Genomic DNA, 144179 nt, shown 5'->3' on the forward strand with positions numbered 1-144179 from the left:
TCACCAAAATTTTCCCCTAGAAAGGTTGACAAATGGGTACTAAGTTATACTTAGGTAGAAGAAATAAGTTCTGGTCTTCCATTGCACAGTAGGGTAACTGTAGATAATAATGATTTATTTGTGTGTTTCAAAAAAACTAGAAGAAAGGGATGTCAAAGTTTTCACTGCAGAGAAATGATAAATTTGTGAGGAGATATGTTTATGTTGACTTAAACATGACACAATATACACATAAATCAAAACACCACATGATACCCTGTAAATATATGTACCATCCACATATTTTTCTTTAAAAAGACATAAATGGGCCTGTTGTGGTGGTGCACACCTGTAGTCCTAGAAGCTCAGAGGCTGAGGCAGGAGTATCACAAGTCCAAAACCAGTCTCAGCAACTTAGTAAGGCCCTAAGCAACTCAGGGACAGCCTGTCTCAAAATAAAAAATAAAAAGGTCTGGGGATGTGGCTCAGTGGTAGAGTACTCCTGGGTTAAAAACAAAAAGATGAATGAAGACATAAATATAGAACCAACTGCATACTAAAGTTTTGTATATGATAAAGGCAACACTTTAGCCATATTAGAAAAAAGGTATTGGATCTCACACAATGCATCAGAATAAATCTGATCAAATATTTTAGTGAAAAATACAAATGATAGAAAAAACAAAGTGTATCTCTATAACCTGGGTCTGAGATCTGTGACTTAAAAATCTGGAAAGAATACAGGAAAAATATCAATTACCTAAAAATAAAAAGTTTTGCATGTCAAAAATGCTACTAGCAAAAAAAAAAAAAGACAAATGACAAAAAAAAACTTTTGCTATTTACATCAAGCCCAGAGTTGATATTCCAATATAGAAAGAGCTTTCCAAACATAGAGAAGGAAAGCCAATACCCTTAGAGAAAAATGAACAAGATTTTTGAACAGAAAATTCCAGAAGTGGGAATTCAAGATCAAATGGGGCTGGAGGTGTAGCTCAGTAGTAGAAAACATGCTTAACATGCATGAGACACTGGGTTCCATCCCTAGATCTCTACCCACCCCCCAACAAAAAAAAAGAAGAGAAGGAGAAGAAAAGAAAGAAATTTAAATGGTTCTTCCTATGTGAAAGGATGTTCAGTCTCACTCACAGTAAGGGAAATACAATTTAAAACAACATTGAAATACCATTTATCAGATTAGCAAAAAATTACAAAAGCCACTCTGGATCAGTCTGTCAGCAAACAAGTACTGTTAGACACTGATGGTGGAAATGCAAAAAGAAGATCCCCTCTGGAAAGGAACTTGAGCATACATAGCAAAATTACATATGTGGTTTATCCTTTGAGTCAGCAATGCCATTCTAAGTCTCTAACCCAAATACATACTGAAAAAAACCATATGAAGTAATACATGTAATTCACTGCAGCATCATTTGTAATAATAAAAGACTAGAAACAACTCAAATTTCTATCCGTAGACGACTACCTGAATAAATTATAGTATATACATACAATGGAATACCATGCAGCTATTTTAAAATAATGGGAAATATATCTGTATTTCTGCAGAGTGATCTCCAGGATATACTGGTATGTGAAAAAGCAAATTAAAATGAATTTGTATAGTATAACTTCCATTTATATAGAGATAATATGTACTGTACTCTCATTTATATATATATATATAACATACATTTATATATGAACACTAACTGAATATTTTATAATGTGATTATTGTTTGCTTCTATATCTGATAAGAGTATAAAGATTTTTTTGGGGGGGGCTGCTAGGAATTGAACTCAGGGACACTCAGCAATTGAGCCACATCCCCGGCCCTATTTTTTATATTTTATTTAGAGACAGGGTCTCACTGAGTTGTTTAGCACCTTGCAGTATCTAAGGCTGCCTTTGAACTCATGATCCTCCTGTCTCAGACTCCCGTGCTGTTGGGATTACAGATATGCACCACTGCACCCAGATGAAGATTTTTTTAAAAAAATCTTTAAAATGAAGTATTAAAGGGCCAGGATTGTGGCTCTGTGGTAGAGCACTTGCCTAGCACGTGTGAGGCATTTGTTTCAATCCTCAGCACCATTTAAAAATAAATAAAGATATTGTGTCCATCTGCAACTAAAAAATATTTTTAAAAAATGAAGTATTAAAGATATAACTCAGCAGGAGATGAACAATGGGGTGGGGGCGGAATCAGAATGCCAAACCAGAGAAGTGGAACACAGATGGAAAAATCTTTAAAACTTTGTGAAATCCATCATTTTATAAAAAGGATAATGCATCATAACTAAGTGAGGTTGGCTTAATATTAAAAAGAAACAATGTACCCAGGCGTGGAGGTGGATGCCTGAAATACCAGCAGCTCAGGAGGTTGAGACAGGAGGATCCCAAGTTCAAAGACAGCCTCAGCAATGGTGAGGCACTAAGCAACTCAGTGAGACCCTGTCTCTACATAAAATACCCAAAAAATAGGGCTGGGGTTGTGGCTAAATGGTCAAGTGCCCCTGAGTTCAATCCCCGGTACCCTAAAAAGAAATAAGTTAATTTGCAACACGAACAGAATAGAGAAAACCATTACCCTCTGAATATGTGCAGAAAAGGCATTTGACAAAAATCAAGATAATAACTACCAGAAATCTAGATATAGAAGAAAATTTCCTCAAACTGATAAAGAACACCAGCAACAACAACAAAAAGTTAAATATAATACATACCAGTGAAAAACTGAATGTTTTCCCCCAAGACTGGAAAAAAAGCAGGAATATCTTCTTTTATCACTTTCATTCAATATTGCACTAGTGGTCCTTCTCTTTGCTATAAGGTGAGAGAACAAAATCAAGGGCATAGAGATTGGCAGAGAAAGAAATAACACTGCATTTGTAGATGAGATCATATATGTAAAAGATTCCAAAGACATCTACAAAAAAATTACTAGAACTAAAAAGTGAATTCACTGAGGGCACATAGGATACAAGATAAATATGTACAAGTCAAATAAATTTTTAAATATTAATAACAAACAATCCAAAAATTAAATTAAAAATATACCATTTATAATACCAACAAAATTATAAGTTATGTAGAGACAAATTTAAATATATGCAATATGTATATACTAACAAACCTAAAACATTACCAGTAGAAATTTAAAGATCTAAATAAGGTTTATAAGTTATAAAATTCAATATTATCATGATGCCAGTTCTCCATAAATTGATCTACAGGTTCAACACAATTCCAACCAAAATCCCAGTAGACTGTTTTGTTGAAACTGAATACATCAACTGAATGACTCAAGGCTACTTGGAATTTTACACAATCCATTCTAGATCTCTTTGAAACCAGTTTCCTAGCATCAATAATGTTTGAAACAAGTGAATGACTATTCACTGAAGAAAAAATTTATATTTTTAATCTGTCAATCAGGCATCTCAAATCAGAGAATTGCATTATTTGATGTACTTTTGTCATATAATTAATCACATTTTTTTTTTTTGCTCAGAGACCAGAGCTCATGACTGAATGATGTTTCTTACTGTAACCAGACGAAAATAGATTTCCCTTTTATTAAAGAAAGGAAAAGAGAGAGAAGTGATGGTATAAAGAAATGGTAATGTGCACTAAAAAATGAAATAGAATTCAGAATGTTTGATTACAGAATCAAAATTAAATATTAAAAATCATTATGTTACATACATTTTACCACAATAAAAAGAAATTAAAAATTTTACTTAAAAATTTTCATCAATTCATGTTCAAAACACTAGAAAAACTAGGAGTAATAGGACCATTCCTCAACATTGCAAAAGCTATATACATTAAACCCAAGGCCAACATCATTCTAAATGGAGAAAGACTGAAAGCATTCCCTCTAAAAACTGGAACAAGACAAGGATACTCTTTCACCATTTCTGTTCAACACAGTCCTTGAAACTCTAGCCAGAGAAATTAGACAAAAGAAAGAAATTAAGGGGATCCAAATAGGAAGAGCTCAAACTATACCTATATGCCAACAACATGATCTTATATTTAGAAGACCAAAAAAACTCCACCAGAAAACTTCTAGAACTTATAAACAAATTCAACAAAGTAGCAGGATATAAAATTAACACCCACAAATCAATTGCATTCCTATACACCAATGATGAATCAGTAGAAAGAGAAACTATCCCATTCATAATAGTCTCAAAAAATTATTTGGGAATCAATCTAACAAAAGAGGCGAAAGACCTCTACAATGAAAACTACAAAACACTAAAGATAAAAGACCTGCCAGGTGGGGTGACACCCGCCTGCAATCTCAGGGGCTCAGGAGCCTGAGGCAGGAGGGTTGCAAGTTCAAAGCCAGCCTCAACAAAAGGGAGGCACTAAGCAATTCAGTGAGACCTTGCCTCTAAATAAAATACAAAATAGGGCTGGGGATGTGGCTCTGTGGTCAAGTGCCTCTGAGTTCAATCCCCGGTACCCGCTCCCCCCCGCCCCGCCAAAAAAAAAAAAAGAAATTGAAGAAGACCTTGGAAGATGGAAAGATCTCTATTCTCTTAAATAAGCAGAAATAGCCATACTACAAAAATAGCCATACTACCAAAAGCGCTATACAGATTTAATACAATTTCTATGAAAATCCCAATGACATTTTTCATAGAAATAGAAAAAGTAGTTATGAAATTCATTTGGAAAAGTAAGAGGCCCAGAATAGCCAAAGCAATCCTTAGTAAGAAAAGTGAAGCAGGAGGCATCACAATACCAGACCTTAAATTGTACTACAGAGCAATAGTAACAAAAATAGTATGTTATTGGTACCAAACCAGATGTGAAGACAAATGGAACAGAATAGAAGACACAAACTATTTTAGTTACCTGCTGTGACTAAAAGATCTGACAAGAACAATTGTAGAGGAGGAAAGTTTATTTGGGGGCTCACAGTTTCAGAGGTCTCAGTACATAAACAGTTCCATTCCTTGGGACTGGAGGTGAGGCAGAACATCATGGCAGAAGAGTGTGTGGAGAGAAGCGGCTCACATAATGATCAGAGCAGAGAGAGAGATTACACTCACCAGATACGAAATATATACCCCAAAGGCAAGCTCCCAATGACCCACCTCCTCCAGGCACACTCTACCCATCTTCAGTCACCACCCAGTTAATCCCATCAGGGGATTAATTCACTGATCCGTTTAAGTCTTGCAGAACCCAGTCATTTCTTCTTTAAACCTTCTTGCATTGTATCACATATGAGCTTTGGGGGATACCTCAGATCCAAACCATAACACAAATCCATATAAATACAGTTATCTCATACTAGACAAAGGTACAAAGGTGCCAAGAACACACACTGGAGAAAAGATAGCCTCTTCAACAAACGGCACTGGGAAAACTGGAAATTCATATGTAGTAGGATGAAATTTAACCCCTCTCACCCTGCACAAAACTCAAAGTGGATCAAAGACCTAGGCATTAGAGCAGAAACCCTGCATCTAATACAAGAAAATGTAAGCCCAACACTCCAACATATTGGCTCAGGAACCAACTTCAACAAGGCTACTAAAGTACAAGAAGTAAAATCAAGAATTGGTAAATGGGATAGTATCAAACTAAAAAGTTTCTTCACAGCAAAGGAAACAAGGGCATGAAGAGAGAGCCCACAGAATGGTAGAAATCTTTGCCATCTGCACTTTAGATAAAGCATTAATTTACAGGATATACAAAGAACTAAAAAAAATTAACAACAAAAACAAAAATAACCTGGCAAAGGAACTGAACAAACAACTTCATAGAAGAAGAAATATGAATGGTCAACAAATATATTAAAAAATATTCAACCTCTCTAACAATTAGGAAAATGCAAATGAACATTGCACTTAGGGGGTTCGGGATATAGCTCAGTTGGTAGAGCGACTGCCTCACATGCACAAGGCCCTGAGTTCAATCCCCAGCACCACACACACACACAAAAAAAAATCCTGCACTGAGATTTCATCTCACATTGTTGGTAGGACTGCAAAATAGTGAAAGCACTATGGAGATTCCTCAAAAAACTAGGAATGGGGGGCTGGGGCTGTGTCTCAGCAGCAGAGCACTTGCCTTACATGTGTGAGGCTGGGTTCAATCCTTAGCACCACATAAAAATAAGTAAAAAAATAAAGGTATTGTGTCCAACTACAACTAAAAATAAATATTAAAAAAAAATAGGAATGGAATTACCATTTGACCTGGTTATCCCACTCCTTGGTACATATCCAAAGGATTTAAAATCAGCATACTACATTGATACAGCTACATCAATGCTTAATTCACGACAGCTAAGCTATGGAACCAACTTACATGCCCTTCAACAAATGAATGGATAAAGAAAATGTGGTATGGGGCTGGGGATGTGGCTCAAGCGGTAGCGCGCTCACCTGGCATGCGTGCGGCCCGGGTTCGATCCTCAGCACCACATATCAACAAAGATGTTGTGTCTGCCGAGAACTAAACAAATAAATAAAATATTTTTAAAAAAAAAGAAAATGTGGTATATGTGTACAATGAAATATTACTCAGCCATAAAAATTAATGACTTTATGACATTTGCTAGTAAATGTCATAAAGTCTGGAGACTATCACGCTAAGTGAAATAAGCCAATCCCAAAAAACCAAAGATCAAATATTTTCTTCAATATATTGATACTAACACATAACAATGGGGGAGGGGTAAAACAAAAGTTCAGTGGATTACACAAAAGAGAATGGAAGGAAAGGAGGAGAAGACAGAAATACCAAAGACAGTGGAATGAATCTAACATGACTTTCCTATGTACATAGATGAATACATCATAGTGAATCTCCACATCATGTACCTCCATAAGGCTGGGATCCTAATTAGAATAAGACAAACTTCATGTTTGTATAAATATGCCAAAATATACTCTACTGTCATGTACAACTAAAAGAACAAGTTAAAAAATAAAAATTCTTTAACTATAAATATAAATAAAATTATAACACCTCCTTTCCAAAAATTATTATAAAATGTAATATAAAACATATCAATTATTTGTATCTAAAACTCAGTAACATATAAAAACAAAAACAGGACTGAGGCAAGAAAGAGGAATAAAATTGTACCAAATTTCTTGATTTATAGAAAAGACTTCAATATCTAATTTTTCCCTTTATCTCTGAAGATTATGGAAATAGGGGTTAAATGTTGTTTCTAGAAAGCTTAAAGGTAATCATTAACATGGTGTGGTGACACACACCTGTAACTCCAGCCATTCAGGAGCCTGAAGCAGGAGGATCCCAAGTTCAAGGCCAGTCCTGGCAACTTAACAAGACACTGCCTCAAAATAAAAAGGTCTAGGGATATGGGTCAGTGGTAGAGCAGTCCTGGGTTCCATTCCCAGTACCAGAAAAATGAAATAAAACAGAATATATGCTTTTTTGATCACTGTAGATGAATGCAAAACACACATGGTATGCATGCACAGAACTATTTACGAAAGTCCAAAAAAATAAAATAAAAAGGAAGGGGGGAAAAGATGACTGGAACAAGACAAGACATGCCAATTATAATTGTAATAAAGATTAAAATATATTAAAAGACAATTCCTTGCTTAATTAACAACAATGTCATATCAAAAAGGCCAGCTGAGTGTCTATCTGCCAGGTTCAAATAATACAAAAGCAGATTACAAAAGTAATAGCAAACAGATTAGAATTTCAGACACATTTTAAATGGGCAGAGCATCAGAGCAGATAAGAATACAATTCAAAATGAATTAGTCTCATGAACCTGTACTTTCTGAATAGAATTGCACCAAAACATATATAAAAGTTATATATTTGTATCTAGCATTGGCAAGAATAAATTAACCAAATTTCCCTATGAGCAGGTGCAATAGGAGATAGAAGGGAAACAGGAAAAGAATCTTTTAGTGACTCTTCCTCTATCTCTGCCAGATCAGATAAAAGGTAACTATCATGGGTGAGGTTTCCTGAAGACAGATTCTGAGACAAATGTTACCCACAAGAGATTTATTGGGAATACTTTTGGGAATAACTTCTGTGAGGGAATGCTGCCAATTGGCACAAAAAGAACTTAAATCATCCTGCAGTCACACAAAGGCCTCAGAGCATGGCCCTTCAAAACAAAAGTCTCCACTGAGGCAAAGAGGGTCAATTTTTGTATTCTTGTATCTATCAACCATTCAGTCATTGGATGCAGACGACTTCCATGAAAGCTTAACCCTTCCACTGAAGACAATTTCTGGGGAGTGATTGGACTCTGAGCCAATAGTCACAACAGTAACCAGGACTATGACAGGACTGTTCTCAACAAGGGGAGGAGGGCCCAGAATCAGTGAGGACCATTGGATCAGAATGGGAATGTATGAAGAGTGGTGAAGTGGATGCAAATCCCCTAGAATATTCTGACATGCTTTTTTCCTGTCCAATTCAGAGTGTTGAAATCTATGTGAGTAAATACAATTTAAAAGGTTGTTTTAAGTGATGTCACATTGTCTTGATTACTGTAGCTTTATAGTGTTAAAATCAGTTAGTGTGACTTTCAAATTTGATATTTTTTTTCCAAATCACTTTGCCTATTCTGAATCATTTGCCTCTCAGAGTCAACTTGTCAATTTATACAGAAAAACCTGCTGGGATTCTGATTGAAATTGTGTTGAATCAAGTTGGAGAGAAATGATGTCTTAGCAATAGTGTCTTCCAGTGAATATGATACAGCTCTCTGCCTATTACGGTCTTTGATTTTTTTTCATCAGTGTTGTATAGTTTTAAGCATACAGATCCTGCACATATTTTATTAGATTTATACTTAAACACTTAATCTTGGATGCTATTGTAAATGGTACTTTTAATTTCTGATTTTCAATCATTCATTGCTAGTGTACAGAAATGTAATTGCTTTTGTATATTGACTTTGTATCCAATAGTTCTAATAGTTGTAATGGGTTTTTTTGAGGATTCCTTGAGATTTTCTACATAGACAACTATGCTATGTGCAAAGAGACATGATTGTATTTCTTCCTTTCCAAGCCATAAGTTTTAAAATTTCTTTTTCTTACCTTATTGCACTAATTAGGATGCCCAGCACAATAATTAATAACTAGAGTGAATGAACTTCCTTGCCTTATTTCCAATATTAGGGGGAAATCATGCAGTCTTTTGTCAAGTTTGATGTAAGCTGCAGGTCTTTTGTAGATATCCTTTATCAGACTGAGGAAGTTCCCTTCTAATCCTAGTTTTCAGGAAGTTTTATCATAATGGATGCTAAATTTTGTCAAATCCTCTTTCTACATTTATTGGGAGTAATGATATGGTTCTTCTTTGATTTATTGATATAGTCAGTTAATTACATTGAAATTTTTATGTGGTGCTGGGTATCAAACCCAGGCCTTGCACATGATAGGCAAGTATTCTACTACTGAGCTACAAGCCCACCTGACATTGATTGACTTTTGCACTGAACTAGCCTACTGGGGAGTGATTTGATGTATTATAAGGACTCACAAGAATTGAAAAGGAAAAATTAAAACTGTCAATTTTCAAGGACAATATGATTGTAGGAATAGATAATTCAAAAGAATCTACAAATAAATTACTAGTTAATTGAACAAATTTACTGCATTTAAAGTATTTCCATATAGCTATATTTGTATATGCCAGCAATGATTAGAAATTAAAATATACATTTTTCAATAGCATTAAAAAATCATATTCCTAGGAATAAGATTTTTATACAATAAACTAAACAATATTCTTAAAGAGCCTAAACAAATAAAGAGACATGCCATATTTATGGATTGGAAAACTCAGCATCATAAATAAGTCAATTCTTCCAAATTGATCTATGGAGTCAAATTTAGTTTCAAACAAAATCCCAAAAACAATTTTTTAGAAGCCAACAAAGTGATTTTAAAATTTATATGAAAAAATATATAGGGCCAAGAATAGTCAAGACATTCTTGGAAAAGAACAAAGTAGGAAGACTTAATCAGGTATCAAAAATACTAGAAAGTGACAGGAAACAAGACAATGTGGTATTGGTGCATGGAAAAACAGATGGATTAATAGATGGGAAGAGAATCCAGAAAGAAATCCAAACCCATTTAATACATTTCATTTGTGACAATGGAGGCAATACAAAAAGTAGAGAAAGGATGACATTTCCATGGTACATATTTTCAAATTTGGATTCTAGTATTTAACATGCTGTACTATGAACTAGAACATAATCTCTCTGGGAATAAAAACTGTATTTCACTTATATTGAACAACACCAGTTGCTAACACAAGCCCTGGCACATACCAGGTACTTGATAAATGTTAATTTCATCTTCAACTGAATGGCTAAAACCATAAGGAAAGATCACCTGAAGTCACCAGTTTTAAGGGTTCCTCTACTGTTCCACCGATTGGTAATTAGGTGGTGACAAATGGGAATGACTGTAGGATACTGCATGAGTTGGCTGATGTTTTGAGCCTATTAGACCTGCGTTACTACCATAAATACACAATTACGTTTTCTCGTGTCCACACTCGAACTTCAGACCGTGTAACCCTTCTATGTCTTCTTCCTTTTTATAAATTAACTGGGATTTTATCTTGAAAATTAATAGTTGGGGGGGAAGAGCGAAGAAAGAAGCCATAAGGAGTAAAATGTTCCCTGTATCTCAGCCCGAGTATAACAGGAACATTCAAGGGACATATGAAACTAGGTGTTCAAAGGACGGAGAAGGTTCAAAATGGAGTCATATGTATCTTTTCAGACAGGATATTAGTACCATAATTCTTTTATGGTTTGTCACCACACACACACACACACACACACACACACAATCATCATTCAGCTTCAGTGAGAACATGACATCCAGTAGGTCCCCAAACACAAACAACTGTTCAGGAAGAAACAAAAGTAAAAGTAACCAATTTCTAAAATATTCTGTAGACTAAAATGAAAAGCTGAGTAGATTTTAGATGAAAACCATTGTGACAGTAATGCCACTATCAGTTTTGGAGTCTATGATTTAGAATATTCATTTTTACTTTCTTGTTTTAAAGTTCTTTTTTATTTTTTATTTGTTCTTTTTAGATATACTGACAATAGAGTATATTTGGCAAATTATATATACATGGAGCATATCTTATTCTAATTAGAATCCCATTCTTATGGAGGTACATGATGTGGAGATTCACTATGGTACATTCATATATAAAGGCAGGAAAGTTATGTCTGATTTGTTCCACTGCCTTTCCTTTTCCTATCCCCTTTCCCTTCCCTTCATTCCCCTTATCTAATACACTGAACTTCTATTCTTCCCCTGCCCCATTTGTTGTGTGTTAATATCCACATATAGGAGAAAACAATTGACCTTTGGTTTGGGGGGACTTGATTATTTTAAATTGACAGTTGTATTAGTCAGGGTTCTCCAGAGAAACAAAAAGAGATGCATGTATACAGTCATCCCTTGGTATCTACAGTGGATTAGTTCTGTGGTACTAAAATCTGCCTCAAGTCCCTTGTATAAAATGACACAGTATTTGCCTATAGCCCAAGTGCATTCTCCCATATACTTTACTTTTTTGTGTTGTTTTCAGTTGTTTGTTTGCAGTGCTGGGGCAGGGCCTTGCACATGACAGGCAAGGACTCTACCCCCGAGTTACACTCATAGCCCCCTTTCTATACATTTTAAATCATCTCTAGACCACTTTTATCCTAATACAATGTAGGTACTTATGTAAATAGTTGTTATACTATTGTTTAAGGAATGATGATAAAAAAAGTTTGTATTTGTTCTATATAGATGAACTTTTAATATTTTCTCTTTTTTAAGAGAGAGAATTTTTTAATATTTATTTTTTAGTTTTCGGTGGACACATCATCTTTATTTTACTTTTATGTTGTGCTGAGGATCGAACCCAGCGCCCCGCGCATACCAGGCAAGCGCGCTACAACTTGAGCCACATCCCCAGCCCCAAGAATTTTTAATATTTTCAATCCATGATTGGTTAACCCTGTAGATGTGGAACCATGGATTTGAAGGGCTGACGTATATATGGGGGTGAGCTCACATGACTGTGGGAGCTGGAAAGTTTGAAATCTGCAGAGCAGCTGGAGGCAGAATTCCTTCCCCTGGAGACTTAACTCTTTACCCTCAAGGCTTTCAACTGATTGAATGATACCCACTCACATTATGGAAGGTAACATGCTTAACTCAATGTATACTGATTTCAGTGTTAATCACATCTAAACAAAATCTATGCCGCAACACCTATATTGGTGTTTGACTAATTCGGCACCATTGTCTAACCATGTTTACACACAAAATTAATCACCATGGAGTTTTAGAATCTTTAGTACAAATTCTACAAGTAGAAAAATCATTCTACTATTCATTCCAGTCTTTCCAAATACCTTAAAGTACCATGCAATTACATGCTGAAAGCTGATTCACTGATCAAAAGAAATATGTACTAAATTAATATAGCAGCTACATGAAATGTCACCATGATTTACTGGGACCTCTTACTGGATAATAAGAACATTCTAACAGTAAATGAAGCAATAATATTTGGTGTTGCCATACTACTTTATGAATTTAGGCATAAACGTTAAATAGCAATGTTGGAACATCATCATATTACATTAAGGTTTAACATTTTATAATACTGATGCACTGCCCACTATGACAAATGGATGACTAAGGTTTAACATTTTTGATACCTATTCTTGGACCCTATGTCTGATAACATCACGATTACACTCTCAGAGCATTATTTCATCATATTAGTATTATGTTTATTTTCATAGAGAACAAGACATAGTTCTCTTTCAATAATCAATGTGCAGGTATGTTGAATGTAATACAGGATTGTAATGATGACATCAGTCAGTTATAGTACAAGTTTTGTGAGGATTTACAGTATCTGTTGGAAAATTTTTTAGTTCAGGGGTTACTGATTTAATTCTATTTGGTTTAATAAGCAAATCTAACTCATGTGGATGTATTAGTACAATTTCTTTGCATTCTACTACTGAATTCTACTTTTAAGTACAGTGAGCCAATGTCACTCTTATGATTAGAGGATTATTACCCATATTTAAAGTGAAAATTTGTCCAATGTTTCCAGGAATGTTATTTATTGATTTCTTTTTACGTTTCAGGTTTGTATGTTGAGTTTTCTTAACAATGTGCCTATTAAAGAAATTCCTCAACTCCATGAACTTGACCTAAGTGTGAAACTACCATTACTTTTCAAAAATTTCTTATTTGGAATTCTGACAAGCAAATAAATGTAATAAAAAGAATCTCTGTGGCAAAAGATGCTTGAGTGATACCTTGAAAAAGAAAACAAGTTATTTGTACATATAATAAAAACCAGTGTAGGAAGCACAGATCAAAGTATTTTAAAAGATATAGTAGTAGAGTTGGGTGCAGTGGTGCCCACTTGTAGTCTCAGCTATTCATAAGGCTGAGGTGGGGGATCACTTAAGTCCACCAATTCAAGACCAGCCTGGGCAATATAGTGAGGCCCCCATCTCAAAATAAATAATACACAATAAAAAGTAGCTGTATTAAAACAAAAGTACAGACTATTAGCTCTTCAAAAACAAATAACTAAAAATGGAATTTATAACTAAGAGCCTGGCATATGACAAGAGAATGCAAAAATTAATCACACAGCATAACACTTAATGGCGAAATATGAGAAACATTCGATTCTTTGGTTTTTTTTTTCAACCAGTCATTCAGGCTTTGAAAATTAGTATTGAACATGAAGACCAATTTATCTCAAAACTGAATATGTTCACAAAGATATAGATATATATATGTGTATTTTTTTAAATCAAAGAACCCACTGAAATCAAATGGCCACTTATACTCTCAACAAAAGCAGACTATTCTCTACTATGTCAGTTTGTACTGTTGAAAATGGTTACCAAGAAAGACAGAAAATCTAAAAAGCAAGCAGTCAAGGGCAGTAACTGCTGCCTAAAGAGAGAGAATGAAATTACTGACAATGATGGAGTGATTTCAGGAGGAAATGAGAAAATCACATATCAACGAATAGAATTTTCACAAAGGAAAATAGCCACAGTTTACCCAAGCTTTGATACTCAGTATTCTAGAAATAAATGCATTGCTGACATCTGATTCATAGAACATTAGTAACTAAATCACCAAGTAATGGAAAACCTCAGAAGACCAAGACATTATCATTAGAGGAGTGTAAGGTCATTTTACATTCATGGATGAGTCATTTAAAATCTTTCTCAACATAAATATTTGAACTATCCAGGTGCCTTGGTTTAGGCATGGTGAATGCTCACTTACATCATGATTATTTAGAGTTCCTGACACAAATATTTTTATTTTTAAAAGGTGTTTGGTTGTCTCTATTAGTGGGAGAGGGGGGGCTCTTCAATATACCAGTATTCCCACCTTTCAGCATAAGTCTAAGGATATGTGAACATCACTGCTCAGTGATTGGTAATATGCTAAGTAGTCTAACTCTGTTTTGTTTTGTTTTGGTTTTAGTTTTATTGAGTTTATTGTTTTTTTTGTTGTTGTTGTTGTTTTGTTTTTTGATGTTTGATTGCTACCTGTTTTTGAGCTTCTCACTCCCTCTGTTCCAGTGTTCCACATCTGGGCTAGCTGAGAAGAGGCCTGGAGGCTCCCTCCTTTGATACTGGAGGAAGATTCCAACCTTTTAAGCCCTTACCTACACATGGAAACCTCTCCCAGATCCAGCACTAAATCCCTTAACAGTCTTCTTTCCTGGCTCTCTGGAGCCATTTCAGCTTACTTGGGACACCTGTCCTACCTTCCATAGAGACCTTAGTCATGAATGTAATGTGTAATAAAGCTTTTCATACCATCTTGATATGTGTGGTGTCATCAATATCAACATCCAAAACCAATTTTGAGGGGATGTCCACTCTGTTCCTCAGAGTGGCTACAAAAATAATTCGTGACATTGCTTAGCCAGGCTTCTTTCCTCCAGATACAGAAACATCTAGGCCAACTGGTTAGTGGTTTACAAATTATAACACTAGTGCAGATTTGGTTAAAACTGTCAACAAAATATTTATTCGACTCAATAACAAAAAAATCTACCCCTCACTTATGAAACACGGGGGCAGTTGTTTAGACAACTGTGGAGACAACACCAATGTCTTGAAATTGGGCTCTTGGTTCTAAGCAATTTCTTTGGTGTCCATAATTCTATGTCATCAGACCTGTCAAGAAGTGACTTCAAGGAGGATGGGATGAAGGGGAAAGAAAGAAGTGACTTCATATTACCCTTCTCCATTATACCATTCTGCATTGAAAGTTTTCCTACCATGTTCAACCTCATAACAAGAAAGAGCCTCTGTGGTTAGAAGGTTTTAAAAAATCATTGAAGCAATAAATACATTTAAATATTTTTATAAGTTTTGAGTGAGGTAAAAATACAAATCCAGAAGCTACAAATAAAAATGACTACATAAAAATTTTAAAGTTCATTTGGCAAGAGATATTAGAATCAAAACTTAAAGGCAAAAAATAATCTGAGTGAAATATCTACATTATCTATGCAAGACAAAGAGTTAGTTGTTATATAAAGACGGTTACAAAGCAATACACTAAATATGAACACTAGAGTAGTAAAAAGACAAGAACAGGAAATTCACATAAAAATACAAATGATTATTAAGTATATGTAAATGATGAATAATCACATGAATAATCAAAGAGATGGAAAATGAAACAATAAAATGCCATGTTTCTACTGGTATGTATATGGTCTGAGATGGATGAAAAAGAAGATAAAAGGCCAATGCTGGCAAAAACATTAGGAATAGGCGATCCTTATATACTGCTGGTGGGAAAAAAATAGTACTACTTTTTATAAGGATAGTGTATATTAAAATAGAAACCATCAATTTCACTTCTAAGGAAATCATTGTTCAGGTGTACAAAGATATACATATAAGTGACATGCAGGGGACTGTTGCTTACAATATCTGAATACTGCATTAACAAGAACATTAGTCAATAAGGGTCTGGTAAAGTGAACCATGCTATGGTTATACATTGGACTCACGTAGCAGAAAACATGGAAAATGCCAACAACATAGGAGTACATAAAAAAAGAAACCTGTAGTCTGTATAATATCACTCCATGTATTTTTTAAAATAGAGAAATGCATGGAAGAATCTAGAAGATTATGGACCTTATTCTTTAAATGGCTGACTCTGAAAGTCATGTCTTAGGAAAGAGGATGAGAGGAGGCATGGCTAAATGCCCTGGAACTGTTTGCCCTGGTGTCCCCTAGGATAATGACAGGTGGAAAGCAAGACTGAGTGATGGGACGAGCAGCCTCTGGCCCAACTGTCTTCTCCTGCAAGGGTTGGAATCTTAAAGGGACAGGAGATATCCTCCAATTACAGGAATTTCTATAAATAAGGTACCTCAAGCACATGAGAATGAGTGGCTGAATCAGGAGTGTTAGATACATTTCATTCAGCACCACTTGCTTACTTATTATTCCTGGCTGCTGTGCCCTCAAGAAAAGAGGGATGAAAAGATCTGTCTTAACATTGGGGTGGGATGGGAAAGCAGGGTGTTACAAAGTGCTGACAAACTCTGTAAACCCCTAAATTTGGTGTAACAACTTATGCTCTAACCCAGGTAGAGGGGATGATTAGAAAGATGACTCATTTGTTGGGGAGGAGGAAAATAACATCAAGAAAATTGTAATGACTTGCCTCCTGGGAGTCATCAAAGAGTGTTGAGATAAAGCCCTTTCAGAGGCGCATCTCACAAGCTGTCTACTGGAGGACAGGGGGACAGAGATTTGCTAAGCAGGAAACACCACAGTATAATGGAGGCAAATTCATGTAAACTTCAGCAGGTACATTGAACATCCCTATTGATGTGTACAATGTTATTGTACACAGCAAACATTTCTTGAATCAGGTGTGTGATCACATGCATGGTATAAAAAGTAGGAGGAAGCTAGAGCTTACGAATGATCACATTCATCCAGTGTCAAGGCGGAAGTGAAAGTTGCTAACACTACAGAAAGTAACCCAATGGTAATTTGAGATTAAGAGTCGCTGGAGTACACAATGGACAAGATCAGGGTGCCCCTGATTAAGGTAAAAACTTCCTCTCTCATTCCTCTCCTTCTCCATGGCCCTGATAATGCCCAGGAGTGACTAATCTAGAACCCCAAACCCTGGAGGTATAGAGAGAAGCACAGTGTTTAGTGGTGGGTGCTCCCACCCAAGCTCCCTGCCACAGAGACAAAATGTATCTATAGTTACTTAACTATAACTAGGCTGGGAGATGGAATACTTTAGAAACCACATACCTTAGAATACAGCTCTTGTCCAAAAAACGAGAGAGAGAGAGAGAGAGAGAGAGAGAGAGAGAGAGAGAAAAGAAAAACAAAAAAAGCATATACATACACAAAGGAATCCTCTTTGGATGTAAGCAAGGGAGAAGCTGAGGTCCTCCCAATCTTAAAGTATACCATGCAACTCAAACTCAGGACAGACAAAATGAGGGAAAGGGAGGGGGAAGGGGATTAGAAAGGATGGTGGAATGTGATGGTCATCATTATACAAAGTACATGTATGAAGACTTGAATTGGGTGTCAACATATCTGATATACAAAAAGAGATAGGAAAAATTGTGGCATATATTATATTAAAAATTGTAATGCAAAAAAGTACATGTATGATGGCAAAAAAAATTAAAATTAAAAAAAGGAATTTTTACTAGGAGTTCAGGGAAAGAAACATCTGTGCTTTCTCAATATTTTAGTCTTGAATATTTTAAGTATTGAAACGTATTTTTTAGAAACTAGAAAGTAATTATGGGACCAGAGGCAACTGTGACAAGGATGACAATAAATGGTTTCACTGTGATATCTGACATATTTTCACATGACAAATTTAAACATGTTAACATTTTCATTTCATTATACTGGCAACATAATTAGTTTCAGGCTGTAAGTAATGAAAGTGTTGATCCAAATGTAATCACTGTATTTTAGCTCTGAGATATAAATGTCAATGAGTTACAGCTACCTAATGCATTTTCAGAAGTCAAAAATATGTTATGGAGAGAGCTTTGCTTTGTACTTTTTTGACATGTTATAGATTAAGTCAACAGTGAAATACTGATGACAGTAAGTGTTAGGTCTCATCCACACTAATGAATTTAAAATTTGTGAGATTTATAGACAAGTAGATCAATGAAATAAAAGAGAGAGCTCAGAAATTTTTGATTTATACGCATCTGGTTAATTGATTTTCAACAAAGACAAAAAGTCAATTCAACAAATGGTGGTCAATGAATTGGACATACATTTGCAAAATGAGAGAGGGAAACAGGGATGGCAGGAGGCAGAGGAAAAAAAAAAGAAAATAGATCCATACTTTCTCACACCCTACAAAAATTGATTCAGAATGTATCACAAAGGTAAAAGCAAAATCTAGAAAAAAGGATACAAGTGAAATCTGGGGGTTCATTGAAGTATACTGTCTTTTTAAAAATTAATTGTTTTGGTACTGGGGATTGAATTTAGGAGTATTTTAGTGCAGAATTACATCCCCAAGACTTTTTAATTATTTCGAAATAGAATCTAAGTTGCTCAAGGCTCAGCTAAATTGCTGAGACTGGCCTTGAACTTGTAATCCTCCTTCCTCAGTCTCCTGTTGCTGAAATTACAGGTGTGAGACACCACACCCAGCTTGTACCTTGATTGTGGTAGTGGTTACATGACTGTACACTTATCAAAATTCATGGAAAAGAACATTAAAAAGTATGAATTGTAACATATATTTTATACCTTAATTTAGTTTTTTTCAAAATTATGAATGATAAGGAAAGACCACTTTTCATAAAACCTGTTAATTCTTCCACTATCCATCAATATATTGAAGTCAATATAAGTGATCTCTGGAACATGAAAATATATTCATAAATGTATCACAAATGAATTAGAATAAAGAAAACAACAAATTATATAAAGTTAAGAAACTATGAATTATGTAAAATTCAGAACCATTATTATTTCAAAATGATATTTCATAGCCCTTGAAAACAACTTTTAAAAGCTTTTTACCATTTGGGAACATGAATATTTCTTCAGAATAAAACAATAAAAAGTAAAACAGCTAATCAAGGCCTTCCCTCTTTCACCATTAATAAAATCTCTAGTGAAAAAGCAATACTAACTAGCCTTATCACCCTTAAGCTCTTCATTCTTAGCAACTTTGCTGCACAGGGCATTTTCTCAGGAATGAAGATCAACTCTAAGACATCTTGGGGCTATCTGTTCACCACACAAAAATTCCTGCAGGGGGAAAACCATCTTCACAGAATCTTGTGCACAAGGCACTTTCTTTCTGCTTGCCTCATAGGCATACTGTGAACAATGTCCCTACTGCCCAGCACTACAGTGAAATGCAGTTTGCTGCCAAAGTCCCCTTTATGTGCATGACATAATCTCCTGCTATGTAGGATCTCCATGACTAAGCTTGGCTGTAAACCTAAAATGCAGTTCTGGAGACTACATAAGCTTTCTGAAAGGCTATCACCACTAATTTAGGCAAGTGGATTTAAACTCTAATGAGACAAAAATTTGAAACAGAGGTATTTCTTTCTCCTTTGGAAGATTTAAAAAACACAATGTTTCTGATAATTAAAGTCTCTAGGGGTTGGGGTGTGGCTCAGTAGTAGAGTGCTTGCCTAGCACATGTGAGGCCCTGGGTTTGATCCTCAGCACCACATAAAAATTAAAAATAATAATAATTTTTTTTAAAAAAGTCTCTACATCAGGGTTGGGGCTGTAGTTCAGTGGTAGAGCACTTGCCTCACAGGTGTAAGACCCCAGGTTTGATCCCCAGCACCACATAAAACTAAATAAATAAAAATATTGTGTCCATCTACAACTAAAAAAAATTTTTTTAAAATCTCTACATCAGAAGTTTTACAGTCCCACTTCTTATTGAAGAAAGTCTATCTTTACCATAAATACATGAAGTTATCATTTACCTTCTGTTTTCACATACTCAACCCAGGGAAACAAGAAGCAGCATATGTTCATGAAAATGTTAGTGGAATTCCCAAATCAATCCACAATTTTAAAAAAATTTTCAAAGTACCACCCACAAGTCTAACACTGTTGAATAATTTTACTAGAAGGTTCTTATATTGGATTAAAATCTTAAGATCTACTTATGATTTTCACTAATAGATCTTTTACATAAAACAAATCCAATCATGCTTTCATATTTTAACTCTCAAAATGCTTGAAAAATCTTTAATTTTTAACTTTAAATATATATATATATTACATATATAAAATATATGGTATATATACATATATATGTATATATATATATGTATATATTTAAAATACACACACATACACACACACACACGTCCCTTTAAGTTTGGGAATTCCCAGAACAACAACAAAAAATAAGTCCTTAAACAAAGACACAAAATTATGGTGTCTAGTAAACAGTTCTTTAGTGGCTACTAAATGTTCAGCACATTTCAGCTCCAACACACACAAAAAAAACCTGGGAAGTTATTAATACCCTATTTACAATATGGAGAGAAAGAGAGAGAGAGAGAGAGAGAGAGAGAGAGAGAGAGAGAGAGAGAGAAAGAAAATAAGAGAAAGAATAAGAAAAAACTGAAGTTAATGATGTTTTTTGAACCCATTTATGTGAGTCAGCTTTTCATCTCTGTGACCAAAACACCTGACAAGATCTTAGAGGAAGACGTGTATTGGGGGCTTACCATTTCAGATGTTCAGTTCATGGTCAGCCATCTCCATTGTTCTGGGCCTCAGTGAGGATGAACATTATGGTGGAAGGATATAGCAGAGGAAAGTTGCTCAGCTATGGCAGCCAGGAAGCAGAGAAAAGAAGGGGCTATGCCCCCAGTGATCTACTTCCTCCTGCCATACCCCACCTGCTCACAATTACAGCATTCCATTCAAGTTATTAATACATCAAATGGGGAGTAAGGAGTATAGAAAGGGCACCAGAATGGAACTGACTATATGATTGATGTATGTGCATTCCATGTATGTATTATATGTCAAAATTCATTCTGCTGTCATGTATGACTAAAAATAAATAAATAAATAAAAATACATCAGATGGATTAATCAAATGGATCAATACACTGTTGAGGTTACATAATCTAATCATTTCATCTCTGAACACTTCTGTGTTTTTCAGGGGACATTACAGATCCAAACCATAACACCGTTAGAGAACTAAGACACAAATCTGTCACCTTGCAATCTGGAGAGATAAGCAAATTGAGAGACTCATAGCCAAGATCTGCTAACCTGGAGTAGAAGAGCTACAGCCATAAACTGGGAGTAGCAATTAAATGGAGAACGTGGACCAAGGGTGGACTAGTTTAAGAATGGGAAATTCCTGGTTGCTACAGCTTCCTGCAACTCCTGGTTATTGGGGTTCCTTTCATGGGCTTTACTTTTAGGAACCCCAGAAGTCTGTTGCAGTAAAAAGTCTTTTAAGGCTCTGCCATGGGTAGGGTCAAGCAACCATTGTGAAATACATTCAGAGCATTCCCCTACAAATGCCCACTCTTTGGGAAAAAGCATTTTAGGGAAGATGTAACTGACTGTGGGAAGGACACTTCAACCCCAACATTTGTGAACCTTTCTGACTCAAAGAATGGGAGAGGCAAGACTTACTTGTGAAGATCATATACAGGGACAGACCCACTGGAAGATTGAAATTAACTGACTGGATTAAGAGTTTTATAATCATAAATATGATCATTTTAAAAATTATTTTATGTATTTTTTATGTGGTGTCAAGGATCAAACCCAGTGCCTCACATATGCCAAGCAAGCACCCTGACACTAAGCCACATTCCCAGCCCTTTTTTATATTTTATTTATTTAGGGTTTTGCTGAGTTGCTTAGGGTCTCGTTAAATTGCTGAGGTTGGCTTTGAACTTTGGTTCCTCCTGTGTCAGCCTCCTGAGCTGCTGGGATTACAGGTGTGCACTACCATGCCTGCCCATACTTCATGTAAAAAAGAGTTCTTTAAGAAGCCCAGAAATAACAGGAGAGACAAGAGTAGGACACTAGAGAAGTCTGAAGCCTCTAGCACCTGCAACTATAGAAAATATTAAAAATAGTCCAACTCCTAGGTAGATTAAAAACTTTACTCTAATAATCTACCTCAGTTTCTACTATCTGACCAATAATGTTTGGCTTTCAAACAAATGATTAAAAGAGAAATGAAGAGGCTATAGCAGCACATGCTAACAATATCAGCTACTCAGGGGGCTGAGGCAGGAGGATCACAAGTTCAAGGCCAGCCTTGGCAACCTGATGGGACACTGTCTCAAAATGAAAAATAAAAGGGTTGGAAGCATAGCTCAATGGTAAAGCATCCCTGTCCCCCTAAAAAAAGGCAAGAAAGGGGCCCATTTGAGAGACAAAGAAAATACCAGAACCAGACTTTGATATGGCGCAAATTTTGGAAATATCTAGCAGGGAATTTTAAATAATTCTATGTTAAGGACTCTAATGGAAAAAATAGAAAACATGCCAGAACACATGTTAACAGAGATAGAAATTAAGACAATCAAAAGGAAATGCTATAAATCAAAACCACTCAAGGGTGTGAAGAGATGACAGTAGAAACTTCTCCAGTGGAAATGAAAAGAGGAAAAAAGAATGAAAAACAAAAGAGCATCCAAAAGCTGTGGGACATGATAGTTGCAGCCAACTACAAGTTTGAGATCTCGAAGCTGGGTATGTACTTCAGTGACAGCATGCTTAGCATGCAAGAGGCTCAAAGTTCAACTCCTGGCATCCCCACCAGCAAAGTTTGAGATCTACTGCTGACCAGAATATCAGAGTTTTGAACATCATTCACTGAGAGGGCAAGAAAAGAAACTGAGTCAATAAAGGAATCATACCATGGACATGAAGTAGAAGGAGAAATAGTAATAGAAGACCATAAAGTTTTTCAGAAAGCAAGATAGTAAGGAGCAGTGAAAGCAGACAAGTCAAAGGGAAGTGTACTGAATGAAATCCTCTGACAACAGAAGTGTGGCAGTTTTGTTTCATTTTGTCTCTTCTGCTCCTGCCTTTTTTGGGGAGCTGTTCTCTATCCCTCTCCCAAATACGCACATATCTTCAACCCAATAGTAATAGTGATGTTTGACTATCACAGAACTGTGCTCACAGGGTTGAGCCCTTGTTCCAAGCTGAGACAAAGAGTCCATTATAGTAGAAGCCACTCTAAGAGGGGGACACAGAATAGATTGCTAGCCCTGCTTCTTGCCATATGGAGAAAAGCCATTTAAAGTGAAGAAATGACACTAAACATCCAGAGAGATAACAGAAGACAAGTGTCTTGGGATTTGGGTTTCTAATTCCATTTGTCCCTGACACCCAGTTGCATGCTTACAATTCTCTGGTCTATGAGACCAGTCCCAGTAGCATTTAAATGAATACCTATTTTCATGCGAATCATTTCAAGTTAGTTTCTTGCAATCTGGAACCAAAGCCAGCTGTGAATGCTATAACATGGGTTTAAAAGCAAACTTGTGGCCTAAATTTCTACATGGGGTTATAGAGAATTAAAACTATTAAATGGTGATAAGGGAAAGAGATTACTGTATGGCAATTCCCTAAGCTTTTAGAACTATATATCTCATCTCTTGGGTATCTCTCATATTCCTTCTTCATTTTCATGATCGTCACTCATTTCTTGCATGGATTTTTATAATAAACTCCTAAATGGATGTTCTGCCCCCAGCATTAGTATTCCTAATTCATTCTCTACACTGATGCCAGTATGATTTTCCAAAACATGAATATTTCTATGTTGCTCTCTATGGATAAAGTCTAAATTATTTAACATGTTTTATAAGATTCTTCATAATATGGCTCCTGCCAAACTTTCCAATCCCATCTTCTATTGATTCTCAATATGCATCTTTTGCTGCAGCCATGCATAACAATTTGCTGTTCTCATGTCCAAGCTTCCATACATGATAAATGTCTTAGTCCATTTTTTGTTGCTATAACAAAACACCTGAAGCTGAGTCCTTATAAAGAAGAGAGGTTTAGTTAGCTTAGTTTTGGAAACTGGAAGTCCAAGATCAAGCATTTGATCTGTTTTATTACAACATGGTAAGGAAATTGCCATATGCAGATGAGGCCAAGAATTTGGGTGACCTTGCTTTTTAACAACCCACTCCAAAGAGAATTAAGGTCCTAAGAGAACTACATTGATCCCTTCCAAGGGCAGGGCTTCAAATGGCCTAACTACATCCTACTAGGTCCTACTTTTTTATTTTTCCAGAGCTGGTCACTGAACTTAGGACCTTGTGCATGTCAGGGAAGTGCTCTATAACTGAGCTATATCCCCAGTTCCTGTCCCCAGCTTTTAAAGGTTCTACTACCTCTCAATATCAATACATTGGGACCAAACTTCCAGAACACGAACCCTTGGGGTAAAACTCAAACCATACCTATAGACTAAGACATTCATTAATTTTAATTGACTTAAATTACTTCTGTGCATGCTCTTTTAATGCTCTTCTGTCTAGAATATCATTTCCACCTCCTAACTACCCGATCTATGAAATTCATAAAGTCTCCATTTAGGGTTTTCTAAGACAAAACTCTCAAGGTATTATTACATTAGCATAGAATTTCCCACAAAGTATGTGCTTAAGAAACATTTCTGCCAGGCATGGAGGTACATGGGAGATTGAGGTAGGAGGATCACAAGTTTGAAATCAGCCTGGGCAACTTAGCCTGACCCTGTCTCAAGAAAAAAAAATAAAGAATTGGGTGTATCTCAGTGATAGAATCCACTGGGCTCAAATTATCAGTTCAACAACAACCAAAAAAAAAAAAAAAAAAAAAAAAGGAAAAAGAGAAAGGGAGAAAGAAAGTATAGAACAGAATTGTTCTGTTTGATTTTAGAATTATCCAGTTGATTTTCTTCTAAAAAGAGAAGGTACTTCCTTTGTACCTGAAGATTCATGTTTTCCCAATAGGGAAGATATTATTCAACATTTTGGCTGTAGAATTCCATGTAACAAGAGGAGGATAAGTGAAAGAGAGGTGTCATGGAATGATGAGAAGATGTCTCAGCACTCCAAGGAATAACTTTTTCTAAAGGTGCAGATGCAGATCCACTTATGTACTAACATTACTTCTTAGCCATCTCCTTTGACATATTGTCACCAACTTCTGCAATAAAACATGGTGTTTTAGGAAATATGTCTTTTTGTTATTCTCATAAAAGAAAAGAGTAAAAGGAATAAATAAAGTACTCATTTTATGGAACTGCTATGATAGATGATTTCATCTATTACTCAAACATATTTCATCAAATTGTCCCATTTTCACAGTTGAGAAAAACAAAACTCGGAATTCTTAAGTTACATATGCCACAAAATTTTATAGTGTGGTAAACAAAGTAGGATTCAATTGAAGTCCATTTAATTCTAAAGCATAATTACTTTTCACTATACTATTCTTTAAGCTATAAGGATGAAAATGAAAATGTAGTAGCATTCTAGGCTAAAATTTTTAGTTCAAATACTTAATAGAGTTATTTCCAGAGATTATTTCAGGGGATTTTCCACACACACACACACACACACACACACACACACACACACACATACACACATAATATATCTTATGATTTTTTCTTTTTGCTGTTTTATATGAGTAATAGTATTTTTGTAAACAGGAAAATACTAAAGAGATGTTAAAATACTTATTATGTAACACTGAAACAGACTGTCTAAAATTTATAGTGATTATTGAGTGTTAGTGAAAGATTTGGGGAGAAAAGTCATACACTGCCACAGATAAATGGATACAGTGTTTTTTGGAAGACAATTGGCAAATGTGCAATGAACTTACATTCAGACCAAATTTTACTTCTAGAAATTTATCCTGTGATATACAAAGATCTGCATGTATGTTACCTACAGCATTGATTTCAAATAAACATGTATTCTGAAAAGGTAGGAGCAGGAGATCTCAAAGAGAATTTTGTATGGCTACTTTCCTGCCTCTCTACAAGTTCAACTGATCAAGATTTATGCTATCATTAAGTAATTGCTGTTAGTGAGAATATTCTTTCATTGCTAGATGATTTTGATTGCTATCTGGACAAAGTTTACAAACTTGCTGTTCAATTGGATATGTTTCATATATAATTTCTTTAAAAGGACAGCAAAAAAATTGGAAGTTTCAAGTAACTTAAGTAGCATGAAAAGGGTTTGATTTTTATAAGTGTTTACCTATATTCATTGGTTACCTATGGAGTTAAGTACAATCACACAGGATATACTGAAGATATAAAACATTCTGTATTTCTCTTTATGACATGTGTATAGAATAGACACCCAATTTGTTCATTTAGGATCCATGACCAAATAATTTCTTTATGCCACATGAAATTTTTGTTCATGAGCAGAGCACTTAAATGGCACTTGCACCTACTAAACTGGGTTTTATATAAAGATGATTTCAGAGAGCATTAGAAACCCCAGGTTTCTCTTTGATCCTCCAGTGTCTTTAGAAAGCAATTTCTAAACCACCATTTCCACTACCCTTTTAATCTCTGCAAATTGTTAGTAAAAGCTGTCAAGGCAATCTGCCAATAGTAGCTCAATCATATATGAACTATCACTGATTATCCTAAAGAAATACTGCATTTATGAGAATCAACTCTAGAGTACATACATAGCAGACTATTTACAGAAAAGTAAAACTTCCTGTGAAATATTTTCCTTTAAAATCTCTCAGAATAATGGAAAGCATATAAAGAATGTATGAAAACAATTGCCTTGTAAATTATTACATTATCTAAATCTTAGAAAAACTTACTTATAACATTCAACCTTAATATACACTTTACAGTTTAACATTTTTTATATCATTAAAGTTAACTTTATAAGATTATAACTTCTATTTTATTTTTATTATATAACTTAAAAATTATTTTCATCAAGTTTTGCCATTTTATGACTTCATTTTGTTTTTGTAAACGTATTTTGGAAGAGGCAATCTATTCCAAATGTTTTATTTTTTTCTATTAAATAATTATACATTTTTAAAGATATATTTCAAACTAACAATAAACTGCTTTTATTTTAGCTGATATAGTTTTTTCCCCAGCAATTGTCATTTCTCTGGCATGGTATTTTGGGGCTGAACATTCCAATGGCTTGTGCTTTATGGCATTTATGTGAAATTTCCAATGTTACCCCTAAAAGGAAAAACCAGTTCAAATCAGATTTTCAGTATTACTACATATAATTCTCTATACTGTGACAAGATCAAATTGTCTTTCATATCTAGCATTTCATCTGCAAAAACTTTACAATAAACACTAGATTTGCTTAAAAGTCAAGACCCATTACTAAATTACTTCACAAAGTGGATATTTTAGGGCAAAAATTTTCAAGTCCACCTGACAGATATGGTGTTAAGATTCTTATTTTGTGCTGGGAAAACTCAGAGGTAGGGCCATTTGCCTAGCATACCCAAAGCCCAGGGTTCCATCCACAGTACCACTCCCCTTCACACATACACATTCACATTCATTTTCCCTCTCTCTCTCTCTCTCTGTCTCTCTTTCACACACACACACACACACACACATACATATATATGTATATATATTATTTTTTAGGAACTCTAACGAAGCAACTTTTATAAATCAGATTCTTCTTGTAACACTCATAGACTGAATAAACAATTAAATTGTTTCATGTTAAGCTTTGTAATGCAAATTATTGAACCAGTAATTAAACTGCTTAAAAGCTATTAAAACTGCTACTGATTTATGAGGTAAACACTAGCTTATTGCTTTCTTTTAAGCACAATTTTCTCAACCTAGAATTCAGCCTGATATCTATATCTACATATGTGTGTGTGTATACACAGTTATATATATATATATATATATATACATATATATATATATATAAAACTGTCTATACATGTTAAATATCACCTCAACATTAGCAGTACATAAAAAGGACAAATTGGACAAATTATTCTCTAATAATATTGTTCTATGTCTTCTAAAATGTACATGTTAGAACTTCATTAACAAATGCAATAACCTACTAATAAATTTGCCAAGGTATCAAAAATTGGAGTTCTCCTTCAAGAAAGTGATGGCAACAAATAATTTGATTACTTCATAAAAAATTCACATATAAAAGTTGATACCTTCCTTGACAACTATAATTTAATTCATAAATGTAAAGTAATATATCTTTAATAAGACATAATAGAGAAAAAGACTTTACATTAAAATCATTGAACCTCTTAGATTGAAAATCTAAAATCATTGAACCTCTCATCAAAAATTGATAGCATATAAGAAAAACATTATAAAAGAATATTTTTAAAAAGTTCTACAAAGTAATTCTAATCAGTGTGTGGTAATAGAGTGAATATTTAAATAATAAGCTCCTCACACAAAACAGTACATAAAAACATGATTTTGCTTAAAAGTCAAAGGATTCTTTTTTTCTTATAAAAAAGTATTTAGTGACATTCTAAAATATGTAAAAGATGTCAAAGGTATTGTTCAATGGAAATACCTTAATTTAAAAAAAATTAAACTATGTAAGCAAGATACATAAATAAACTTTTTATTTAGAAATAAAAATTATATTTCAAAGGTGTCATTGTTTTTTTCCATATCATGTATCACTCTAAAATAACTTCTAAAATACAAAAAAAAAATATTCAAAATTCAAGCTCACAATTCTAGGGTGAGAGAATTGTGATATACTGAACAATTTTTCATATTTTTGCTCCCTGTTATAACCTAATGTTATTTTCTGCTATGAATATAAAAACTAATATTACAGCTTTCCTGTAAAAGAGGTGATTTCTTGTTTGGTTTGGGTTAGGTTTTTTTGTTGTTGTTTTTAGGAATCATTTAATTGGACTGAATTACTACAATGATTTGAACAAGGATAATGTCTTTAACCCTACTATTCATCCTTAGGTTGTACTAATAATTGTACTGATTTAGAATAAATTCATTTATCAAAATACAGAAAACTACTTTTAATATAAAACATCTGAATCTTAGGAAAGAATGAGTCAAAATATTTTCAAGAGTAGTTAAATTGCAAGGATTTTGCATTTTGTAAAGAAAATGTGAAAAATCACTGTATACAGAGAGAAATAATGAAGTCATATTAACACAAGCATAAAATTGTCAAAATAAATTTGAAATAATTGAAATAAACACTGAAAACAAAAAAGCACTTAGGTGGACTAAAAAAGGGGGAGGGACCTGATTTCAGAAACTGATAAAATTAGCAAAAATTTTAAAATAAACTTTATATTTCAGCTCCCTAGCAGTTTTGTTTTCTCTTTCTAACCTCCAGTTTTACTATAAAATACAAGTGTCTTTGACATGAATCTTTTTTCCTTAACTGCAAAGATGATATTTTAAAACTACAATGTGAAAATTTCACTAATTGAATTATTTCACAAATACTTTTTAAACTAACCCCAAATACAGTAAGTGTCTCGATTCTAAAAGGCACTCTTGAGTATCAAGCAGAGTTATATTGTCAAACACAGTTCATCTTGATGAGGAAATTCAGGACAATCTATCTGCCACTCTAGAAAGACTAATTTTCCCTCTCAGTACTGGTCTGGACCTTCAATTCAAAGGGGATCTAGCAGAAGGTTTCTGAGCTCCTCCCAGGCCCCTCTTGCTGAGATGTCAATAGCAAATCTAAACTCTGGGAAGAGAGCTTTTTTCAGAATTTCTTTGCCTAATGTTTTTGTTCCTAAGGTTAATTAATACATCAGAAGTTTTCAATAAATACCACATTTAGTCAAAAGGCCAAGAAAGACCACTGAATCTTTTTATCTGCCACAGGCTGTCTTACCAAGTTTTCAGTGTTAAGTATGAAGTGTGAAACCACAAAAATCTAACTATTAAAAAAGAAAGGTACCAAACCATATGCATGTTATGCCTCCTATATAAAGTGATGGTATGCTTCAAGATATGTAGACAATCCCAGAAGAAACAGGTAACATTTAGTGTGAGAAGGGAACTGGGAGGGGAGAGGGGAGAGGAGCCCTCTCTTTTCACTGTATTCCCTTTGAGAATATTGGCTTTTTTTTTTTTTTTTTCCTTTCTGAGTGCCAGCATTGTTTTTAAAGGGGAAGGAGTGAGACACCAGGAAAACATTCCTGAGAAATATATTCCCTGTAAAATCCAGTTTAGTCAATAGTAATTAAAAACTAAGTATAAATTCCCATTCAGAATTTCAGCAGACAATAATCTGATGAAGTAAATTTGGTGAAAAGCTTCAATGGAATATCAAATTGTTTTGTATTTAAATATACATATATATTCTCTAAACTACATCTATTTAAAATCATCTGCACACATCCAAATAGGGTTTCCAGATGAACATATGTAACTTCATAGATAAAAAAGAATAGATACAGATACTTCCATAGATACAGAAAGAAACATTGAAAATTATAGATTTTGTTCCCCTAGAACTGCTCACCTCCAATGAAGAAGTACTATTGGGTTCACTGTATTCCTAAGCAGTCAGAAAGTGACTCTCTGCAGAGATTCTTCAAATATGATAAAGAGCTTTTTTATTTAAAGATGAGAGCCTACCAGATGTTAATGCAATATGACTCAATACAGTTAAAAAGTAAAATAAGCAACAACTTGTAGTGTCACCACTTATAAATTGCTATATTGACGTCCTATAAATAAAATGAGAAGAAATGTATTGCCTGAAAATAGACTAAACAATATTCATCTGGAAAATTTGTAAATACCTCTTTAATTTGGACAACTAATCAACATGGAATTTATAATAACAATTTCATTTATGAAATATGTTTAAATTTGAAAAGTAAAATATGATAACTCACAAGTGACTTCTACATTCACAGATGTTATAAGACAAATATTTTTACTTACCTTGTCTCTGATGAAAGTTTAAAATAACTTTCTATTATTTTTTATTTAAGGTAATAAATACAAGCAATATAAATTTAAAACAAAAACGTAAAAGCCAAGCTGGAGTTTTCAGAAGGATCCCAGTAATTGCTTAAATACATACATAAAGGTTTCTTTGTGTATTATTAATTAAGGAAAAGTAAGTAGGTAATTCCTGTACAGGTGAAGATGAAGACCTAGCCCAGGTGTTTCAAGTTCAGGGAAGACCTGTAAAAGTAGCATCATATTAAAAACTTTAACAATATTAATCTTCCTAAGTCAATAAGTGATGTCTGTAAATAACTCATATAACACTGAATTTTGTTCTTCAGTATGCACTTATAAATATTACTCTAAACACTCATCTAGTTGCACTTTCTTCCCATAGGTGACCATGTGGCTTTTTCTCCCCTAGAAATAGGACAGATTCTTTGCCAAACTACACTGAAATGAGCAGAACAATGATTAAAACAATAAGACAAAACAAGAAGGAGACTGCAACTTCAGGGCCAAAAGCAACCATAAAAAGGAAGATGTAACATTGTTCTTGCCTTCAGGTTAACCTTTGATAGTTTTCACATATCCTTCCTTTCTTTTTAAAAAAACACAACAAAATATTACTTCCAAAAGCATTCTCCTTGCTTTTCTTTTTCCTAACCCAATCTTCAGGAAAACTTAAAATTACATCTTCATTTTCCTGTTATCAGTATGTTTTTTTGAAATTGTAAGACTGTTTTCAAAACTCAGTCAATATGTTTTGCACACTTCTTTGTTTTATTCTTTGTATTGATCAGTATTTAGTGGAAAATTCATAATGTCTAAGTTCTTCTTTGCCATGCAGGTAAATTTGCAAACCAAAAGATGACAAAACAAAATTTTCTAATCAGCTTATCTGTGGTTTTCTATTTTTTCAAGAAAAACTATTTTCACCTGATCTCTACACTTTCATATTCCTTAAACAACTAGAAATACTTGAGACTTTTTTTTTTTAATTATTAGTGTAGTGATGGAATAAATCCTATGGGTGGGGGGTAAGCGAGGGAGGAAACAAAGGGGAAAAAACAGTAAAAAAAAAAAAAAACTTTTTACAGATGCAAACTAACCATGAAACATTAAAAAAAAAAAGTGCCCTCGTTTCCCTTGTTCAACCTACATCCCCACAGAGTAAAAACACAATACTTACAAGTTAGCATCTTTGTATTTGTCAGTGTCTGTTTTCTCTCTTCTTTGGACTTGGATACTTTGAGCTAATTTGGAAAGTGTCCGTTCGGTTGCCCGCAAAATGATGCTTAAGGATCTAAAGATGCATAAATTAGGGAGCCCTACAATGGCCGAGGATGGTCATTGTATCTCTTCTCTTTATGCTCTCGTGGTGGGACCCAAGAGCCTTTTTTTTTTTTTTTTAACACTTTAGATGATGGAGCTAGTGAGGGGCTGGTAGCTAGAAAGGAAAAGAAAAGCCCTGCAAACCGTCCCCTCCCAAACTTAGCGGCACGTTGCCCCCTCCCCAGTTATACTGGACTTCACTACTAAGTCACTTCAGGAAAACTTGTGTGTGGATGAGGACAAGTGTGGAGTCCTTCACGTCTAGCTTCAACACCGGCTTCTATTTCTGGTGCTGGGGTAACTGGCGCGGACAGAGGCGCCCAGGATGGAGAAAGCAAAGGGGGGTGATCTTTTCAAGAAACACCCAACTGCCCCCTTACCTTTTTTTGCCTGCGTTATGGGGAGGGGGGGACGAGAGAAAAAGATGTCAATGACCATTGTTTGCTCGTTTGGGATGTTGCTCCGCCCCCCGAGTCTGTCGTAAACCTGGCGCCGGACTAAAATAAACCCCAGATCCCGCAGCTCCGGGGGCTCGCCGCGCCGCTGACTACTCTGCACAGGCGCTGCCGCCGCTGCCGAGGTGGCGGCGACGAGCGGCCGCCGCGTCCCGCCCGCGCCCGCCCCCGGGCCCCCCTACCTGGCCGTCCGCCGAGCCATGTCGTTGAGCCCCAAGCACACGACGCCCTTCTCCGTGTCCGACATCCTGAGCCCCATCGAGGAGACCTACAAGAAGTTCGGCGGTGCCATGGACGGCGCGCCGCCCGGGCTGGGGGCGCCCCTGGGGGCCGCGGCCGCTGCGTACCGCGCGCCGCCGCCGGGCCCCTCCTCGCAGGCGGCGGCCGTGGCGGGCATGCAGCCGCCTCACGCCATGGCAGGCCACAATGCCGCGGCGGCAGCGGCGGCGGCAGCGGCGGCCGCCGCCGCGGCTGCCACCTACCACATGCCGCCGGGCGTCTCGCAGTTCCCGCACAGCGCCATGGGCGGCTACTGCAACGGTGGCCTGGGCAACATGAGCGAGCTGCCCTCCTACACGGACGGCATGAGGGGCGGCGCGGCTGCCGCGGCCACCGGCTGGTACGGCGCCAACCCGGACCCGCGCTATTCGTCAAGTGAGCGGGGCCAGGAGCGCGGGACTGAGGGCAGGCGGGCGGCGCGGGCGTTTCCCGCCCCAGCCCGGGGCGCTGGGGTACCGAAGCTCGGGTCCGCGGCGCACGGGGGTTGAGGTCCCTGAGCTCCGGGCCGGCGCGCGCGGGGGGTCCTGGGATGTGCGAGGGGTGCGGGGCCCCTGGCCTCGCGGAGGGGGCCCGGGCCGGGGCCGGGGCGCGCAGGGGGTCTGGGGACCTGTCCTGAGGTCCCGCGCCGTCGTGGCTGCTGCGAGGCGAAGTAAGCGCGAGCGGCGGCGGGAAAGGTTCCCGCGGGCCTGGAGCTCATCGGTCATCTCCTTCGGCCCCCTCCCCAGTCTCCAGGTTCATGGGACCGTCGGCGGGCGTGAACGTGGCCGGCATGGGGTCGCTGACTGGCATCGCAGACGCCGCAAAGTCCTTGGCGCCCCTGCACGCGGCCGCAGCGGCGGCGCCGCGAAGGAAGCGTCGCGTGCTCTTCTCGCAAGCGCAGGTCTACGAGCTGGAGCGGCGCTTCAAGCAGCAAAAGTACCTGTCGGCTCCTGAGCGCGAGCACCTGGCCAGCATGATCCACCTGACCCCCACACAGGTCAAGATCTGGTTCCAGAACCACCGCTATAAGATGAAGAGGCAAGCCAAGGACAAGGCTGCGCAGCAGCTGCAGCAGGAGGGCGGCCTGGGCCCGCCACCGCCACCGCCGCCGTCACCGCGCCGCGTGGCCGTGCCCGTGCTGGTCAAGGACGGCAAGCCGTGCCAGAACGGCGCTGGCACGCCAACGCCAGGCCAGGCCGGCTCGCAGCCACAGGCCCCGACGCCCGCGCCCGAGCTTGAGGAGCTGTCGCCCAGCCCGCCCGCGCTGCACGGCCCCGGGGGTGGCCTGGCAGCCCTGGACGCGGCCGCCGGGGACTACGGCGGAGGCGTGCTGGGCGCCAACCTGCTCTATGGCAGGACGTGGTGACCGTGCGGGCGCCCCGGAAAGGGGTCTTGCCTGTGGCAATCGTCTACCAGAACCGATGGGGGAAACGTGTGGAAGCTGACTCTTGTGTGCACCGCGATCAAAAAAACAAAACAAAAAACGAACGAATCAAGGAAAGGGGCAGCTCTGAACTTCTTTGAGGAGGGTGGGAGACAGCAAGAGCCCCAGGACAGAATAATGTAACACCACGTTTAAGGGTGGTGATTTCCTCCTTCTAAACTAGACGAAAAGCTGGCTGAGTCTTCATTCACCATGTTCCTAACTAAAGCTCCTAAGAGTTAGTTGGAAACTTTGTTGGTGTTTGCAGCTGTAAAAGTCAAACCAGCTTTAACAATGAGTCCATTTCGAAGCGACGTTTGTTTATCTTGGGAGACGAATTTTTTAAGCCCCACCCATCCCCCCCCCCCCCCCGCAAGTGCAATTGCATTAATGTTTGAAAGTAAATTGAATTGTAGCTCAAGGTGGATCGTACACATAGCAACATTATTTAAAAGGAATTATTGCCATTTAGGTAAAATAGAGCAATGGGTAAAAAAACAAAAACAAAGTACTGATTATATGAATCTATATAGCTTTTTAAAATTTAATGCTGATTTCAAAATGTTCTGATCACCATCTGGCACCCCAGTGTTTGTATATTACCCTAGAAGAGAATTCTCACCCCTCCCCATCCCCAGATGCAGCTCACCATAAGAAAGGTTATAAACTACTTTTTGTATGGAATCTGGTTTCTCCAAATCAACTGATAAAATACACCCTATCTTCTATAGGCATGGTATTTACTCTTTTTAGGGCATTTTTTGTCTGAATTTGAAAATTTTGACAAAGTACTAGAACAAAAGTAAATTGCTAAGATTAGCATCAGTCTATTTCAAAGTATGTCAGGAAGAAAGATTAAGGTGTCTTATTGAATTGTAATCAAGATACAAAGAAAAATAACTAAAATATTTAATTTTCCATCATATTTAGGACTTAATAGGAGTTGCACCGATTTTGTTGGTGTTTTATTATATAATAATGTATTTACTCTTTAATATACTGATTTATATTTCCTATGTTTCAAATGGATATTTAAATATAACTTAAAAGAACCTTAAGTACTTTTTTCGTAAAAGTCAAGTGGTCATTTCTTTTTCATTAAGCGTATAGGGTTTTTTGTTTGTTTTTAAGACACTAGTTGGAATGATGTGACAACACAACTCAGTTTATTCATGATTTAAATACCTGGTATTGGAAAAATACTTAGAAATAGCTGAATAATGTGAGCTGATAAATTAATGAAAGTTAAAGAACATGGATAAAGCATGATTTACAAATGATCAAACAAATAGTAATCAGAGACCCCAAATCTCTTTTGTGTTTTAAGGTTTCAGAATAAGAGTTTGAACCTGAAATATTTCATTTAATTGTTTGAACATTTTTCTGAATGTGCAAAGTGAATCCATAGGCAGGTGTTATAGAAGTTAAATTTGCACTTTCTCTAAACTATATTTTACATATTATATGCTTTTTTGTTTTTTAATAACCCCAGTTTCTGTCACACTGGGGCGTAGGAAGAAGCAAAATGATCATCATTCCTTTTTCAAGGAACTGTGAATATATTTTGGAAAATGAGATATAATTTTAGAAACTTTCTACATGAGAAGAAATAATTTCAGCAGACAAATTAGTATTGACAAAGTACAATAAACCTACAGAAAAATCTTCCAGCTGTTTTTTAACATATTAATGGATGGTCAATAAAGTAAATGTTAACCAAACCAGCAAAATTATCACTGATGTGTCAGAGTTCAAAATGCTTGTTTATATCAATTTGATACATATTGTTCTAGAATACATGTTTTTAAAGTCCACATGGTTTGCAGTATGTGTATATGTGTGTATATCTATATACATTTACACATATGCATATATATATGTCCACATATATAATTTTTTAACAGTGCAGTAACTACAAAAGCAATAATTGCTTATGGCCTAAGAGCACTTGATAACATTTTTAAGGAAAAAAGAATCTTCCTGGACAGTTTTTTCCTTGGCAATTTATTTCTAGAACAAAGAATCCCTTGGGCTGATAAAGTGAACTCTGTTTTTTAAAAGTCATCATTAAGAAGAAACACTTTTATTCAATATTTTTTAAAAGTATATTTAATGTAGTCATATTTTTTTTTCTTTCAGCATTCCTTTAAGTACTTAAAAACCCAAACAAGAATTGCTGCAAAAGGCTTAACATTCTGCACCCACAAATTTATTGAGTTTATGTGTGCACATCCTGAAATTAGGAAAAGGTTTGCTTCTTGAAACATTAAAAGAAAATGTTTTTGCTATAGAATTCCACCTTTTGATTAATGCAAAGCAAGAGCTTTTTTCTTTTGCAGTTAGTGCTCTGCAGATCTTTTATAAAAACACAAACGGCCAGACTAGGTGAAACTCATTAACTGAAGAGGAGGATAAGTGTCTTCACAACCAAGAGAGAGAACTGGCACAGGGTCTGAGTGGAACAAAGCCCCCTTGAAGTTTAACAGAGGCCACAGCAAACCTCAGTTTCAGAAACGCTAACTCTGAAAATCTGACATTTTCCTACAGTTTTTCTGGTCTAACACATCTTTTCCAGTAGAGGCACAGAAATCAAAACCCAGAATCAAAGTTGCGGAGAGGAATGGCAGGGATTGCAGGTACTTTTCTGTAATCTGCATTGGGATGTAAATTGAAGTGTTGTGTATGAGAGTGTGTGCAATTTTGAAGGACATAAGAAGGGTGTTTTGTATATGGAAGGGAGAGAGTGTAACCCAGTTGTCTTCTATTTAAGGCTTTGCTTAGAACCACAACCTAAAGGTCAGAACAAGTAGTCAATCAGACTTCTATCAACACAGATGTGTTCAAACTCCATTCTGCTAGTGACTGTTTACTTTTAACTTAAAGCAAATCAGAGATTCAATCCTGTTCACTAAATGCAAACACCTTCCATAGACTCATTTTAACTACATGGAATAGTGATGATTTAGGAAGACTTTTAAAATAAATTCAAGAACCATAATTATATAAAGAAGTACAAAACAAATTTTAGATATGAATTTGTGCATAGTAGGAAAGAATGAATTATGTGGTAGTAATATAAATTTCAAATGCAGTTCAGAGGATGGATGATATTACCCAGCTGTTGAACACCACTAAAGTATGTTCCACTAAAGTATGTTAATCATTTGAGTCCAGTTTTTTGAAACGCTGTTTTTATCTACCCCCAAGTCTAGGGAGACAGAGAACCAGGATACATTCTATAAAACATAAATAAGTAACCTTTTTCTGCTAGTGAGAATTATCATCTGGGGATATTTCAAAGATGCCCAGACTGGGAACTACTCCCACACATTTCGTTAGGAATTCGTTCTCCAGCAAGTATTGAAATTGCTCTATGATTTCAAGATCATTTATATAATTTTTAAGTTTAGCGATAACAAGTTTGTGGAAGAGGCTTTTTGTTTTCTTTTTGTTTTAGAACATTTTACCTGAAATCGAATGAAATGCCCTTAAAAAAAAAAAAAAGAAAATCTGTTAACCTTTAATTTCAGTAATTGTCTAGGTGATGTCTAATAAATTTTTAACCACTATGTTTGCCTAATTTTAAGTTGTAAAAACTAAATTGCAGCAGTGAACATCTCTAGTTCTATTTCACCCACACATATTAAATCGTGTTCTCTCTTGATCCTCCTTCTATAAATACAGAATAGTGAAACAAGTCAGAGTGTTCCATTTAACTGTGAGTGGAGGCAACATACACCGACAAGTACATCCACAATGGGCCTTTTGTTATTTCATTCGTTGGCTAACCTTTTTTTTCCCAGGTTAGAAATAAAGCAGATGATCACCAGGAAGAGTCTGATGGGATCTCAGTTCCCTGATCCTTTTAGGGTGGGCAGGAGGTTTGGGACGGAGCCAGACAGCACTCTGCAGGCTGGAAATGGGGAATTTATTTCAAGGATGTCTGTATTTTAGATTTCTAAGCAAGTTAAGTTTGATTACTTTTAGACTTCGAATTTAAAATGGTAGCCTCGCGGAGGGGGCGGGGGCAGGAACATTTCTGATATTCTCTTACAGGTTCAGCGATTGCATTTATACAGGGACGGGAGATAATGAAGCTGGGCAGGTTGAGGAGCCCGGCGCCGCATTCCGGGAGCAAAGGGAAAATGCTATAATGCTACCCTGAGGGTCGGAGGTCTGAGCTTTCCCGCACCCACCCTGTTCCACGCAACCAGCTTGCAGCGCTGCAAGGCGGCGGGGCAAAAGACTAGGTCGCCGGGACTCGTAAGCCCGGCAAGGAATGCGGGCACGCGCCCCACGTGCAGCGGTGCCTCGGCGCTTTCCGACATAGGCGGGAGTGGAACCGGGCCAGCTACCCTGAACAAGGACTCTAAGGACCACCCCATCTCTGGCTGTGAAGTAGCAGCGTCTTCGTACCCTTAAGCTCAGCCCAGGTGCACCGGACCTCCATCCAAGGCGCCTAGGGAAACACTAGGGCGAGAACCCCACAGCCATCTCAGCTAGTTCCTGACGTCCTGCGTCACCTGTGAAAATTAGCCTATGGGTTATTATACCCAATTTGCCTCTGTAACGCTAAATGGCAATCTAATATCAGTTTGTAGATGGCTGTGCACTTTAACATATATTACCCCATTTGATCTTTAAAAGGAAGACAGCTGCTCATTAGGGGCCCTTAGTGCCACAATAGTTAAGCTGTTTGCAGGTTCTAAGATTTTAAAACTTGTTAATGGGGTGGGGGGGGTGCCCTATTTAAAAATATAATGGAGTACAACTACTTAAAATTGGCCCTTTGACTTAGACATTAGAATTTTGAGGAGACATTTATAGCTGTAACTATTCCACTTAAAAACTGTACAAAGCATTTTATTTGAAATAACTGTAAAAGTCCAAGGTGGGGACAAGACAGAAGAGATAAGAAAAAGGGAGAGAAGGAAGCCAGGGTGAAACAATGGAAGGTTCCACTAGCAGACCCAGCACACCCATTTCTGCAGAGGGAACCTTAGCATCATCACTAGTCCATCAAGCCTCTTGCTTGGGCTTAAACATTCAGTCAAAAGCTGAATTATATAAGACAGTCTCATGAAGGATTAAGACACTTAGGTGGCAACTGTGCAATATGCAATACTTCATTTAGATGGCTACACATTTTTAATGCATATTATCACTTTAATGTAGAATTTGGATATTTAATAGACAGCATTATCACTTTAAAGTAGAATGAGGGTAAATCATAATGTTTATGTTGGCAATTCTTAATGCACTTAATAAAAGGATCCTGCTTTATTCACCCATCACTAGCAATGAACTCAATTGTTTCAAAATAACTTCCTATTCAAGGTTAAAATGAAAACAATTTTTTCACATTAAACTAAGATTAAAAAGGGTGCTTTGGTTGAGTATTAAAGCAAAAACTTCCTAAGAAACTTAGGTGGCACCTTTGCATTATGCAATACTTCATTTAGATGGCTACACATTTTGAATGTTTGGAAGATTTTTTTTTTCTGGTAGAGTTTTATTTTATTTTTTTAATCTTTATTTATTTATTTATTGTTGGTTGTTCAAAACATTACATAGTTCTTGATATATCATATTTCACACTTTGATTCAAGTGGGTTATGAACTCCCATTTTTAATAGATGGCATTTCAAAATGAAATCTTATAAGCTTTGGCTAGGATGGAAAAAATTGAGACAAAGCAACCAGAGTCTACATGAGTCATGTGTAAGTTTGTTTTGTTAATCAAATAACAATGCATGGAAAAATACTGTGGGTGAGCTCCAAACATACATTTAAGAATTAATGTGCTTAGTAGTAAGAAAAATAAAGGATACAAATTGAAATCTGTGCTTAGTAGTAAGGAAAATAAATGATACAAATTGAAATCTGAAAAATAACATACAGTTAGTTACTTTACTACAGACTATTTAGCTATGAATTAAAATTTTCAACTTTTATTCTCAAAGATTCAGAACAAATCCTTAAAACTGGAACACAAGTCTAGGCGAAACTTATAAAAACGTAAATAATTTATTTTTACAAAGACTACCAGTAATGGACATACTATAAAATAAAAACTTTTGTTGGATTGTGTTAACCATATCCTCTTAATATCTGCTTCGTCACTGACTTGTTTCTGACATCTAATTGTAGAAATGAACTCTTTTGTGCAAAAGTTGACTTATGAAAAACATGCTTTGTCAAGATTTTCAAAGCTGAAATCCTATAAAAAAACAGGAGGCCAGAGTTTTTAAAGTTTAACTTTATTTTATTTTTTTACTAAAGTCCAGAAATTTCTGTAAGACAAGTACGTTAATGAAATGTTTCCAAAGAAATACTGAACAATATACACTCTAGTTTGCTGAGGGTTCCAGCTCAAGAGTTCACACCTAATTCTTGTGCATTAAAAATCAGCATGGATCTTAGATGATCTAGAATAAGAATACACTGTGTTTTGAAATCCACAGCTGGTTTGATTTTTAACCATAATGAAAAACCAGTACTCCTAATTCCATCAAATGTGTTTTACAAGCAATAATAAATTCAGATCCACTGTATTATGCAACAACACATCTTTGGAAAGCAACATAAAACAGTGAGATCAGATCAGTAAAAATATACAGTTAAAAGAAATACACAAAGTACTGTAGTTTTATTAAAAACTACTACTTGAGAAAAGAAATCTCCTTTCCACAAATAGCATAAAACTGTAGAATGATGAAAGGATTTGGGAAAGCTTTACAAAAGCTTAATTCCAGCTGTATCTTCCTGAGGGTGGTGGCAAAGGGTATTTCCTTCCTTCTCTGGGATATCCCTGAAAATAAACAAAGAGAGAATTTATTTTCTGGATTAATTCCCTTGCAAAGAAATCAATTTTACGCCCGTGTGGAAAAACACAACATAAAAAAAAAGCTAAGTGTGTCTTAAGGTACAGCACATGGAAAGTCCCCATAAACAGGTACTTTGAATCCAGAGCTTTAACACAAGCTTGTTGCAAACTTGGAGACTGGAGCACAAAGGATATCACTGAAAACTAACCAAATACGCCTCAACAACCACACTTAAGAAATTCCTCAAAGTATATACAATGAATTATAGTAAAATGTTAGGGTAAATATGTTCTCATTTTCCCACCATCTCGAGTAGTAATTCAAGTCACTTTGTAGTAAGGAGCCCCCATCATTTTTAGACATATATACACTAAGAAAGTCATTTTATATAATCAAGGAAAAGAGCCTGCTGAGTCAGCTTAAGGCCTAATAAGCAATTAATTTTAGGGATTTTTTTTTGTTTGGTTATAAATAGTAGAGCATTAAGTAACAAATTAAAGTATTACATAATCAATTAGTGGTAACATAATATAATCTAGTATGCTTGCAAGTAACATTTCTGTATAATAAAAGATAAATTCCATCATAATTCCTTTTCTAAGGGCTGGAAGTGTTGCTCAGTAGAGGAATGCTTGTCTAGCATGGGTAAAGTCCTGTGTTTGATCCCCAGCACTGGCCGGGTGTGGGGGCGGGGGGAGGGAGAATTCCCTTTCTAGGCTTCCGGTTATAAAACTGAACACCCTCCATTTTGCCACTCAGAGCACTTTAGTAAACTTAAACTATAGTATATGCAGACCCTGACGGCCATAGTGTAAGGCCTTTTCAGTCATAAACTTCACTAAAAAGATAATAATGACATGACTATATAATAGGGATTTCTGCAACTTAATAGCACTTTGACAATTGTGATTTGATAAAAAACTATCTCAGTGGAAACAAGACTGAGAAAAAAAATGAAACACAAATTTACCAATTGGTTTATATCTTCTAAATAAATAAGAATAACCTCCTCTAACAGCAGAGAGTACCCTAAAAGGGACGAGATCTCCTCTATAGGAAGTAGGAAGATGATGAACTAGAGTCAGCAAGCCACGGCAGTTCTGCTGCCATACTGTATGGGGTTCCAGGATTTCAGTTCCTGACTTGGAAAATGAGGTGACTGGACTAAACATTCTCTAAGGCTTCTTCCAGTTATATCCTCATTTTAAAATGCTTATTATTTTAATTGCATAATGACATTTAGACTCTAGTAGCACAATCTCTATTTAAAGGTTTTGAGTTGAAAGAATTCAAAGTCAAATGAACTGATTTTACTGAACTATAACAAATTCTCCAAATGCATTAAATATTTGCAATTAAGGTGATTATTTTCTCAAAAGATGGAGACTTGTAAGAATACACAAAAAAATATAAAAAAAGATTTCCTTAGCTATCAGAAACGAGATCTTATATGAAAAGAGACACATAGCAAAAACCTGAGTTAGAAAATTAACATGTGAAGCACTGCAAAAGTCCTGCAGGCAACACCAGGTAAGCAATTTAAAAACCACTTCATATCACTGCAGGTGCCAAACTCCACGAACACCACAGCATTCCAATCCTGTTCTCTAACAAGAATTTTATTAAAGAACATGTAAATACTGGCCAGGATATCAAATTGCTGAGAGAAATTATGTTAAACAGAACTCTATCTTAAATGATACTAAAACTAGATGCTATCAAGAGAAGAAAATGAAGCTTACATCTACTAAACTTGTTTATGAATGTGGAAAATCTTCAAGATTTTTTTTCCACATAGAAGGATATCAATGATGAATCAAGAAAGGAGATTTCCAAGAAGAATAAAGTCAACACTGAATAGACAGATTCTTACTTTCAACTTCCAAAAAATTCTCATTTGTTAAGAAAATTTGAGTTTCTATTAAAAAACAGTATCTTAAAGGAAAAACAATGTTTTGGTGACTGAGTGTATTTGTGCTTTATCAACTATTATTAAAAGGGCTTCCGGGCTGGTAATTCTTAAGTACCTTTCAAGGCATTACCAAGTTAGTGAGGCGGCTATTTACCTTAGGTACTTTTTTTTTTTTTAAAGAAGATGGGTAAATTACTCATTCATTTATTCATTCATTTATTGTGGTGCTGGAGATCGAACCTAGGGCCTTGTTCATGCAAGGTAAGCTCTCTACCAACTGAGCTATATCTCCAGCCCCTACCTTAGGTACATTTTTAATGAAGGACACAAGTTTGGCAAACCTACTCTGCTAATATTGTTTCCAGAAATACTGAAAAGTACAGAGTCCTCAAAGGCATGATTAAATAAAAAGTGAGCAGTAAACTTTCCACCCAGTCCACAGGAAGTATTACCTGTCTTCCTCCACGATCATCTCGTCTAGGTGGATACCCACCAGGCCCGGCTAACATCTGGTACTGGTTTGGCTGGAAGGCTGCATTTTGGGTTTGGAGCATCCGGTTCCACGGCAGTAAAGGTTCAGCTCCAGCACCTCTGTGGAAAGGTACCATGTCTGCATTAGAAGTCAAGCCTCTTACACTATACAAAGCCTAAAAAGATATCATTTAGGACAATCCAATCTGTCTGGATTTGTCACATGCAATACAGAGTGTAAGAATGGCCCTTATTTATATCCAGTACAGTCTAATATATTTCAGCAGCTATTTAACAAAATCTTTAAATTCAGTCAGGTCTAACTTTAAAAAAGTAAATTTGTTCATTTCCAATTGTAAAATTTCCTTCTAGTCATTTAAAGATATAGATCCAAGATCACCAAGTTGGTTGCATTTATGAAGCTATCCAAAGAGTAGACATGTACAAGACAGGAGAATGAGGCTTTATTTTTTTTAAATGTCCAGACTTGTTCTTGGAATCCATTCTTTCTAGTTAATTGCAGGTTGCAAATGAATTCTTACTGCTGAGTATTTTGAATCCAGGGTAGGGGACTTGGCTGTTTTTTCCCATCCATTATTCTGCTCAATATGTCAGAAGGTCTGATCGGGAGGAAACCTTTTCAAGTTCTATTGATGCAGCTTTCAATTGACCACGGTGACCTAGCAACATGAGCACTAATTGGCATGGGCTGACTGGCATTTGGTGTACAGTTTACATGGGAACACAGATTCAACAGCTATTATAACCCAGTTTGCCGTCCCAGATTACTAGTCGAAAGAAATGTTTTAATTGTCTTCAAGTGCCTATTTTAACTTTGCAGATACAAAACAACAGGTATAAGGTATTAAATCATAACTTCATTAAAAGCTGTCCCATAAATGATGTAGCATACATACACCTTCTAAAGGCAATTGCCATTTAAGATATAAAACTTTCTCCTTGAATAACTTTCAACTTTTTATAAGTCACTACACAAAGAATAAACAAAAGGAAAATTCTCTAGTATATTTAAATTAGAAGCTTTGGGGCATTAAGGATATTAAGGAAGAATTAACTTTTACATTCACTTAAATACTGACTAGTTGGTATTAATTGTTACCATACTGGCATATAAATTTCCCTTTTTTAGGGGGAAAAAATGCTCCTAGGGATATAAAGCCCAAAGTTGAGCTCACTGGGTAATATATTCTCATAGCCATTCAAGCCTGACTCCAGCCTCTCTACATTCTACCTTTCTCCCTTCACTTAGAGCTTACCTTCTTTAAAACAAACAAACAAACAAACCCAAAGATAATTATTTTTGTGTGATCACTTAAACAGAATAACAGCTCTCTAAAGAAGGCCAAATCTATTCTTTACAGTTAAGTGTTAGAAACTAGAGCTCCATTAAGATAACTTGCTGTGATTCAAAATAAAATTAAAAGTCTACAACTCAGAAAGAAATGCATATGTTTGGAGCTTATAATTATTTTTAGGTCCATTATTAGAAAGAATAAATTCTAGCAAGATATTTAATCTGTTTCAGCAAGAACAGCTCCATATGCAGAGATAGGAATGGTCTCTTCTGGTCTTCCCAGAGGTGAGGGGCTCAGAACTGCACTGTGACCAAGGCGGGTCATCAATCTTGGCCATTTGTGCAAAACCCACAAGCCAAAAATGCAAATCACATATCGTTTTTACTGTGACCAGTTTTTCTTTTTAGTTTTACAATGATAAAATTCACATGAAACTATGTCAGGAAAATTGGCTGGCATGGATAATATATATCATAAATGCAATTTTAAAATATTTTGTTTGAAAAGTAGGTTAGGAACAAAGCCAGATTAAAAACACACAATTCTCCTTTTCATTTGAAATTATTACTAACAGTATTTGACAGATATTTATGATAAAAATCATTAATTAAAAGTAAAAAGAATAAAGTAACAGTGACATCCACTACCTTCTTTTGCTGTTTACTGCAAGAGAGGCCTTTGTTTTTCACAAGACAATCATATTTCTATAATGATCATATAAATTTGCATATACAAATTAAAATTGGCCTAGGAAAATATATCTTTAAGATCTGAGATAGGAGCACTGAAATTGGCACATCTTAACTTTTCAAAATTAGCTGGTATAAAACTAGCTTATCTGAGACATTTTTGGCATCACAGCAGAAACACTATTCTTAAGTTTCCAAATTACTGCTTTGAAAAGTAAATGGCATATGAAGTCTACCAATTTGAGTAATTTTAATTTAGACATACAGCAAATTAGAGTTTTTAAAGATTTCCCATGACTATCTGAGCTTAACACCCGTAGGTTAAAAACTAAATGCCTGCTTTGCATAGGAAGAGAAAAGACAAGCCTCCTCTAGCAATAAGAACCCAGACAATGTGGCAGAACTCAAGTGGCAAAGGGAACTCAAATGCCAGACATTTTTGCTTAATATGAATACTAGCTTGTCTTTGTGTGGGGAGAGGGGGTGGGGGACGGGGATGTTCCTATTGTATTTCTGAATCAAATGAATATATGTATTATAAATGACAATATCTAACTAGGAAATAATTCAAAGACAACACAGTGTAGTTCAGGGAAAAAAAAAAAAAAAAAAACACCCCAAACTCCCTTTTCTAAGGATTCTCAACAAACCCTCAAAATAGTACAGTGGAAATGTACCAAATTAAGGACCTTATGTAAAACCTGGATCTTATAACTCTAGTTGTTATAAATTGGCAAAATCAAAACAGTTTCTCCTCTCTAAGTCTTAAAAGGTCTGAATGGTTGGACTGACAAGTACTATGAAATGATGTAATAACACCTACTAATCAGCTAATGGAAAACCTAGCATATCAGAATTCAAACTTAGTTTTCTTTATAAATAAAGACCTAAATAAATAAAGTCTTAAATGACCGGATTTAAGACTTATAAAATACAATTCTTTTTAACTTTTAAGTTAACTCACATTTAACTTTTGCTTGTATCTATCTAAAATGGAAGCACGAAACACCCTTTAAAACTTGCCCTTAATTTGCTGATTTCACAAAGTCAGTCAGGATAATACCAGTACTTGGTTAGGGTAGAATAAAAACATCAGGGCAAGGAAAAGGACGATGATGATGATCTTAGGAAAACTTGTCATTTGTAAAGAGGAAGGAAAGCTGCTAGGACTGAAGAATGCCCCAGTAGAAGTAGATTCTTCACTTCCTTTGAAGTCACTGTGGCCTTTATATTATGCTCAGAGTAAATATTCTTAGGAGTTTTGTTTTAGTGAATGTTTCCTAGTAAAGAATGATAATGGAAAAGTGACCTAAGGTAAGCTACTAAACTATGTGCCTCAGTTTCTTCATTAGTAAAAATAATAGCAAAAAGATTAGAGGTAGGAATATATAAGATCATGTTTTTCACAGGATGCTAAAATGGTGCTGACAGTTCATGAGCAGATAATAAATATTAGCAATTATTATTAACATGGGGAAGAAGTGAGGAATAAAATGGGAAAACTAAGTATATAATTTAGAAAAATTTACCCCATATTTGTATAAAAATGTTGTTACTTTTTGATAAGGAAATAGTATCACATAATGTTGTGTTTGAGCACTTATACTAAAAATAAAACATAAGTATACATACTTCCAGTTGTATTAAATTTAAGATGTGACTTGCACTAAGTAGTTGGTATTACTAATAATCAAATGGATAACACACTTTTTATCTTCTTGAAGAAAACAATAAAATGAAAATTTGAAGTCTAATTATAGTTTTCTTAAAAGCAGCATTTATAAAAACACTACTCACTTCAGATGTGAACAGATTAGAGATTGCTAAAACACCAAAGGAGAGGGGAATAAAACAGATTGGAACCGAAAATGCAAAAAAGGAAGCCTTACTATGATGGGGCTCCATCTGTTTTTGCATTTACTGTTGGCAAAACTAGCATGAACCATAGATTTTAAAGCTGCCTTTAAAAAATCATTCTACATGTTAATATAATTATTCATAACATGCCTAGATGCCTTGTTGTTTAGAGTCCACCTTACTTAGGAGCACACAACTTATCAATGAGGGAACACATGTCAAACATCCCTTGTTATTAAACCATGTCACATTCTTCCTAGTCCATGGCACTTATTAGACTGCAGATCCCATAATCCTCTTCTGAGTCCCTTCTGCGTTTAATTCAGTTCAGTCTTAAGTAGTTAAAGAAACTGTTTTCAGTGGCAACTAATAACTACTGACCTACAGTGACACTGCCCTACAATAGGCTTGTCAGCCCTGAAAAAGTTTTACCAAAGAAGCTGATTAGGACTTCAAGAGGTTTGTAGCAAGGATCAATGGTTGGTCTGTACTAACGCTGTGTTGCCCACACAGAAATGATAAAAGTGGAACACCATTAGTTATGCCTCATTAAGTTGCACAACCCTTCTAAAAAGAAATTTGTTTAGCCTGACCAAAACCTAATACAGTTTTAAGCTGTGTTGCATTTTTCAGGGCATCTCAAAAAACTTCAATAAGATAAAGGCCAAGAACCCAAGTATATAAAGTTGAGTATTTTAATTCCAAGTATTAACTATATACAAGAAAAATTATTTTTGGTAGGAAAAAGTATATTTGAACTATGGAAATTTTAGATTCCAAAAAGCCAATAAACCCCAAATGTTGATGTGGAAAAATACTTAAAAGTCATGTTTGCTTTAATATTACCTGTCAAATCTTTGCTGTTGGAAAAGAGGAGGAGGACCTCGCCAGGAATCCTGGGGCCTCATATCTGGAAAATAGCAAGGAAGAGTAAAACAAAAAAATTTTTAAGTAATCATTTTTCAGTTACCCACATATTTTATAATTAAAAAATCTGAAAACATAAACCAAGTAAATTAGTATCATAATTATACACACAAGTATAAAAAGTAACCAACAGGATCAATTGATATATTTATTTGCTTTATCATTTGTCCTCTGTATGTATAAACAATATTTTTAACACTTATATTTTAAATGCTGTACAAAAGGAAAAGTCTTATAGTCTTTTTCATAAATGCAGACTGAACAAACAGTAATTTTAAAACAAATACTGAAATTTTCCTCCTAAAATGTCAACGGCTATGACAAAAAAGCACAGAGCACAATCTCTCCAACACAAACCAGGAAGACATGACAATGAAGGACCACCCACTTTTCTCTCGTTTTTGACAGTCAAACCTCTCCCCTCCAAAAAAACTGAACTAGCAACATCTAACTATAAGATACAAATAGATGGCTGCTGCTCTTCTATATAAACTGAACATGCTCTTCTATAGAAACTGAACATTATATGGGAGGAAAAGCCCACCAACACCCGGTCAGTCAGGGCATTCAGCAGTTCAGGGGGCCGGCTATCAACCAACCACAGCTCCTGGCTCCAGCCTTTAGCAGGGTTTGCTGTGACCTAATTAAAACAGCTGGTTCCAGAAGTTGTCTAATGAGTTCACTGTGTGAGGACAGTAACCTACTCCAGAGTCCCGAGACCAAGGACAACAAGGCTTACTATAATGTATTCAGGCTCACATTTTAATGGAAACACAAACTAGAAACATGCTTTTCAAAATTACTGTCTTAAAGGAGGGAAGATATGAAAGCTTATCTCTAGTTAAGACCCAAAAATGCAATCTGATTTTTGGTGGAAAAGAAAAAGGGATGAGGGGGGAGAAAAGTAGAACTGTGTTTTTAAAAACACCACAAAGAAGAATATGGAAATAAGTAAATTATTTATTATTCATAATCATGACATAACTGGCTACCTCTGCTCTGGACTTTCTTCCCCTCTTGACATGACTGAGATGGCTAGACTGGGAGGGTTTTCTAAATGTGGACATGCTACCTGAAAGGGACTGGCTATCTGTAGCCCACTGCCCTCTTGGTCCATGACCAGCAGAGGTTTCCAGCAGGAAAACTAGAAGCAACTCTTTCAGAAAAGAAGGGGAAAACCAGCCGTTGCTTCAGGAATCCCATTTTTGAATAGGAAAAAAGGTGGTATGTCTAGTTGATATGAATTAAAATCTTTTTTTTTTTAAAATAACCTCTTAAAAGCCAAAGACTACAAGTTAAACTGAGTAACAAAACTGAGGAGATTTTATGGTGGTCATCAGATAGGTAGTGCTTATTCAAAATTGGAATGGAAGTTCGGGAAGCTAATCACCACGAAATCCACAGAAAATGGGAGAAGACAGTTCCTTACTCTTAAGAAGGCCCAGAAAGAATTACTACTACAGACTCAAAGCCACCAGAAAATCCAGACATTCTTAAAAAAAACAGCAATCATTTCAATTATGTACTTTCTTTCTATGGGAAATTTTAAGATTGGTTTACTCAGCATATTGTAAAACTTTCAATGAGTTATCATTTATGAGAAAGCAACCTGCAGAAAGTAAATCAACATTTGTGCCACTTTCTCTGAATATTATTTTGTTAAACTTGAAACCCACTGGTCTATTCATGTGGAGTATGAAAATTAGAATCAGTTCAAATGTTCCTAATATTATTTTAGTGCCTTTACATAAACAAACTTAGCTAATATAAAAGAAGTAAAAAGAAATATAGTGAATTGCATTTGGACCTCTATCTAAATTGTGCTTCACATGCACAGAATTGCTGTGATCACCCGGTAACACACTTTTCATTAAAACAATTCTGTGATTCCGGTTCCAGGGTATCTCTTTATGTATTCCATGACATAATCATGGAATACATTCTCTGTGGTACTTTAAAAAAAGCTTCCATACTAGATTCTTAATAAATTTAAGATCAAATGAAGACAATAAAAAATCTATTTTAAGAAAAATCTTTCAAAATACTTATCCTAATATCTTATGAAAAACAAAACTTTCACATTTTTTCCTAGAAATAGAATGAACAGAGGGAAAGCCATCACCATCAGTTATACAAATGCATTAGATTTAAACATGCTACATATTAAAGCTATATATCCAAGCAGAACTGAAATTAAGGTTCACTAAACATAAATGTTTAGCAGGGGCAGGAAGAGAACTCTTCAACAGTTTACCTGAATACAAAGTTCTAGAAAGCTAGCAAAAGTTCCTATTTCATAACTTCTAGCTAGCATACAGGTTTTCTCTATTTCACGTTTACTATTTCTCACCTCCAGGACATCTTTTTCCCCATAGTGAAAAACGTGCAAAAAAGGAAAAAAAATTTTTTAAAAATTAGCAAATTTTCTAAAATCTTTAATTCTGTCATATAAAACATTCCTTGCTTTCAATCCCCAAAGAAAAATGGAAAAGATCAAACAAAAACTTCAAAGCACCTTTAAACAAATTTCTTCATGTGGCACTGAGTAATATATATAACTCTTAAGTGTTAAGCAGAAACATTTCCTGGCTGATAAGTAATGAAGTAGATGGTAAAACAAACTTATTATCATTCATTTATATGGCTCTAACAGAAAATCCATTTGAGAGGGAGGAAAAAAATTCTGAGATAGTGAATTGCACTTCAGAAGGTAAAGGCGAGAGAGGAAAATGATGGTTAATTTTTTTCCTTTGGTCTTTAAAAACTTATTCCTTTTCTAGAGCCCTAAGGCCACATAAACCAAGGCTTCACCAATAGCTTCTCAAGTGACAATTTACCTAATCAGCATGGCAATCACAGAAAAGATTCCATGTTTACTGATTGCACTAATCAAAAATCACTTTTTCAAATGCAGCTAATTGGCAAGTTTACTGAGTGAAATGAAGAGAAGTCACATATCAGGTTCTCATAAGGGCTGCAGAAACTGAATCCCTTATTCATACTGAGTACTCAGGACTGCACTTGACTCCAACAAGTTATCAATACCTAGACAATTACTCATCAGCCAAAAACTGACACATCAAAGACAAATCAAAGACCAACAATAAGAAACACCTGCAGCAGACACTTTGATAAAGAGTTGGCAGTTTGACCAAATGGCCCTTCTTGAATATTAATTTTACACTATATGAAGAAAATAGGAAACTAAAAACATTGTAAAATAAGATTAAATGGTTTAGATTTACATTGTACAACAACAATCTCTAACCAAATTTTAAAGTTCAAAATTCTATAAAAAGGAAAGTTGATCTTTCATCCTTTAATAGTTTTATAGTACGTATGTGTAAGGTACTGTTTTAAGTATTTAACAACCTAAACTGACTTAGTCTAAATAAATATTCTGTGACACAGACCTTCATATTCTCTGTAACATCTTTGAGATAAGAAAATTGGGGCACCGACCAAAATCTGCTGAGGTCAAAGGATTATTACAGGGCAGAGTAATGCCATGGGTTATGTTCTTAGTCACTTTCCACCACAGTATACAACCTCCAAGTTTCACAGACACTTATGCTGTTGGTGATGCTTTGTGTGATTTTTATTTTACGGAAGGACTAACCTCAAGTAAGAACTAACCTCAAGTTCTGTGCTTCTCAATCAGAAGGCTCAGAAGCTTAGGGTTTCAAGAAGACAGGATTAGGAATTTGAAAACTATTTTCAATACTTTGAAAGTTTAGAACTGACATTATTACACACAGCTAATTAGGACAGGAAGCAAAGGGTTGGCAGAATAGCTCAGTGATAAAGAGCTTGCCTAGAATGTACAAGGCTCTGGGATTGATCTCAAGTACTGCAAAGAGGATAAAGGACTAAAAGGGAAAAAAAAATAAATAAAAAAATAAAAATAAAAATAATATGTACCTAATAAATATTTTGTATGTGTAAATTATATCTAATAACAGCTACAACAATGGCAAAGGAGGATTTATTTACCTGAAGTATCCACTACTTGAAATAAAATGCATAGGTGCAAGTAAGTGTTGCCTATTTCCATGAAAAGCAGACCAAGAACTATAGGACTGCAGGCCCCTTAAAGGGAATAAAATTCCCTACCTTTGGTGTGAAGATGCTGATGAACAAAATAAACTTCGGGCTTATTTATTTATTTTTGTGGTGCCAGGGATGGATCCCAGCCTCACACATGCTAGCAAGCATTCTACCACTGAGCTACATTCCCAGACCCTTGTTTTCATCTTACAGCAAGCAAGATCCAGTGGTCTGAAATTGAAAGACAATACCCTCATACTGAGTAACTTTCTGGATATTAGGTCCATGAATGTTAGATTATGGGCCTATGATTCCTCAAAAGTTAAGGATCAGTAACCTAGAGTAACATTTCTAACATTTCTCAAAGAATAATATGCAAGATGATTTGGGGGAACAAGTGTGTGAACAATTTTTTATGTACATGGTTATATATTCATTTCAATGTGTATTTGACCTGTTTTCCTTCTTTTTTTTGGGGGGGGGGGAAGATGGGTATTGGGGAGTGAACCCATGTCCTCACACTTGCTAAACATGCACTCTACCAGTGAGCCACATCTCTTTTTGATATACGTATTTGGGGGGAAAAAAGCATATCAAACCAATAATATCAGAGCAGAAAATAAATCAATGTGAGTTAAAAAAAAATTAAGCAAAGATAAATGAGCAAGTAACTGGGTAATATTTAGATAGAGCATGGTGATAGTGGGCCTGTGATTACTATACCTAAGGAAATATAGTACTACAATTTGGATATAGTTTGAATGCCCCTCATGGCTTCATATATTCAAATTTAATTCCCACAGTGAGGTATTAAGAGAGTCAAAACTTTATTTGACTACAAGGTCCAACATGGGGCCTTTGAGAGATGATTAGGATTAGATAAGGTCATATGGGTAGAGTCCTCATAATTAAATCCTGGTGGCTTTATAAAATGGAGATTACACACACACACACACACACACACACACACACACACACACACTCTCTCTCTCTCTCTCTCTCTCTCTCTCTCTCTCTCTCTCTCTCTCTCTCATACTCCTTGTCTCCTCATGTGATGCTCTGTACTGCTTCAGGACTCTGCCAGCAAGAAGGCAATCACCACATGGGGCCCCTCAACCTCACACCTCCAGAACTCTGAATCAAAATATACTTCTTTTCTTTATAGGTTAGCCTATCTCATGTATTTCATTATAGTAATATAAAATCAACTAACACGTGTGGAATGGAGGGAAGCTGATTAATGTGAAACTCATGTTTTCACCTTTGCTACTCAAATCTTTTAAGGTTACTTAATGCAATAACCTCAGAAATTCCTCATAATTATCATCTTGAGATGACATACATAAAACTAAACAAGCTGAGACATGCCAGCTCCAGAATTTCTGCATCTCGATTCTTTTTCCTATTTGGAAGCTGTGCTAGCATACAGATGAAAGCAAATGCCAAAGAGCCGTAAGAAAAAGGGAACTGATTAAGAACTGTGTCCATCAACAGCCATCTTTAAAACTAAGTTGGACATGCTTTTACCATTTACAGGAAAAATCTCAAGGCATAAACAGTTCTTTCAAAGTGATGAGACTCTCCTGTTATATAAAGTATGACTTGATATTGAATATATGGAAGTAGTCAGAAATCTTATTTGCTAAATCTTATGAGGGAAGCAGCTATTTAACCTCTGTATCACACAGATTCCCACAGGCTCATTAAACTCTTCACTCTTTCTACACTTCACTAAATAAAACTGCTAAAGTCCATAGTTTTCAAGATAGTCTCTCATAATTCTCCAATCACTGACATTAAAGCATAGACTACTCCAAGTCAGACCACTAGAGAAAGCATACCCTGGAAACAGAGGGCCCTGAGACAATAAGACCTTCAGAACCCATTTTTTCCTTTGGGTACCATCCCCAGAAAAATCTGAGTTTTAGGTTAAAAAGTAGTTTGTAATTTACTCAGCATTATAACAGTGGTAGGCACAGAGCACAAATATTTTCTAACAATTATTAATTTAACCTAGCAATTCAATTACTATGAATCTGGTATAAAGAGCTCTGAAGGTAATCTGTATTACAGTAGATTCTTTTAAAAAAATTATGAAACATTTCAAACATTTAGAAAACAAATTTTCAAATGACATGACATTCACACTTAACAAATGTTAGCATCTTGCTACCCTGTTTCTTCTCCCACCATGCTGCGTCTGTCTGGTTGGGTACCAATCAGATAACAGGAAACATAGAAATAAAATCCTCATGATGACAGTGGTTTTGAGAATTTGGCACATCACTTACACTTCCTTGATAAGTGGGTGCAGCCATAGAGTTAAAAAATAACATTAAATAGATAAAGTTAGTACAAAATCTATAAAGTTTAACATTACATTACTTTCTACCTTTCCCAAAGCAATCAAAATACCATGTTAATTATTTCTGTAGTTAAAATTTCACAACTGGGGGCTGGGGTTATGGCTCAGTGGTAGAGCACTCGCCTAGCACTTGCGAGGTCCTGGGTTCGATCCTCAGCACCACATAAAAATAAATAAGTAAAGGTATTGTATCCAAATACAACTAAAAAATAAATACTAAAAAATATTTCAGAACTGTCCACAAGTTATGAGGGGTTAAAGAAAGTCAAGGTCTTCATAGAACCACAAGTTTAAAGGAACATCCCTACCTAAAGCAATGCCTAGCTTTATTTATAAAAGGGATACTTTTTGTGGCTCAGTGGTAGAATGCTTGCCTAACATACACAAGGCCCTGGGTTTGATCCCCAACACTACAACACAACAACAACAAAAAAGATACTTTTGTTTTTTTGACAATCTATTGCCTGATTTAACTGCCCAAATATTTGCATTAATGGAATGAACGCCAATCAATTCCACATGCCTTTCTGCATGTTAACTAAAAACCATATTTATAAGTGAAGGAAGAAATCCCGTTCATTTTATTTAATTAATTATACAGTGAAGATAAAACGGATTTAAAAGATTCTGCCTAAAGTATTCTCTTAAAATTCTTATAAATTATGTTTTTAAAGTCCTTACCTTTGCACCGATACATGAATTTTTTAGCAATGGGGATTAGAAATCAACCTCTGCTCTGATATTTAGTTTAGAATGTAAAATAACAAATTAGTAAAAACTTACTTGACATTAGTTTTGGAATTTGGGCTTGTCCTCTCAACAGTGGCCTGTATAAGTTTCCCTGGTAAGTGGGAGGTGGTGGTGCAGCATTGCTGTAAATACCAGTTCCTGAGCCCCGTGGCATAACGTGGCTGTAAAAGAATCCCCCACAACACATCAGGAAAAAATATAGATATATCCATCACACTAATTTGACACAATTAATTAAATGCTAGGAGCCGTCTCTTTACTACTAGACCCGAATAAGATGAAAATTAAGAAGTTTAATTTATAATTAAAGTTTAAAACTGCATACAATGGTAATGGTGGTTACACCAAGATTAAATGGTAATCATTTAAATATAACATTATATATGCAAAACAATAATGTCTTACATTCCCCCACTCCACATTTCCATTTTTTTCCTTTAGGACCATGCTGTTGCTATCACTATACACATTACTCCTCTACATCTTGCTATTTTCAATTTACTATATCAAACATTTCTCTCTATTTTTAATTTTTACAATTATAATATATATACTACAGAACCATGAAATACTTCACTATAATGAGAGTTTATATTTTTAAGCCTTTCTTCTTATTTAGTGCTTTCTTCTTATTACAGATATAATGTACCCAAATACTTACACATATAATTGTTTTTCTCTAAAATTATTTTCTCAGGATAAATTTAAAAAAAAGAAGAACATGGATGAAAAATTAAGAGTATCTTTAGAGCTGGGCATGGTGGTATATATGTGTAATTTAAGCAACTCAGAAGACTGAGGCAAAAGGATACCAAGTTCAAAGCCAGCCTTGGCAACTTAGCAAGACCCTGGCTTAAAATAAAAGCATTTTTATGTGGCTTTCCAGAATAGCTGGAATAATGGGAAATGACACCCCCCCCCCGCCCCCCAGTCCTGGATCTGAACTCAAAAGTATTCTGTCACTGAGCTATAACTCTAACCCTTTTTATTTTGTGACAGGGTCTTACTAAATTGCTGAGTATGCCTTGTACTCATGATCCTCCTGCTTTAGATTCCCAGCTTGCTGGAATTACAGGTGTGCTTCACACAACCACAAAGTATTCTAAGACCATTCTAAATTTGTTTCTTTTAATACTAAGAATGAAGGCTTTCTAAAACAACCACAGTTGCAGCTAATGTTTATTTACACAGTGTTTAGGGACTATTCTAAATGCTCGACACACATCAGTTCACTGAATTCTTACAATGTCATGAGGTAGATGTAATTATTGTCTCCATTTTACATATAATTAAACTGAGGCATAGAGTGGTCCAGTAACTTTTAAAATTATATTAAGTGGTAAAAAAGGAAACTGAATCCAAATATTTAGGGTTCAAAGCCCACTCTCTTAACCCCTATGCCACGCCATTTTTCCTATTATTTGGGGAAAAAATTACATGCTGATGTAATTTATTAGGAAAGTGCTGTACCATTGAGCTACAGCACTTTCCTTCTCTAGTAATTAGAAATACCTATTTATGAGTTATCATTAATTCTTCAATCATAATTCATTACTATTTCCTCCAGCCTGCTGTTTTTTTTGTTTGTTTGTTTGTTTTTTAATCCTAGCTTTACCTGTAATTGTTTCAAAGTCCTCTCTATTTATTGTCATTTCTACAGCTGGGAAAAAGATGATTCAGTAGCTAATAAGAGCAAAAGACAAAAATCAGAAATTTACAAAGAGGAAATATAAATTTAAAAAAAAGGTCAATTATACATATTAAAAGATAATCTGAGTAGAACAAAAATGCAATTCAAGCAACAATGAACACCACTGTTCAAGCACTGGATACACAAAAATTTGAGAGACGAGTTGCATTTATGTACTACTGTACTGATTAACCCTTTATACGAATTCTCTGTCATCCACTAATTCAGCTGAAACTTTTGAGGGTAAAGAGAATGTTTTATTCCTTTAAAATAAGTGTCACTGGGCTAGAGATGTAGCTCAGTGGTACAGTACTTTCCTAGCATGCTTGAGGCCCTGGGTTCAATCCCCAGCACTGTGGGGGGAAAAAACAAGGGTGGGGTGGGGAGGTGGGGAGGACACGGGAACGAGGACCGAGATATCTTAAGAGAACACAATACAATTTTCATGCAATATATAAATCAAAGACACAAGAGATGTGGATTTCTAAAAGCGAAGAAAAGCAGAAAAGCATCAAAGTCATTAACATCTACAAAATCAGTGTATCTTATGAGCTCTTAGATATCTGTATCAAAAATACTGACTTGCTTTGTCAGATGATTCAAAAAAGGCAAACTATACAAGGGACAGAAACCTACCACTCACCCCAAAGTCCTGAAGGCTGCCTGATCCAGGTGGACAGGCCGCCGGTCCCGGTTAAAGCCAAGCTGGGGCTTCCACTGCCGTCCATTGCTGGATTTTTCCCAGTCACTTGGTTTTAGCACAGCTGCTGGCTTTCTGACCATTTGAAAATACAGTATTTAGTTACAAGGATGAATACCCCCCACCCATAAAAAATAAACCTAGATAGTTTACTGCTGTTACCTTGCTCCTGGAAGCATTACAGCTTTAAAAATGTAATCTTCAGCAAATTGTGGATCTTTAAAATTAATGCTGAAAGAGAACAATAAACAGTTTAATGATTTAATTAATTCTTGGCTTAATTACCATGGAAACTGACATTCTTTTTGTTTCAACAGAATAAAAATTTTAAAGTCTCTAAAAATTTTCTTAGCCAATGATTTTGCCAAATGGCTAAATATCTTCCTCATCATAATGCCTCTGATTCCTAACACACACCTTCTTATAACTTTCTTTGTGGGAAAGCCATGTTGAAAGCAACTGTGGATGATCACAGAGAAATAAGGACATTATTCCTGAGGTATTTCAGTATGATACTAGAGATATGCTGAAGAGGTTCACAAAATAAATAAATATTACATACACAAATAGCTAATAAGACACCTATGAGGGTATTTTAAAAAAACTAAACAAAACAACCTACTAAACTTCCTGGTTGGAATCCTATACCCTTCTTTCCTAATGTTGGCATACACATGCACATACAAGGTCTTCCTTCTGACCTAGTGACTCAGTTAGCTATGCATTGGATTTATACTTAAGGTTACCAATAATATTTTTATTCATAATGTTAAAAAGTCGGCAAACCCAAGTGTATGAATAATAGTAGACTATTAAAGATAACCAGGGCTCTTTCTAAAAATGGAATCCTCAGGCGGGGTAGTTTAAAAATTTAGTTAACAGAATACTTAACAATATAAGAAAAACATATACAACGTACTAAACATATATTCATTGAAAGATTATCAATGACTTTATACAATCATCATCTCCTTTAATTATTTTGTATACTTTCCAAAATTTCTCCAATGATTACAGATTTTAGTTATAGCCAATCTATATGATTTTACTGAACTTTTTGACATACTTACATAGCTGATTTTTTTCCTTTTTGAACAATGCCACTTTAACAACTTTTCTGTTACATTGAAAATTTCCTTGTAGTAGAATTTAACTGTATATTTTAAGTGCACTATATTAACTTCACTTTTATAATAAAAATAACATAAGTTCAAAAACAACACCGCTTTACTCACTCAACCATTTCTTCTAACAACTCATCCTTTACTGGTAACTGTTTTCACCTCAAATGTTCCCTACTGAGCAAGGTTGCATAGGGAGGGCAAAATAGGGCAGTGATTGTCAAAGGTTTCAGAGCGTGACAGAGAAAACAGTAGCTATGATTTGGGCTCATGTAGGGCTTTGCAAATATAAAAAAGAGAAAACTGATAATACAACAGGACTTGCAACTAAAAAATATCTCAGAAGTAATTTTTTCACTTGGCAACCAAGGAAACCATCACCAAAAAGGCTGTGGTTTAAGGTGAGACCAGAGTAGTTACAGTGTGGTACAGAAAATAAATGAAACAAAGATACAGTTGAATTTTACAAAACACTTAAAAGAACTAATACCAATTATTATCAATCTATTAAAAAAAATTGTTGAAAAGGGGAGAAATCTGCCAAACTCTTTCTATAAGGCCAGCATTACCCTGATACCAAAACCAAAATTAAAGGAAAGAAAGGAAAAAAAGAAAAAAAAAAAAAAAGACTGATATCCCTGATGAACCTTAATGAGCATATAAGCAAAATTTCTCAACAAAATACGAACCAACAAACATGAATCAACCAAACCCAGCAGCACATTGAAAAGATCATAAACCATGACCAACTGTAATTTAACCCAGAGATTGAAAAATGGTTCAATAAATAGATACAGAAGGAATATACCTCAACACAATAAAGGTTACATATGAAAAACCCACAATCAATTTCACACTAAATGGGGGAAAACCTGAAAGTGTTTCCTCTAAAGATCTAGAACAAGGCAAAGATATCCATTTTCATCACTCTTATTCAACACAGTACTAGAAAACTTAGCCAGAGCAATCAAGCAACATAAAGAAATAAAGGGCATCCAAATTGGAAAAGAAGTCAATTATACCCATTTGCAGATGACACAATTTTATACAAAGAAAACCCTAAGGACTCCACCGAAAAATTGGTAGAAATGATAAACAAATTTAGTCAAGTTGCAAGACACAAAATTAACAACAAAAAAATCAAAATAAGATAGCATTTTATACACCAAAAACAAACTGTCTGAAAAAGAAATTTTAAAAAGTAGTCCCATTCACAATATCCAATGTTTTTAAACAATAAAATACCAGCAGTAAATTTAACCAAAGAAGCAAAAAATCTCTTATAAAACATTCATGAAAGAAATCAGAGGTCACAAAAAAATGGAAAGACATTTCATGCTAACGGACTGGGAATTAATATTGTTAAAAGATCATATTACTCAAAGTGATCTACAGATTCAATGGATTCCCCATCAAAATACCAATGGCATTCAGCACAGAATTAGAAAAAACAAAAAAACCCAAACCAAAATACACACCAAAAAAAAAAAAAAAAAAGGAGGCATCACAATGCTTGACTTCAAAACATTTACAAAACTATGATAATCAAAACACCATAACACTGTCATTTTTTTTTAAAGGCAGAGACTCACAGAACAGAATAAAAGAAATTAATCCATGTGTTTACAGCCAACTGACTTTTGATAAAGGGGCCAAAGACACAAACTAGAGAAGGACAGTCCCTTCAAAAATGATACTGAAAAAACTGAAATCAGATATATGCACAAAAATAAAACTAGACCCCTACTTCTACAAAAAACAACTCAAATGTACTAAGAACCTAAATTTAAGACCCCAAACTATGAAACTACTAGGGTTAAACACTTCAAGATATTAGAATAGGCAAAGATTTTTTTTTATAGGATCCAATACCCACAGACAACAAAAGCAAAGCTAGACAAATAAGATTATATCAAAGTAAGAAGTTTCTGCACAGCAAAGGAAACAACAGACTCAAGAGGTGACCTACAGAATGGGAAAAAATTTCTGTAAATTATTCATCAGATAAGGGATTCATATCCAGAATATATTATAACTCAAACAACTCAACAGCAAAAAACACACACCACAAATAATCCAAGTAAAAAATGGGCAAATAATCTGAACAGACATTTCTTAACAGACACACAAATATGTAAAAAGTCTTCAACATATTCAAATCAAAACCTTCATTAGAATGGCTATAATTAAAAAGACAAGCCAGGAATGGAGGCACATGCCTGCAATCCCAGACTTGGGAGGCTGAGAGAGAGGATTGTGAGTTCAAGGCAGTCTCAGTAACTTATCAAAACTCTCAGCAACTTAGTGAGACCCTATCTCAAGATGAAAAATAAAAAAGGGATAGGGATATGTCTCAGTGGTTAAGTGCCCCTGGGTTCAATCCCAGCATATAATAATAATAATAATAATAATAATAATAATAATAATAAATGCTGGAAAGGATGCATGAAAGGAAACTTATACACTATTGTTTTATAAGAATTATACAGTCATTATGAAAAACAGGAAGTTCCTAAAAAAACTGAAAATAGAATTACTGTATAATCCAGCAATCTTACTGCTTACTGGGTATAGATCCATTTTTTGTTGGTTCATTTTTTGTGGTGTAGGGAATTGAACCCAGGACCTCAGCATGCATTCTAACACTCAGCTACACCCCAGCCCTAGTACTGGATATGTGGCCAGAGGAAACAAAATCATTACATCAAAGTGATAAATGATACCTGTATGCCATGTTTACTGTAGCACTATTTATAATAGCCAAGATACGAAATGAACACAGATGTTCATTGACAGGTGAATTAGAAAATTGTGGTATATATACACAATGAAATATTATCCAGTCATTAAAAGGGACAAAATCCTGTCATTTGTGACAACATGGAGAGCATTAGAGAACAATATGATAAGTGAAATATGCCAGCACAAAGAGATAAATAGCACTAGGAGAGGAGGAAAGGAGGATGGATACCAAGAGGGTAGATAATGGAAATCAAAACACAGATAGTGGGAAGCAGTTTGGATGTTATACAGCACAATTAGGCAACTACAGCTTACAACATTTATATATTTCAAAATAACTAGGAGAAGAGTTTGAATATTCTCAACACAGAGAAATGATAATATCTAAGTAGATAAAATGCTAATTATGCTCACTTGATCATTACTTATTGTTTACATTTATTGAATTACAACACCATATTCCATAAGTAAAAACATTTCATGTCAACTGAAAAATATTAAATTTGAGGTTGTGTGTGTAAGTCAGAGGTAAAGTGCTTGCCTAGTATAGGTGAGACTCTGGCTTTGATTCCTGACAATGGAAGAAGGGAGAGGGAGGAATAAAGATACAGTCCTGTTTGCAGGACCAAGGAAAAGCACAATTGGAGAAGTCCTACTCAGTGGAGATCTGAGAGAGAAGCCCAACATAAAAACGATTCAAGCGACTATATTCTCAATTCTCCCAAGGAATATAAATAGCAAGTACCATTCTAGAGTCACAGAACACACAACTTACTTGTTACATACAACAGAAGCTTTAATCTCTGAGGCTTAATTCTCATGTGGAACCCCAAATGCAATGGGCTAGACTGGAGTGCAAAGTGCAGAAACAGAAAAAGGCAGGAAGAAAGGCTATGGATTATGGTCATAAAGGGTTTGACTACAACTTAAAGCCATTTCAAGTCATCAGTAAGGAAATAAAAGTGATCAAAGATATATTTCAGAAAGAACAAGCAAGTAGCACTTTGAAAGAGGGCAGAACAAGACACCCATTAAGGAATCATAGATGTGATCTAGGTAAGAGCCTTCAACATACATTTGAATGGCAGGATTGGAACTAGAATGAAGATCAGATTCAGATGAAGGTTCAATATAAAGATTTTATCTGCCAGTCATACACAGAAAGACTTGACACTAAGAAAATGAAGGAAATAGCCAAGGTAACATGCTCTTGGAGAGAAGATAGATAATTCCAGGATTGGGAGAATAATCTCTTCCAAAAGACAGGAGTTATTCTTCTTTTTTTTTTTTTTAAATAGTTTTTTTTTTTTTTTTTAAAGAGAGAGTGAGAGAGGGGAGAGAGAGAGAGAATTTTTAATATTTATTTTGTAGTTCTCGGCGGACACAACATCTTTGTTGGTATGTGGTGCTGAGGATCGAACCCGGGCCGCACGCATGCCAGGCGAGCGCGCTACCGCTTGAGCCACATCCCCAGCCCAAGACAGGAGTTATTAACAACAGGAAAATAAATCTCTAGTCACTTAATATGTGCAATTCACTGTATGTACTATTTAATAATTTTTTTTAAATCCCATTTTTCATGTTCATGCTCCAAAAGGTAAAAAAATTTCCAAGCCATTAAGAAAATAATTTTTCTAGGCATAGTGGCACACTCCTGTAATCCCAGTGGTTTGGGAGAATGAGGCAGGAGGATCCAGAGTTCAAAGCCTGCCTCAGCAATGGCAAGGCACTAAGCAACTCAGTGAGACACTGTCTCTAAATAAAATACAAAATAGGGCTGGAGATGTAGCTCAGTGGTCGAATGGTCCTAAGTTCAAGCGTCCAAAAAAGAAAAGAGAAAATAATTTCCAAGAGTTCCCACATTGTCCCCCCAGAGAACCACATGCAACAAAGTAGTCTATATACTTAACATAGTACAAACCATTAAGAGACAAAAGGGGTACCTAGTTTGGAAGTCTCCACTGAAGGAATAAAGACACTATTTATGCTCTCGAAGATTAAAGCATTTTTGTTCCTTGGGTCTTTGAGAACAATTTGAAATCATACTCTCCTAAAATTAGTTAAACTTCTCCTGGTAAAGAGATTTTTAGTATTTTATTTGGTTCCTAAGAATGTATACTAGGATCTATTATGTTTTTAGGAATGCACTTTTCCAATGTGATAGCTCAAACAAAATTCCTAAAAATGAAACAGACAACGGAAGAGCCAAAGAGTAACTTTTTATATGAATTCAAACTCTCAAAATTACTTCATATTTTTCTGGTTTATAATTTAAATTCTTAAAAGTAGATCATTGATGGGGAAAAAAAGCAGAGATTACCCTTTGACAATTTTCACCATCTGGGACTAAAGCATCAATTGTAGAGAGTTTTCCTGTGGAGGGAAAACATTAAGTAACCCTGAGACACCCAGGAGCACCCAAAGTCTCACAGAAGTCAAGGAAAGAAACAAATAGTTAACACAACAGTCTTTGGGGTCTCATGATGTAGCTCAGTGATAAAGCACTTGCCTAAAGCATGAGGTCCCAAGACTGATCCTGGCCCACAGCAGAGCCAAACAAACAAACAAACAAAACAAACAAACAAACAAACAAACAAATCCCACCCACCCCAAACAACAACAACAAAAAACTAAGAAGCCCTGGAACAGCTAAAGGACTCAACAGGCTGACCAGCTAAATTGTGTTTGAATTTATATTATTTTACCTAATTCTGTGCACTGCAGAAGTATTTTCACTTTACTTTTTCCAAATACGGGAACAACATTGCTGATTTACCCAGCATTAGCGTCTACCCACCAGTTTAGCCCCAAGAGCAATATAATGAATCTCTTCCTTAGTAAGTATACTCTCTTACATTTTCATTTACCTGGTTGTACTTCACCAAGTACAAAACAGAAATTTAAAACCTAAACATGGTTGAAAATAAGGAAACTGAACTATGCTTTTATCTGTACTACCATAAGAAGAAAACACAGCAAAGTCTCAATAGAAAAGTAAGGGAATGTACAATATCTTTTCCTGATTTAATTCACTCTAAGTATTATCCTTAGGAATGCTACATCAAGTACTAGTAACATTTAAGAATAGTGGTACCACTTTACAAAGAAAGCAGAAAATTCCAAATACCAGGCTTCATTTTCACTCTATCTTTCCCTCATACATTCTGTAATTAATGCTAAATCAGCATACCAATGCAAACTGTTCTAGCAGGGAAAATTTCATAATTCATATACTTGACATTTTAAAACACTTAAAGAGTTTATAGAATTGTGACATTCTATCAGAAGGGGTTAACCAGTTCAGTGTCCTACAAAGTATTACAGGCAGTGGAGGTTAAACCCTCCAAAGTGTTTTCCACCATGAAGTTTATTGCTGATTTCATGTATTCCACTTCTGTCAGGCATTTCTGATTTCAAATTAGCTGCTTGCCAATAATGAACCTTACAAATGCTGCAGTAATGGTTACATTAAAAACTCCATCTCCGCACATATTCACAGTTTTTAAAAAGAATTTCCTTAAAGAAAGAATGTTCTGTTCCTTCCCTGATTTACCCAAAGATGAAACCAAAGTTTGAGAAACACTCATCTAGAGAAAAAAGTTTGTAACTCTTGGAAGAATCTGGCAAACACTGCTTCCAACACTATAAACAATTGAACCTTTGTAAGGGTTTAGAACCATGCTAGATGACATGAGAGAAAAAAGAAAAACCTAATAATGCTAAAAATAACATGTACAAAATTATGTAAATTATATACTGTGTTTTGTGAGTGGGGAGCAACAAAGGGACAGGCAGAGAAAAAAAGGGAAGAGTATTTTAAATAAAGGGAGGAAGACACAGAGGCCAAAGGAATGCTGAAGGGACCAGCCTGGGTGGAAAGGAGGTGTCTTTGAAGAACTAGATGCAGGCACAGAGCTATGGCTCTGCCAAATTATGACAGGTCTTAAAAACATAAAAGGGTACATACATGTCAGTACATGTATACACCTACCCCTCCAAAGGAACAAAAACTGTGCTGCTTTACTGGAAAGACAACTTTTCTGTAACTTTAAAGTCATACACAGAAGGATTTATATATTTAAAGCTAACAAAGAACTAGTCAAAAAATATTATGTCTAAGAAGACCAGGATGAGGAAAATTAAAGGAGATAGCTTAGTTCTATTCCAAGTTATACTATTAATATGGTGAATGACATAGATCAGAATTGAAAAAGATCTCTTAGGTCATAGCTTTTTGTATTCCCTAAGGGTTCTTCTATGAACTTAAGACAGATGGAATGGTTCAAAGGGGCTGGGAATGTAGCTCAGTAGTAGAGTACTTGGCCTGGCATGCACAAGGCCCTGGATTCAGTCCCCAGCAGCCCCACCCACACACAGACACAAAAGCTTAATAACTTGTATAATATACTTTTGAGTACTACAAATTAGACTAAATATGATGGGAATAATCAACCCAGCATAAGGAAACAAATTCTCAAAATACGGAATGGATGCATTCAAACAGAGAATGGGGCAGGGGAATGGCAGGAGTCAAAACAAGTAACAATGGAAGCTGCATTTTTAGATTTTCATTTATAAAGCAAATATAATGCCAGGATGCACAACAAGCCTGGGGACACACACAGATGGGGACACACACACACACACACCAAAAAAAAAAAAAATGCAATAAAATGCTTCTTGGGCTCAAGATTATCCCTCAGAGAAAACAATGAAATTACCTCATAAGGTAAAAATTAACTTTAATCTTTCACAAATCTTTATGAAATTAACTCTAAATCAATTGTACTTTGAAATTATTCTAAGCATACATCTGAATATGCACACAGACCTGGGATTTGTTTTATAAATTTAATTAATAGTGAAAATATAGTGAGTACCAAATACCAAAATCACCTTCAAGCATAGAAACAACCAACTAACATCATCATCAACCAAAAAAAAACTCCAGGATCTATCCATTAATTCTTTAACTCTCCTTTGGACAAGCCTCTCTATCCTTATTAGAAAGTTAAGTAGAATTAACTATTTCTACAGGGCTGGGCAGGAAGCCCCTTGAAAAGATGCAGAAAAACTGAGGAGCACAAGCAAAAATGTGACAATCCAAAGAGACAACTGGTGGAATTAACCAGCCTGAAGTGACAATGCAAGTCAGAGACCCCAAGGGTGAATACACAGAGTCTACATGAATCTATCAGAGCCAGATTGTTTGTGATGGGCTTAGGAGCATGGCTTTAAAGTCTGTACTTCACCCTTAACAAAGGAGTACAAAGACAAAGAGCAGGACAAATTATGTGTAAAAATAAACAAAACAAAACAAAACAAAATCAACCAATTCAGGAAGATTTTTCCTAACTTTTTATAAAGAAAAGGCTTTCTAGAATGACATTTACTACCTAAATCCATTAAAGATAGGAAATAAACATGCTTATACTTGAAAAATCTGCACAAAATCTAAAATGTTTTCTGAGAGAGATTAAAAAATGGGTAAGAAAGGAAGAATCAAGATTAGAAGAGATGTATTTGTTTTAGTTTTGCCTAAATAACGGAGAAAATGACAATAAACTCTGATGTCAGTCAAGATTACTAATTATATTACACAAATGAGTAGTAAGTATTAATTTTTATTCTAAGCAGTCATATTTTACATTATTTTTTACTCAGTAGAAAGTACTATCACTGCTGAAGAACTAAGGGATAAATAAGTTTTCCAGAGAGGAGAAATCAGCTCTCAAGTTTGTGATAACCTTACTTACTTACTTACTTATTTATTCTATTTATTTATTTTGCAGTGTTCGGGATTGAATCCAGGGACTCATGTATACTAGACAATAGTTATATGGCTGAGCTATACCCCAAGCCCACCAGTGTAATAAAAATTTTCACAAACACATTTTGTCTCATCTTAACTAAAACATATCATATAACGTTTTTGTTTTTAAACTGTACAGGACCACAACTATAAAAATAATTAATATAGTAAAGTTGAGTGAGCTGCTGGGATGTAGAAGCCTGTTTGCTTCTATATGGCAAACTACTAAAAACTCCTACTCTCCACCTCCCACTTTCCTAATCCAGGAAGAATTAGAGGTTGTCAGGGGAAACCAGAAAACAGATAAGCATGCTTGTTAAATCAGTAACCTTAACAATATACATAATTTAAAGTCAAGAGGTCCTGCTCTGAGGTCTGCAACACAGGGACTCTCTACCAATCTCAAAGCATTGGTGGATTAACAGTTGCCAATTCCTTGTGAAATCAGAGTTCTTTTAAAATTTTATTCATTTGCCAGTTCAGAGCTGTGTTCAGGGTGAATGCTATGAATTTAGGAAAACTTACCTGATTGCAGAGTTCTGTGTCAGATCTCGTAACATGGGAACAGGAGAACATACTACTCTAAAAAATAACAAGAAGAGAACCACCCGTTTGTAAACTATAACTTTTTAGATAACAGGAAGTAAAATGTTAATATGTTTATTAGGCTATAGAAGAGCAAATTAATTAAAATGAACAAACAAAAACACTATGACTATTTGTATCTTTAGAAAATGACCCTGACTTCCTTGTTTATCATCTCCTAAACAAAAAATGATTATGAGCAAAAGTTTATCAGTTTCTAAAACAAAAACAAAACAAAAAACCCTACAAATCAGTAAAGAGAACAGATTAACTTAAAAAAAAAAGAAACACGTACCTCATAAATGAGAAAAATCAAATGATTAGCCATTTGATATTTAAACTCATTAGTAATCAGAGAAATGTGATTATAAATCACTGTCAATAAGCACCCACCAGACTAACAAAAATTAAAATGTTACAATGTCCCAAGAATTTGCCAGGATCTGCAGAGCAATCCGATTTCTCACAAATGGCCACTGGGATTATAATATGATATAACCACTCTGAAAAACACTACATAGTTATCCAATAAAGATGAAGACACACATATTCTGTGCTCAGCAATTCCATTCCTGAATACAAACCTATATTTTCCTATTCTCAAACTCTGATCTCAGTTTTTATTATTGTTGTTTAAAATTTTAAAAATTACTGAAAATCTCCAAGAGCTTTTGCTTATGTTCACTACATTATCAATATTTACCTACTGAAAATTAAAACTATTAATTAAAAAATTAAAACTAGCTTTTAAAAATTAAGACATTTTAAAGATAATGAAAAAATCTATTACATGTTAACATAAATAACATTTTAATGAAAAACAGCTACCTTTTATAGAGCAAAATAAAAATAAATGAGAAGAGTATCATTGTTTTACAGTTTTGAAAATCTCAGTATCTGGCTTAGTACCTGTAAGTCACGACTCTCTTTGCTTTTGGTTCTACCTCTTAAAATATCACACTACATTTATTTTCTGAAAAACTCCATTGTGCACTCAAAGAAGAAAATAAGTGAGAAAAACAAGTAATACCATACAATCTTAGTGTCACTATGAAAATAATTATAATCTTGTAGTGCCCTAATAGGTTTCAGGTACCCCAGAATTCCCCACACAATGTGCAGTCTACCATATGTTAAAGAGCTGGGCTTTGAAGCCAAGCCTTTTCTAATCCAGCAGGTTTTACTTTGTGTTAAGTATTATTTTCTCACTATTACAAGAGAATAAAATGTTAGGACACAAGAAAAATGCTAACTAAACCTCCTTCCATTCACCTTAGTTATATACAAATGAATGCTTACTGATCTGGAAGAATGGCTTCTTCATCCAAAGAAAATTTTCCTTGAATCCCATGACAAAGTTCAGGTGGCACATCCACTGGCTGTGGAAAAAGTATTCCTAATTATATACCCAAATGAATAAAAAATTAGTAAATAAGCAGATACTTGTATGTTTAAATTCTTAGGACTATTATTCATAAAAGCTCACTGGAGTATTATTTATAAGAGTCAAAAAAGGTAAAAATAACCCAAGGATCCATCAACAGACAAACGGGCATATACATATAAATGGAAATGAGACATATAAATGGAAATAGAAAATAACTCAGCTATACAAAAGAATGGAATTTTGCAATGTACTACAACATGGATGAACCTTAAAAATATACTCGGTGAAATAAGCCAGACACAAAGGACAAATATTGTATAATTCCACTTATATGAAATACCAAGAATAGGCAAATTGAGGGACAGAAAGAAGTTATAGGAGATGGGGGAAAGGAGACAGAGTTTAATTCCTGCAGAACTATGGGTGTGTGAAAGTTTCTGGAGATGAAGTATGGGTGTGTGAAAGTTTCTGGAGATGAAGTGATGTTGATGACGCAATACCATAAATATAGTTAATGTCACATAATTTTAAACTAAAATATGGTTAAAATGGTTAAAATTTCAAGGTATGTACATTTTAGTACATACCAATGGTATACCATACCTCAGTGGAACCTGTCTGATACAGCTCTGAAATGAAGTCATGGAGTGGGTGATGTTTCCCCACAAACAAAACATCACCTCCAAGGCTGTTCCTTTTATCTAAGGGGAAAGTTAGAAAAGAGTAAGATGACGTATTAAGCAATTATATTTACTAGACCCATTTTTGTGAGCACACAACAACAGCATCTAAATTTGAAAAACAATTCTAGTATGAAGTTTATGACAAATAATTTTAAAGTGACAAACTTAAATGCATGATGTGTCTCTACGGAAGAAAAAAATAGTTTGACAATGTTTTCAAAGATCAGTAACAGAAAACGATATCACTGAAAAGTAACTGAATACATTGTAAGATAATTGGCAAGGTTTTCTTAATCATAAAGAACTCAATTTCTTAATATAAGGAAATACAAACTGTATCATCTGAGGATAAAGATTATTCTAAAGATACCTGATGGAGAAATTGTTTCTAACAGACTTTTACTGTACTGGTATTAAACATACATTTTTCAATAGAGCTCAGCTTTACAATTTCTCCATTTAAATATTTTCTACTGTATTAATTACAAAAAAATGCCACTTTTATGCAAAATAATATTTCAAGTTTAGCACTCTAAGGGCAAATGCTTGTTTCCCCCTAATCTTTCAAGCAAGGTTATTATTTCGGAGGCCATGGATGGAGAAGACAGAGGAAATGAGTAATACCTTCCCACCAGACAAAAGTATTATTTTGAGTGCATGTCATATAACAACCAAAATGTCAAAGGATATTCTTGAAGTATCACTTTTTAATAAATTTAACAAAGACTTCCAAGTTAATAAATATTACTTAAGTACTACTTCATTTAGAGATGATAGATTAAGAAAGTAAATATCTGTTATATAAAGTAAAATCAGTGATTTATGCTCATTTATAAGAAATATGACAAATGGGGGGTTTAATGTTATAAGAAAATGTGAAGTCTATTTCACAGGCTCAAAGTTGACCAAATGGCAGTAAAAATCTTACTTTCTTCCGGAGTGAGGTCTGGGTATACCTCTTCTAGGGCAGCTCGCAGCCTTCGCTCATCCACGAATGGCAACAGAGCAACACCTGAGGAAATGAACAAACCATCCTAGCTATTAGGATAACCTAATTCCAACTTATTGATCCAAATAAATGATTTTATCTAGTACATACCAGAGGTATACCTTCTTGATATAAAGACATTCTGGAACTGAACTCTATTTTGTCATTTCGCCAAACTCAGATGCAACAATTTTATATGTAGCAGAAGAAAAAAACATTTTCCATATTTCTCATACTTAAAATGGCTCATATAGAAAATTATGGTTTTTGAATCTTTGTGGTGATATGATTTTTATTTTTTATTTATTTATTTGGGGGTAGGGACTGAGGATTGAACGCTGGGGCACTCTACCACTGAGCTACTCCCCAAACCTGTTTTTTTTTTTGAGACAGTTGGTCAGGCTGACCTCAAACTTGCAATCCTTTGGCATCAGCCACCCCTGGAATTACTGGCATGTGCCACCATGCCTGGCATATGATACCCACAGAAAAAACCTTAAGGAATTGTTCATGAAGAAATGGTCACCTAGACACTAAACTCTTGCCTTGCTCTCTAAGATGCCCCCAGACAATCCACCTAATCATTGTAGGGCTTGAGTTTTTATTTATTTTTTTTAATCTTTATTACACCCTCGGTCTATAAAATGAGATCATTCAACTAAAATATTCAAAAGTTCTATTCAACTATACCATAAGAAAGGTATCTTCCAGTCCAAGCTTCTATAGTATTAAGTTTATGCTTTTTAAAGCCTATTAATTAATTCATGTACAAAAATTCTTTAGACACATCCTTAAATAACTTTAAGTGGAAAACAGAACAGAGGCTGTTCAGTTAGGGGCTGAAAATGGTTCCCTAGAGTATGAAAGAATTAAGGGCAATGCTTTATTTGAATCTATATGCATAATTTTCAGAAAAACATACCACTAATAAATTATCTATTACCAGTAAAATTTTAAAAAGTCATTGAAACATATGTATGTTCTCCTATTATGGATCAAAAAATAGTATTTTGGCTAAATAAAAGTTTAAGGTAAAAAGTTTAAGGTAAAGAGCAAAACAAATATTAAACAGAACCAAACAATTTTGAAACTATTGCCATTCAAAACTGCTGCATTTGAAAATTATGAAGAAAAATGTTTCCCTAAATTGTCATTATTAAGTTACTCTCCTTATATACATACATATATACACATACACACACACACACACACACACACACACATGGTGGTTAGTTTTGGGGGGCAGTACGAAAGATTTGAACCCAGGGACTCACAAGTGCTCTACCACTGAGCTACATCCTAGCCCATTAGCTACCATATTTTCAAAGAAAACATTTAATTTTACTATCTAGTAAGGAGAAATTTTAAAATTACAAAGAAACTTAATTCTACTATGAATTTTGAAGAGACTAAAAAGTTATTTCAAAAATATTAATATCAAGGGCTGGGCTATGGCTCAGTTGGTAGTACACTCATCTGGCATGTGTGAGGCCCTGGATTCAATTCTCAACACCACACAAAAATAAATAAGTAAATAAAATAAAGATATTGTGTTTATCTACAACTAAAAAAAAAAATTTTAAAAATATTAATATCAGACGGCTGGGGATGTGTCTCAGTGATAAAAAGCTTGCCTAGCATGCATGAGGCCCTGGGTTCAATCTCCAACACTGCAATAACAACAATAACAGTAATAGTAATAATAATCTGAGTAAGGCTACTTCAATTACTGCTAACCCACAGAAAAACCGTTAAGGAATTGTTCAAGCTTTATTTGGTAACACTTAAGATAAATGCATGAATGAGAAACAACATTACAGAACTTTTATTTTCTATCCATTGGACTTAGAATCTTAAAAAACAAAAAACTACCTGCAGGATTTTACTACAACAAGGCTTCCTTACAATATTTACTTCAGAAGCTAATCAGAAAGCAACCTATAGTGCCATTTTGAGCAATAAAGTTTAAAAGCAACACATCAACCCTAATGGCCAGGCAGAAAGGAACATCTTACTTCCAGGTGTGATATCAACAGTGCTTGAGAGCATGCTGAGAGTAAAATGAGAACAGCAGCTACTGTTCTCTGAGTTCTATGTTACATGTATTACCTCACCTAATCCTCCCAATCACCCAGAGACAGCCCAGATAGTGGGTATGCTCAGATAAACACAGTCACTTCAAAAGTGAGATCTAGAGTCATACCCTCTGATCAAATTACTTAAGTTTTCTTTTCTGTTCCTATATCTAGCAATCAAATATATAACAATCAAAACACGTATATCAAACTAAATAAACTTTACATATAACAATATTGCTATTAAATTACAACATTGATAAGTATACACAGTCTAAAATTTGAAAAAGTACAAAGATATATTTTATCTTATTTATTTATTTTGGTATTTTTCAGTACTGGGGATTGAACCCAGAGATGCTTTACCACTAAGCTCCACCCCAAGCACCTTTTATTTTGAGACAGGGTCTCACCAAGTTAGTGAAACTGGCCATTCCTACAAAATCTGTTAATAAAAAGAACAACAACAACAAAAAATAGGTAAAGTAATAATTAATGTCAAGTATTTAAATTAAATAAAAATTTCTAGTATATTTTTTAAAAATTTCCATGTAGTGTAAGGAAACTCTGAAAGGACACTACCATGTTTCTTTTTCTGTTAATCTCAAAAGGTAATAATGAACTACTCATAAAATGTAACAAATGTTATTGATTAATCATAAAGGAGACAACAGATGTAACTACTAACATATTTCAATTCAATTTGTTTATTGGAATTTATTATTAAAATTACTATTAACACCTGGGCATTGTAACCCCAGCGACTCAACAGGCTGAGGAAGGAGGATTGCCAAGTTCAAAGGAAGCCTCAGCAAATTAGTGAGACCCTGTCTCAAAAATAAAAATAAAAAGGGATGTGTGTGTGTGTGTGTGTATATGTATATATGTATGTATGTGTGTGTGTGTATATATATATATATATATATATATATATATATATATATATATTAAATGTATATATATATCAATGGTAAAGCACCCCTGGTTTCAAATCCCAATACCAAAAATAAAGTACTATTAATCATTTGCTAATTATAAATGATGAACAAATATCATTTTTTTCATATGTAATTCTGAAAACATCTTTTCAAGAATTCTTTCATCCCATAAGTCATGATTACTCTGTTTTACCAAAAAGTTTTAACAAAAAGAAATAATGTCTAAATGTTACCTTGCCATGCATATTTCTTCCCATTCAAATCAATAGCAAAATCTTCAGGATAGAAGTCAATTATACTAGAATCCTACATCAGGGAGAAAAAATAAAGAATCAAAACAAAAGCCTCACACCTCTATTACAAAGAATTTGATATGACTTTTGTTCAATTTTTCAGGCCTGATAAGGAAATGAGATACACCCCCTTTTAGAAATGTAAAAATATGAGGTCATCAATCCCAAGTGCAGTAAAACAAAATTAACAATTTTACTAAAAAGATGAAGAGAGAGGAATTTTAGAACTGACAGGCAGGCAGGCAGGCAGTGAAGGGTTTATTTACTTTAACAATTCCTACTTCCTAGCTGGTTCTCACTTTTTCTAGCTAATACACAAAACAAGTTCAGAGGTGATTTCAGGTAAGCCAGATTTCAAGCTTCCAGAAGCCATCATACAGGGCTGAAACAACAACAATAAAAATCTTACAGGTAGGCTGAGGATCACCCAATCTTATTTACTAGATAGGATACTTATTTATAAGGAAAACAAGGAAATAATATGTTGGGGGGAAATATATGTAGTGAAAAATACACAGAAGAACTCAATACTTGAGTTTCTGTGAAGTTTTTTTTAACTACAAGATGCAAAAGTAACTGAAACTAATATTAATTAAATACATGATAAAAACCCAGTTATAGGGATGGAAATGCAGCTCAGTGGTAAAGCATCTACCTAGTACGAATGAGACTGTGGGTTCAATTCCCAGTATTGTGGGTGTGGGGGAGCAGGGGAAGGAAAAAACCAACACACTGAAAATACCAAGACTCACAGGATCACTCATGAGTTTCCGCCAAGATGGAGGTAGAAAATTACCACTTGCAGCAGGAAAAACTCCCATAAGTTGTTCCAAGGGTTTAAACTGTGAGAGAGAGAAAATAAGGGGGAAAAAGTTGAAACCTCAAATTATTACCTAATCCAAAATTTATTTTATTGATTCTAATTAGTCAGGCTTACCGGTTTAGTGCCCTTCTCAAAATCAGAAGGCATGTCTGCAATACCTTCAAAGTCTGAAGCAAATGGGGCATAATGGAATGGATAATACCACTTCCAGGAAGCACAGCCCTATAATCATTAAAAACAAATAAAAATTAAAAACCCATGTTAATGATAGATATAGTTAAAAAAAATTAAGACTGTTCACCTATAATATTCTATTTATAAAACACTTGACTTCTGGGGAATACATTCCACATATTAATTTTTTCTCATTAATCCCAAAATTTGTTTTGATTAAATCTGAACTTTCTGCTTCATACCAGTGGCTCTCCGACTTAAAAAATACTGCAAAGCATCTCCAGTTATCAGCACCTAACACCAAACTTTATATTCACAAATACAATTTGGTGAAGATTTTCATCCTGAATATATATTTGGTGACATTTCTTTCCAATTTTAGAGCTGTCAACACAAACTAAAAGCAAGAGCAGTTGTAGCTGACATTTACTGAGTTGTAGGTAGCTAAGGAAATCATTGGAACACTAGTTCAGAGTAAAACAGCCAAATTTCATTTTATAACTCACTATTATGTTTTAATGTGATAATTTTCTTGTAACTACAAAAATCAGTAAACACACCAAAAAGAAAACAAAAGCAAGTCATATACATAGGAAAGAGATGCCTTTTGACATGTCTTTTGACTCATCCTTAGAGTAACAAACATTCAAAGAGAATATTTTACATGTGATGCTTGGTCCACTCTTGTTACTTTCTACTTATAAACAAACTTCATCTAGGGCTGGGGATGTGGCTCAAGCGGTAACGCGCTCGCCTGGCATGCGCAGGGCACTGGGTTCGATCCTCAGCACCACATAAAATAAAGATGTTGTGTCCACCAAAAACTGAAAAATAAATATTAAAAAAAAATTCTCTCTTTCTCTTCTCTCTCTCTTTAAAACAAAACAAAACAAAACAAAACCAACTTCATCTATTCCCAGGTCACACCAAACTTTACTTGATTGACTCTCTGAGCGTGAAACCAGATAATTACCAGTGTACATCAGTATGTCAATCTATTCTCTTACCAATCTGATATCTCAATTATTAAAGGTTTAAGTAAGATACAGATCAGTTCAATTAGAATTCACTTCATATAATATCATTATCATATTATGGAAGAAATAGTATCATTCAAATTCCTTTCAAACTCTAACGGGTATTTTCCAGGCTTTATCCTTTGTTCAGTCATTTAGTAACTGTCAACTAATAACTCAGTTACTTTTAAATTGTCAGTTAAAAACTCTATTTAATAATCACCTTAAAGACAAAGTATGTTAACCACATTACTTGATGATAAATATCTTTTACCACAACAAAACCTAATTGTTTATATAAACTAAAGTAGTTTTGAAGTCTTTACAAACAAATATTATTTATGGTAATAAATTTCTGAATAGAAAGCTTAGAAAAATTAGTCTGGGTATTATTTCAGGATATTCAGTATTATACATTATTATAGAAATCACTACCTTTCTAAAATGATTAACTAGATACACATAGGAAAAAAATTTTCTTTTGGTACCTGGTAATAATATCGAAGAACCCAGCAAAGTCCCTCAACGTAAGACTGTACAACTTTACGACGGAATTTCTCATCAGCTGCATCAACATCAAACTTGTTCTTGTAGTACCGCTGCTTCCAACCAGCTTCCCATAACCTAAAAACCAAGGAAAGCCTGTTTATATTGAATTAATACAATTTTTGATAATAGATTGTGTCTACTGATTTATATCCCAAATCAACTTATATTTCATACCCAGGGAAAACGTGGATGAGTTAAACAGTAATGTGAATACAGATTCATGTAACTTCTAAAAAAGTCCATTTGCACAGAATTTATCAACTTAAAGACAGTCAAACAATAAAATCCAAAACACTAATTTGGTAAAAACCATTATAACACTACATTTTAAAAAAGAGAGAGTGAAACCATGTGTTAAGTACACTCAGAACATCTGTTTGCTCAATTTTAATAATGCTTTACATGTTTTTTTTGTGGAACAACTCTAAAACTACATCTTAAGATTCAAATACTTAAATATATTTCATGTAGTTCAAGTTCTTCAGTTTGTTAAAAAATATTTAAGCTACGCAAGTAAAACTACTTTTAAGAAGGTATTCTTTAATGTAAATAATAGTTTATGAAATATCCTAGGTACCAGGCAGAAATTATGTGTATACCTGTTCTCTCTATCCTTGCTTGAGACTCATCCCTCTTTCAGCTAAGAGTTGTTGATGGCTTAAAGAAGGAGATAGATATATAGAGAGAGATACATATTCTACATCTCCATATTATCTATACACACACAATGTATGATCTGGTAAAACCTAGAAGCAGGTTTATTTATCCATTAATTATCATTTTTCACTGAAAAGACAATGTGAAGAACCACATTTTCACCCAAAACACGTTTTTAAAGTACCCATTTTTCATTCTCTAAAAGATTTTAACATTTTATTTAAGGAACATGAAGAAGCAAAAGAACACTTTAAAAAGCCAGGACAGATCAAGAACAACAAGATGATTCTCTATTAAGGACTGTTTTCCACATGTGCCAGATTGCACATGTTAATCGAAGTCATGTTTCAGAATACCATAATAATTTTAATCCCCCTTCCACACAAAGGAGTCATAGAAAATAGTTATGAGTCATAGTCTCTATCCATAATGTAGATTTATCACTGTTTTATAAGAATATGTTCATGAAATAAATTCTAAGAGCTCAAAGCACTTCTTGGTAGAAACATCTTTACCCTGATTATCCTTAGAACTAAGATTAAACAATAAAATATTAAGCAAATCAAGATACCTATTAAACTAGCATTGATCATGATGGCTACAAGTAAATTTAAAAGAGCAAAACAAATACAAAAATGCTCTAAGAGGGAAATGCAGAGTAAAGAAGAGAACAGCAATAAAGAGCAGGTAAATGTTAGATTACATGCCTCTATGGATCTGACATCAGAGGATATGAGAAAAATGCAGAATTACACATGATCCTTGTTAAGATATAAACATTAACATGAACCATAAACTTTCACATCCCATAAAAGCAAGATTTGTGGGCCACTACTGTCCTATTTACTTTTGAAAAATATTCTCCTAAATTCTAAATGAGCTACATTTTTTTAGATTGTTGGCCTTTTGTTATTGTTTTTTGTGGTTCTGGGGACCAAAATCAGGGTTTATGCATGGTAGGGAAGTACTCTGCCATTAAGCTACATCATCAGGGCCTAAAATATTGGCCTTTTGCACTAGGGCCCAGGAACCAAATTGGACTTAATTATATTTAAGGCTGTTAATCTTATCACATATACAACTAACACAAAACTCCTGACATGACCAAGTTTGTTGTTTTTTTAAAAAAATATTTATGTCTTAGAACAGATTTTGCACATTTCACTTTAAGAAAGAACCTCTTCAACTGAAAGATTAATACAAATTACACTGCTGCCCAAATGTAACTAAACTTTCTAGGTTAAGCAGCTTGAAAATTTAATCTACAAATAGTAACATTCAGATCACACCATCAGAGTTAAACACCTCATGTCTAGCAGATCTAGTGCCTGGTCTCAGAGGGGAAAGTGGCTTGGAAGATGAAAACCTGCACGCATACTAATCTAGATACTTGGGTTTAACAGCTATAGCTTACACATCTCACTGGAATTTACTGACTATTCTAACTCTCCACATTAATTACTGGTGGATAAAAAGATCACAGACAAGCATCTGAAGGCACTACTACTCTAAGCTAAATAAAGTTAATTAGACCACATCTATTTCCGCAATTTGCTAACAAAGTGCTACCAAAAAATGGCTTCACCTGACGTTATCCTCTGGCTCAGGTTCACTGTCACTGTCTTCTGCTTTTCGCTTAATTCCTCCTATCGGAGATGGGGAGCCATCAGATGTGAAACTTGTATTAGGAGATACTGAAGGACTCTGCAGACAATTGTGACATTACAGAACAAGGATTTCATTATTCATTTTACATAAGAAGGTACATCTAACTACCACTACCTTTAAGTGATTAAATAGATCGGGAAAATATATTTAGAAAGTACAGAGACTTATCTGACCCATTCCACTCCTCCTAAAAAAAATAATAGAGTACACTAAGCTTCCTATGCTTAAACTCAAAAGAATTAACATTAGAATAAAATATGTTTCAGAAGAAAAAAGAAAAACAATTTTATAGATTTCTTTAAAAAATAGGACTTGGATTTTGTTTTCCTTTGGTGGTTTCCTCATGTTATAAATTCAGTCACTTTCATTTTATCGAATAACAGAAGTTTGAGGGGAAAAAAAGTATGTTACATCTATAACATATATAACAATATTTAACAATAGTATATAACACCATGTAAAGTAGTCAATGCTGGCAAGAGTGTAGTTAAATAGTAAGGCAACAGTTTAATGAGACTCTGTTCCAATAATGATTAGATTGTTTCCTATGTACTGTTTTTGAATTCAGTGATAATAAAAATCTATTAATCATCTTAGAAAAAAATGCACATTAGTATTGCAATGAACTGAAAGCCACTTTAAATTTAATATCAGCTCCCCTTTGTACTAAATAAAATTAAGACAACAGGGCCCTAAAACATTTTGATATTTAATTTAAAAATTAGGAAAAAACCCGTAACTTATTTAAGTTAAATGATTAAATGACCAAAAACCTAAGTAGCAGAAAACATTTTCATAATAAAGCTTTCTATTATTCACAGCATATTAGATATCTTTAGTAAACTCAAATATCTTAAAATTAAGAGTCCATTAGGATATTTTAAAGATACCAGAACTAAAACATAAACATGAAGGCAGTTCACATCATAGGCAAAGGTTAAAAAAAAAAAAAAAGCAGTTATATTTCACACAGAGCTTAAAAAAAAAACTTTTCTTGTAAAAATGTATAATGTCAGTTTTATTCATGAAAATGTATAGACAATATTGTCAAAAGATAAAAGGCACACACAATTAAAGTTAATCCAGGAAGGCACTGTTGTACTTGGAAAATGAGATGTGTATTGAGTCAGACAGATTTGAGTCTGAAATACCAAGTTCACCCTTTATTGAATGCATGGCCTTAGGCAATTTAACATTTGTAAACCTCATTTTAAAAGGGGATGATAATGCTCTCATTACGGGTTATTGCAAGGATTAAATAAAACAATATATGTGGAAGATTATTAACTAGCATGCTGCTTGCCTGGTACATGTCTTTAACCATTTGGCAAATCATTACTACATTATTATTTTTTAAACCCTACACTAATACATTTGGATTAAATCATAAAAATGACATTGCTATTAACTGTCTAAATACAAAGTTGAACAAGAAGCAAACTTTTCCAAAAGGATTCTTTTCTTTTGGGGGGGTGCTTTTAGCCAGTTTTATTGCAATAATTATGAACAAAAGCTTAGCAAAAAGATTTGAAAACTTACAATTACAGAAAAGCTCATGAAAGTTGGAGCCAAGGAAGATATGGTTGCTGAAGAGATGAGCACCACTAAAAAGAAGCCAAATACTTTGTACAGTGACAACAGGAAAGATATGCTGAGTTCATGTTAAGAATTGGCCAGAACTCATTCATCTTAGACTCAAGCGCATAAAAGTAAAAGTTCATTTAAAAGACTTTGCTTTGAGAAGACAGTGCAAGGACATGAAGCTTGCCCGGGGCCACCTTGGAAGGTGTTGCTCCAGAATTCCTTTCACCATGTTCAGCTGAACATTCACATGCCTCTGCAGCTATGGTACAATGGACCCCAGGTACTATTTCTACTGACAGCAGAACTTGAAATCCACGATCCTAGTACAAACTGATACTTAACTGGATATAAACTCCATCTTTATATAACAAAAAATAGCATATTTTCAAGAAAAGAAAATAAAAAGTTATCTACCATTTAATGCTGAATCTCTGTTGCTGTCCCTCTACCAATAAATGTATTCTTTTCTAAACATACCAAATACAAAATCATTCTAAAAATTTTCTTTTTAAAATAGTTTTTGCAATCAGACAAATTCTATTAAGATAGCCTCAGATATAATAAAACCAGAATTCAGAATGCAAAATTTAAAACCACAAATATGAGAAAACAGAAGCTATTTAATAAATTAACAATGTTGACCATCAACAGACCAAATATTTACCACCAACAGACCAACTCCTACAGCTAAGGGTAAATAAAGCAGCAAAAACTCCAAAACTTAAAGGCTCCTTTTAAATGAACTGATAATTTGGCTCATGATTTCCTTAAGTTAAGACCATAACCTAAGGTTATGAAAAGACTCTAAAAATTCCATATCTCCTCTATATAGGAATAATTATGTCAAGGGGGGTTAAGACAGGATCCCAATTACCATTTTCCCAGAATGGGAAAAGTGGTAATTAGTCCTATGGAGCCCGAATATAGGAAGGAATCTTTCTCAAAGCAATCAGCTGGCAAAGTCTAAAGTTACCTGCCTCCCTTAAGAAATATTAAGAAAAAAGCATCCTTTCTAATAGGCATGTGAGAATACCAGTCACTCTCAGTTTTACTCTGTGGGGACTGTAATCTTGAATGACAGACATTAGCTTTTTATGTTCAACTCAGCTATCTCTTCATAACCACTTTTCCTGACCCTCCACATCCCACTGTTAATGGAACAAAAGAATAAAAATCAAATAGAACAACAAATACAACAGAAACTCAGGCTGCTTCTCTCAGAACAGGCAAAAATCTTACTTCTCAAATTCCAAATCTAAGCTCTTCTAAGTGTGAATTCACATGAATACAATTTGAATAAGTCCCTGATATAGCAAAGTTCCACATAAAGTGACTCTACTTTGTGTACAACCAGAGACATGAAAAATTGTGCTCTATTTGTGCAATATGAATTGTAATGCATTCTGTTGTCATATATAACAAAATAAAAATTTTTTAAAAATTCCACATAAAAGTTGCCCTGTAAAGATACCTGAGAATCAGCACTTGTATCATAACAAAATCATGCATACAATACGGAATCTTCCATATTCTTTCTTCCCCTATTGTTGGTTCTTAGTTCATTCTGTTCCCTATCCCTACTGCTGCCACACACAGTGCTCTAAGCTTTGGTTACTGGCACTATAATAGGAAGCTGTCAGGAGAAAACAGCTTTTTGGGGTATGTTGATTTATTTCTGTGGTTTGGATTACAAAGTTCAAGCAAGGAGGGATGCCACGAGGCAAATTCATGCAGTTCTTAAAGTTTACATACAAGGAGTAACCGGAGTTTGGATAGTGAGTGCTACCTTAAAGTATTTATTCAGAACAATTCCATCCCTGAAATAGAGAGCAAAGGTTTAGGCAGTTGGAGTATCTGTTTTTGATAGCCTAAGAAATACTACATTGCCAAATGCCCATAATTGATCCCTAGGAGAAAATAGGAAAGGAAATATTGGAGCAAAACTTGCCCTCCTTTCTTGATCCATGTGTGAGGCATCTGGATGTCACAGTCATGCTTTTAGCACCATCCACTCCACAGTTCTTGGGTAGAGAAAAGCTACTGTGGACACTTAGCTATCTAAATTCACATGTATTGACTATCCCACATACTTCTCTTTCACATCATTTAGATATTCTCATATTGATAAAAATGAATTTAATAGTTAAAACTTCCTCAAGGCAAAAGAAATTGGGAGGAAAAATAAAACTATAAAACAAAACAATTCTAGGCCATGTAACAGAATTCACACACACACAACTAGCTGTAAGAGGAATCTCATGTTCATCACTTTAATGCCAAATAAAAGTAAGCCACTTACAGAATTATTCTGCATCCTCATTTCATAAGCTGCTTGTCTTGGATTACTGGCTACTTGAGAACCTGGTGAATTTCTTGAACCCAAGGCATGAGGGGTTAGAATTCCACTAGGAGTGAAAGCTGGTTGATCTCTCTTAACATAAACGGAAATAAATGTAGAAATGAAATTACAAAATCACAGGTGACAGGAAGAAAAGGACAACAGAAGCAATTCTCATGGTAACCACTTAACAATTAAAATGCACTAAAAGACTAAATAGATTTCCATTAACATACATTGCCTATACTTTGACTAGATGGGTTACTTATACTTTAAATAACAATTTGTAATACTTAACACATCTGTCACTGTTATGACACACAGAATTGACTAGTCTCATTGAGCCAATCTACTGTTTTGTTTACAATGTTAGAAAACATTCAAGACATGATTTCAGGCAAAGAAAATAATATAACAACAAAGTTCAAAAAGTAAAGTTCGAGTTATACTTAAGAAATATTAATTCACCTTGCTATAACTTAACTCTATTTTCAACTAATTAGAGCTATTACAGCTATAATGATAAAAAATACTGAAAGAAAATAACATCAAGTAGAAATCAAATGTCCTTCCCAATATTAATGATTTTGAAACTAAATATAATAATAAACTCAACTTTTCTCCCTTCGAGTTCCCTGAAATTGTTCAATTTTAATACAACATAATAATAAAAGGCAGTTCTGAAACACTACAATTTTGAAAATCCAGTTGAAAAGACAAGAAAAAGAAGAGCTAAAGAAGTTAAATGACTAAAAAACATTATGCAATTAAGTAAGAAAACAAGTATCACCGGGAGAAAGCAGCACAGATAAAAGAAAGGACTGTAGTACTAGGAGCAAAACTAACAAGTAAGGCCTTGAGGAAAACATAAGATGTGGTTAAAGGGATCCATTTGGAGGTACCAAATGATGATAACACTCTTTAGTCAGCAGATGCATGGTGTATTTAGAAGACAATAGGAAGTAAATGGAATGCCTACAACTGGATCAGATTATAGTGTTCTCTGAATGCCCAACTAAGAGCTGATTCTTAGGGATTGGGAGTCAGTGGTGATTTCCAAATAGGGAAACAACAAAGCTGAGTTAGAGCAGCATGTTCTTGGAAAATTTGCCTGACAAAGAGGTAGGAATAAAAAGAGTGTGTAGTGACTTTCAAAAGGATATACAGAGAATTGACTGTTTTTATTACAAAAACAATATCTGATTATTGTAAACAATTCTAATAGCCAAATATCACTTGCCTCCCTCCTGCCTGTCACATATATCCCCTGACTTATTGTATCCTCTGACTCCAGAACTTAGAAAAATTGACATGGGTATTTTTTTTCCAGGTAAAAAGGCAGCTGGTTGGACATTTATGTTTCTGACCAATTCCTAGTAGATATGGAAAAAAGTTACTGTAATGAACATTTTTCTCACAGTGTATAAACTTATGCTATTGCCAGCCTCATAAAATTAAAACTCACCTTCATTCTCTTTCTTTTTTCCTTCTGTCGTCTTCTAAAACTGTCCTAAAAGTATAAAATCCACATATTCTGTCAAATAATTACACAAAATGTCAGAGTTAAACATTACCAGGAATGATTCGGTAGACCATTTAAATTTTAAAGGAAGACCCAACAATCTAGGTATAAGATTAAACTAGGCAATGGACTATATGTTCAAAGTGTTATTTATCAGAACTTTAGATGAGCAGAAAGACTGAATTTAGGTCATTGTTTTTCTTAGTTTTCTTTAAATACTTTTGACATTTCAGGAAACTGCAAAAGCCATGACAAAGACCCTTGGTTTTACCTTAGATGTAACAGGTTGTCAATAAGGAGGAAACCCATATAGCAAGAAAACAAAAATTCTTAAGTTTTAGCTGAGTGTAGTTAATAAATAATTGTTTAAAAAAAAAAACCCTACAAGACAATAAAGAGACAGTTACATTATTAAAGGCTTGGCAGTTTCTAAATCCATAGCATGAATGGCACAATACAGAAAAGAGAGAAATGGGACTCAATGCAAACACTAACACCTAGCTTCCAAAAAATCAATACAATGTAAGAAAGAGGGAAATTCAGATGTATACACTTTTACTTTGGGGCAATTGAATCCACAGAGAGGTCCAGTTCACAATGATTCTTTCCCTCCACTCATTTTTAAAGTGCAGCCATGATTTCAACTGGACAAGATTTGGGGTTAATCTTGCTTCCCACTAACTCTGGAAAAGTCAGTACAAAGGTCATACATGCCGACACTAAAGGTTCCCTGAGTATCAAAGGACTGAAACTACAGCTAAAGTGGGCATGGCTGCTGTTGTGGCCTAAAACAGGGACCTGCAGGTACTGTACTAATGGCTACCCTAACTTGTTGAAACTTCCAAGTCAGTCCTGTCAACTGCAATATAATACTTCAATGAGATGTGAAATCGGTGCTGTCAGGATAGGGGTAAACAGTGGACTTTAAAAAGTCTGCTTCTCTGAAATGGAGCCTAGGTAGGTGACTGACTACCTTAAAACCTCCTATGATGTGGAAACCACCAATATCTTTAATCAAGCGTCTGCCCCCATCTTCAATGAAACTTCTCTTATCTAGGTAACCAAGGATTCATTTGCAGATTGGGAAACCCATGAGTAAGTTTTCAGTCCTTAACTTACCATGACTCTTTCCTCTTTGAATCATACTCTTCCCTTGGCTTCCTGCACACTATACTCACTTGGTTTTCATTCTCCTCTCTTGCTTTCTGCCTGTACTCAATGCCCCAACCTGTTGATGCTGGTGTTGCTCTGAGCCCAGTACTTGGACCTCTCCATGGCTCTACTCCCAAGAGGGTAATCACCTGTCTCCTGGCTTTAAATACCATCTATCTCCTGATAATTCTCCAATCAAAGGACCTCTCCCCACACAACATCTCATCGGGATATCTGAACACAGAATCCCTAGTCCCACCTCTGCACCTCCCATATACTTTCTCATGAGAATTGCTCAGTACATTTTTTAGCTGCTTGGGCAAAATGCTCTAGAGTCATTCTTAATACCACAACTTCTCTCACATCCTGCATTTAGTCCATTAGCAAATCCCTCTGGTTCTATTTTCAAAATATGTTCAGAATCCAACAACCCTTTTTCTCTACTATCATCATCTAGGTTCTCCTGGATAACTGGATGTGGGGAAAAAAGCCAATGCTGCACTCTTTCTACCTTTGTCTCCACACAGTTAGGAGTGATCCTTTTATAATGTGTCAGATCTTCTCAATTTGCTACTCAAAACTATCCAGTAATATACAATAAAATTTCAAATCCTTATAATGACCTCTAAGGTCCTACCAGATTTGGCCCTCCATCATCTTTCTAATCTCATCTGTATTACCCTCCATTTGCTTCCTCTGCTTCTTGCTATTCTGTTAATGTTCTGGGTGTGCACTTACTGCAGAGCCTTGGCACTAGCTATTCTGTTTGAAGTGCCATTCCTTCAAACAGCTGTGTGTCATACTCCCTCTTGAATATCCTCCAGGTTTTTATTCAAAGTCATCTGCCAGTGAGGCTTTCCCTGGGCAGCTTTTCTAGAATTGCAATCTCCCCATTGCCACCTTCCCAGATTCTTCCTCACCTGCTTTACCTTCAAAGCATTTATCACTAACATATTACAAGGTTTATTTGGTTCCTGTGTTAACTGTCCATTTGCCAAAGAATAATGTAAGCTTCACAAGGGCAGGAATTTTTGTTTGTTTGTTGCTATATCATCACCATTCAGAACACTGGCAGATGGCTAACACTTAACAAATGTTTCTGAATAAATAAATAACCAACATTTTTAAGATAAAAGGCAACCATTAAAACTCATAATATCGGGGCTGGGATTGTGGCTCAGCGGTAGAGTGCTCGCCTAGCACGGGCAGGACCCAGGTTTGATTCTAAGCACCACATAAAAATAAAGGCATTGTGTTGTGTCCATCTACACTAAAAAATAAATAATTATTTTTTAAAAAAACTTATAATATAAAAAGCACTATATCTCTGACCTAACTGGTCTTTTTTGTTGGGACTGGGGACAGTACTTATGCATGTTAAAGAAATGCTATACTACTGAGCTATATCTTCAGCACCTTTATTTTAATTTGAGACAGGGTTTTGCTAAATTGTCCAGACTGGCCTTGAACTTGTGATCCATCTGCCTCAGTCTCTCAAACAGCTGGGATTATGGGAGTGTGCCACCAGGCTTGGCCTAACTGCTCAGTTTTAGTAACAAATATTGACACATTCCTTTTCTACCATCTGTTCTGCTGGTTTATTAAATATTTATTTCTAAGAGTGTCAGTTACACACAAACAGAACAGCAGACTACCAGTGTGGACCTTATTGATCTTTAATTTTTTTTTTTTGTATTAAGAGCTCCTTCAGAAACCAAGTCAAAAGCCACAGACCACTTCCCAGAAAAGCGCACACACTCACAAGCTCTCATACTGAATTTCTGAGGGTGTTAGAACCATGCTGAGGAACATCATATGACTTAAGGGACACCAAAAAAGAAGTTTTAAAACTTCCTGTCCTCTAAGTCAGTTGGAAACCATACTAACGAAATCTGAAACAGTACTGATATCCCATACTTCCCCTTCTAATGCCAAGTTATCATCAATATTTAATGGTACAGAAACTGCTAAAGCCACATAAAGCCAGCTGTGTGAGCCATTGCTCCTCCAACATGCAGTTTTTATACAAGTAGACCACAGTATGTACAGTTTCTGATAAGCATAAATGGCAACAGGTCAAATGAAAACACTGTAATTTTTTTTTAAAGAGAGAGAGAGAGAGAGAGAGAGAATGAATTTTTAATATTTATTTTTTAGTTCTCGGCGGACACAACATCTTTGTTGGTATGTGGTGCTGAGGATTGAACCCAGGCCGCACGCATGCCAGGCGAGCGCGCTACCGCTTGAGCCACATCCCCAGCCCCAAAACACTGTAATTTTTTGAAACTTAATTTTAAACAGTGGCTTCAGTGATATTTGATACTCCTAAAGCTACTTCTATACTTTGAATTTTATATGTGAAAATTCTTGCCATCACAGAAAATATATTGCCAAAGTATTCACAGCTTTTGACAAGAATGCTTACAGTCAACACAGTGTTACATAGAATGATGTTCAAAGTTCTAAAAATAAGAGGCCACTAAACTATAATATGCAAAGTTGAAGAAAACAAAAAAGCTTGTCAGAGCTAATGACATGTTTTAATCTGTTAGATCATGAAGCAATGGAACATTATTATGTTGTTATTTGCTAAAAATAGCCACATGACTTCTTATAAAATCAGTCAGTGAAAAAATTTCCTTCACTGTGCTCATTTTGCCCACTATTGACTTTCTTTACTATCCCAGTAACTCTCTGACTCACTCTGCCTCCAGGATGCTGTCCTTCTACTTTACCAGCTCTCCAGGGCCTCCCAATCCCTGGCCATGGGCTTGTTGCCTGACCATTTCACTCTGACCCTTAGGCAACACCAATGGCTTCTCCTCTGGATTTCCTACCATCTCTCAAGAACTGATTCCTTTCTCCTTAAATGTCCATGCTTCTTGAGACTTTTGTTGGAGGCACTTTAAGCTCCCAAGAAATTTCCTACTAAAGACTCAAGTTCCTCCCATGAACTAAGAGTTCTCAAATCTCTTTTCAATACATTTTTCCTCTCAGAAATCTGTAGCCCCTCAAAAGCAAATATCTCAAAAATGAAATTCAATTCCCGCTTTGTCCCTGGACCCCTAGTGCTCACTATCTCAATGAGTGGCACAAGCAAACCCCTAACTCTCTAAGCATTTACCCATCCTATATACAATTTCAACTGCTTTGTTATTTTATTTCCTTCCTTTATGTTTAAATTTTTTACTTAAGAGCTGTATCCCTCCACAGATTCTAAAATTCTTCTAGCCCTCTGCCCTAGCTGATACAATCTAACCCAGACAGATCCCTACATTCTATTCCTAGAATACAAGTTATTAGGTCTTGACCTGTCTTAGAGAGCATAAGTATTCCCTACCCTATAAAACATGGCAGTCACTAGCTCAACACCAGCATTATTCAAGGCTTGGACTCCTAATTCCATGTTTTACTGTTTGGAGAGGCATTTGGATTCATATCCTAATTAAGATTATGAGGAGAGAAAAAAAAAATCAATATTTTACTCAAATGATGTGCGATACATAGTTCCACATAGCAAGCATCACAGTCTTTATTACATAATCAAAGCACTGATAGCTTATGATTACATTAGGGTTGTTGCATTATAATAATATAACAACGTGCTAAAAAATGTTAAAAGTACAATAACAGGATTATCACAACCTATTAGATACAGGAGCAATTTTAGCTACCACAATAGAAACACTTTACCTCATCATCCTTTCTCTTTTTAAAAATGCTATCCTCAACTTCACCAACTGCTAACATGATCATCTGTACTCTCTGCAGATTCACATAACCACTTTCTGTAAGGTAACCCTGTAAGTGATAAAATACATGTAAAAATGATCTTCTTAAAAAAGCAAATACTTCTATTTGAAATTATTCAAGAGTGAAACTTACCCCAGTTTTGTGTACCACGTTTTTGTATATGTTAACCAAACGGTCAATTGCACCTTCCCTGCCACCAGGAGACAAACATTATGCATTAGGACCAGCAGGCTATGTAAAGTAAGAGGACTAAAACAGTGGTTTGGGATTTAAAAACACACAAAAAACACTTACCTAATCTCTAAGGAAGGCAAATGAGGAAGGAAGTCGTTTCCCACAAAGAAGCACATAAAGACCCAATCATCAATGCTCCTCTCCACATCAAATGTGAATGGTAGGCTGGCCATGGTAAGTTCCCTTTCCAAATACTATAACCAAAAAGCAACGGCTGCCATTAAAGCTATCAAAAGGTTTTAGGAACTCCAGTTTCAATGACTACTGATACAAACCTCCCGAAGAACATTCAGCCGCAGGAAGATGAACTCTCCTTCAGCACATGGGAGACTATCTGCAAGCTCATCGTGCTATAAGAATGGGAGCAGAGAGTAAAAAAGTTTAATCCAAATTCTGCATTTTTTTCCCAGCCAAGGAAATTTTAAGGCTTTTTGAAAGCAAGATCATTTTAATATGACAGGTACAATTTTTTTCACCAATTATTTTAAAATAAAAATTACCCATAAACAATCTCACCTACACCAGAGGTCAGCAACTATTTTCTGTAAAGAACCAGAGCGTAAATATTCTAGCGTGGGGGTGAGGGACTCGTACAATCTCTGCTATGTACTCTTTCATGTTTTATTATAGTTTTACAACCCTTTAAAACTGTAAAAACCATTCTTAGCTCCTGGACCAAATCTGGATAACTGTAGTTTACCAATCCCTAATCTACATACAAACAATATTAATACTCTGATGTAAACACCTCTACTCCTTTCTCTGTGAAATGTGTGCCTAGATACACATATGCCACCTTTATTCTACTGCATCTCTGAAATCATACTGTATATATTTCTTATCTGCCTTTATTCACTTTTTCCCCCAAGCCATACTCTTAAACAGAAATCCAATTAAAGAGAACTGGCTATAAGCAAGTGCACCTAAAATACACAGAAACTGTGAATAATTTAGAAATATCAAGAAGTTTAATATATTTAATTTATAACTACTTTTAAAAGGAGTAATCATTTGAAACAAGAAACTTGTGGTTCAAAAGGCTAAGGCAGGAGGATTTCAAGTTCAAGGTCAGCCTCAGCAATTTAGCAAGACCCTTCTTAAAATAAGAAATAAAAAGGACCGGGGATTTGGCTCAGTAGTTAAGCACCCCTGGGTTCAATCCCTAGTACCAAAAATAAATAAAATAAAAGGCTTTAAAAGATACATTTCAGCGAGGAATAGCATTTTAAAAATGAGGCAGCTTGCATGCATTTAATGCTATTTAATATTACACTTAAATAGGCTTAAAATGGTCTATTCTGTATTATGTATTTTTACCAAAAAAAAAAAAAATTAAATGAGGAAACCACCATATTAAAGTTCTTACCTTTCCCTTCTTTTCTCTTGGCAAACCTTCACAATCCTTGACCTCATGTCCAAACTGATTACAAAGACCACATGGTTTGGGTTTGTTTGGTTTGAATTCTTCTCTAATGATGGTAAAGTTGGGTTCATGTGTAGCAAGGCCAAGCATAATGAGATCAGCTTTTAATTAATGAGAAAAAAAAAGTATTGAACAGTGAACACTGAGAACATTCTTATAACTGAAATATTACAGGACACCAACATAAGGAAAATCTCTAATCAGTACAGACAGTCAACAAAGCCAAAAGTCTACAATTTTCTAGCAGTTACCAGTCAACAGGGCCTCCAGACATGTGGACTTACAACACAGACTACCACTCTGAATTAAATTCTTGGAGAATTTTTCATCATAGAGGTATGTGTAGCTAACAATACCAAAAGGTTGAAGCTGCACATGTTGGTATACACCTATAATCCTAGCTACTCAGGAGGATGGACAGAATGATGGCAACTTCACCTGGGCAACTTAGTGAGACCCTGTCCTAAAATAAAATTTTAGAAATGACTGAGGATATAACTCTGTGGCACAGAGTTTGCCTAGCATTTGTGAAACATTGGGTTTAATCACTAGTACCAAAGGAAAAGAATGACAGGTGATCACTGATCACAGACTAAACAGCAACTCAATTGTTCTTCTGAATTTTAAAACAAGCAAGCATTTTCGACAATCTTAAATAAGCCATTACTACACACCAACTTATCAATTGCTATGACTTAATCCAACAAAAGCAAACCCTAAAGAAGAAACTTACCATCAGCTCCACATAAACAATGATGTGTGTTTGGGTCATGGTTAGGCTGGGCTAAAGAGAAGAGAAACACATATTTATATAAACATATTACAAACCACAAAATATTAACATCTTGCCAAATATTTTATAGTCAATAGCTTTTTTTCTTTTTCTGTTCCTTTTTTTTTTTTTTTTTTGGCTATGTTAGGGATTGAACCCAGCACCTTGCACCCAATATGCAAATGCTCTCCCACTGCAGCCTGGCCCATCTTTTCTTCATAGAATATACAAATATTTATAAGTGAGTTTTACCTCTTTGTCGTCTAATGTAATCCATGATTTTATGTTCTCCTTCACCAGGAGCACTAGCATCAGATAAAATAACCTATAAAAAAGGAAGTTTTTAATAGGTCATTCTGTTTTCTACCACCAACAAAATCAGAACTAAGAAAAACTGAGATGATTACATTAAGACAGTAATTCTAGTTGGAAAATTTTGGAATAAGGTGCATATATTAAACACCATATATTATGTGCATATATTACTTAATTAACTTACTACATGGAATGGAAAAGTCTGAAATGTCTAGGTAAAACACAGCCTTAGGAAAACTGATAAGTTTACAAGTTCTTATTATTTTCACTACTATTAGAGGATAAAGCACCAAATCTTACAAACCCCAAGAACGATCAATAAAAGATACCAATTAAATACAGCTCACCATTTCTAATTCAAGGAAAACACATTTATGAACCTAAAATTACATAAAAGTTCATTTACAGGGCAAAAAAGTTCATTTACGTTTTATTTATGAGAACAGTCATTTTTAAAAGGCAACTCCACAACTTATTTTGGCTATATTTTAGTATCTAACTACTGAATTTTCTACTTAAAAACTATATTTTTATACACATACATGTTATATACACACACACACTTTTTAAAAAAAAATTATATGAAACCCTTTTTATGGCTCCACAGTGATAGTAAGGGAACAAAATTGGCACTGAGAGAAAATTCAGCTATCTAAAACCTGACCATGCAAGGCACCCCATTTCCAATAACCTTGGATGCTTCTTTTCCCTGATAGTCAATGGGCATTTTATGGAGGGAAAAAGTATAAATAATATGAGTCATATCAAAGTGCAATCTCAATGATCACTCTCATCTTTTTGAAGTACCAAAATGTGAAACTTACTGTCAAATTTTTCCACCCTGGGTCATTATTTAAACGATCAGCTATGTAATAGCGAAGGCATTTAGCAAGATTGTCCATGAACTCAGTTCCCTAAAATGATAGAAGGAAATAAATTAACCTATCATTTAAGAGTTAGCAATAGCTAGCAAAATATAATACTACTTACTGGTGTAATACAGTTGCTGTCAAATCTTTCTTTTATTTCTTCTGGAGGAAGAAAGCCACCTAGAGAAAAGAGGCAATGTTTTGTTTTTCCCATAAAAAAGTGAAATAAATTAATCAATATTAAGGCAGAACAACAAGAAAAAGTTCAAATACAAAAGAAAAAGAACCATTATTATCTAAGGAAAATTTTCCTCTTAGGGGGAAGAAAATAAGATTCCTCCCCTGAAATTTAAATTAAGCTTTTCAAAAAACTGTAGAACAACATATGCTATACAAGATATACTATATTGTTACTTAAAACATAAAAATTATGAAGCTCTTATACACACACACACCCCTGATTAGGGTTTTAATTTTGATAACAGTTCTTAAGATGATATAGAAAAATAAAACTAAAACTTTGAGTTTATCAGAGCTTTGTGTAAGAAATAAAATTATGAGCTAACAGGATATGAAAATCCAATTTTTTCCTCTGTATCTCTGATTAGCTGCTTCTTAAGAAATAATATATCCTATAGCATCTTCAAGAAAGAAAACATCTTTAAAATGAAAAACATTCTATCATGAATATAAACAGGTTTTTAAATCTTAATTACAAGCTGTGGTTAAGGTAACTATATTTGCACACTTCCAACAAATTAACGTAAAATGTATTATAACTGCAGGCCTATGACATCATTTTTCCAACTGTAAAGTATAATTGTCTTGAGTAAATAAATTGTGGCTTTCCTGATCTGTTATCATTGTCTTATATATCAGACACCAAACAAATCACCCTGCTAAAATCACTAACCATTCCTCACCTCACCCACAGGCCGGCAGGTTAGGAGAGAACCAATTAGCATCAACTGCTTCTGACCGTCTTCCTCATTGACACTTAGTCAGCATCTATCTCTGTACCCACCAGGAATTTCAAGGCTTTGTGGAACACCAGTAAAAAAATCCAACATCAAAATATAAATTTTCTACCTTTGGCCAATATTTCTTCCCTGACTCGCTGCTTCTCAACTGCTGCTTCCATTCCTTCTTTTGATGCTCTGAACCTCCTTGAACGCTGCTGGTTCATTTTAGCACGTGGTGCCTGAAAACATTCATTTCATATTCACATAATACTGTTCACAAGTAGATCTGTATATTATTTTCAATCAATCATTCTTATAAAAAGAGCACACTAAAATGGAAGGTAAGTACCAAGTCTAATAATCTTTTCATGATAAGAGAGCAGATCCTGAAAACTTAAATTTGGACCAAGAATCTCAAAGCAGAGCTTTATCAGATGAGTGAGTGATCGACAAATGAACAAACATTCTATAAAACCACATAGTTCATATTGCAAAGGGTCACAGCCTAATGCTAATTCTCCTGGGTTAGGGTGCTTCAAGGTAGACAAGACCTAGCCAGAATTAAGAGAGTACTTACTACAGGGTCAGGGAGACCTTTCCTATGTCCAAGACTTAAAAGGAAAGACAATCTCCAAATCAGATTCACAATGTCCCAAAGAGCAATAGAGAACTTTTTTCTGACCTGCAGGACCTCAATGTACTTCTATTTTGTATTTCCCACATTAAGGTTCATAATTCCTTTTCAATACAGCAAGACAGTTAGAAAGGGAGCAATGTTTTAACCCAAAGTACTTTAAAATCATTCTAACCAAATGTAACTTAAATCACAGAAAAAGCCTAAGTGAAGTGAAATGGACTGTGAAGTTTTTTGAAGTTACTGAGATGAGTTTTGAAGTTGGAAGAACTCTGCAATATTTTGACAACATCTAAGTTTTATAATATTCCTTTAAAAAGTTCTTTCTGTAAAATGAGACTACCTAATATAGTCCTCTCATATAACAAATTCTATGATCTAAATGTACACTTCAACAAAAAAATGCATGTATACATGCACATATATACATACACATAAATATGCACATATTTTATACTTGACTTAGCAAGAGCATACTGGAGTAAAATTAAAGACTTTCTTCAAGAAGTCTAGCTGAATGTGAATTGGAATATGCTCTTAACAAGATGTATTCCTGTTCTTTTTTCTCCTTACTCCATTGTAACTACAAGATAAAAAGAAGCTAAGAGTTTTCACTGAGTAAAAAGATCCATAGTAATGTTAATTTTCTTGGAGTCAAGTTCCCTGGATTTTCAAAATCATTCTATTAATCACCAGGATGTACTAAATCTAAAAGAAAATTTAACTGCCTATAGCTAATAAATTTAGGGTTATGATTTACCCTAATTTTCTTATATCTTAATGTATAATTTAGTGGTCATTTATAACCTAACCTACTTGGTATAATTACCATAAAGTCAGTAAGATACTCTGCTCTTAAATTACTGAGATTACTGTTCACTGTCCAAACTCCTGAGAGTGGCATGTGAGGCTGTCTTTAATTATTGCTCTACTTCCCTTCTCAATCCAAATTACTTGTAGTTATCCAAATGTATCAGTGTAGTCAAAGGCATGGAAAGTGTGTTAACCCAGCAGCACATTTAAGAATCTGGAAGGTCATCCCTCCTTTCCACAACTCCCACTCATTCCTCAACACAATGTCTACCAATCTCCAATATTCTTCATCCTTAAAGAAATGGGATAAAAGTCGTCTTCTTTATCTCCTAATTTCTATAGCAGCCCTGGCTTCCTCAACACCTTACATGTATTATTGAGTACCTGTAACTAAACTCACTCATGGATCTATGTCTCCTTCCTTTTAATGGAAAGTCCTTCAAAAAGAAGGGCATTCACCAATATCCCCCACAGTACCTGGCACAAAATAAGTACTAAAAAATGCCTGAATGAATGACTAAAGCAATAGGCTCTATCAACATGTTTCACTGTTTGGCTGACTTTCATTTTACGCACTGGAAACACAATAAAAATAAAAGGAGGCTTCTAAATTAATTATTTTAGCACTCACCACTCCATCTATTGCCATGTAGAGAAGTCGTCTTGGTCTTACAATATTGAAAAGTCTGTCAATGTACTCAAAAATTGCAACCATCATCTCATCTTCATTTTTTGGTGCTGGTCTATAATGATAAGCAAACAATGTAATATAATGTAGTACTTCCTTTGTGACTTGTGATACCAGTGACAAAAATGAATTACGTACTTGTCTTCAGGATGAGTACAGGGATGGATGATTCCATTCATATCCAAATACAGATTATCAAACTCCACATCATTTGGATTAGGTTTACTGGCATCAACTGGAATCTTGACACCATTGCATTCTTTTGGCTATGAGGAAGTGATAATTAATAGTAGTTTGTTCAGGTCTAAAAATGACAGATCCTAGGCTCAATATGAACCTGTTTCATTTCTGAACTGGAAATAAAACACTTCAAGTAATAAATTATAAGATATTGTCTTATTTTATTCCTTAAGACAAACTGAGGCAGAAAACTCATCCATTGAAAGTACAGGGCTTATAACAAGTTAATTTTGACAAATGTGGGAGATTTTAATCAAAATTCTCAAATCACTCAAATTGTTCTAAGTGAGAGATCAAGGGATTCATCTTAGAATTAATTTCACCCACATTAATAAGTCCTGTCAATTTTACCTAAAAAATGCCTTTCCATTTCATCTTCTTTTATTCCTACTACCAGGAACATTAGGTTATCATATCCTACCTAAAAGGTCACAACAACCTTCCTATGGATTGCCTCCCCAGGAGACTCTAATTTCCAGCCCACCTGCTGTACTGAGTCCTCCTTTTAAAACATAAATTTGCCTGTCTTAATCTTGTCTAATTTTCCAGTGATTCCCAAAGCAGGAGCTAATCAATAAGCCTGATCTAGTCTCCTGTCCTACTGCCAAAATGTTGAGGTACACTTGATCTCTCAAAAAGTTCCTAGGAAATGCTTTTCCATCTCTCAATGCCCTTTCCTAATACATCTCCTTTCCGAAAGGCTTCTTCCTCTCTACCAGCACTCACTTCCTGAAATCTTATTAATTTTCCAAGGTCTAGACTCAGATCAAATGTCACTTACTTTATAACACCTGTACACTATCTATGAAGAAATTAACTGCATTTCTTCTCCAAGATTTCCTTAGAATTGTGCTTACTCTCTGTAAGCACAATAGTTGTACAATTAACCTTTTATTCTAACCTAACTACACTGTGATTTCTTCAAAAGGGAAGGCCTACCCACTGTTCAACTGTATTTTTATAAATGGTATTATCTTTGTATTTTCCTACCAGAGTTCCAACAAAAGATTAACAACATGAGATCCAGTTTTTACTGTTATTAATAGAAAGTCGTTCAAAAAATAACAGTTCTTTAAACACATACAAAGCAATCTGGCAAAAATATACTGTAGACAATTTAAAAGCCCTTCATGTACATGCTACATTATAGATAAACCTCAAAACATTATGTGAAATCAAAGAAATCAATCACAAAAGACTACATATTGTATTGATCCTAATTATATGACAGTATAGACAAATCTATAGACAGAATGTAGATTCATGCTGTTTCAAGGTTAGGGTGAAAGAAACGTGAGGGAGATGGGAAGTTACTTCTAACAAACACAACACTGCTTTAGTTGTGATCAAAGTGTTTATAATTAGATAACTGTACTACTCTATCAAGTGCATTTCATGATACATAAATTAAATCTTAATAAAGCTATTTTTAGAAAAATAAAAAAACAAAAGTCAGCTTAATTAGGGGAGAAAAGCCTATCAAAAGAGAATAATAGGGCTGGGTATGGTGGTGCACGCCAATTCCAGCAATTCAGGAGGCTGAGGCAGGAAGAGCATAACTTAAAAGCCAGCCTCAGCAATTTATTAAGGCCCTTAGGAATTTAGCAAGACCCTGTCTCAAAATAAAAAATAAAGAAGTAGTTATGCACCCCTGGGTTCAATCCTTGATATCAAACATAAACAAATAAATAAAGACATCAAAAATAATAAGCTAATATGTTCATATACTGGATTGCCAGACAAAAGTGATATTCTAAAAAAAGTGTGAATGGTCATAAATATACTGTTGAGCCAAAAAAGCAAGTCACAGGAGACTACATACTGTATACCATTTACACAAAGTTATGAAATAATATTAGATACTATTCAGGGATGAATACAGAGAAAAGCAAATGAAGTTTAAAAAATGAATTTCAGGAGAGTGAAATCTCTTTGAAAAGGAGGAAGGACATGAGATAGAACCTCAATTTGTATTATAATCAGAAGAAAGGATATGGACAGGAATTTAAGGACCAGATCAGAGAAGAAGCTGTTAGCATTTGATACATAAAGGGCTTGATGAGAAACTGTGTGTGTGTACACACGCACATGGGAGGTAGTAAGTGGCGAGGAAAGCAGGAAGACAATTATTGGCAGCCTATGCAAAAATAAATAAATAAAACACCAAACAACCAAGTTCTGGTTCAGTCAAGAGGCTATCTACCTTTCTATCTAACCCCTATAACCCCTACATCTCAGAGTTCACATCTTCCTTTCTCCTGTAACAAGCAGCTACCACAATCAGGAAAACCAATACTCATCTTTTGAGCCTCACAAAGTAAGCATTTTATTCTGGGCCATATGATCTCAGATGCAAACTCTAATCTCTAATTTTGTATTGTGAAAGTAGCCAAAACAAGATATATATGAATGTGTGGCTGTGTTCCAATAAAACTTTTAGTCACAAAACAGGTCACTGGCAGGCTAATTCCTACCCTAGTGCTTACACAGCACTAGGTATTATAGCTCTTCAATGAATACTGAATGTAGCTGCACAAGAATTTCTATCTCCACTACCCAGAAAAAAAACACAGTATTGGGAAAGTGGCATGTAAGGATGCCAATCTTGAGAAAAGAAGCCCAATAAGAAAACTGAATATATTTTCCCCTCAAGAGAACTGCAAACACATTCAACACATACTACATAAATTTGGAACTCCTTTTTTCAAGAGATTTTGATGTCAACAGAGGAACAGACTCCTCAAAAACTTTGTCAAATACAGTATCAGCATGTTTCCTGTTGGGTTAAAAAGAGATCCTTAATCAAAGGGCATCTAAAATAAGAGTCACTCTGAATCTTAAAACCAATTAATTTCATATACTAACTTTTCATTATCTTTGGGGGCCTTCAGATGACACACTGAGAACACACTGCATTTTACCCAAGACCATATGAAAAGTTGAACAAAGTAATTGCATACCTATGGTGGAAAACCTGAGGCAGAACCTTCTGTGGACAAGAAAGCACAAGAGATGCCTGAAGTATGAGAAATTAGCAGCCTGACTGAAGACAGAGTACAATACCTACAACATGGAAGAGGAGAGATGCTGCTGATGGTGGGAGAAAACAAGAGGGATCCAGGCCCAGAGAGGGAGCTCAAGGGACAGCTTCTGGAAGACCCATCAGAATAGAACCAGTTGGGAGGGTCAACCCCTGCCCTCTCCTCTCCTTCCCATCATGTCCCACTGTCTAAGACAACTTGAGACATGCATTCCCAGAGAATATGGAAGCTTGGGTCAGAAGGAAGGGCAATGCCTGACTGACAAACAATTCCATGAAGAAACAGGGAGCATCCCTATCCAGAATGGCTGGGAGTCAAGTTAGCTCTGCCTTAGGAAGAAGCTGACTCCTCCTCTACTTCATGGAAAAAGGAAAAGACACATGTGTCCTAAACCAAAAGTTCAGATATCAATGTATCTATGCACAAACATTCCAAGAAATTAAAATAAAGAAAGATAATACATATACATAAATAATGATGTCTGTACAGTAATTTTCCCCCTTATGCACAGGGAGTATGTTCTAAGCTCTCCAATGGATGCCTGAAAGTGTGGATATACTGTGTTTCATTATTATAGGTCCAAATAACTTCAGAACACATTTTTTTCTTTCCTTATTGAGAACTTTCACCTTGGGTTAAAAACAGCATTTTATAGTTAGTTATTCTCTGGCATGTCAAAATTGCTTGCATCACAATTCTTGTACTCTGGGGCCATTATTAAGTAAACTAAGGGTTACCTGAACAGTGGCAGTGCAATGTGGGATGTATTCTCACACAGCAGCCCCCCACCATTCAGTTTCACTTTTCTAAGTTTCAGTTACCTGTGGTCAAGTTTGGTTCCAAAATGTTTAATAGACAATTCAAGAAACAAGCAATTTAAAAAAACTGCAATAATGCTGCAGTAACATATCAATGAGATAACTGATATAATTATTGAGTGACCAACAGGCAGGTAGCATGTACAGAGTAAATACACTAGACAAAGGATGACTTACATTCCAGACTGGATAGTGCAGGACTGTGCAAGATTTCATCACACTACTAAGAATACCACACAATATACAAATTATGAAATTTATTTCCAGAAATTTTCATTAACATTTTAGAACCAGAGCTGACAGCAGGTAACTGAAATCTTGAAAAGGAAAATTGCAAATAAGGAGGACTACTGTATAAAAATACATTTCACAGTTTTTGAAGTAAACCACTAAAATCAATTTCATAAACTCACTGTTACAATCAACTTTATAAACAGAAACTACTGCCAGTAACAGCTGAATAGATGCATTTTTGTTTAGGCCTACATGGGATTTAACAACATCAGAAAAATCATGAATCATGTTTAAGGTTCCAGAGTAATGAGTGTGTCCCACTGATGAGAGTCACATGCCAAACTCTATGACTCATTTTAGATTCCTTTAAAGCAGCTAGAAACTATAGGAAAGAAATAAGATGTGGGTTGTATTTGGGGAGAAATATACAAATGGCTAATGAAAGTTTCAAATTTTATTATTTTGTCTTAGAAAACAAGACTAAAAATTGATGTGTGTGTGTACACGTGTGTGTTTAATTTTGATTTGCTGTACTAGGAATATAGCCTCACACATGCTAGGCAAGCACTCTCCCCACTAAACTTTATCTTCAGTCCTACACTATATGTTTTAATTTAATTGCCAAATAGGGCACTGAAAGTGAAATGAAAATATTTTTCAGATATTTTTCAGATAAGAGAGAGAAAATATGTTGCCAACAGACTCAACTTCCAAGAAATCCTAAAGGAAATTCTTCAGGCTGAAAGGAAGTGACCCATATTATAATTCAAATTCAAAGAACTCTAGTAATTTTACACATTTTTTCCTCTTTACTTCTCTGAACTAAAAAGAAACTATATAAAATATTATACAATATATTGTTAGGTTTACTAATAAAACGTAATCTATGTGTAATGTGTTCGCCAATAACAGTACAAAAGGAGGTGGAAGGAAGTAAAATTGCAATGGGTAAGGAAATAACTCTACAGGGTAAACTCTCAACAATGTATTTGCTGGCTTGTAATCTTATTATATATAACATATAACAATAATACCAAAAGAGGGAGTGGAATCAAGCTATGAAGCAGTAAAAGTTCTATAAATTGCTGGATTTAAGCAAATATAAATTTGAAGCTGATTCCAGTAAGTATATATGGTAATTCTAGAGCAATGACTAAAAAACACTCAAAAAATCATGAAGAAAATCACTACTGAAATGAGAAAGCTACATCAGAAAATATTCATTCCCTCAATGCAAAAGTAAGTAGGAAGAATAAAAGAAAAATGACTGAGATAGAGAAAACAAAAAGCAATATGGCAGATGTAAAACCAACTATATCAGTAATTACACTGTGTGAATGAATTAAATAATCCAACAAAATGGCATAAAATCAAAATGGATTTTAAAAAATGACCAAACTACATATTTTCTACAGACCATACTCTTGAAATTCAAAAACTGAAAGTAAAAGTAAATGGGTGGGGGATGGGGATATAGCTCAGTTGATAGAGTGCTTGCTTCTCCTGCACAAGGGCCTGGGTTTAATCCCCAGCACCACACACACACACACACAAAAAAAAGAGAAAGTAAGAAATAAGTAAATGGATGGGAAAAGTTAATTATGCAAAGAGCAACCAAGAGAACTCTGAAATGGCTATACTGAGATTAGATAAAATAAACTTTAAAACAAAACTGTTACTAGAGATCATGAAGGAAATATTATAATGATAAAAAGACAACCCATCATGAAAACGATAACAACAGTGAACCAAAACATGAAATAAAAAATAAATGAATGTGACAATTCAATAAATAACAGCTGAAGACAATAATCCACTATGGATATGGGTAGCACAATGATACAGAAAATCAATATGGAAACAAATGACTTGAACAACATCAAAAACTAGACCTAACAGACATCTATCTACAGAACAATGTACATTCAAGTGCACGAGAGAGTCTCTCAATTTAAAAGCGTAAAAATAAGAAATTATATTCTCCAACCACAATGAAATTAAATTAAGAAAATCAACAGAAGGAAATCTGATAAATTCACAAATATGTGGAAGTTAAATAACATACTCCTAAATAGCCAACAGGTCAAAAAAGAAATCAAAAGGGAAATAAAAAATTACTTTGAGATCAGTGAAAATGAAGACACATATACCAACACTTATGGGATAAATCTAAATTCCAAAGGGAAATTTATAGCTGCAAAGGCCTAAATTAAGAACTATCTCAGCCAGGAGCAATGGCATATGCCTGTAATTGCAACAACTCAGGAAGCTGAGGCAAAAAGATCTGAACTTTGAGTCCAGCCTGTGTAAATTAGAAAGACCCTGTCTTAAAATAAAAAGAAAGAGGTAAAAAAAAGGGCTGAAGGCTCAGTGATAGAGTACCCCCAGCTTCAATTCTCAGTACCACCAAAACAAAACAAAACCCTCAAGTCAATGTCCTAACCCTTCTATTTTAAGATGTCAAATAAGGAATAAAAGGAATAAACTAAACCTAAATGAAACAGAACAAATAAAATCAAGATTAGAGCAGTAATTAATAAAACAATTTTTAAAGAGAATATCAATGAAGCAAACATTAGTTCTTTAAAAAAATAAAACTTCAAGACAGAGATGCCCTCTTTCACCACTCTGTTTAACACAGTTCTTCAAACTCTAGTCAGAACAATCAGACAGATGAAAGAAATTAAAGGGATACACATAGGAAAAAAAAGAACTCAAACCATCACTATTTGCAGATGACATGATTCTAGAGGATCCAAAAAATTCCACCAGAAAACTTCTATAACTAATAAATGAATTCAGCAAAGTAGCAGGATATAAAATCAATATCCACAAATCAAAGGCATTTCTGTATATTAGTGACAAATCCTCTGAAAGAGAAACTAGGAAAACTACCTCATTTACAATAGCCTCAAAAATAAATAAATAAATAAAATACTTGGGACTCAATGAAAGAGGTTAAAGACCTCTACAATGAGAAATACAGAATGCTAAAGAAAAGAATTTAAAAAGACCTTAAAAGATGGAAAGATCTCCCTTGTTCCTAGATAGGCAGAACTAATATTGTCAAAATCAAAAGCAATATACAGATTTAATGCAATTCCAATCAAAATCCCAATGGCATTCCTCACAGAAAAGGCATCCATGATATTCATCTGGAAAAATAAAGAGACCCAGAATACTCAAAGCAATCCTCGGCAAGAAGAGTGAAGCAGGTAGCATCACTATACCAGACCTTAAACTATACTACAGAGCAATAGTAACAAAAACAGCATGGTATTGGCACCAAAACAGACTGGTAAACCAATAGTACAGAATAGAGGACACACAAACTAATCCACAAAATTACAATTATCTTATATTAGACAAAGGCACCAAAAACATACTTTGGAGAAAAGATAGCCTCTTCAACAAATGGTGCTGGGAAAACTGAAAATCCACATGCAACAAAATGAAATTAAACCCCCATCTCACCATGCACAAAACTCAACTCAAAGTGGATCAAGGACCTAGGAATTAAGACCAGAGACCCTGAGCCTAATAGAAGAAAAAGTAGGCCCAAATCTTTATCATGTCGGATTAGATCTCAACTTCCTTAACAAGACTCCTAAAGTAAAAAAAATAAAATCAAGAATCAATAAATGGATGGATTCAAATTGAAAAGCTTCTTCTCAGAAAAAGAAACAATCAGTGAAGTGAAGAGAGAGCATACAGAATGGGAGCAAATTTTTACCATACTCACATCAGATAGAGCACTAATCTTTAGGATATAATATATAGATTCTACATATTAGAGACCATATCTTCTATGAATATGCATACAAAAATCCTTGACAAAATTTCCAACCTTCCAGCTCAAAAAACTTACCACCAAAAAAAAACAAATAACCCAATCAATATATGGGCTAAGGAACTAAACAGACACTTCTCAGAAGATTATATAATCAATCAACAAATATATGAAAAAATGTTAAATATCTCTAGCAATTAGAGAAATGCAAATCAAAACTACTCTATGATCTTATCTTACTCCAGTCAGAATGGCAGCTATTAAGAATACAAACAACAATAAGTGTTGGTGAGGATGTGGGGGAAAAGGCACTCATACATTGCTGGTGGGACTGCAAATTGATACAACCACTATGGAAAGCAATATGGAGATTTCTTGGAAAACTTGGAATGGAACCACCATTTGATCCAGCTTTCCCACTCCTCAATTTATACCCAAAGGACTTAAAAACAGTATACTATAGTGACACAGCCACACCAATGTTTATAGTAGCACAATTCACAATTGATAAATTGTGGAACTAACCTAGATGCCCTCCAACGGATGAACGGATAAAGAAACTGTGATATAAATACACAATGGAATATTACTCAGCATTAAAAGAGAATAAATCACGGCATTTGCAGGTAAATGGATGGAGTTGGAGAATATCATGCTAAGCAAAGTAAGCCAATCCACAAAAACCAAAAGCCAGATGTTTCTCTTATAAATGGATGCTGATCCATAATGGGGGTGGGGGGTTGGAGGAACTTGGATTGAGCAAAGGGGAGGGTCAGGAGAGGACATGGATAGAGGAAAGATGGTGGAATGAGATGGACATCATTACCCTAGGTACATGTATGACTGCAAATATGGTGCAATGCTACATCATGTACAATCAGAGAAATAAAAAATTGTGCTCTATATGTGTAATATGAATTGTAATGCACTCTACTGTCATATATACCTAATTAAAATCTAAAAAGGAAATTGTGGTATATATACACAATGGGACATCACTCAGCATTGAAAAAGAATAAAATCATGGCATTTGCAGGTAAATGGATGGAGTTGGAGCATATAATGCTAAGTGAAGTAAGCCAATCCCTAAAAAAACCCAAAGGTCTAATGTTTTCTCTGATATGTGGATGCTGATCCATAATGGAGTGGCAGGGGAAGCATGGGAGAAATGGAGGAACTTTTTAGGGCAAAGGGGAGGGAGGGGATGGGGGTAGAAAAGATGGTAAAATGAGATGAACATCATTACCCTAAGTACATGTATGAAGATACGGAATGGTGTGACTCTACTTTGTGTACAACCAGAGAAATGAAAAATTGTGCTCTATATGTGTACTATGAATTGAAATGCATTCTACTGCCATGCATAACAAATTAAAATAAATAAATAAATTTTTTAAAAATTAACAAAAAGAATAAAACTAACAAATCTTTAGTGAGTCTGACCAAGAAAGCAAAAATTCACATTACCAGAATCAGACACAGAACTGAGTACATTACTGCCAACCTTCCAGAAACAAAAAGAATTATTTAAAAAATTATTATAAATAATCATACATCAAAAAATTAGATAAAATCCAGGCCCAGATGGTTCTGAATTTTAACAAACATGCAAAGGAATAAATTCATACCAATTCTTCACAAACTCTTTTAACACTTCTGAACTCTCTCTTTTTTTTGGTACCGGAGACTCAACCCAGGGGTACTTTACACTGAGCCATATCCCCAGCCCTTTTTATATTTGGACACAGTCTCACTAAGTTGCTTAGGGCCTCCTTAAGTTACTGAAGCTGGCTTTGAACTTGTGATCCTCCTGCCTCAGCCTACAGAGCTGCTGGAATTATAGGCAGGCACCACCACACCTGGATTTCTAAATCATTTTAAGTCTTCTATTACTCTGATACAAAACCAGAAAAAGGCATAACAAAAGTAGATAAGAAAGAATTATAGACATATCTTCTATGAATATGAATACAAAAATCCTTGACAAAATACTAGCAATTCAAAGACAGCAATATATAAAAGAATTATACACCAAGACCAAGTGGGATTTATCCCAAGTATACAAAGTTGGTTTAATATCCAAAATGAAATTAATGCAATACAGCACACTAGTAAAATATAAGGAAAAAATGACATAATCATCTCAATACACATAGAAAAAAGTATTTGATAAAATCTAATACTCTTTCATGATTGAAAAGAAAAACCACTCAGCAATGTATGTGAAGCTCCTCAATAGAAAGGGCATCTAACCCAAAACCCTCAGTTAACATCATACTTAATGGTAATCTGGATGCTTTATTTTTAAGACCTGGAACAAGACAAGGATGCCTGGTCTTGCTACTCCTAGTCCACATTCTAGTAAGGTAAATGGGCAAGAAAAAGAAATAAAAGGCATCCATGTTGGAAAGGAAATAAAAATATACTTGCAGATGATATGATTTTTGTCTACGGAAAATCCTAAAGTCCACTGGAAAACTTTCAGAACCAATTTGAATTCAACAAGGTTGTAGGAAATAAGATCAATATATAAAAATCAACTGAATTTCTATAAATTTGCAGTGAACATTCAAAAAAATTCTATTCACAATAATATTCAAAGAAAGGAGGAAAAATTTTAACAAAAAAAATGCAAACCCTATATTCTAGAAAGTACAAAACATTGTTGAATTAAATCAAAGAAGTTCTAAATAAAGGGAAAATATCCTACATTTATGAACACAAGACTCTATATTAAGATCGAAATGCTCCCCAAACTGATTCACAAATTTAATGAACTCCTTATTAGAATCTCCCTGACTTTTCTATAGAAACTGACAAACTCATTTTAAAATTCAAATAGAATTGCAAGGGAAAGAGAATAGTTAATATAATCCTAAAAAAGAAGAAAAAAATAAAAAGATTTCTATCTCCTGACTTCAAAACTTACTACAAAGTGACCATAAATCAAAACAGTGTGGCACAAGGTTAAACATATAGATCATTGCAGTACAATTTAGAGTCCAGAAATAAACCAATATCCCTTTGGTCAAATGACTTCTTATAAAGGTATCAAGACCATTGAATAGGGGAAAAAACAGTCTTTTCAAGAAATGGTGTGGGACAATAAGCCACATGCAAAAGAATAAAGTTGAACCCTTATCCCATGAACCGAAATTTAAGAGCCATACTACTATAAAACTCTTAGATGAAAACTTTGTTACCTTAGATTTGGCAATGGATTTTTAGATATGTCACCAAAAGCCTAAACAGTAAAAGAAAAAATATATTAACTGACTTCATCACCAAAATTTAAAAGGTGGAAAGCCAACTCACAGAAGGGGAGAAAACACTGCAAATCATATATCCAGAAAGGGTCTTACATACAGAAGGAAACAAATATTCTCTCTCACCCAGTCCATTCCTCAAAAGAAAGAAAAGAAAAAGAAACAAATGGAATAAGCATATAAAAAGATGTTACATATCATTAGTCATCAGGGAATTGTAAGTCAAACTACAACATATCATTTCACACACTCACTAGGAAGGCTAGAATCAAAATGTCAGTTAACAAGTGTCTGCAAGAGCATGACAGTTCTCTGGTGGCCTTAGACCAAATATTCTACTCCCAAACCACCTGCTCTGCCAAAGTAACTGCAGAATGCATGTACTGGGAATGCAATGTCCTAAAACAGGAAAGAACTGGCTGAAACTGCCAAGGCTTTCCCGGTCCCTCCCTGGGAATGGAACATCTTGAGATAGTGAGAACTGACAGGGACAGTCTGGGCTTTGTTCCTCTTTTCCCCCAGAAGCCAGATGCCAAAGTTTTTTTGCACAGTGAGTCACATCACCCCAGAGGTATATAACCCAGGTTGTCTGCCTTTAGGTGGTCCCTCAGCTGCACTGAATGTAGGGCAGCTGAGATTTCATTTGCCCTAGGCAGTTTTCTTGAGTCTTGGCGAATCATCCCACAATGAATCAACATCAAAATTTAAGCCTCTCTTGTACCTTAATGCCTGTCTGTAAATAATAAATCTGCTTCATGTGACTTATTATATAGGATGTTCTATTTCACCAGACTCAAGTAAGCTGGTAACCACTACACAGTATAACTGCTGCACACCAAGAATGTGGAAAAATTGGAACCTTTATATACTGTTGGAAGGAATGAATGTGAAATGGTGCAACCATTTTGAAAAATAGTCTGAAAGTTCTTCTGATGATTGAACACAGACTTTCCACATGACCCAGGAAATCTACTCTTAGGTATATATACACAATGAAATGGAACCATGCCCATAATTGTGGCACATAATTTAAACAACATCTAGAAGGTAATTTATAACACTCCACAGAAAGAGAAGTAAAGTCTGAAATCAATGACCTCAGCTTGAAAACCAAACTAAATCCAAAGTGAATATAACAAGGAATAAAAATAACACTAGAAGTCAAAGAAATAAAAAAACAGGAAAAAAATAAAGAAAAATTGACAAAACAAAAACTAGTTATTTGAGAAACAGTCTAGTCAAACTGAAAATGGGACAAAAAAGAGAGAAGACAAAATTACCTGAAATGATGCTCAGTATCCCCTGTCATTGGGGAAATGCAAGTTTAAAACCACAATAAGGGCTGGGATTGTGGCTTAACAGTAGAATACTCACCTAGCACATTCGAGGACCTGGGTTCAATCCTCAGCACCACATAAAAATAAATAAATAAAATAAAACCACAATAAGCTAACACCATACTGGAATATCTAAAACTAGAAACAGCAACTGTTACACCCAGGAAGTAAAGGAACTGGAACTTCCATGTGCTGTTCATGTCAAAGTAAAATGGCATAACCAATCTGGAAAAAGAGTCTGGTAGGTTTTTAAATAATCATATATCTACTATACAATTCAATTATTTCACTCTTAGTTTTTCCTCCCCTAAGGAAACAAAAGCACATGTCTACACGAAGACTTGTATGCAGATATTCACAAATAGATATTTGCCTATAAAAATAGACAAACTGGAAACAATAAATGCTCATCAATCGAAAAATAAATAATCAAAATGTGGTATATTCACAGCCTAGAATACTATCCAAAAATAAAAAGAAATGAACTACTGATACATGTAACAACATGAGCAAATCTCAAAATACTTAATGCTACATGAAAGTGAGTAAACCAGGTAAAAAAGAGTACATGCTATATACCACTTATACAAAATTTTAGAAAATGAAAACTTATCTGTGTAAGGTCAGAAAACAAATCAATGATTGACAAAAAATGGGCCACAAGGAGGGTAGAGAGGAATCACAGAGGAACAGAAGGAATGTTTTAGAGATGATGTTTGCTGTCTTGATTGTGGTTATGATTTCATGTATACATAGATTATACTAAATTGTATATACACTTTAACATGTATTTATTTTATGTCAATTATACTTCAATAAAGCTGCAAAAGGAGGAAAGGGGAGAGCTATAGAAGGAGAGTCAGAAGAGGAAAAATCTGATTAGGAGGACCAATATCCAGAGTTTGGTAAGGGACATTAAAGGTCTAGAAATAATCAAAGAACATTCCCTAAAACTGAAGAACACAAGACTCCAGACTCAAAGATTTTTCCAAATACTGATCAAAATGAATTTAAATTTTAAATGAAATCTGTACCTAGGTACATAATCATGAAAGTTTAAAATTCAGAAAATGGCAGGTGCGGTAGTGCACACCTACAGTCCCAACTACTTGGGAGGCTGAGGCAGGAGAATTGCTTGAACCCTCCAGTTCCAGGCCAACCTGGACAACAGAGAGACACCATCTAAAATAAATAAATTAATTAAGTAGCAGGGTGCAGTGCAGCAGGTCTGTAATCCCAGCAATTTGGGAGCTGAGGCAAGACATCGAAAGTTCAAGGCCAACTTCAGCAATTTAGCAAGATCCTAGGTGATTTGGACCCTGTCTCAAAAAAAAAAAAAAAAAGAGCTGGGGATGTAGCTTAATAGTAGAGCATCCCTGGTTTCAATCCCCAGTACCCCTGCCACCCCCCTACCCCCCCACCCCCGCCAAAAAACTCAAATCATATAAAATTCAGAAAGAAAAATTGATCAAAAGAGAATGAAAGCTGAAGTGCACAAAAATTAAGAACATGGCTTTCCTGGTTTTCACACACTGGCTCTGACATCTATTAGTTGAGTGATCTTAAATATGTTACTCATGGGCTGGGGATGTGGCTCAAGAGGTAACCCGCTTGCCTGGCATGCGTGCCGCCCAGGTTCGATCCTCAGCACCACATACAAGCGAAGATGTTGTGTCCGCCAAATACTAAAAAATAAATATTAAAATTCTCTCTCCCTCTCTCTCACTCTTTAAAAAGAAAAGAAAATTTAAATATGTTACTCATCCCTTCTATTTCCATTTTCTTACCCTTGTTATAGGTAGTAGCAGTAGTCATGTAGTTGTTACAAGGATCTAACAAGTTAATATCTAGAAAGTGCTCAGAATAGTACCTGGTATATGGTAAATGCTACATAAGCGTTGGTTAAATAAATAAAAATCACTTTAACATTGAATTTGTTATCAGCGATACTGAGTGACAAAAGAATAATGCTTTTAAAGTTTTGAGGAAAACTAGTTTCCAAACTTGAACTCTATACCCAGCTTATGATCATTCACATGTATGGGATAGAATGGAGATATGTGGGGCACTACATTGACAGAAAAACCACATCCTAAACAGCTTTTCCTAAGAATCAATTGAGAATAAAAACCAAGGAAGGATTTAATCCAACAAAAAGAGATAATCTAGAAAACAGTACCTTCCACTGAAAATTTCAGGAAGCAGCTTTCCAGCAAGCCTATAGAAAAACTAATGTGAAAGCAACAGAAATAAACCTCCAAACTTCTTTTCCAAAAAAAAAGGATTTGAGTGAAAGCAAAAAACAAAAGAACTTTTGGGTGAAAAAGATGTAAAGTGGAAAAAAAGAAAGGCAGCACTATGAAAAAGACAAAAGGAGCATAAAAACAGAATCACAGTACACAACGTGAATCTGCAGTGACAACAATCAATGATACAATCAGATCTCTCAGCTTTTAGAAACAAACTTTTATAGCTAAAGTCAAAAATGAAAAAGTGCTGCTGACAAACTTGAAATACTAATCTTAGAAACCAATAACTCAAGGGATACTTTACAAAGGCGATGGACGTTTTGTTTTTAAGATGTATTACCTGAAGTTACAAAGTTTGCCAACAAAAGAAATAAAGATAGTGCTTTACTACACTAGGAGGATGGGAAGGGGGGCTGAATAAGTAACTAAATCCTCTCCTACCCTTGGCCAGAACTAATTAGAAATAGCTAAAACTGAAAAATTAAGTATAAACAAACTGAGATAGTTACACGTCTGCCTCGGGAGAGGACAGGATGAGAAACATAGAACAAGGAACTGTTTTGTTTTTGTTGTTTTAGCCCACCGGAATGTAAAATCTGATAAAAGTTTTACAAAGGGAACAAGCATTTAGTTTAGCAGTTTCTCTTTTGGGGGTGGGGGGGAAACAAACACAAGAAATACTGGGAATGTCACCAAAACAAGGCTTTTAGTTTCTACCGGGTTAGAAGCTAAGAAAGTAAAAATCAAGATCTCAGCAATATAAGGAAAAGAAATTCACAGCAACAGGCAGGTGCTGACTTCAAAAACCAGGAACGGGAGGAGACAACCGTGACCCTGAACCTTCCCAGTCCATAAATTCTAAATAAGAGTACAAAATCGAACTCGCACAGAATCGCTAAACACAGAACTCAAGAAAGGCCCAGAATCTATCGACATATTAACAAACTAACAACAACAACAAAAAAAAATGTGTTGTTCGAGTGCATCTAAGAATCTTGAAAATGTCAACAAGCAAGCTGTCCAGTAGCAGACACACACCGAGAAAGCGGCACTTATAAGACCTCTGTCTCCTCCTAGACCTTTCTCACATGCTTCTTTTCGCCTAAGATTTAACAACAGAAACAAATGGCCTCTGTCGGATAGTAAATAACAAGAAGATCACTGACAGAATTACTTTAAAGGTTGTTAAAAGCAAGAATCGGCATCCGCGCAACCCTTACCAATGGCAAGCGTGGCTCAACAGCTTTTGAGCCTGTAGAGCCTCCACAGAGACCCAAAATGCGCGGTCCCGGGAGGAAACAAAGCCGTGGGCGGAGCCTTCCGGTGCCGGGAAAAGCGGACAGGGGAGGAGCGGCCCTCCCGCGAGTTCTGACCCAGCTCCGCCCCCGCCCCTCTCGGGCTGTTCCCAGGGATCCCGAGTCCCTGAGCCCGCGACCAACCGCGCGTCAGACAGCGGCTGCCCGCGGAGCTGGCAGGGTGGCACGAGCTCCGGAGGGCTGCTCCCGGCCAGGCGGCTGGATCCGCGGGCCGCGGCCTAGAGAAACCAAGTCTTCGGGTTCCACCGCGGAGGCCGCTTGGCGCCTGCTCACCTTCTCTTCCACGCAGTTGACAATGATGGAAGGGTACTTTCGGCTGAGCCAGCGGAAGAACGCTGGGACTCCCATAGCAGCAGCGCACCTGGAGTCAGCGGCTGGGCCAGCGGACCAGCGTAACCAGAGAGACAGGAGCGGCAGCCGCGGGCACCGGCACTTCCTCCCACGTGCGCGCCGGGACCGGAAGTGACGTCACTGCGTCGCGCCGAGGAAGACGGGAAGGGGACTCAGCTAGGTGAAGGAGCTGACAGGCTCTCTTGGTAATGGCGGTTTTGGAAGGCCGGATTCGGTGGCGGACGAGATGGTGTGAAGATTGCGGCTAGCTTTGCTTCTCGAGCTTGTTCTTGGTGTTCGCTGCCCGGGAACGCGAGGTCTAGCTCCTCTGAATTGCGGGGTTTCTTGGTAATGCCTTTGCTTTGGCTCCGTGGGGATCTCACTTCCCCTGACCTGGGTTCCACTGGGACTGCATCCCCGCGCTCTGCAGTCCTCCGGAGGACCTCTTCCTTGCACTTTTGGTCTTCTTTGTAAAAGCATGCCTTACTTTTATCCTCCTTTTTAATTCGTCTCAATCTAGAGTTGAGTCAAAGCATTTAAACTCTCATTTCCATTTCGTGGTTTCTTTAGCTTTGTGCCCACAGTACATCTCCGGACTATAGAAAGGAGCATTTTAAAGAACTTCACAATAATTATGACTGGTCTTCATAAATAACTCACTTTAAATAGGTATAGAATCTAGCCAGGATACAGTATCCAATACAGCCTTCCAGCTACACTTACATATATTAAAAGTTGCTAATATCACTCTCTAGTGTTTATTGAGCCCTTGCGTTGGCTAAGGGACTGTCCCATTTAATCATCGTTTGAGCCTTCTCAGGATACCATTAGCATCCTGTGTAACATGTATTGGAAAGTCAAGTTGTAGGGGGGTTAAATCACTTGTTTGTTCACACAGTTTGTGAATGATCGCTTAATCTCCTGTCCTTGTCCTATGATACTTTTATCCCTTGTTTTCTGATGACTTCATGTATATTTTTTTCCCCAACATGTGAAAGGAGAGGTTCTGGAAGAGGAGGTATTTATGTCCATTTGCTCAAGCCTGGAAGTCTCTCTCCCCTGAATCCTCCCTTGGCTTGACAAATCACACTCAATCCTAAAGGCTCACCTCAAGAGGCATCAATGGAAGTATTTCTCTGTGCTATCTGGCAAGCAATCATTGTCCCCTCCTCTGTGGTCTGTTGGACACTTTGTTTAAACTGCTGGTATGGAACTTGGAGAAATGGTTATCTTGTGTTTTACTCAAGGGTAGTGAAAACTACTCCAGAGTACTATGGCTATGGTAAAATTCTTCATTTTACTTGGAAAAGATCCCTCCTCAAGTATTTGGTTTCCCTGAGAAGTGCTTTGTTCTTATAGAACACACACATCATAAGCAGTTGGTACTTGGTCAGGCAGCTGACCAAGTCGTGCCATTTGAAGTTCTTGCCCAGCATTTTTGAATTTTGAGTTATAAAGAATGTAAGACAGCCCCTTCCAGCTGGTCAAAAGCTGTAAAATAAGAATTGGACTTGTTACCAGTAGGTTTAAGTCCCAGGTGCCAGTGGTTTTTGAGGACTTGCTAAATCCCTGTCTTTTAGCAGTATGACTGGTAAGTTTCCTTTGATTCCATGAGCAAAAAATTTTAAAAAATCTCCTTTTGCTCTAAGCTGGTTTGGACTAAATTCCAATCTCTTGCAAAGGAAAGAGTCTTAACAAACCATTAATCGTATTTGTGGTGTGCACATCCAATTTAACCAGGTGGTAAGATTGAATAGATCCAAAAACTGGAATGTTTAGCACTTAGAAAAAGGGAGGGTAAAAGTTGGAGAGGAGAAGAAACCTAAAAGGTGGCAGGAGTATATGGACCAAGTATTGTGACATCTTCCTCAGCCCGTGTTTCCTGTAAAAGTCTGTCAGATTCAGGCTTGGTATAGGTTTTTTTTCTTATTATAGAAATTAAAAGAAGGGAGAAAACCTGCTATCAGGTCCCCTCTTGCACTGTAAGAGTTCTTTTTTTGTTTCTATTCTTCAATAAAATAAAAGACCCAGAATAGCAAAAGCAATTCTAAGCAGGAAGTGTGAATCAGGCAGTATAGCGATACCAAATTTCAAACTATACTACAGAGCAATAGTAACAAAAACAGCATGGTTCTGGTACCAAAACAGGCGGGTGGACCAATGGTACAGAATAGAGGACACAGAGACTAATCCACAAAGTTACAACTATCTTATATTTGATAAAGGGGCTAAAAGCATGCAATGGAGGAAGGATAGCATCTTCAACAAATGGTGCTGGGAAAACTGGAGATCCATATGCAACAAAATGAAACTGAATCCCTTTCTCTTGCCATGCACAAAAGTTAATTCAAAATGGATCAAGGAGCTTGATATCAAATCAGAGACTGTGCGCCTGATAGAAGAAAAAGTTGGCTCCGATCTACATATTGTGGGGTCGGGCTCCAAATTTCTTAATAGGACACCCATAGCACAAGAGTTAATAACAAAAATCAACAAATGGGACTTACTCAAACTAAAAAGTTTTTTCTCAGCAAAAGAAACAATAAGAGAGGTAAATAGGGAGCCTACATCCTGGGAACAAATTTTCACTCCTCACACTTCAGATAGAGCCCTAATATCCAGAGTATACAAAGAACTCAAAAAATTAAACAATAAGATAACAAATAACCCGATCAACAAATGGGTCAAGGACCTGGACAGACACTTCTCAGAGGAGGACATACAATCAGTCAACAAGTACATGAAAAAATGCTCACCATCTCTAGCAGTCAGAGAAATGCAAATCAAAACCACCCTAAGATACCATCTCACTCCAGTAAGATTGGCAGCCATTATGAAGTCAAACAACAACAAGTGCTGGTGAGGATGTGGGGAAAAGGGTACACTTGTACATTGCTGGTGGGACTGCAAATTGGTGCGGCCAATTTGGAAAGCAGTATGGAGATTCCTTGGAAAGCTGGGAATGGAACCACCATTTGACCCAGCTATTCCCCTTCTTGGACTATTCCCTAAAGACCTTAAAAGAGCGTGCTATAGGGACACTGCTACAACAATGTTCATAGCAGCACAATTCACAATAGCTAGACTGGAACCAACCTAGATGCCCTTCAATAGATGAATGGATAAAAAAATGTGGCATTTTTACACAATGGAGTATTACTCTGCACTAAAAAATGACAAAATCATGGAATTTGCAGGGAAATGGATGGCACTAGAGCAGATTATGCTAAGTGAAGCTAGCCAATCCCTAAAAAGCAAATGCCAAATGTCATCTTTGATATAAGGAGAGCAACTAAGAACAGAATAGAGAGGAAGAACATGAGAAGAAGATCACCACTAAACAGGGATGAAAGGGGGGAGGGAAAGAGAGAGAGAAGGGAAATTGCATGGTAAAGGAAGGAGACCCTCATTGTTATACAGAATTACCTATAAGAGGAAGTGAGGGGAAAGGGGAAAAAAACGAGAGAAATGAATTACAGTAGATGGGGTAGGGAGAGAAGATGGGAGGGGAGGGAAGGGGAGGGGAGGGGGGATAGTAGAGGATAGGAAAGGCAGCAGAATACAACATACACTAGTATGGCAGTAGGTAAAAAAGTGGATATGTAACCGATATGAATCTGCAATATGTATATAGGGTAAAATGGGGAGTTCATAATCCGCTTGAATCAAATGTATGAAATATGATATGTCAAGAACTTTGTAATGTTTTGAACAACTAATAATAATAAAAAAAGAGAGACAAAAAAAAAAAAGTTCAAAGCCAGCCTCATCAACTTCGCCAGGCTCTGAGCAACTTAGCAAGACCATGTCTCAAAATAAAAAATAAAATGGGCTGGGGATATGACTCAGTAGTAAGTGCCCCTGGGTTCAATTTTTGGCACACACAAAAAAGATTTAATTGACAGAGTAGAGCAAGGGGGTTGAGGAGTGGGGCGAACAGGGAAAGGGAAGGAACTGGGAAATGAAATTGATCAAATTATGTGCATGAATGAATGTATGCATGAATGTGGCATAATGAATCCCAGAATTGTATATATAATGCTCCAATGAAAATATCTTGTTGAAGGTGGGCATAGTGGCATATACTTATAATCCCAGCTCCTCAGGAGGATAAAGCAAGAAGATTGCAAGTTTGAGGCCAGCCTGTGAAATTTGTGTGGAAAGAAACTGTAGAGACTTTTGAGTCAGGGATATATCTTTTTATTTATCTTATCGTGAGCTTTTGGTGTATTCTCAGTATTTTTACTGAATTGAATTTTTAGAGAAGTGGTATTCAAAGTATGTTCCAGACATTCTTTTGGGGGGCCCATGAGGTCAAAACTATTTTCATAATACTTTTAGGTTGTTACTTTCCCTTTTCACTCATTCTTCGAGAGAGTATGTTAAAATTTTTCAGAGGCTCTGTGACATTTGATATTGCAACAAGTTGAATTGGAAGCAGATTGACTATCTAGTTGTGTTCTATCAAGCCAGATATGAACAAGCTTTCCAAAAATGTAAAACAACTTCAATCTTTTCGCTAATATTTTTTTGTTTCAGAAAGTGCAGTTATTTGCATAGAAATATCACTTATAATAATATGTTATGAATCTCTAATTGTTATTTGTCTGTGCTATTATTAAAGGGACCAACAAATTAGTGGAGTTTTTTATTTGTGTTTTGTTTTGTGGTGGTAGCACTGGATGTTGAATCCATTCATGCTTGCTAAGCACATGCTTTATCACTGAGCTACACCCCCAGCCTTTAAATTAGTATTTTTAAATTTTCTCAGGTTTGATTTCTAGAATGGTAAATATTAATAGTTCTAATCCACTAAATAAAAGCTCCTTGTGATCTTCAATAATTTTTAAGAGTATAAAGGAATTTTGAGACCAAAAAATTCAAGAGCCTATTTTAGAACATTAAGCTAGAAATAGAATCTATAAGTTTCTGTTCCTAGAACCCATCCAAAGCTAATTTTCAAATCTCTAGGATTTGATACATTGAGACCGCAAATGCTCCTTACTACCTGAAACCTTCTGCAATAATTATCAGGAAATGTAATTCACAAATACAAATGAACATAGCATTGGTAAGCAAAGAGGCTTTATATTTAGCTCAAAAATGCAGATAACTAAAAGACTTTGTTATACAATCCTGGGACCCAACCCAGAGCCTCACACATCCCCAGCCTTTAAAAATGCATTTTAAGGCATTAATAAGTGTAAACTGATAATGTCAGAAATATTACTTAACTCCAAACTTTCTCAGTCTGTGGTCACATCTTAAATCTATCAAAAACATAACATTTCGGCTGGGGATGTGGCTCAAGCGGTAGCGCGCTCGCCTGGCATGTGTGCGGCCCGGGTTCGATCCTCAGCACCATGTACAGACAAAGATGTTGTATCCACCGGTCCACTGATAACTAGAAAATAAATATTAAAAATTCTCTCTCTCTCTCTCTCTCTCTCTCTCTCTCTCTCTCTCTCTCTCTCTCTCAACATTCTTTGCCCCCAAAACATGAGTAGTATACCCCAAAATGTTTGAGAATGAGCTTTTGTGGTCAAGTAACTTTAGGAATTCTGCATTGAATTGAGCTAAGCAGACTGCATTTCTGTGACATCTTAGATCCTTTTTAGTTATCCCATCTCTAAATTTCTTAACCATGAGAATCCTTTTTTTTTTACAAAGTTGTAAGCCTCATATCCCTCAGATACTTTAAGAAATGGCACTACAGATATATTAAGAGATGATGCTGCACATGTAGAATGTCTACATGTTGCTACTGACATGCTGTACCTAAGTTTCAGAGAACAGGATGTGATGAAAAACACAGAACTAAATCTATATTTGTTATGACATGGACTTAGACCACAAATCCTATGCTCTAAACATAACCTCAAACAATCAAAGCCTCTAGAATATTTTTCACTGGTAAAACAGGTACAAGACATCCTATTTCAGGACTGTGAAAGGATTCCACTATGTTTCATAACTTACTATGACATTTGAGGAAATTCTGGCAGATTTCCATTTAAGGCCACAGGTTGTATCGTCTCTTAAAAGAAAAGTCAGAAATTTGACAGAAGCCATATGTTTCAAAGAGTTGAAGAGTAATAACTCCCTCTGGGAGTATAAATGGAAGAAGCTGGATGGAAAAGACCTTGTTTAAAGATCATAAAGTATAAAGCACTCTGAGAAGTGTTGAAGGTAAGACCTCAACCTTACAAGCTGATAAGCAGGCCCAGACTTTTATTTATAGTGACATGAATGACATTTATCTGCCTTCACTAGAACATCTAATCCACTTGTCAAGGTGTGTCTTAAACGGAGACCTGATTTCTGGTCAGAGTTGGCAGGCTTTGAATACAAATGTGACCGCCCTGGCTGAAATTCCTGATTGGAAAAAAAAATCATTGAGATATGAAATCACCAGGTAACTAAATATATAACTCCATTTCAATTTGTCTCAGAGAGGACAATCCCTAAAGTGGGGTCTTGACTTTATGATAGAAATTATGGTCTGTCAATTAAAGTAGGAGTGGAATGAATTACTGAGGGGTTCATAAGATTCAATATCTCCCTACCGAGTCTCTAAATAGAATCCTAATAGAATTATAGATGCATCATCCTTACCCAAAATTCATAACCCAGTCCAACTTCAGGAACTGAAAAGATGAATCAAGACTGTCTACAAGACTGCCTAGCTGTAAAGGAAACTATGGGAACCCAGGGTCCAATACTTTCTTGAGGAACTTAGTCTTGATTGATAAAAGATAAACACATCTAAATTTATTAATTTGAATAGCAGTTCAGGCAGCAGAGGCCATAACCATTTATAAATAAACTGAATTTACTATAAGAGTTCAAAGGAAGTAAAGAAAAGTTTAACGTGGGTGGGGAGTCAAGCAAACATTTGTGAAGGGTTCATTATTAATCTTGATGTTTAATTTGTCTCTAAGGAAAACCATATCAAACCTGTTTCTAGGATTTTAGGAATCCTGTTTTCAAGGGAGGGAAAACAGGGAGCATTCTCTCTTCACAGATTCAGTTAACAAACGTTTAATAAGCATCAACTATGAGCAAAGCTTTGCATAAGACACAAATATACAATGTGTCTGTAGGATGAGAGCCACAGAGGCCATCAAAAAGGGGGAACACTAGAGGACGGCTCTTAGAGAACCTGAAGTAACTAAGTGGACTGATGCGATTTTAACTGAAGCACAAATTAGAAAATTGGAATGTGTGGTTCATGACAATTACAAAAAGAAAAAATAAAGAAAAATGTAATCCATCCTGCCTCATTATTCATTCATTGCTTAAGCAAGTAAGTGTAAATCATCCATTTGGTGATGCTGAATTTGAATTAAGTCTACAGACTATTAGAAGCATTATCAGGCAAGATTTGGACCCATAATGTCTCCTGGGCTCAGCTTGTAGTTTCTTCAAGGTAATGCTAATCATAAAGATGAAAACAGAGACGGGAGAAGATGGGGATAGAAAAAATATGCATTTTAAAGACCAGTTTTTCTTAGTAATGTCAATTTGAAGGGGAAATACATTACTAATTTAGTATTTGAAGTGTGTAAACTCCATTTCTAATTTCTTCTATTTTTCAAACCTGATTTGCACTATTCTGCAAATCCCTATTTTTTCCACCTGAACTATTGTGTTTCTTTGTCCTAACACAGGTTGTTTAAATAGGATCATTCAAGAAACTAGAATTTAGTACAGCACACACTCTAGAATTTAGTATAGCACAATAGGAGAAGGTCTTAAATTAATTAGTGCGCTCAAAAATGAAACAAAAGAATCAGAGAACTACCTTTTACAGAGAGCACTTTAGCCTATGGTTTAAAAGTAGGGGATTCAAGAATACCAAAAGACAAGGAATGTTTTCTATGTGGTTGATCCTATGACCAAAGGTAAACTAAATGATCCAAAATCCAAAGCAAATGCATTTCCCATCTGTCTAGTACAAGGAGAACCAGTAAAGCGTGATCTTGATTTTGATGGTCCAATTCACATAATCAATCTCATTTCTGAAATCCCATCCATTCCTATCCAGCAGCACTGCCAAGCTGGGGATACCAAGGGTGCCCTTCTCCAGTGGCATAAGAACTGAGAGCTCTATCTAGTGGCCCAAATTACACGTCTTGGCTTCTAAACCTACCTGCTTCTGTGTACCCTTGATGGAGGCTCTCATCTCATTCAGATCCCACTGCCCTTACCTATAAAAGGAGGAGCTAGCAGGGTGCAGCGGCAGGCCTGTAATTCCAGCTACTTGGGAGGCTGAAGCAGGAGAATCACAAGTTCAAGGGTAGCCTCAGCAATTTAGTAAGACCCCACTGTCTCAAAAAATGAAAAAGGGCTGCGGATGTAGCTCAGTGGTAGAGAACCTGTGGGTTCAATCTTCTGTATCAGAAATAAAATGAATAAAAAGGAGGAGCTAAGCCAGGTCTCTCTGAATATCCTTTGGCTTTAAAGTTTCAGGATTAGATGCTCTCCCCCTTGTCTGAGTGTGACACTTATGGTCTGCATTTAACACATGGATATGAACAGTCCAATTGCCTCTTGTTTTCAGATGTGTGGCTCTCCATTTCCCTTCTTGGAGTCATGTCATCCATTCCACAACACCTTACAAATACTGACTGAGCATCTGCCATGGACCAGACTCAGATGCAGGTGCACAGTATTCTGCACAAATAGTGGTTGTTTTGGGGTGGGAGTGGGGATGAAATAGAGACAGCACAAAATGTAAACAATATGTAATGCTGTGATAGACTGTGATAAGTGCTACGAAGTAAAGCAAAACAGGACATAAGGAAGGGGAATAGCCATGGGGTGGGGACTCTAATTTTAAGTCACAGAAGGCCATTTTTCCACTTAAAAACAATATTGAAGTCTAATTGGCATACAGTAAGCTGCACAGTTTGTAAGTGTTAAGATAGTGAGGTTTTTAAAAAATTTATTTTGATCTCCTTTTATTAATTTTTAAATACATAACAGTGGAATGCATTACAATTCATATTATATATAGAGAGCACATATCTCTGGTTGTGTACAAAGTATATTCACACCAATTCATGTCTTCATACATGTACTTTGGATAATGATGTACATCACATTCCACCATCATTTCTAACTCCATGCCCCCTCCCTTCTCCTCCAATCCCTCTACCCTATCTAGAGTTCGTCTATTCCTCCCATGCTCCCTCTCTCTATCCCACTATGAATCAGCCTCCCTATATCACAGAAAACATTTGGCATTTGGGTTTTTGGGATTGGCTAACTTCACTTAGCATTATCATCTCCAACTCCATCCATTTACCTGCAAATGCCATGATTTATTCTCTTTTATTGCTAAATAATATTCCATTGTGTATATATGCCACTTTTTTTATTCATTCATCTACTGAAGGGCATTTAGGTTGTTTCCACAGCTTAGCTATTATGAATTGATGTGGTTGTGTCCTGTGGTATGCTGTTTTTAAGTCCTTTGGGTATAGACCAAGGAGAGGGATATGGGTCAAATGGTGGTTCCATTATCAGTTTTCCAAGGAATCTCCCTACTGCTTTCCAGACTGGCTGCACCAACTTGCAGTCCCACCAGCAATGTGTAAATGTACCTTTTTCCCCACATCATTTATTGTTGTTTGTATTCTTAATAGCTGCCATTCTAACTGGAGTGAGATTAAATCTTAGAGTAGTTTTGATTTGCATTTCTCTAATTGCTAGAGATGTTTAACATTTTTTCATATATTTGTTGATTGATTGTATATCATCTTCTGAGAAGTGTCTAATTCAGGTCCTTAGCCTATGTATTGATTGGGTTATTTGGTTTTTTGGGTTTTAGCTTTTTTGAGTTCTTTATATACCCTAGAGATTAGCGCTCTATCTGATGTGTGAGGGGTAAAAATTTGCTTCCAAGATGTAGGCTCTCTATTCACCTCACAGATTTTTCTCTTTTGCTGAGAAGAAACTTTTGTTTGAATCCATCCCATTTATTGATTCTTGATTTTAATTCTTGTGCTATAGGAGTCTTATTAAGGAAGTTGGGGCCAAATCTAATATGATGGAGATTAGGGCCTACTTTTTCTTCTATTAGACGCAGAGTATCTGGTTTAATTCCTAGGTCTTTAATCCATTTTGAGTTGATTTGGGTGCATGGTGAGAGATAGGGGTTTAATTTTATTTTGTTGCATGTGGATTTCCAGTTTTCCCAGCACCATTTGTTGAAGAGGCTATCTTTTCTCCAAAGTATGTTTTTGGTGCCTTTGTCTAATATAAGATAATTGTAATTTTTTGGGTTAGTCTGTGTGTCCTCTGTTCTGTACCATTGGTCTACCAGTCTGTTTTGCCAATACCATGCTATTTGTTACTATTGCTCAGTACTATAGTTTAAGATCTGGTATAGTGATGCCACCTGCTTCACTCTTCCTGCTAAGGATTGCTTTAGCTATTCTGGGTCTCTTATTTTTCCAGATAAATTTCATGGATGCTTTTTTATTTTTATGAGGAATGCCATTGGGGTTTTGATTGGAATTGCATTAAATCTGTATATTGTTTTTGGTGGCATGGTCATTTTGACAATATTAATTCTGCCTACCTAAGAACAAGGGAAATCTTTCCATCTTTTAAGGTCTTCTTTAATTTCTTTCTTTAGCATTCTGTATATCTCTTTTTTAATTTTATTTGATTCTTTTTTATTATTAGTTGTTCAAAACAGTACAAAGCTCTTGACATATCATATTTCATACATTTGATTCAAGCAGATTACGAACTCCCATTTTTACCCCTTGTACATATTGCAGATTCACATCAGTTCCACATCCACTTTTTTACATACTGCCATACTAGTGTCTATTGTATTCTGCTGCCCTTCCTATCCTCTACTATACCCATCCCCTCCCCTCCCCTCCCCTCCCCTCCCATCTTCTCTCCCTACCCCATCTACTGTAATTCATTTCTCTCTCTTGATTTTTTCCCCTTTTCCCTCACTTACTCTTATATGTAATTTTGTATAACAATGAGGGTCTCCTTCCTTTACCATGCAATTTCCCTTCTCTCTCTCTTTCCCTCCCCCCTCTCGACCCTGTTTAATGGTGATCTTCTTCTCATGCTCTTCCTCCCTATTCTGTTCTTAGTTGCATTTCTCATTGTAGAGGTCTTTCACCTCTTTTGTTAAGTTGATTCCCAAGTATTTTATTTATTTATTTATTTATTCATTCAGTCATTCATTTATTTTTGAGGCTATTGTAAATGGGTTAGTTTTTCTCATATCCCTTTCAGAGGATTTGTCACTGATATACAGAAATGCCTTTGATTTATGGGTGTGTATTTTATATCCTGCTACTTTGCTGAATTCATTAATTAGTTCTAGAAGTTTTCTGGTGGAACTTTTTGGGTCTTCTAGGTATAGAATCATATTGTCAGCAAATAGTGCTAATTTGAGTTCTTCTTTTCCTATGTGTGTCCCTTGAATTTCTTTCATCTAATTGCTCTGGCCAGTGTTTCAAGAACTATGTTAAACAGAAGTGGTAAAAGAGAGCATTTCTGTCTTGTTCCAGTTTTTAGAGGGAATGCTTTCAATTTTTCTCCATTTAGAATGATGTTGGCCTGGGGCTTAGTGTAGATAGCCTTTGCAATGTTGAGATATGTTCCTGTTTATTCCTAATTATTCTATTGCTTTAAACATGAAGGGGTACTGTATTTTGTCAAATGCTTTTTCTGTGTCTATTGAGATGATCATATTATTATTGTCTTTAAGTCTATTGATGTGATGAATTACATCTATTGATTTCCGTATATTGAGCCAACCTTGCACCCTGGGATGAATCCCACTTGATCATGGTTCACTATCTTTTTGATATGTTTTTATATTCAATTTGCCAGAATTTTATTGAGAATTTTTGCATCTATGTTCATTAGAGATATTGGTCTGAAGTTTTCTTTCTTTGGTGTACCTTTGCCTGGTTTTGGAATCAGGTTGATATTGGCTTCATAGAATGAGTTTGGAAGTGTTCCGCCTTTTTCTATTTCCTGAAATAAATTGGAGAGTATTGGTATTAGTTCTTCTTAAAGGTCTTGTAGAACTTGACTGTGTATCCATCCATTCCTGGGCTTTTCTTGGTTGGTAGGCTTCTGATGGTGTCTTCTATCTCATTGCTTGATATTGGTCTGTTTAAATTGTTTATATCATCCTGATTCAATTTGGGCAAATCATATGACTTAAGAAATTTGTTAATGCCTTTGATATTTTCTATTTTATTGGAGCACAAGTTTTCAAAACAATTTCTAATTATCTTTTGTATTTCTATAGTGTCTATTGTGATATTACCTTTTTCGTCATGTAGTTAGTAATTTGAGTTTTCTCTCTCCTTCTCTTCATTAACATGGCTAAGGGTTTGTCAATTTTATTTATTTTTTCAAAGAACCAATTTTTGTTTTGTCAATATTTTCAATTGTTTCTTTTGTTTCAATTTCATTGATTTCAGCTCTGATTTTAATTATTTCCTGTCTTCTACAGCTTTTGATGTTGATTTGTTGTTCTTTTTTTAGGGCTTTGAGATGTAATGTTAAGTCATTTATTTGTTGACTTTTTTCCTCTTTTAAGGAATGAACTCTATGCAATGAACTTTCCTCTTGGTACTGCCTTAATAATGTCCCAGAGATTTTGATACATTGTATCTGTGTTCTCATTCACCTCTAAGAATCTTTTAATCTTCTCCTTGATGTCTTTTGCAGCCCACTTTTTATTCAGTAGCATATTATTTAGTCTGCAGGTGTTGGAGTAGCTTTTATTTTTTATTTTATCATTGATTTATAATTGATTTTTTACTTTATCATTCCATTATGATCTGGTAGATTGCAGGGTAGAATCTCTACTTTTTTGTATTTGCTAAGAGTTGCTTTGTGACATAATATATGGTCTATTTTAGAGAAGGATCTATGTGCTGCTGAGAAGAAAGTGTATTTACTTGTTATCAATTTGCTTGTTGAGGATGAAATATTCTATATATGTCAGTTAAATCTAAGTTATTGATTGTATTATTGAGTTATATAGTTTCTTTGTTCAGCTTTTGTTTGGATGATCTATCCAATGGTGAAAGAGGTATGTTAAAAGTCACCCAGAATTATTGTATTGTGGTCTATTTGACTCTTGAACTTGAGAAGAGTTTGATGAATGTAGATACTCCACTGTTTGGGGCATGTAAATTTATTATTGTTATGTTTTGTTGTTGAATGGTTCCCTTAAGCAGTATGAAATGTCCTTCTTTATCCCTTTTGATTAACTTTAGCTTGAAGTCAACTTTATTTGATATGAGAATGGAAACCCCTGCTTGCTTCTACAGTCCATGTGAGTGGTATGATTTTTCCCAACCTTTCACCTTCTGTCTATGGATGTCTTTTCCTATGAGATAAGTCTCTTGGAGGCAGCATATTGTTGGTTTTTTTTTTTTTTTTGGTAATCCAATCTGCCAGTCTAATGTCTTTTGATTGGTGAGTTTAAGCTATTAATATTCAGGGTTATTATTGAGACATGATTTGTATTCCCAGTCACATTTGTTTATTTTTATTATTTAATTTGACTTGGTTTCTCCTTTGATTAGTCTTTTCTTTGGTGTAATACCTCCTTTTGCTGATTTTCTTTGTTGTTTGTCAATCCCTCTTGATGGAATATTTTGCTGAGAATGTTCTGTAGTACAGGCTTTTGAGTTGTAAATTCTTTTAACTTTTATTTATTGTGGAAGATTTGTATTTCATCATCAAATCTAAAGCTTAATTTTTCTGGATACAAGATTCTTGGTTAGCATCTTTCAGAGCTTGATATATGTTCCAGGATCTTTTAGCTTTCAGGGTTTGGGTTGAAAAATCTGCATAAATAATCTAATTGGTTTCCCCCTATATGTAATCTGATTTCTTTCTCTCATGACTTTTAATATTCTCTCCTTATTCTGTATGTTAGGCATTTTCATTATAATGTGACTTGGTGTGGATTTATTGTAATTTTGTACATTTGGCATCCTGTAAGCCTCTTGAATTTGGTTTTCTAATTCATTCTTCATGTTTGGAAATTTTTCTGATATTATTTCATTGAATAGATTGCTCATTCATTTGGTTTAGAACTCTATTCCTTCCTCTATCCCAATAACTCTTAAATTTGGTCTTTTTATGCTATCCATTTATTTCTTGAATGTTTTGCTCATGGCTTCTTACCATTTTCACTGTGTTGTCTACATTCTTTTTAAGATTATATATTTTGTCTTCATGTCTGGGGTCCTGTTCTCCAAGTGGTCTAATCTGTTGGTGATGTTTTCAATTGAACTTTTAATTTCATTTATTGTTTTTTTTTCATTTTAAGGATTTCTGTTTTTTTTAAGAACCTCTATCTCCCTATTGAAGTAATCTTTTGCTTCCTGTATTTGTCAAAATGATCTTTTGCTGCCTATATTTGCTCTCTTATATCATCCTTTAATTCTCAGAACATTTTAATCATGTACATCCTGAACTCCTTCTCTGTAATTCCTTCTGCTGTGCTAGCCATGGATTCTAATAATGTGGTATCTTGATATGTTTGGGACACTTTTTTCCCTTGTCTTTTCATATTGCTTGTGTGTCTTCCCTTCTAGCTCTGTGCATCCAAGTCATTACCATTTTTACCCTGGGCTTATTGTGCCCCTGTAGAGATCCAGTACCACTCCTTTGAGATGTAGGACAATGTTACCAGATCCCAATTAAACAGTATGCACCCTAAAAACAAATGTTTGCTATTAAGACGTTTACATTTTGGTCACAATGTAAAGAAATGGTGCATTTAATTGTTATCTACAATATATTTAGTAGGTTTGTAAAAGGGACAAAGAATCACAGGTGAGAAGTAGGATGATATGCTGAGGAGGTAGGAGGTGAGGATATAGAGTTGTTATATCTTAGGAAGTGTGAAAGAGAAATCTAAAGAGGAAGATTAGTAACAGGAGAAGGGAGAGGAAGTAATTTGGATAGACAAGTAAGTGGAGAGACAGTATGAGTACATAAAACAAACACAGATTTAAAAGAAAAATTAAAAAAATGTTAAAATAGTAGAAACTGGTGGGATAAAAGGAAAAAAAAAGAATATATTATACAACTGTAATATACTCTTCAGTCATCCCAACCCTCAAAATCCTAATTCATGCAAAGTACTTGATTTCACATATGTTGGGGATGTGAGGGTGGGAGAATAGAGAGGCAGAGGGGAAAAAATTTTTGAAGGAAGAAACAGTATTGTTTTGGTTAGAAATCTGTATCTTTCCTGCTTCCCTTCTCATCCAATAATTGGGGTCATCTGTTGTTAGCTGGTATCTCTGCCCTCAGGATGGTGAAGGTAACCAGGGTGTCACTGAGCCAGGGTAGCAGCTGCTGGGAGGAGGGGGTAGTTAGAAACTGGGTACCTGGCCAGCCAGAGTTCCAAACTGGATGTTGCCCCCCACTGAAGATGGTGATGAAGGTGACCCAAGATGCAGGATGGATGCACCTGCTTTCAGTGGTGGGGTGTCCAGTCAGGTGGGAAGAGCTGAGTAATGTCATTGGATGATGAGTTCAGAGACGAGCTCTGTGGTGTGCAGTGTGTGACTGTTGGCTGACTTCAGAGCTTGTGTACAGGTGCAGGCAGGCCACTGCATGCAGTATCTCCACTGCTGCTGAGTCCCAAGATGGTGGATACTGAGGGAGCCCCAATTTAGTAGATAGAGGTCCACATGGGAGTAGAAGCTGGAATTCCTACTTGTGGGAAGCTACTGGGTGTCCTGTGTGGGAGCAGCACCCATGATTTCTGCTCGGGTGGTTGGTTGAAAGTTTTGTGAGGGTGCTAATGCCGATGGTCTTGCTCGGGTACCTGGTCATCCTGCATGGGCGAGTAGTTGGGAGACCTACTCTGATGTTGAGGCCTGGAGCCCTGGACAGGCAGGGGACTGTGATTCCTGCATGCAGGAGCAGGAATATTGCTCACAGACAGGCAGTATTCTCACTACTTGAGTCCCAGGTCACAGAGGAACACAGAATGCTGCCTTCCGCTGGCCCACCATCTTGGATCCTCTCCAATTGTTACATCTTTATGAAGTGACTATCTCTAGAAATGTTTTTGTCATAAAAATTTATTTTGTGTAATGTTAAAATAATTATATTAGCTTTTTTAAAAATACTTTCTAGACGTATCATTTTCCATCCTTTCCTTTAACCAATTTCATATTCAGATGCTTATAATTCTTTCAAGTGGAAAAAATGCATTATGAGCATTCCTTTTCCTCCTCCTCCTCTTTATCCTCCTTTTTCTTTTTTCCAAACTAAATATTGAACCCAGGGTCACTTTACCACTAATCCACATCCCCAGCCCTTTTTATATTTTATTTAGAGACAGAGTCTCATTAAGTTGCTTAGGGCTTTGCTAAATTTTTAAGACTGGCTTTGAACTCTTGATCGTCCTGCCTCAACCTCTTGAGCCACTGAGATTACAGGCATGTGCCACTGTGCCTGGCTGGAGGGTTCGATGCACATCAACAAAAACCTAGAAGTGAAAAATTTCTAATAGAATAGAGGAAATTACAAAACAGAATAGGTAACACCTAGACTGTATGTTATATATTAAACAAGGGAAAGAGCTCCATGGGCATCATGGTGCTCCTCAGCAAATTGAGAAAGAGACTGAGACTTTCAAGTGTTGAAGGAAAGTGGAGTTTAGGTGAAATTTGAATGAAGCAGTATTTTGTTAAACCCAAAGCCAAGCAAGTTTGCATATGAAGGAGGAAATATTAGGTCTTGACAGAGAAAAGGACCAGGGTCCTGTGTCCTTGGAAACTGGAAGTTAAAGTTAAAGGTTCAAGTAATACTAGGTGGAAATAGAGGCTGCTTCCCTGGGCCAAAGTGTCCCTCAAAGCTCAGACCCTCCATGCAAGAGGCAGATGCTGCCTTCACACTGATAGGGTTTCAAATGGCAAAAGTTTTAGTGTCTATGATTTGGAGAGTAGGGTTTCTCAGCATCTTATCCTTTTTCGTTGATGAGCAAAGCAGTTTTGTAGGGTCACCCCAGAGTTCTTTAGCAACCATTTTTGGAATAGCCACAAGGAGGGGAGACCAAGTCTGGTGTAAACCCTCAATGGGGGCTGAAGTGGGCTGTGCATGGGGAGACCCCCTTTCCTTGCACTCTAAAGCAGAACATATACTCCCATCCTAAAAGTTAAATCATCAAGCTTCCAAAATTGTCCTTTCCAGACAGCCTTAGAGTATTTACCAAACTGACATATTGAACCTGGCACTGCAAATTACAAAAAGCAATAATCTGCCAGCTTTATTTTTCTGACCTCAATGAAAGTGATTTATTCCCTAATGGTAAATCTGACTAGATGTTCAACCTAAGTAAGGCAAAATAAGTAAAAATGATGCCAGGCTTTTCTCTATTATATTTGACAATAACTCTCATAGTTTTGAGTTATGGGGGAATGGGTAATTTCATAAAACATGGAAGTGAAAATCAGTGCAGCCTTTTGAAGGTCAACTTGGCAATAGAAATCAAACCGTACCAGCATTCTCATCTCACTATCTAGAGAAATGTCCTTGTATACAAGCAGGTATGGACATTTTTTGAAATAGAAAGGAGAAATGGTCAAGTCAAGCTGATATATTTGTATAAAGAAATACTCCTTAGCAACTTTATTTTTATTTTTGTTTTATTTATTAGTTTATTGATACTGGGAATTGAGCCCAGCAGTGCTCTACCACTGAGCTATATACTCAGCCCTTTTTATTTTTTATTATGAGACAGGGTCTTTCTAGGTTGCTGAGGCTGGTTTCAAACTTGTAGTCCTCCTGCTTCAGTCTTCTGAGGCACTAGGATTACAGATGTGTGCCACTGCACCTGACTTGTAGAAATTTTAAAAGACCAAGGTAAAACTATAAGTAGTTATATTTTGTAATTTGTAGCACTTTCATAATCAAAATCATAAAAATTTGGATTTCTAAATGTATGTTTGTAAATACATAGTAAAACACCCCTAAAGATACTTAACTATTTATTACTTCAGTATTATAGATGGAGAACTCATTCATGAATTACCTGGACATTAAAAACAAAATTTTGTAGAGAAATTAGAAGTGCATGAAGCCAAATATTTATAATACTTTCTTGGGAGGGTAAGACATTGATGTTCATCCCCTTGCAATTTCTTATTCACATTAAGTACATTTTTTAAAATAGGTATTATTGGTGGGGAAAAGACAATGTTGAAATAACAATAGAATTCAGAAGAGATACTTTTTCCCACCACACACACACACACACACACACACACACAATGTGCTCATGAAAGGATGCATGAAATTACACAGTGAGAATTCCTGAGCATGTTCAGGAATCTTCTTCCCATGGGGTCTAAACCTCCTAAGGGAGGACTGAATATAGCAGTGGGGTGAAGAAAGACTGAGAAACTTCTGGAATCTTTCTTTTTCAGAGACCCAGATTTGAAATAGAAGCCTATTATGACCAGGTAGTAGGGGGTATCTCTGTGGGCACAGTTGTCTTGCTCTAGAGAGAAAACAGATTCCATAGACAAGCTTTGGATGACTACTCTGCAAGGCTCTTTGGCAACCCCACCACCAATAAATATCTTTGCTGAATGGAGTTGCATTCCCACCAACTGCCAGACACTAAAATTTCCCTTCCTTCTCCCTCTGCCTCTACTCCTGCTGATCAGCAAACTGGAATGGGTCATTTGCAAGCAAAAGACTACCTGCCCCTGCCCAAGGATGTCTCTCTCCTTCCCTCCCAGAGTGCTGATATTCTAAAACCCTAGTCTTGAGCAAGGACCACTCAGTTGGTCCTAACCACTAGCACTAATTTGGGGTTCAAGCCTTCCCTTTCTCATTCCCATCTCTGGTTTCCTCATTCTCTGGATTCTGTTGGTCCCGGTTGCATGTTAATTGACCAAGGATCCTGTATCCTGGCAGAGCTCAGAGGTCAGGTGTGCAAACTGAGTGTGGTGTGTCTCTTGGAACTATAAACAAAACACAAAGTTGAACATTAACTTTTATTCGTTAGGACCTGGCTCCTAATCAGGCCAAAGACTGTGGGTGGGACCATGAAAAAGAAATTCTAAGAGATTAGAAAAGAATTAGCCCTCAGACTAGAGAGCTTTGGGCTGGGGATGTGGCTCAGGCTGTAGCGCGCTCGCCTGGCATGCGTGCGGCCAGGGTTCGATCCTCAGCACCACATACAACCAAAGATGTTGTGTCCACTGAGAACTAGAAAATAAATATTAAAAATTCTCTCTCTCTCTCTCTCTCTCTCTCTCTCTCTCTCTCCTCTCTCACTCTCTTAAAAAAAAAAAAGACTAGAGAGCTTTAAGACAAGAAGGGCACAAATAATGCTCTAGGGAAAGACAAAGAAATTGCTTTGCCATCCAAATAAAATTCTTTGTACATTTACTCTATTTGGAAGTGAAGCAGTACTGACAGGACCTATGGGCACCAACAAGGATTCGTGGTGTCCCACATTAGGAAATAAGAAAACTAATGATTTTAGAAACTTGTTTTATTTTTAAATATTTTCAAACTCTCAGAAAAAAATTCAAGAATAGTGCAAAGAGCCCCCTGTATGATCTTTATTGAAAGATTTCAAGAATTGTAAACATTTTGCCCTTTTTTTTAATCATTATTTTCTCTCTCTCTCTCTCTCTCTCTCTCTCTCTCACACACACACACACACACACACACACACACACACACACAATTTTTTTAACCATTTGGGTAAAGTTAAAGATACAATACTCCTTTACCCATGAATGTATTTTTTAAGAACAAAGGAACTCACTCTCACAATTTCTGTTCAATTATCAAGATTCAGAAAATTATCAGCACAATGTCATTACTAAACATTTCAGATTCAAATTGTCAGATCAGGGGAGGCAGGCAGTGACCAAAGGAGGCAGATTTAAAAGGGCTGCTGAACAGGCTTTATTGAGATATCACTCCTGGGCGGAACCACAGAGGGGACAGGAGAAGGGTCTGAGGAGAAACCCGCGTGGAAGACTGGACTTTTATGGGGCTTACAGCAGGAAGGGAAGGGCTTGGGACAGGAAAAGGTGTTTCTAGGGTCCCTTGCCCCCTTGGAGTTGGTCAGGGGAGTTGGCTGAACTCCAGAATTGGCCAGGGGGTCCTGCTGATTGCAGGCGGTAGTCAGGAGATCTGGCTGATTGACAGGCATTTCTGCCGCATCTGATTGATGTTCTTTTCCAGCGCGGGCTGCTTTGTTCTAAGTTGCCACTAAGTCGCCACCACCGACCTAACACAAATGTTGTCAGGTGTCCTAATAGCATATACTATAGCATTTTTTTTCCAGTCCAGGATCCACAAGGATCACATATTTGCACTGAGTTGCCATTATTCTAAGTTAGTCTCTATCAGTTAGCACTGCTTTTTTTTTTTTTTTAATCTTTCTTGACCTTACCATTTTTTGTCTTGTTTTGGGAACTAGGGATTGGACCCAGGGCTTCCTAACCATTGAGCCACATCCATAGCCTTTTTAAATATTTTCTTTTGAGATAGGATCTCACTGAGTTGCTTAAGGCATTGCTAAGTTACTGAGGCTGGCTTTGAACTCACAATCCTCCTGCCTCAGCTTTCCAAACTGCTGGGATTACAGGTATGTGCCACTGCAATGGACTACTTTACCATTTTTTAAAAAGCACATGCCCACATGCCAGTTCTCTTATAAAGTGTCCCTCAGCATGGGCTTGTCTGATATTTATTCCTGATTCATTTTAGATCACACATTTTTGGAAGCAATATCACAGATGCAATGCTCTTCTCTTCTTAGTATGTTCCATCAGTGACATCTATTGTAATGCCATACATTGCAAAACAGCTGCTTATTAAAAGAGAAGACTTTTAAGAAGAGTGATTACTAGGGACTGGAAGAGATTCAGCAGGTGGAGATTGAAGGTGGAAGAAGAGTGGATGGATATGAACCATGCATACTGTATACATGTGTGAAAATATCACAGTGAATCCTATTAATATTGTACAATAAATGTGTGTTAATAAAAAATAAAGAAAATTTAAAAATGAAATAGATACATCCAGCAGATATAAAATCAGTAAAGACAGAGTTGAACTTATAACACCTGACTATCATTGGCATCTGTAGATTAATTTATCTGAAAGAACAGAAAATGCATTCTTTTCAGGCTCACATGGAGCATTCACCAACATAGACCATACTGTGAGCCCTAAACATATCTTAACCATTTCCAAAGAATTCAAATTATACTATGTCTGCTCTCGGGTTACAGTCAAATTTAACTACAAATCAATGACACAAAGAGAAATTGGAATATGCCAACCTTTTGGGGTGAAATAATCATAATAGCATGACTTTTACAAAGAATACTTTGGTTTTTTTCAAGATGGCAGAATAGAGGAGGTTGCATTCCTGGCTGCTCTGAGGCATGAAACCAAGAAAACAGACAGGCAGCTTCCCTGTGAGGTGGGTGAACAACAACAACAAAAAGTGTGTGTGGGGACTTTACTGAAATTTAAAACTGGACATTCAAAGCAGATCAGGGACTCAGGAGGTTGAATATAATAAAATAAGGAAAAAATCCCCAATGGCACAGCAACTACCATGGTTAGGCCAGAAGCACCAGCCAGAACAGTCCTTCCATGAGCATAGAAGAAGGATAAGGGAATTAAATTAACCCGCATTTTTGAAAGGCCTGAGGTGTGTCTGGATACAGAACATTTAGAGATCAAGGACATTGCCCAACACAGGCTGCACAATATCTCTGTGTGGGGAAAGAAGCTGTCATCTCCCCAGAGGGTGTGCTGTGTGGAGGACAAAGGAAGAAACCATTTTGCAGCCTTGGTGTGGGGCCGGCAGCTGAGGAAGCCAGTTCCTGGCAAACTGGGTGTTGACCTGACATACAGGCCCAGGGACACATACTGCATGACATAGAGTGTGCTTGAGTGACCAAGAGAAAATCAAATGTGGAGAGAGATTTACACAGGGTACAACTGGTCATGGGAAACCTATCTGGCTCTACCCCATCCCCTCCAATCTGACTCATTGCAGGACTGGCTGGGAGAGATGCATCTGGCTGGGAACTAGGAAGGATGGGGGCAGGAGAGATTGAAGACTGAACCCAAGATTTATGAAACTTGGGGTACACCGATGATGTAGGAGACTAAGAATTGGCTCCCCCACCATATGAGTGGAACCCAGGAGAGATACCTGGGGTACAGTCTTCCAGCAGGGACCAGCAAGTACTGGGTGCTGGAGGTGTACTGATTTAAAATCTCCAGACCAATTGGCATTCAAGGAAGAGTCTGGAGCCCATCTGAGCCTAAACCCTGCCTTCAGGAACTCCACCTATGGGACTACATCTCTCACTCCAGCATCACTCTCCAGATGACCCCACCTAAAACTGCTGGGAATATTTTGAACTGCAGTGGAAGAATTTATTAACTTTTCATCAAGATTTTTTTGTTTTGTTCTTTTTCTTTGTTTAATTGTGACTTTGATGGTACATGGATATTTATACATTTTTATATATTTTTTTCTCATTTCTAGTATTTTTGAAGCCAGTTGTTTTTCATGGATTAGTTTGTTTTGTGAACTAGGATATTTGATTAGTATGTTTTAGTTTTGTTATGTATTTTATTTTTGTTTTAAAAATTTAAAAAATTTTTAATTTATATATATATATTTCCTTCTATTTCCTGTTTTTTTCAAAATAGACAATCTATTATTCTCTCTATCTTTAATATTTTACTTCTGTCTTCTATCTTCCTTGCTCATAAATATCACATCCTATATCACTTCTTTTCTCTCCCTGTCCACCATTTGAAATTATAAATCCTATTCAAACTTGCTCATTTTATTGTAGGAAATAACTGATCATATCATTTCTGTTTATTGTGATAATTGACATTGTAAATGTCATAGTAAGAGCTATTTAGATTAATTTGTATATTGTTTGCATTGGTTGTTGCTATTATTTATCTCCCCCTAAACAGTGAGATACTGGAAACCTTCAGGGACACTATAAATCCCCAAGACAGAAACTGTGCCTCAGATTCATATTGTTAGATGGGTAGAAACACAAACAACATGAAAAAGCAAGGGAAAAAAAATTGCCCCAAACAAACCAAGATACTCCAATAAAAGGATCCATTGACACCACAGTGGAAGAAATGTCAGAGAAGGAGTTCAGAATGTACACAGTTAAACTGATCTGCAAAGTAAAAGATGTATAAGGAATAAAATCAGAGAGAACATACAGGAAGTGAAAGATCACTTCAATAAAGAGACAGATTCTGAATCAGAGCTGAAATCAATGAAATTGAAACAAAAGAAACAATTCAAAAAATTGACAAAATGAAAAGTTGGTTCTTTGAAAAAATAAATAAAATCGATAAACCCTTCAGTGCACTAATGAAAAGAAAGAGAGAGAAAAATCAAATTACTAAAATTTGTGTTGAAAAAGGAAATATCACGATGGACACTATTGAAATACAGAAGATAATTAGAAACTGTTTTGAAAATTTATACTTAAATAAAATGGAAAATCTTGACAACATCAACAAATTTCTAGAGATGTATGATCCACCCAAACTGAATCAAATGAACACACACAATTTAAATAGATCAATTTCAAGCAATGAAATAGAAGATGCCAAGAGATGCCTACCAATAAAAAAAAAAAAAGCCCAGAACCAGACGGATTCGCAGCTGAGTTCCACAAGACCTTCAAAGGAGAATTAACACCAATATTATTCAAATTATTCCATGAAATAGAAAAGGAGGGAATCCTTCCAAACTTATTCTATGAAGCTAAAATCACCCTGATACCCAAACCAATCAAACATACCTCAAGGAAAGAAAACTTCAGACCAATATCCTTGATGAACATAAATGCAAAAATTTTCAAGAAAATTCTGGCAAATTGAATACAAAAACATATTAAAAAGATAGTGCATCATGATAAAGTGGGGTTCATCCCAGGTATGCAAGGTTATTTCAATATAAAGAAATCAATAAATGTAATTCATCACATCAATAGACTTAATATAAGCAGATAGATCTCAATATAAGCAGAAAAAGCATTTGACAAAATACAGCACCACTTCATGTTCAAAACTCTAGAAAAACTAGGAATAGTAGAAACATAGCTCAACATTATAAAAGCTATGCATGCTAAGCCCAAGGCCAACATCTTTCTTAACAAAGGAAAATTGAAAGCATTCCCTCCAAAAACTGAAACAAGACAGGGATGCCTTTTATCATCACTTCTATTCAAGATAGTCCTTGAAACTCTAGCCAGAGCAATTAGACAGAAGAAAGAAATTAAAGGGACACAAATAGGAAAAGAAGAACTCAAACTATCACTATTTGCTGATGACATGATTCTATATTTAGAAGATCAAAAAAACTCCACCAGAAATTTCCTAAACTGATAAATGAATTCAATAAAGTAGCAGGATGTAAAATCAACACCATTAAATCAAATGCACTCATAGATATCAGTGATGAAACCACTAAAAAAGAAATTAGAAAACTACCCCATTCCCAGTAGCCTCAACAACAACAACAAAAATACTTGAGAATTAATCTAACAAAAGAGGTTAAAGACTTATACAATGAAAAATACAGAACACTAAAGAAAGACGTTGAAGAAGACCTTAGAAGATGGAAAGATCTCCATGCTCTTGGATAGGCAGAATTCATACAGTCAAAATGGCCATACTATCAAAACATTATACAGATTTAATGCAATTCCTATTAAAAACCCAATGATGTTCTTCATAGAAATAGAAAAATCTATTGTGAAATTCATATGGAAAAATAAAAGATCCAGAATAGACAAAGCAATCCTTAGCAAGAAAAGTGAAGCAGGAGACATCACACAATACCAGACCTTAAACTATGTTAGGGTCTGTAAACAAGTCAAGATGGCGCCTGGCATTTTGCCAGAGGGAGGGGTTTGTGAAGTAAAGCCAGCGAGCCATTAAGTGTGGAGATTCCTTATTGGTTGACTGCTGTATCTAGTTTACGTTAATTAAGATAAGCTGCGTGGAATGTATATATACCCTTCCTGTCCTACAATAAACAGTTCCCACTCCTGCTGCATCAATGTACACAAGTTGTTTGTCGCCCCCTGGTTAGTTTGCTGCAGCTGGACTGCAGCAATACTATACTACAGAGCAACAGTAACAAAAACAGTATGGTATTGACACCAAAACAGACACATAGAACAATGATACAGGACACAGAGACAAATCCACATAAATACAGTTATCTCATACTAGACAGAGGCACCAAAAACATACATTGGAGAGAAAAAAATACCCTCTTCAAGACATGGTGCTGGGAAAACTGGAAATCCTTATGTAGCAAAATGAAATTAAACTTTAATATCTCAGCCTGCACAATAGTCAACTCAATGTGGATCAAGGACTTAGGCACTAGAACAGAGACGCTGTGCCAAATAGAAGAAATAATAGGCCCAAATCTTCACCATGTCAGCTTAGAAACCAACTTCCTTAACAAGATTCCTAAAGCTCAAGAAACAAAACCAAGAATCAATAAATGGGGTGAAACTAGATTAAAAAGCTTCTTCACAGCAAATGAAATAATTAATGATGTGAAGAAAGAGCCTAAAAAATGGGAGAAAATCTTAACCACATGCACCTCAGATGGAGCACTAACTCCAGGATATATAAAGAACTCAAAAATCTTAACAGCAAAAAGCAAATAACCCAATCAATAAATGGGCTAACTGAACAGACACTTCACAGAAGAAACAATACAATCGATCAACAAATATATGAAAAAATGTTCAACATCTCTAGCAATTAGAGAAATGTAAATCAGAACTACACTGATACTTTATCTCACTCCAGACAGAATGGCAATTATCAAGAATCCAAACAACAATAAATGTTGGCGAGGATGTGGTGAAAAGGTACACTCATACATTGCTGGTGGGACTGCAAATTGGTGTAACCACTATGGAAAGCAGATGGAGATTCCCTCAGAAAACTTGGAGTATAACCACCATTTGACCTAGTTATCACACTCCTCAGTTTATACCCAAAGGACTTAAAATCAGCATACTATAGTGACCAGCCACATCAATGTTTATAGCAGCTCAATTCACAATAGCTAAACTATGGAACCAATCTAGGTGCCCTTCAACAGAAGAATGGATAAAGAAATTTATACACACACACACACACACACACACACACACACAATGAACTATCAGTCAGCTTTAAAGAAGAATGAAATTATGGCATTTGCTGGTAAATCAGTGGAACTGGAGAATATTATGATAAATGAATTAAGCCAGTCCCAAAGAACCAAAGGCCAAATGTTTTCTCTGATATGTGGATGTTAATTCACAATAAGGGGGTGGGGCTAGGGAAGAATAGAGGTACTTTGGATTAGACAGATGGGAGCAGGGAGGAGAGGGGGTATGGGTATAGGAATGATAGTAAAATGAATCATACATTATGACCCTATGATTATGACCCTATGTGCATATATGAGTACATGACCTGTGTAACTCTACATCATGTACATCAGAAGAATGAGAAGTTATACTCCACTTGTGTATGTTGTGTTGAAATGCATTCTACTGTCATGTATAACTAATTAGAATAGATTTTTTAAAAAGAATGCTTATTACTTATATATACATGCAAAACTGCTTACCAATAAAATAATGTGATACTTTGCATTTGTTCTAAAATATTGCAAGACTTGAGCTTTTGTAAGTCTTGAGGTTTGTGCAGGGTGCAGTGGTGGTACGGTGGAAGGGTTTAAAGTAAACCCTTATAAACAAAATATATTATGTTTTAAGATAAAGTAGGTGGTTTGTAGAGTAATGAAAGGAAATATAAGTGAAGAAAGATTTTGTGTACATTTGAAATTCTCCATAATAAAAATTTAAAAAAAATAAAAATTAGTATTCAAAAATTAAAAAATTAAATAAGAGGCTTTTTGTATACACTATATGTTTATCTGCCATATTAAATTAAGGAGAGAATAAAACATGATTTGCTACATTTAGTTTTTGTGCAAAATGAGCAATTGCAGCCATACTTAATACACTTGCATAACTTTTGATGGGCTGATCTGAACCTAGCCACCATGTAGCATACTTGTCATGAGAAAGTGCATTCTGAGGGTGAAGCAACCAATTTATAAATTAGTCGTGGAAGACAGAATATTTGTAAGATTGGATCAAAAGCAGTTGAAATAGTTGATAAAGTTTAAATTTTCCTGCACTCTTAAAATTCCTTTGCCTTTATTCATCTAGGATTATCTTTCCCTGTAAATCAATGTAAAGTTCAAGTCTTTTTTGGAGGGTACCAGAGATAAAACCCAGGGGTGCTTAACTATTAAGCCCACATCCCCAGCCATTTTCATATTTTATTTAGAGACAGGGTCTCCCTAAGTTGCGAAGTGGCTGAGGATGGCTTTGAACTCGTGATCCTCCTGCCTCAGCCTCTTAAGCCACTGGGATTACAGGCATGCACCACTGCATCCTGCACAAACCTCAAGACTTACAAAAGCTCAAGTCTTGCAATCGGTGGCCGGTGTAGTTTTAGTACATGACTCTTTGCTTGTATTCCTTTTATGTTAGTCAGTTTTCATCACTCTGACCAAAATATCTGACAGGAACAACTGAGAGGAGGAAAGATTTATTTTAACTCATGGTTTCAGAGAACTCAGTTCATGATTGGTTGAAATACTATGGTGGAAGAGCATGGAAGAGGAAAGTGGCTCAGTTCATGTTGCCCGAAAGGAGGGAAAGAGAGAGAAAGGGTGGAGGAGAAAGAGGAAAAGGCTGGGGAAGGTAAACCCTTCCACCGTACACCCCCAGTGACCTACTTCCTCCAGCTGGGTCCCACCTCCCAGTGATCTCTTCAGCCATCAATGGATTAATCACTAATGAGGTTACAGGCCTCAGGATCCAATTATTTTGCCTCTGAACATTGCAGTCTTGCCTAACACATGAGTTTGGGGGAACATTTCAGATCCAAACCATAATGCCTTTCCACATTATCCCAGGAGTCAGGTCAAAAGATAACTGTCACAGGAGTCCCAGAGAAAAGCATTTCCTCCCATGTCACATGTGTATTGGGGGCAGAGTTTTCCCTCAGTGTGAGGATGTGCATGGAAAACAAGGTGAGAGAGTAATTAGTTGATGGCTCAGAGATCTAAAGGCAGAAGTTCTCTGGGTTCAGTCTCCTATCCCGCAGCAACAGCACCTTCTGGGAACTGGTGAGAAAGGCATATTCTCAGGCTCCATCCCAGACTTCTGGATTTGAATCCCTGGGGGTGAGCTCTAGGAATCGAGATTTTTATATGCTCCCCCACCCTTGGATTCTGATGCCACTCAAGTTTGGGTACCACTGCTCTAAGGAGAAGGCTCAGGGGTCAGAACTGTGCACTTAACAAGCTAGCTGGTTTCCCAGCAGCCTCCAGCCAGGGAACAGAAGAGGAAAGCATACTCTGGACGTGGAGTAGTGATACTCAAACACACTGAGGGATTAAATTAAGCCAGAACCTGCAAGAAAAAAGTTACCAAGTAGAGCGTTCAAGAAGAGCTGAGTATATGGTGTATTTGCCATCTCCAGAGGTTCTGATTCTGTTCTAGTCTTAGTTCTGATTTCAGAATAGTGTTCTTCGGGGGTTGCTTTTTCTTCTTATTGAGTCTCTTCTAACAGGTGAGGATGAATTCAAGGCAATTAATCATGAGAATCCCTGCAGGATTTTTTTTTCCAGTACTAGGGATTTAATTCAGTGACTTTATCTTTCTTTCTTTCTTTTTTTAAAAATAATATCTTTATTTTATTTATTTATTTTTATGTGGTGCTGAGAATCAAACCCAGTGCCTCACACGTGTGAGGCAAGCACTCTACCACTGAGCTACAACCCCAGTCCTGAATCCAGTGACTTTCGACCACTGAGCCATATCCCTAGCCCTTTCTATTTTTTATTTTGAGACAGGGTCTTAATAAGTTGCTGAGGCTGGCCTCAAATATGCAATCCTGCTGTCTCAGCCTCCAAGTCTCTGTGATTTAAGGCATGTGTCACTATGCCTGGCTGTACAGGACATTATTAACAGAGAGGTCAAGGCCAGGGCTTATGGCTGGTGGGTAAGTGGGAGCAAAGGTCAGAGGAACTTCCCTCTGACCTTCTTGTCTGCTTTGCCTCTTAAGGGCCAGGGATCAATTCCTTATTCCCACCCTGCATGGGAATATGGTTACCTCAGAGTTTCCTTTTATAGCTGCTGGGATGGAAGAAGGTGGCTGTGATCCTAAACCACAGCTATAATAATATTTGGCATCTACTTTAAAATCTATGAATAAAATTGTTTGCTGCCCCAGAAAAGAGGCTGGTCATTTTTAGCAAATGAATGCAGTTAGAATGGAAGGGTCAGGAGAGGTCACAGACAAGCCTTGTGGAGGAGCTATTCCAAAAGGCACCTGGTGTGCTATTCTGGACAGTTCAGAGATCATTTCCCATTTTCTGAAAAGGAAGAACTGGAGTGACTTCAACCTTGTGCTCCTTCAGGAAATCATAAAGGTCAGAACTGTGATGAATGCCGTTTGGACCAGGGCAGCTCAGGCAACATAAAGATCCAACACTTTTTATTTAATGATGAACTCAGGCCAAGATTAGCCGTGAGGGAAAACCTACTGAGGCTCTTTTCTGCTCACTCCAGAGCAGGTTTTGAGAGTTCTGCTGGGCTGAGAGGCTCTTCAAGGATCTCAAGTTTGCCCAGCAGGAACAATATTGACCTTCTATTTTTAATCAGTGGTTCTTCCCTAGAGGCTTCACAGAAGATAGAGACTGCAATCTGTTCTTTTGCCCTCCCCGCCCCCCCTTTCTCTCTCTCTCTCTCTCTCTCTCTCTCTCTCTCTCTCTCTCTCTCTCTCTCTCTCTCTCTCTCCCTTCTCAGTTCTGGCAGAGAGGTTTCCTTATAGGAACATTTACATCTGACTCCCAAGATCCCAGTTATAGCCTGTGGGGTCGCTACAGATTCTGCTTTCTTAGCTTCCTAAGGAAGAGGGTAAATGAGGGGAGCTGTCCACACATGGGTTGTGGTCTCTTTCCCTCCAAGCAAAGTAGTCACAGTAAAGGGCTCACACCAAAAGGGCCTGAGACCAAAAGTGAACCTTTGAACATCCTTGAAAACAATGTATATTAGAATAAAATTATGACTCCTTCACTTTCTCTCAACACCACACTGCAAAGACTGCTGTGCCTTCTTCTTTGTTCTCTCCCTCCAGGGCTCACTTTTTTTTTTTTTAATTTTCTTTCCTTTTGGGCACTGGGGATGGAACCCAGGGATGCTTTACCACTGAGCTACATCCCAGCGATTTTATTTTATATTGTGAGATCAATAATTCGTGATATGATCTTAAATAAAATATTAGTATTATAATCAGGTAGGGGGATATTCCTTTTCTTTGGAGATGCTGGCTGGAACATGTAGGCTACCAGGAAAAAAGCAGACACCATAGAAGAAAGGAGATTGAAGGTGTCAGAGGACCCAGCATATCAACTCAGGAGTCCACTCAATCACATGGAAAATACAGTGGTGTGAGTGTAGTGGAGGCCTAAACCAGTAACTTCTTATTTGTTCCTGGTCTGCACTCTGGACATTCATTTCTTCTTTATGTGGTATCTCCTGTGATGCTCAAAATGTTAGTGGCTGAATGGGATAACTTGCTGTCAGCTGGATTCCTTGGTTTCCTCCAGGTGCCCTCCCCATGTGGTTAGCTTGAGCTTCCTCACAACATGGTGGTCTCAGAGATCAGACTTCTTACATGACAGCTGGTTCCCCACAATGTGCAAAAGAAGAAGCTGCCAGATATTCATGAGGCTCAGGCCTAAAAGGGG

General features: G+C 35.9%; 2 protein-coding genes across 3 annotated transcripts; one reads left to right on the forward strand and one right to left on the reverse strand.

The window, feature by feature from the left end:
• The first annotated feature begins 33028 nt into the window (after window positions 1-33028).
• On the forward strand, window positions 33029-34452 carry Nkx2-4 (NK2 homeobox 4). Its single transcript, XM_026393063.2, has 2 exons — window positions 33029-33482; window positions 33833-34452. Exons 1-2 carry the CDS (start codon window positions 33029-33031, stop codon window positions 34450-34452), a joined length of 1074 nt encoding a protein of 357 aa, XP_026248848.1.
• A 6148-nt stretch (window positions 34453-40600) lies between these two features.
• Xrn2 (5'-3' exoribonuclease 2) lies at window positions 40601-116077 on the reverse strand. Of its 2 annotated transcripts, none has more exons than XM_026393029.2 (30): window positions 113195-116077; window positions 96769-96896; window positions 96574-96685; window positions 94623-94734; window positions 93655-93713; window positions 93489-93578; window positions 92602-92674; window positions 92311-92361; window positions 91521-91678; window positions 90430-90504; window positions 90215-90348; window positions 90053-90110; window positions 89861-89968; window positions 84959-85003; window positions 83455-83586; window positions 79489-79607; window positions 77186-77321; window positions 75622-75729; window positions 75437-75526; window positions 74625-74697; window positions 71319-71402; window positions 70311-70408; window positions 69620-69699; window positions 68261-68317; window positions 58223-58291; window positions 58004-58135; window positions 55704-55831; window positions 48428-48491; window positions 43701-43839; window positions 40601-41320 (listed from the first exon to the last, which is right to left on the reverse strand). In XM_026393029.2, exons 1-30 carry the CDS (start codon window positions 113267-113269, stop codon window positions 41255-41257), a joined length of 2853 nt encoding a protein of 950 aa, XP_026248814.2. In that variant the 5' UTR covers window positions 113270-116077; the 3' UTR covers window positions 40601-41254. The 2 variants fall into 2 exon arrangements, with proteins under 2 accessions (XP_026248814.2, XP_077655823.1); XM_077799697.1 differs by lacking the exon at window positions 113195-116077 and adding an exon at window positions 112826-112906.
• Between the last annotated feature and the right edge of the window lie 28102 nt (window positions 116078-144179).

Source organism: Urocitellus parryii, chromosome 6, assembly GCF_045843805.1.
Source record: "Urocitellus parryii isolate mUroPar1 chromosome 6, mUroPar1.hap1, whole genome shotgun sequence".
NCBI classification, from domain to species: Eukaryota; Metazoa; Chordata; class Mammalia; order Rodentia; family Sciuridae; genus Urocitellus; species Urocitellus parryii.

Bases quoted from the DNA above. Each gene is read 5' to 3' on its own strand.
- Nkx2-4 (XM_026393063.2), top strand. From the start codon at position 33,029: ATGTCGTTGAGCCCCAAGCACACGACGCCCTTCTCCGTGTCCGACATC. The intron at 33,483-33,832 runs GTGAGCGGGGCC...CCCCCTCCCCAG, and splicing joins GGACCCGCGCTATTCGTCAA to TCTCCAGGTTCATGGGACCG.
- Xrn2 (XM_026393029.2), bottom strand. From the start codon at position 113,269: ATGGGAGTCCCAGCGTTCTTCCGCTGGCTCAGCCGAAAGTACCCTTCC. The intron at 91,679-92,310 runs GTAAGTTTCTTC...ATTAATTAAAAG, and splicing joins TTGTTTATGTGGAGCTGATG to CTGATCTCATTATGCTTGGC. The intron at 70,409-71,318 runs GTAAGATTTTTA...CTTTCCCCTTAG, and splicing joins AGACCTCACTCCGGAAGAAA to ATAAAAGGAACAGCCTTGGA.